Below are 125,912 nucleotides of genomic sequence, written 5' to 3' on the forward strand. Positions count from 1 at the left end.
GTTTTTAGAATGTTGTAAAACCTTTATTTTCAATTCATTCTGAGCATTCAGAAAAGATGCAAGAATAATAGAATTCCCATGTGTCCTTATAGAATTCCCACACACCACATACCACATGTGATTATGATCAGATCTGGTCATTCACATGTCTAGTGCCTCAGCTAAAGAACCCAAACAGCACTGGTTCCTCAGACATGTCTTCCCATCTCAGTGTGGCCTCATCAGCATGACCACTTCATAGTGACTTGACACTACATGGTGGCTGTAAGTATCCCAAGAAAAACCAGCAGAAAAGTACTCTGGGCTTTTCTAATCTAACCTTGGAAATTACAGTGTCATTTCTGCTTCAGTTAATGATGATCCTATCCAGGACCAAGGGGAGGGGACATGGGCTGTGCTCCTTGGTCAGAGAAGTGTCAAAGAATTTGCAAACATTTTAAAACTACCATTATATTTTCTAACTTGCAGTTTACTCAGATTCCACAGTTGTCTCCTACTATGTTCACAGCATTTTTTTTCTATTTCAGGATGCAATCACAAGACATGTCATACCCTGCATTTAGTTGTCATGTTTCTTTAGTCTTTAAATCTGTATCAGTTGCACTATTGTTCTTTTTCTTTCATGAAACTGGTGTCTTTGAAGAGTACAGGCTAGTTATTTTGTAGAATAACCCTAAATTAGGTTTGATTCCTCATGATTGGATCCAAATGAAATATCTGTGGCATGAGTATTACGTGACTGGTGCATACTTCTCATGCATTCCAACCAACAAATGTGTTGTTTTTGTTTCATCAGTGATGCTATATTTGATCATCTGAATAAACCAATGATTACTAGGTTTCTCTAAAATTGCTGGGGTTTTTGCCTTTGAAAATAAAAACTAATTTGTGGGGAGATCCTTGAGTTATATAATTTACCTCATTATAATCTTTCACCTACTACTTTGTGTTCATTGATATTATCTGAATCAGTTATTACTGTGATCACTGCAAAATGAGTTTCTGACATGATCATTCTTTCTACACTCAGCAATTGGCATTCTACTGTTAGAAGAGTTTTCTGTTCTCCCTTGTCTCTTCTCTCTCTTAACTATTATCAGTATGAATCCTTGTTTCCTGGTATAAGAAGATACTGGGTTTATCTTGTATAGTGCCTGCTCCAGCCACAAATTCTGTAGAGCCCCAAGTCCTTTGAGTGAAGAATAGTATTTAGAAATTGAGATCTGTGTGTTACATCTTCTCATCATTATTGGGACATCAGTCCTTCAGGTGTAGGTGTGTGCGTGTGCATGCCCACACAAAATACTGATATCTTAAAATTTCAAATAGGTATTTTTTTCTAGTCTCTTATCCCATATTTACTTTTTCTAGCAAGTAGTCTGAGTTGCTAAACACTATCACTGGAAAAAAAAAAAAAAAGAAACCTGGTTGTGTTCAGGATTTATTTACAGGTCCTTTTCTCTTTAGATGAAATATATAGGACAAAGTGCTCTGTTTAAAAGTTACTTTGACTATTTTTCTAATCTCCATTCAGTCCAATTATGTTATTTGAAATAAAGTTAAATTTCCAAAAAGTGTTTATACTCTCAGGTTCCCTTCCCCATCTTTTTGGGAAGTGTAGTTAGGGCACTTGTACAATTATAATATATTTTCATTTGATTTTCTTATATTTAGACATTTTTATTATCATTTTCTATTTATCGCCTTAGAAATGTACATGAAGTGCTTTTCACTGTTCCACATTCTTCATAAAATTAATGACTGCAGTGCATTCCTTTGAGTAGATAAGCTACAGGAATTACAGGAATGGAGAGACTGTAATGCATGGTGAAAATTGGGTGGATTCACAAAGGCAAGATAGCTTATGTTTATATATTATAAAAAGAGAAAGAGCTAGTGAGTGTAGACCTTTAGGGTCAGAGAAAGTTCACCACCAAGCTCTGCTGTGGTAGTTGCTTTGGGACTTGTATAATTCACTGGATAAAAGAATTTCTACCCAGGGGAGGGGCTTAGAGATGGCAGCGTAAGAAGTGAGACAGAAACCCTCCTCCCAAAACCACATATAATGTGAAAATATAGCAAATAACAACTAATCCTGAAAGAGCAACAGGAAAGAAGACTGCCTACATCTGGGGAAAAGAGAAGACCTCACAGAAAAGGGTAAAGCAGCAAAGCCATGATCCAGCAGGACAAAAGCCCTTCCCCCACCCCAGCTCACGGTGGAAGAAAGAGAAACAAGCAGAGAGTGGGTGGAGGCCTAGGACTGCTGAACACCCAGCCCTGGGGATCTGCTCTGGGAGCATGAACCTACATCACATGGTGCCCTGGAGATTAGTGGGGTTGGAAAGCTAAGACAGGAAAAATACTTGGAGACACTGAGATTTCAGCAGCTTGTGGAGAACAACTACCCACAACCAGCCGCTCTTGGACAAAAGAAAGGTAGGCACTCTGAGAGACTTCCCAACAGCAAGAGGGCTGCTAGAGGGGCAAGGATTGCACAGAGCTTGCTGGTCACAAGAAAGGACAGGTGGACAAAATCATCCCAGCACACTCAGCCCAGCAAGTTGGGAACTTTTGGGAGCTTCAGGTGCTCCATCCCCCCGGTTGGCATCACAGCCGCTAGGCCCCCCAACTGCGATATGCAGCCTGCCTCTCCTTCCAGCCAGCATAGGCTCACAAACCTGCTGCCCCTACCAATGTACAAGGCCAGCTTGTGCCTACAGCAGCTATAGAGGCTCCTCCCTGGGCACTTGGCCCACGGGCCCTGGCAGTGGAGGCAGGCACTGCAGATGGGAAGCAGGAAAGAGCTCTTTCCTCCTGGCAGGCACCAACGCCACTTGCCTCCAACCTCCACCATCACTCCAGGGGCTGAGAAGCTCCAGAGAGTAGAGCTTCTGGGCACTAGAGGGCACCAACTACACAAAGTTATTTCATATCATTCATTACAAATATGAAATGTCGAAAGAACCTAGTATAAACCAAAATCCTACAAACACCAGAAGGAGGGCCAAGTGAAAGTGCAATCACCGATCTTCCTGATAAAGATTTCAAAATAAAAATCATGAACATGCTCATGGAGCTACAGAAAAAATATTTAAGACTTCAGGGAGGATTTCAAGAAAGAGATAGAAACTTTGAAAAATACAGTATCTGAAATGAAACATACAAGGGAGGGATTTTAAAGCAGATTAGATGAAGAGCAGACAGTAAATGAAATAGAAATTAGAGAACAGGAATACAAAGAAGCTGAGACACAGAGAAAAAAGGATCTCTAGAAATGAAAGAATATTAAGAACTGTGTGACCAATCCAAATGGAAAAAGTTGCATTATAGGGGTACCAGAAGAAGGAGAGAGAGAAAAGGGGAGAGAAAGTGTCTTTGAGGAAATAATTGCTGAAAACTTCCCCAATCTAGGGAAGAAAATAGTCTCTCAGGCCATGAAAGTGCACAGATCTCCCAACACAAGGGGCCCAAGGAAGACAACACCAAGACCTATAATAATTCAAATGGAAAGATCAACAACAAGGACAGAGTATAAAAAGCATCCAGAGAGAGAAAAAAGGCAACACACAAAGGAAAACCCATCAGGCTGTCATCAGACTTCTCAGCAGAAACCTTACAGGCCAGAAAGGAGTGACCTGATATATTTAATGCAATGAAACAAAAGGATGTCAAACCAAGAATACTCTACCTGGAAAGATTATCATTTAAATTTGAAGCAAGGATTAAACAATTCCCAGATAAGTAAAAGTTGAGGGAATTTACCTCCCACAAACCATCTCTACAGTGTATTTTGGAGGGACTGCTGTAGGTGGAAGTGCTCCTAAGCTAAATAGCTGTCACCAGAGAAAACCACTGTAAAAGAAGTAGACCAGTTAATTCAGTCAGGGACACACAAAGAGCATGAAGAGTGGAGGAGGAAGATGCGCGGTTGCTGGGGATGAGGGAGGGTGTGGCTGTAAAGGGCAGCAGCAGGAGAAAGCCTGTGCCGATGGAGGGGTTCTGGATCTTGTTTGCAGCAGTGACTACAGAAAACTACATGTCATAATTTTGCATAGAACTATGAACACATACAAATGAGTGCTTGTAAAACTGGTGAAATCAGAATAAATTCTGGGATTACATAGTGTCAATTTCTTGGTTTTGATATTGCACTACAGAGCATAAGATGTTACCACTGGGACAGGCTGGGTGAAGGATGCAAGGGACCTTTCTAGTATGTTTTAAAATTGCCTATGAATTTGTAGTTGTTTCAAAATTGCTTTAAAAATCATAAAATGATTTAAAATGTGTTTATCTTTTCAATCTAACTGTCCCAATTATAGAATTTTACCTCAAGGATAATAAAAATTTCAAGGAGATATGATAAATGCAAGAGGATGCAGACATTAATGTTCACTGTGATATTATTTATAATGGTTTAAAATTGGAAACAAAGCATCCCCCAGCAAGGGACTGATTAAATAAAAGGGTATATCCACTTAATAAATACCTGTGTAGTCACTGAAATAATGTCAATCAATATTTACTTATAGGTAAATATACTTTTATATTATTGAAGGAAAAATAGCAGGTAACAAGTAATCTAATTTATGTGAAACTTTATACACAACTTTTAGTATATATGTATAGAGAACCTTCTAGAACAGTGCTGTGCAATAGATCTGAGATGAGTGAAGTGTTTTACATCTGTGCTGTCTCATAGCCACTAGCTGCACGTGACTGTTGAGCACTTGAGAACTGTGGCTAGTGTGACTGAGGAACTGAAGTTTCCATTCTAAATTTTAATGGTTATCACAGGTAGCCAGGGGCCACCATATTGGAAAGTGCAGCTCTAGGCTCTTGGTTTCAACTTTCACTTTTAGGTCTAGTAACCAAAGGAAACTGGTTTGTGTATATGGTGTGAGATAGAAGTCAACATTCATTTATTTTCTATGCGGGTATCCAGTTGATCAATACCATTTATTGACGTGATCGTCTTGCCTGCACTATGTCGCCATGGATCCTTTATTGGACAGCAGGGGCCTACCATACAGGAACCGGTTCCTTGATCTGTTGTCCATTATTGTGCACCACACTGTTTTAATAACTGTATTTTTATAATAGGTTTGACATTTGACAGCATAACTCCCCCAGTTATATTGTTCTAGATCATTTTCACTGTTCTTGGCCCTTTAATAAATGTCTGTTTATTTTAGAATGAGTTTGTCATTTTCTGCACATACACACAAAAATCTTATTCATTGGGATTGTATTGAATCTATAGATCAATTTGGAGAGATTTGGTATCTTTTTACTGTCATTCATTTTGGTCTGCAACTTCTCTCAGTATTTTTTTTTTCCTCTGTAGATTTCATATTTGTTTTATTAGGTTTAGTCCTGGGTTCTTGATACTTTTTATATCAAAAGTATACTTTTTATATTTCTTTATAAATTCTTCTAATATTCTAACTGTTGCTAGTATTTAGGAATACCACTGAATTTTTATGTTGGCATTGTATATTGCAGCCTAAGTTTACTAATTCAAATATTTTATTTGTAGATTCTTTTGGATTTTCTACATACATAATGATGTCATCTGCAAATAATGACAATTTTCTAATCCTTATGCCTTATTTCATTATACTAGTGAAAATCTGTATTATGGAGAGAATGATAGTAGACATTCTTGTGTTACTCTTGATCTCAGTGGACTGCTTTTGGTGTGTAACAAGAATTTAATTTACAGTATGTGTACCATGTGTTAGACCACAGAGACAAAGATCCATGAGTGGTTACTGCAAGCTGGGTACAGTTTCCTTTACTTGACATGTATTAAGTCATTTATTCTAACATCTCAACTATTAGCCTCATTTTACAATGAAGAAACAGAGGCAGAGAGAGTTTCATTCACCTGTTTAAGATCACACACCGTTAAGTGGTCACACCAGGATTTAAACCTGAGCAGTTTGATTCCACATCTGTGCCCTCGGGCACAACATCCAAGCCCAGATGGTTCCACGGAAGAACATCTACCCAACATGTAAGTAACCAGAGACAATTCTATACCGCCTCTTCCAGAAAGTAGAGGCCAATATTATCCTGATACCAAAATGAGACACAGACAGTACAAAAAGAAAAGAAAAAGAAGAAAAAAGAAAACTACAGACTAAATCAACTCCAAAATAAAAATCTAAAGCAGTCACAGAAATTGGATTATTAATTTTGTTAGGTGTGATAATGGATTTTTTAAAAGTCCATATTTAAAAGATGAGAATATTGAAGTAGGTAAGGTAGGTGTGAAATGATGTATCAGGGATCTGCTCTAAATTATTTCAACATTTAAGATAAAAAGGGAAAAGGGACAGATTAAGCAGATGTGTCAAAATCTTGGTGACTGTTGAATTTAGGGGTTGATATGTTCCATTACATTTTCTCTAGTATTCTTGAAATTCTTCATATTTAAGAATTAAAATCTTGAATTTTGAGAGCTTGTTCAAAACCTGTGTGAACAAGGGCAATCGTTTCAACTCCCTGAGCCTATTTCCTAATGTTACAGTGGGAATGTTATCACTTACCTGAGGCTTCAGTACTGTAAGAATGGTGACCCTGCAGTTTCCCTCAATGGATGCTAAGCTTCTTTCATCCTGGTGAGATGTCTTCCATTTCTGGAGAGACACGTCCATTCTCTGAGAATGGGCAAGGTGTTTAAGAGAGCAATCTTACCTCCGTGGAATTTGTTGAACTGTCCTCCTCTGGGAACAGAAGGCAAATATGACAGAAAAATCCACAATGCCAGGTCTGCCTGACCCTCCTGGACTAGTCGGGGCGTAACCTGTCAGGAAGTGTAACATTTAACCAGCTTGACTACTGGTTCCTCCTCACCGGGAACATTTACTCACACACCCTTTTCCTTAAGATATCGTTTCTTTTTTGTCACCCTCAACAGACTGCCCCCACCGCACAGACTTGTTATTCCCACCTCTCCCCAGCTTTTGAATCAAATCTTTTCTAAGTCCCCCCAGTGCAGTTGCACTACCCAGGTCCTGATTACCAGTAAGTTCCAGAATTACTGATTTGGAAGGAAATCTCAGGAAGGATTCTCACCGATGTGGCTTTTGGCTTGACTTTCAAAAGCAAGACTTGTGTCTGGGACCCACCCTCCGAGCCTCATCCTATCAGCATCGCCTCACAGACATCACAACAGAACCAGTGTCTGCCCTGCATGGGCTCGCAGGCTACTGAGCTCTCAGGCAAGAGAATAAATAACAGTAGCCACATTCAATTTGCTTCCCAACCCATCAATTAAATTTCTAATGAAAGTTACTGTTATTTATCAAATCTAGGACTATTTGATTCCTTTCAATAGACTGCAGTTCTCTGGTGAAATCCTCCATGTTTTCACTACCTTATTTTCAAATCCAGATTTGATTAACTCCAATGTCTGGATCACTCTGGGGTGATCTTCTATCACCTTTCTCTTTGTTTTAGATCACTTACTCTTTATTTATCTTGGAAAGACTAGTTGATTTTGGGTTTTATGCCAAGCACTGCTTATAAAGATATGTGGAGGCATCTTTATCCAGAGGGTTTCTTTTCTTGTTAGGCAGAAGAGTACCGGGAGGCCGGCTTTATCCAGTCCAGATTGTGTATCTGTTACTCGAGAGGGCTGGGCCACTAGGTAGCTGGGCCACTAGGTAGTCTTGGGTGCTTCTGGAAGAGAGCTGCACGGTATACACCAAATCGAAAAGTGGTTATTCTCTGACACAGCACTAATTCGGAAATTTCCTCCGAGGAAGTAACAATTCAAGAGCATGAAGATGAAAGTTACTGTCCTAAGTTTTTCATTGAACTGCTCTTTAGAAGACACAAACTGAACATTAATCAGTAGGAAACCGGTTAAAACATGATACATCTACGTCCCAGAATGCTGCACAATTGAAATGTTAGAGATCAATATTGACAGGAAATGTTTCCTACGTATTGATGAGTGAAGAAAATCAAGTCATAACATAGTATGCCTATTATCCTAGTTTTGTAAAATTAATCTGTATCCATATGAATAGATAGCCTAAAAATGTTAAATAAAATGTGTGTATGTCAGCAGTGTTACCCGTTTTAGTCTTTTTCTGCATTATTCTGCTTAAAAATTTCAGGTATTATTTTTATTTTTAGAAAATAAATCTAATTTTACTCTGGGGAAAAAAATTCTCCAGAACACCAATGCATGATTAAAATCGTAACTCACAGTTATGATTTAGATGTGGTATATTTAGGAAAATGCCAAGCCTCTATGTAACTGATAGAAGAGGTTTAGCAAGCAACTGCTTTACAAGTGGAGGTGCTATAAGAAAGTTAACAGAGCATAAATTCTTTCAATAAATTTCCTATCAGTGGTTGGAATGAACAAATGTGGGAATCAACTCAACCAGAAGGGAAGAGGAGAGGGAATCACAAAACAATCGATCCAGACTAATTTTCAACCAGGCCTATCCCCTGCCCTATTTGTATGGATTTTTAAATTATCACACCAATTAATCCTCCTTTTATCTCAGTTACTTTCATTTGGGTTTTCTGTTTCTTACAGCTGAAAACATCCTGATAAAAATAAGCGTAAGCTCTAGAATCTAGGGGTCCACCCTAGTATTTGGTGACACCACAGCAGAGCATTACCAGCCCTGGATTCCTGAGGTAACACGGAACTAGAGGTATCAGGGAAGTGAAGTGTCTAGTGTCCTTGAAGATAAGGTCAAGGAAAATAAACTGTGGGAAACTGCCCCTTACCTCTAGTAAATATGCACCGAGCAAACTCAATCCTGCAGCATCTGAGACACATGGGATGGTGTCCAAAACTCTCATCCTTAACAATTTAGTTCAACATCCAGAGTTCATGCTGTAATACGTTCCCTTTATTCCCACACCCCTTTCTCAGGAAGCTTTATGGAATTAAAAACAAACTTCTCTTTTTTCAGTCAGTCTGCTCCTATCACAAAAGACCCAGAAGACTAAGACAGTGAAGCTGACACTATACACAGCTGATGGCCCGCGCGCAGAGAAAGCCTTAAACGTAACAATACAGATTTTAGCCCATTATTTCTTGAAAAGTGAAGCTGAGCAGAGGACAGGAGCCAACTGCAAAAATCGTACAAACTGCAGATTGCAGGATTTTATGTATTTTTATTAAGTGATCATTTCCTTGAATGAATTTTTAAGGCTTCTTCCAAGAATCCATTTCCTTGTACAATTTACTTTGGGGTTGAGCTCATTACAATTTTAAAATATTTGTCCTGTTTATAACAGTGTTTTCTTCTCCATCGTTAGACCTTTTCAGGGCAACTACTATTTGTTAGGCACTGGTTAGAGGTCATGGTCATTTAGCAGTAACCAAACTTCCTGTCCTCATGCAGCTTACATTCGAGTGGATGTGGATTTTGTTATGTGTATCATTATACTTTAGCCAAAGTCCTGACCTTACCATTTTTTTTTTTGAGAGGGCATCTCTCATATTTATTGATCAAATGGTTAACAACAATAAAATTCTGTATAGGGGACTCAATGCACAATCATTAATCAACCCCAAGCCTAACTCTCAACAGTCTCCAATCTTCTGAAGCATAACGAACAAGTTCTTACATGGTGAACAAGGTCTTACATAGTGAGTAAGTTCTTACATGGTGAACAGTGCAAGGGCGGTCATCACAGGAACTTTGGTTTTGATCACGCATTATGAACTATAAACAATCAAGTCAGATATGATTATTCATTTAATTTTTATACTTGATTTATATGTGAATCCCACATTTCTCCCTTATTTTTATTTATTTATTTATTTATTTAAATAAAATGCTGCAGTGGTAGGTAGATGCAAGATAAAGGTAGAAAACATAATTTAGTGCTGTAAGAGGGCAAATGTAGATGATCAGGTGTGTGCCTGTAGACTAAGTATTAATCCGAGCTAGACAAGGGCAACAAAACATCCACAGATGCAGAAAATTTCTCTCAAAACACAGGGGGTGAGGTTCTAAGCCTCACCTCTGTTGGGCCCCAATTTCTCACCTGATGGCCCCCCTGCGACTGTACCTGTCTTAGGTTGTTCCCTTACTTACCATTTTTAAGACCTCTCTCCCATATAGATTCTATTGAACATGAAGGTTCTGATTGAAACATACTGTACCATTCTTATAGGGTTTCTGTTTTGCATTCTTTAGAGAAATGTGACACTTTGAGCTCTGTTGGAAACACTGGTCATATCTATACAATAGGTTTCCTCCAGTGGAATTCAGATGACTATAAAAAAAAAACTCAGCTTACTTCCAAATTCTTAAAACACATTTTATAAACATTCTCTGCTGTGTAGGTTTTCCGATGAAAATGAGAAGTCTAAATTCTGAAGAACACTTTTACCACACTCATCATGTGCAGTGGACTTACCACCTGTATGGACTCTCTGATGAACTTGAAGACATGAACTCTTACTGAAGCCCTTACCACAGTCAAAACATTTGTAGGGTTTCTCTCCTGTATGGACTCTCCAATGGGCTTGAAGATGTGAACTCTGACTAAAGCCCTTACCACATGTCTCACATTTGTAGGGCTTCTCACCTGTGTGGACTCTGTGATGGGCCTGAAGATGGGAATTCTGGTTGAAGTTCTTATCACACACATGACATTTATATGGTTTCTCTCCAGTGTGAATTCTTTGATGCGCTTGGAGATTTGAGGCCTTACTGAAGTCCTTCCCACATACCTCACATTTATACAGCTTCTCTCTAGCATGAGCTCTCTGATGGGGACCAGAAGTCTGATTAAATAGCCTGTCACATGCCTCCCATTTGTATGTTTTGTCTCTGGGGTGGGCTCTCTGGTGGGCTTGAAGTCGTGATGTCTGACTGAAGCCTTTATCACACACCTCAGAATTACAGGATTTCTTTCCAGTGTTATCTACACAGTGAGTATTAGGACCTAAGCTATGACTGGTACCCTTCCCACCCCTGTCACACCTACACATATGCCCTCCTGGGTGAGTGGGCTCATGAGTGACAGAAGGGTTCTGATTGAAGCTCTTAGCACACACCTGACCTTTATAGGGTTTCTCTCGTATGCTGACTCTAGGACGAGTTTGCAGATGTGAGCTCAGAATGAAGTCCTCACCACACTCCTCATTCCCACAGCACTTCTCTCCTGTGTGAGCACTCTGATGAATGCAAAGCTCTGAGCTGTAACTGATGCCTTTCCCACACTCACTACGTGTATGGGGCTTCTTCATTAGGTGCAATTGCTGATGAAGTTCAAGATCAAAGCCAAGGCCAAACCATTTTCCATTCTTAATGGAAGGTTGCTCTCCTGAGTGGAGTGGACCATGCTGTAATGGTTTCTTCATGAAGTCTTTCCCACAGTCATTGTGGCAGCAAGCCCTCACACGTTTGTGTACTTCCTGACCAGCATGGTGAAAAGGGGTCTTTCTCAGAATACAATGATCACACTGACACAGTTTATTTTTGACATCAATTTGCTGACAACTACTCTGATGAAGCTGTGACTCTCTCAGGTACATTTTCTTCCAGAAATCCCAGATGGTCTTCATTGGAAACTCTTGTACACTATTGGAACTCTCCCCTGGAAGCTTTATTATACAGTTCTCATCCTCAGAAACCTGAATAGATTCTCCAGAATAGCTTCCTGCCCACTCCTGACAGCAATCACCTTGTTCTGGCAATTTGGACCTCTTGTCTTGCAGATTTATTGTCAAGTCTTGATTTCTGGTTAATTTCTTTATAAACTGTTCCCACATTGGCCAGCACAGAAGGTCTTCTTGTAAAAGGCACTTTAAGCCTACTTCTTGAAGAGTTTCTATCTCATTTTTATTCCTGTTTCCTGGAAGGATAAAGAAAATTCAGAGGTGAAGGTGAGGACAAATGAATGTTTGTTGAGAGATAAAGATATTTCTTGACCACATTGGGAGACCTTATTTTCAATCAGTGGAGAGTTCAGCTTGACTTTATCATTGATTTTTTTCGTGCCTTTAAAAAAAAGGAGATGATGAGTGGGCTTCTACCTACTATGTGGTAAGGAGACTCATTTTGAACTATACCAAGACTTATGTGTGAGGTCAAAATTGAAAGAGGAGGCTACAGAGAAACAAAAAGCTTTCCTAGAAAGATTTTTACAAAGGAGAAATGTTACTTCCTTGTCCATAAGAATAATGTTAGAAATTCTCTCTTTTCTGCAGCAGGTATATATATAGTATAGGATCTACAAAATTCTGACTATTTGTCTCAGAATCAGGATTGCATATCTGTATATGGCCAGCAAGCCAAAAGTGGCTAGAAAAGCCTGGATCTGTCCTTCAGCATTTATAGATGGATTATCATGTGATGTCAAGAGTTCCCAAGAAGAGAAAGAGGGGATGTCCTCAGCAAAAGTGAAAAGAATGTATCTACAAGGACCTCCTCTGTCCTGATAATGAACCTATGAGATGGTAACTTTATTTCTTTATTGTTTAACAGTAAGCACACCTGTTAAACAAGCTGGACTTGAGAGAATTCCCCTTCATTTCAGTGAAGTCCTAGTATATAATATTCAACTGGTGAACATTATAACTGGAAAAAAAACTGGAAAACGTATTCCTATAATGCACTCATCCTAGGGGAATAAAAATCCTATAATAATTGTTAACACTTAATTTGGCTGAATTTTATGATATACCTGAATAGCTAACATTATCTTCCAGGTTTTATAGATATATACCTGCGCTTCCCGAAAGGTACTGTGGTAGCCAGCATACAAGATGATCCCCAATGATCCCTGCCTCCTGGTACCCATATCCCGTTGAAGTCCCCACCCAGCAGAATTTAACAGAATTATAACAGAAATATAACAGAATTTATCTATGAGGCCAACAAAATATGACAGAGGTGACAGTATGTCACTTTGAAGTTTAGGTCATAAAAAAATTGTGGTTTCAAATGCCTTCAACTCTCTTGGGTGTTAAGCAACTGGGGGGAAACCAGCTACCATGACTTGAGGACACGAGGGAAGCCCTAGGGAGAGGCCCACTTGGCGAGGCACTAGGTCTCCCACCAACAACTGTGAATAAGCCCATCCTGGAAGCACACCCTTCAGTCCCGCTAAGCCTTCAAAGGGCTAAAGCTCTGGAATCCTTAGCAGCTTTATGAGATCCTGGGCTAGAGCCACCCAGCCAAGCTGCCCCCAGATTCCTGATTCACAGAAACTGTAATGTTTATTCCTTTAAGTTGCTGAGGTTGAGTTATTTGTTATACAGCAATAGAGAACTAATACAAGGACCAGAGAAATTATACTTAGGTTAGATGTTCATCAGAAGATTAACAGCGTTCTGAAACAATCCTTTAAGCACCCTGGTTTATTTTCTGCTGGTGAGTGGTCTCAGGAGGAGTAAGGACAGGGAGATACTTGGCACCATTCTTTGTAAGCTTTTGTTTGTAAGAATCATTAAAGGAGATGAAACCCTTTAGTACAGTGAATACTGGCCTCAAGGATGTTCTTTATAGACAGAGCACAGCACCTAGATACAAAATGCTGGGATATTCTGATGTTTGCCAAAAAATCTTTAAATAAGAGCAATGAGAGCAGGCTTCTGTGATGAGCGGACATCTGAGCAGATCTGAAATGAGTCAGGGGGCCAGGAGGATGTAAGGGGTAAGAACCTCCCGGGCAGACGGAAGGGCAAGCGAAAGGCCTTGAAATAGAAGCACATTCTGCTCATCCACAAAATAGAAAGCTGTCCCACGCAGGGAAGGGGCTGAGCACAGGGCAGGAAGAAAGCAAATCAATCCAGAGGCGGGTGGCGGCTCGATCCTGTAGGACCCAGAAGGCCACCACGAGGGTTCTGGATTGTACTGAGTGAGACGGGAAGTCACAGAAGAGTGAAAAAAGTTGGGACATGGGCTGACCTACATGATCCGGCTGCTTTGTGGAGAACAGATGGGAGGAAGGCGGAAGCAGGGAGGCACGAGAAAGCCGCCGCAGCAGGGCAGGGCACTGGGGGACGGCGCTGCCTGCGCGTGGAGGGCGGGAGGGGGGCCCAGGGCCGCAGGCCTCTCACCTGAACTCCCGGCTCGGGTTTCTGACTCTGTCATCCAAAGCTTCTCCTCTCTCCCCAGCTGCAGTATCATGTCTAATTGGAAGGGTTCATAGCCTATGAAAAAGAAATGGCACATATATAAAGTGAGTATGTTAAAGGCGAAGCTTTTCATTCTAATACTATAATTTTCATGCTTTTTAAGTAGTATTTTTCCCAATTCTGATCGTGACCTGTTGTAATAAGCACCTTTTATGCTGTGACGCAGTGCACATATACACAGATGGGTATCCCTGCATCAAGGAATTGAGTGATGTGATCCTAGACATTGCCTACTTTTATCACATCTCCTTTCCTGGTTTTTAATCACAATTTTTTTGTTGCACTGTGTGCAGTTCCTCACAAGGAGCTATACTATTTCTGTCCTATTTCATGAAACACAATAATGATGTAACTCACCAAGTGATTTTAAACCCCACTAAGATGTCTCAACTGTAATTTAAAAAAAAAACAAAAACAGACAAGGTATAGGCAAGGTGTCCCACAGGAATCAGAAATTCAGACCCCCAGGTTTGAGGAAGTGTTTCAAGAGCCCCGAGGTCTTAAACATCTGAGGCCAAGACACGCCAAGGAGCTGACGTTGAGTTACAGAGGGCGCCCGTCCTCACCCACAGAGACCAGGTTCCGAAAGTTCTCCAGCGTCACGTCTCGGTACAGCTGCCTCTGGGGGGCGTCCAGCAGCCGGAGCTCCTCCTTGCTGAAGACCACAGCCACGTCCTCGAAGGTCACTGCCTCCTATAACATCAAGCACACACAACCTCAATCTTATGACCAATGGCCTCTGGAGAGGGGCAGCCCTGAGTGGAGAGGTGGAGAGGATGGGTGGGAAGGACCTCCTTTTCTCCACTCCCCATGCCACTTCCATACACTAAGTTTCTACAGTCATATCAAAAGTACATGCAATTAAAAAATAATCCCTGTGTATTTAACTTGGTGTCATGTGTGAATATTCCCACAGTAAGTGCCCTAGAACTGTATGTCTTGAGTCATGGGTTATACACATTTTATAATTTGACTGATACTACCAAACCGTCCCAGAAATGGTAGGTCAGTTTCGTCCCAAAGGAGTCTGAACATTTTTGTCTCTCTGTTCTTACTCGTACATTCACTAAGTCTGGGTAATGTCACTTTGTTACAATGTGACGACCCAACAGGCCTTCAATCACCCTCCCTGTGGAGTTATGCAATGGCTCCTCTGTGCTCTCAAGGCACATGCCAGCTATCTATGATTCAAAGAGCCCATGTGTACAGTCTCTCATGCCAGAATGTCTATTTATTAAGTGTATTTATTTTACTGATGTATCATTAATATATAATCTTACATTGGTTTCAAGTATACAACACAGTGGTTCAACAGTTATACACATTATTAAATACTCACCCCACCTAGTGCAGTTACTATCTGTCAACATAGGACGAGGTTACAGAACTTCTGGCTATATTCTCCTTGCTGCACTTCCATCCCCATGACCAACTTGTATTATGATAAAGATTTTTGTGCCTCTTTATTGCCCTCACGCCAACTCTCCCCCACGGTAACCACCAGTTGCTTCTCAGTGTCTATGAGTCTACTGCTGTTGGGCCTCAGTTTAAATCCCAAAGTTCTGTGCCTTACAAGCTGCATGACCTTATCCAGACAAAACCCTGAATCTATTTCCTCATCTGTATGATGGTACCCATATCAGAATGTTCTTAGGCATATAAATCAATATGTACAAAGTTCTTAGAACTGTACTAATTCAGTAGCCATTAGGTACATGTGACTACGTAATTTTAAAATAAAACAAAAAATTCACTCCCTCAGTTGCACTAGCCACATTTCAAGTGCTCAAGAGCCACAGGTAGCTAGGGTCTACCATCTTGGACAGCCCAATATACAACATTTCCATCATCAGAGAAGTTTTACTGGACAGTGCTTAGAACATACACACCTGGTACACAGTAGGTCCTCAATGAATATTAGCTATTATTAATAGAATTATGATTGGTAAGCATATGATTACCCTTTCTTTTGATTAATGCTTGCATGGTATATCTTTTTCGTTCTTTTAATTTCAACTTGCCTATATTTTTTGAATAAGTTTCTTATAGGCTGTACATAGTTGGGTTATATTTATTAACCCATAATACCAATCTCTGTATTTTAATTGACAAATTTGGACCATTTATACCTAGAGTTATTCTTATGTTAGGACTTAGTCGTGTCATTTTATTTTTCCCCCACTTTTTTTTTTTCTTTTGGTTTCTGGTTTCCCCCCTGCTTTCCTGTGTGTTACTTGGACATTTCTGGAACTACCCTTTGATGTTTCTATAGTGTCTTTGAGTATATTTCTTTGTACAGCTTTTATAGTCATTGCTGTAGGTATTACACTATAAGCATATCACTTGCCAGTCTACTGCTGTCAGTATGTTACCAGTTTGAATGAAATGTAAAAGATTACCTCCCCTTGTCTCTTTAACCTATTTATAACTGCCTTAAATATTTATTCTACATACATTTAGAACTACATCAATGTTATGTATGATTTTCTCAACTGTCAAACATAACAGAAAACCTGAGGAGAAAGACAGTCTACTATATTTATCCCTGTTTTTACCTACTCCATTGTTCTTTCTTCCTTCCTTCCTGAAATCCCAAGCCTTTTTCTATTTTCTTTCCTTTCTGATTGGTGAACTTCCTTTAGCTATTTTTTTAGAGCAGCTCTGCTGGTGACGAATACATTCAGTTTCCTTCAACTAAGAATGTCTTGATTTCCCTTCATCCCTGAAGGATATTCTTACAGGCTCCAGAATTCTGAGTTGGCAGGTTTTCCTTTCAGCACTTAAAAAATAATGTGCTACTTCTTTCTGGCCTCCAGGGTTTCTGATAAGAAATCTACCTGTCATTTGAATGGTTTTCCCCTTACAGTTATCATTTCTGATTACTTTCAAAATGTTTTTCTTTCTAACTAACTTTCAGAAGCTTAACTATAACATGTGTTGATTGACTTTTTTGGATTTGTTCTACTTGGGGTTCACTCAGTGCCTTGAATCTATACGTTTATGTTTTTTGCAACATTTGGGAAAATTTCAACCATATTTCTTCAAATAATTCTTCAGTCCTAACCTCCTGCTCTTTTCCCCCTGGGAACCCGAAGACATAAATGTTAGATATTTTGTTATAATCACATGGGTCTCTGAGGCTGTTTGGTATTTTTTTTAGTCTATTTTTCTCTTTTATTTGTACTAAATAATCTCTCTCTTTCTCTCTTTTTTTTTGTATTCAAGTTCTTTCCTCTGTCCCTTCATTCTACTGTTGAGCCCATCCACTTTTTTTATTTCATTTATTGTATTTTTCAGGTCTAAAATTTCTACTTGGTTCTTCTTTATGGCTTCTATTTCTTTGCTAAGATTTTCTATTTTTTCATTTATTTCCAGCATGTCTGTAATTGCTTACTGTAATATTTATGATAGCTGCTTTAAAATCCATAGCAAAATAGTTGAACAAAAGAAGATACACAAATGGCCAAAAAGCAGAAGAAAAGATGTTCCACATCCTTAGGCATCAGGAAAATGCAAACTAAAACCACAATGACATGTCATTACACTTCTGTCATTAGAGTGGCTAAAATTTAAGACTGAATATATCAAATGTTGGAAAGGATGTGGAGCTCACTGGAACTCTAACACATTGCTGGTGAGAATGTAAAATGTACAACTACAAGGAAAATTATTTGGCAACTTCTTAAAAAGTTAACCAGAGATTCTCCTCTGAGGTATTTATCAAAAAAGAAAAAAGAAAAAAAAATCTGTGCTCTTTCAAAATCTAGTATACAATGCTTCTAGAAGTTGATTTAAAACACCCAAAAACTAGGAACAACCCAGATGTCCATCAGCAGGTGAGTAGATAACCAAATTGTGGTACACCCATATAATGAAATACTATGCAGCAATAAAAAGGCACAAACTGTTGATATGTAACAAAAACGTTATGATGAACAAATGAAGCCAGACACAAAAAGGGTACATACTGTATAATTCCAATTACATGAAACTCAATAAAAGATTAATCTGTAGTGATACAGAGTAAACCAGTTGTTGCCTATAGCTAAGGGTGTGGGATTGGGTTAAAACTGGGAAGGGCAAAGGGAACACTCTGTGGTGATGGAAATGGTCAACGGCCAGATTGTGGCAGTGGTCACGAGGGCATCTCTATTTGTCAAAACCGATGAAATGCATTTATTATATGTAAATTACAACTAAAAAATGATTTTAAAAGACACAATTACAAACCACTGAATGGAAAACCACAGAATAGAAAAAATTCTTCACAATATGTATATCTGACAAAAGACTTGAACTCAGAATATACAAAGAACTCCTTCATTAACAATAAAAAGAAGCCAACTTTTAAAATGGGCAAATGACTTCCAGAAACTTTCAATGGAAGGTATACTAATAGTGCAAAAGCATACAAAAAAGCATTCAACGTCATTTACCATGAGGGAAATACAAATTACAATCACAATAAGATGTCCCATTTCATTAGAATGGCTAAAATAAAAAAGAGCTACATCACCAAATGAAAGCAAAGACGTACAGCAACTGGAACTCATACACTGCTGGGAGGACTGTAAAACGGTACAAGCACTTTGGAAAATAGTTTATATTTATATCTACCCTACATATCCAGCTTTTTCACTTCTAGATGTTTACCCAAGAGACTATGAAAACATATGTTCACAAGACCTGCACAAGGATGCTCACAGGAGCTGTATATATAACAATCAAAAGATGCAAAACAACCCGTGTCCTTGAAAAGGAAATTTTGTTTACTCTCCAGAAGGATAAACAAACTGTAATATATTCATAAAATAGAATGCAATTCAGCAATAAAAAGGAATGAATTACTGATATATGCAGTTACATAAATCAATCTCGAAAATATTATGCTGAGAGATAGAAGCCAGACATAAGAGTACATGCTGTATGCTTTCACTAATTATATTTAATTTGATGACAAGTAAACCTAATCACATGGTGACAGATGAGAACAGTAGATGCCTCCCATGGTGTCTCACCAGAGGTTTCCAACTGTGGGCAAGTGTGCTCTGGACTCAATGAGACAGAATAATGGCAACAGAACGTTGGGGGTAAAAGGTCTCATGCCAACCAAGCTTTATTCTCATGATGGCAGGTCAAGCTCTAGAATCACATCTGTATCGCAAGCCTGCAATCCGTCTCTGCCTTTGCCTCCACAACCCGCCAAGAGCACTGGGGGGAGGTCTTTATAGACAATAACGGCTCATTGCCAACACGTCTGTAAGCACGTGCCTGTGCAGTTGGCCAATCATTACACCATTGCACGTGTGCACTGGGCAAGTAGATTAGGGTCAGGAGAGGGTCCTGGCCACGGAAACTTCCATTGTCCCTACACATGGGTAGGAGACTGACTTGAATAAGACATGAGAGAACTCTGGGGGGTAATGTGAATTACTACACAACTTTCAAAATGGGGTATACAACTGTCACTGATCTGACCCAAGAGCTATGTAAATCCTGTAAGTAAATTGTATTTAATTTTTTAAGGTCCCATGCCAAAGTGTCAGAAATCAAAAATTCAGAAGCAGAGCAGCGTGTATACTTCTTTGTGGCTTCTGAAATATTAGGCAAAAAATAGAAAATATCTGAGACAAGTACATAAAAGACTGATGAATGATAAAAAACTCAAGTACATTAAGTAAAAAACATTGAAAATTGTACATAAAGTGTGTAATTATATAAAATACAGCATGGGGAAAACAGCTGGTTTATAAGCAGTGCAGTAATATGGCGTTTTAATTTTTTTGATATCTCTGAATTTCTGCACTGTTATCTGTGGAATGGAGATGATGATAAAATAAAAATAAACTAAAACAAAAGCTAAAAACAAAAATTGAACCAATAAAAAAGCAAGTGATTGGCACCTGATGAACACCTGCTTTCTTCCTCCCTCTTACCTAGGGAAGAGAGAACAGACACATCTAATTTTTGAGACCAGCTAAAATTTTCTCTCTCTAATTTTAAGAGAAAAATCGAAACTCAACTCACCTGAAACTCGGTCATTTTCTCCTGCTCTTTCTGGGGAAGGGCCGAGGCCTGGCAATGCAGAGCTGGCAAAGAGGAAAAGCCATGAGAGGTAGGCCCTGAACCACATGGCTGCTCTGCGTGAATCTTAAAAAGTGACCCCTCCTTCCGCACACAGCACTAGCCCCTCAGCCAGGGACCCTCGTGCAGTGAAGCACCTGCCCATCTCTCGGCAGCAAGGCTAACACAAGGGTCCCCTGAGGTCAGCACTCTCACGGTGGGTACAGTGGGAAATGAAAGACCGTGGAATTCATTGGATAGAAGAGTGAACTCTGAGGCCCAAAGGTCTGGGGCCAAATGCCGGTACTGCTACGAATTAGCCTTTTTGTGCCTCCAATCTGTCACCTGCAAAATGAGAATAACAGTGCTTCCCTGTGAGGGACAAGTGTGAATAGATGGAAACCCTTACAACTGATTTCCCCGCAGCTGCAGAAAAGCAGGTGGTATTATACATCATAAACGTGTCTTTGCAAGTCTTTTGCCATCTATGCCAATAAAGGAGTCTTCCATAACATCCAGATTTCAGACTGTACAATGTTCTGTCTTAAGAAATTCACCTATTTCTGGGAAGTCCATAATTCTGATTGGCTGTTTACTTATTTGTTGTCCTGTAATGATATTTGACATCAGTATCTGGTTTTGTAAAAGATATAGATGCTTGTGAATTTTCTTCATTTAGCCTGAAGTCTCAATGGTACATCTCCCTTTCCACGCTCACTGTAGTAAAGAAAAGCTAGTTAAAATTATGACTGCTAGTTTTTTTCATTTGAAACAAAATTTTGACAGACTGTCTCACTTAAATAATACTGTAGTAGTAACAACAGATCCTAACTTACAAATAGCTCTGGGATTAAATGAGCGAGTCCAGTAACCCTGGCTAGGCAAATCCATGGATACAGAGACTAGCGGTTGCCAGGGGCTGGAAGAGCGGGGAGCGAGGGGTGAAGGCTTTCTTTTTGGTGTGATAAAAATGTTCTGGAACTACACAATGGTGACAGTTCTACAACCTTGCGATTATATTAAAAACCAGGAAGTGAATACCCTAAAAGGGTGAATCAGATGATGTGTGAATTGCATCTCAGGTTTAAAAATAAGAGAAAAAGCAAGCCTTGGCTCAGTGCCTGGCACCCTGTATAAACTCTAAGTGATAACTTGATGATGGATGAGGAAGCTGAGGATTCATGAAATCAGGTTACTGAAGGTCACAGCGCTGCTGAGGTGAGACTGCCTGCCTCCAGAGCTGGTGCTCTTAATCTAGTCTCCATGTAAAAAATACGCCTACATAGAAACAACTAAAGAGAAATACACTAACATGTTTACAATTATCAATACTTCCTGGGATTATGAATAATTTTTGGTTTTCCTCATCTATTTCACAAATTTTCTGATGAGCACGAGTCACATGTATAATCAGAATATGAACATGTCATATAAAATAACAATTAATTAAATAAGTAGGTCCTTGAAGCTCCCCAATTATTACCAAATTACCCTCCCTCCTTCAGTCAGAGAGATTACCATTTTAAGGCTGAAGGAGCCTACGGCATAAAGGTCAAGAACCCAGGATGCCTGGGTTCAAATTCTCGGTTCTGTCTCTGTCCCACTGTTTGTCTTTGGGAAAAATAACAAATTCTTCACCTATCAATGTTCTCATCTGTACAATGCAGATAGTAAGAGTATCTTTGTGTGTTATGAGGGTTAAGCTAATTAATGCATATATAATCTATAGAAGAGTATTTGGTACTCAACATGTGAACAATTATTATTCATTCATCAACACATCTCTCATTCAACCTCCCGTTTATTCTATAACTATTTGAACATTTGCTAGGTAGAGAAAATCTGCTAAGGAGTGAAGGAAGTCTGTTCCCCAAATAAGTGCAAAAATTATCACAGCATATTCAGTTCCATCACGCTGGGATAATGTTACCAGGAGCCAGGGCGTCACTCCCTCCTCTCTGCACCCTCTAAGAGAAGTAAGGGAGGAGAAAGGAAAGGAGGCTGGGAGATTCAACCACAACTGTGCCTCTGGTCCAAGATAAATCACGGTGGACATCCCCAGGCACAAGCTGGTGGGGAGACCCACTCCTTCCTTTAAAAAAATGGGGGTGGGGGGCGTGGGGCTTCCCGCGCGGGTCAGAGAACGGCCAGCGGCGCTGCAGGGAGCTCAGAACCCACCGCTGGTTCAGAGGCTTTCAGGGTCTGGGCACTTCTGGAAAGACTGCTAACACCCGGCCACCTCTTAGCGGGCGCCAGGACCGGCGCTAAGCGTTCGTACACTTATTTCACGTAAACCTCACAACACGCCTACTAGGGAGGTACTACTACTAACGCCACTTTACAGGGGACAAGCGGAGAAATAAAACACCGCTACGAAGATTACTTCGCTAGGCGGCAGAGCGCGCAAAACGCGGGGCGGACGGGGAGGCGAGGGAAGCGTGGCGCGCGGAGGACGCTCAGACCTGGAGATCACGAGCCCGCCCGGAACGTAAAAGGTGGCGTAAACCGCCACCCTGCCCTCTGCGGCTTCTAGCTCCCCAGTGCGAGGGAGGAACGTGCGGGTCCCAATCCCGGGAGAACTCAACAGACACCCAGGTGCTCGCCACACTCACCTCCCATAGGGGTCCTGACGCGGCCTCGTCCGCCTCGAGCGGAAGTGTCCGGACTGCGCGCGGCTCCGGAACCACACTTCCCAGAATCCCCAGCAGAAAAGGGCTACACTCCTCCCTTGCAGAGCGGAAGTGGATCTGTTTACCCGGCGCTCCTAAACTGCACTTCCCAGAATCCTCGGCAAGACATCCCTTGTACCATTTGTCACTTTTTTTTTTTGGTATCTTTAATCTACAATTACATGAGGAACATTACGTTTACTAGGTTCCCCCCTTCAGCAAGTCCCCCCCACAACTCCCATTACAGTCACTGTCCATCAGCGCAGTAAGATGCTGTAGAATCACTACTTGTCTTCTCCATTTGTCACTTTTTGAATCTATTTTAATGAGTAGTGTAAGATGGTAAGGTTCAGTCAGTTCTCAGGCGCTGTAGGCGTTTGACATTTCTTTTTTCTTTTCCTTCGCCCCTTAAAAAAAGTTTTTAATTACAGTACTAATAAGGGTGACTGAAAAGTAAATGTGGCTATATAGGAGAGAAAGGCGAATAAAGGATCTCAAACTTGAGTTGATGCTATTGCGCCTTGGCGCATCTAGACCTCTGACAATATTTACCTGGCCATGAGCTTTTCTAAGACGCTAAGGACTCACAAGAAGGAAAAGTAACTTCTGACGAGGCCACAAAACAAGTTTCCCACTTCTGTTGGTTTTAATCGCTCATTTTGAAAATGTAGGGTTCTCTGGCAAATGAAAAGTAGCACTGGCAAGGAAGTGAAGGAAATAATTGTAATTTGAAAGAGAAAAGCCTGGAATATATCTTGAAAATGTTTCTTCCTTTAGTTCATCTTCAACATCTCATCTATACCCAAGTCTTCTCTTGACATCATAAGTACAATGGAATGTTTTATTTTTCTACAAGGTGATTGAAATAAACAAGCCATGATTATTCAAAAGCAGGTGTGGAAGTGGGGCATCCTGCTCATATAGCCATAGTAAATTCAACTGCTTTATTTTCACCTTTATTGAGGTATAATAAAGCTACAGGTATATTGGCAAAATTGTAATATAGTCAAAATGTATATGATGAACTGATACACATATACTTTGTGAAAGGATTCCCATAATCAAATTAACACATCCATCATCTTTGTTAACTTTCCCACTTCCCTTGGTGAGAACCTCTAAGACCTGTTCTCTCAGGAAATTTTGATTATAAAATAACAGGACTATCATCTATAGTCACTATGTTATGCTTTAGATCCTTAGCCCTTATTCATCTTATAACTGAAAGTTTGTACCCTTTAACCAACCTCTCCCCATATTCCCAGGTGACCACCACAGTCTACTGTTTGTGTGAGTTCTTTTTTCCCCCCCTTAAAGTCCACATACAAGTGATACCATGCAATATTTGTCTTTGTCTGGCTTATTTCACTTAGCATAATGGCCCTCCAGTTTCGTTCATCCTGTCGCAAATATTTCTCCATATTTTTATAGATCAGTGGTTAGAATTAGAGGTTGATACAGGTTTTTTTTTTTTTTAAGAAAGAATACCTCATGGGTGGTTCTGTTTGGATCTCCTATTACCCTTGCTGAAAGCCGCCAAGACACGCTAAAAGAGAACAAAATGAGAAGACATCCTCTACCAAACATCAAGACTCACTGCAAAGCTATGTTAACTCAAGAGGTGTGGTATTGGCAAAAGTATTGAAAAATAGACCAATCAAAGCGATTTGAGAGCTCATACATACATCTAGTCATATGTAGATTACTGATTTTCTTAAAATGTGGTGCTGTAAGGTAGTGGGGAATGAGGACAATTTTCAGCAACTGGTATAGGAACAAATGGATTTTCATATGCAGAGTAAATAGATTATGTGTGAGGTAATATATCCATTTCTTTGAAGAATCCACAGTTGATTTTAATTCTGTCGCCTACCAAACGATAAATAAAAAGGAAAGAGAGAGAAAGGTAGGGAGGGAGGGAATAAGGGAGGGTGAGAGGGAGTGTTCAGTCAGGAAAAGCAAATTATCTGTTTATTCAGATTTCAAGGAAAAGAAATGCTGTGGCAAGGGCTGTGGGTTTTCCCTGGACTTCTATCCATATGTGATGGTAATCACATTACAGTTACATCTGACTGAACACAGAACCCTGGGCTCCCGCGAGAGCTGGGGATGAGGTGAACAGGGCCAGCCCCAGAATGGCCAGGACCGAGCAGTGGCAGTGGTCTGGACGGGGAGGCAAAGGGGCACCCAGAGGACCCACAGCAGCAGCTGCCCCGCCTCCCAGGCTGAGTAAATTCTAGAAAAGGTGGATCAACCATCTTTTATTGAAAAATACAGCCCTGAGAACTTTCTTTACCACTGTGGACCTACGTTTTCATCTCAGTCTTTTACAATTTCCCTGTGATTTTTTTTTTTCCTCCGTTGGCTTTTAAGGGTGTGTTGTTTAATTTCCACATAGTTGTGATGTTTCCAGTTTTCCTCCAGTTGTTGATTCTAGTTTCATTCCATGTGGTCAGAGAATATACTTAGTATGATTCTTATCTTTTTAAAATTTACTGAGACCTCTTTTGTGGCCTAATATATGGTCTATCTTGTTCAGTATTCTACAACCTCTTAAGAAAAAATGTGCTGATTTTAGATGGGGTGCTACATATATATGTTATATATTTGGTTTATAGTGTTTTTAAGTCCTCTCTATTGATATGCTATTTGGTTGTTGTATGCATTACTGAAAGTGGAGTTATAAATATACAATATCTTTGTCTCATGAATTTTTTTTACATGAAGTCTATGTTGTCTGATGAGTGTAGCTACGCAGCTCTATTTTGGTTACAGTTTGCATGGTATATCTTTTTTCTTCCTTTCATTCAATCTGTTTGTATATTTAGCTCTGAAGCAAGTCACTTGTAGGAAGCATATTGTTGGATCATGTTATTTAATCATTTTGCCAAGCTCTGCCTTATAATTAAATGAATTGTGAAATCTCTTCACATTCATAATTCCTGATCAGGAAGATTGCTTCACTTTGCTGCTTGTTTTCCGTTTCTCTACATGTCCTTTTTGTTCTTCAATTCCTCCATTAATGCCATGTTTTGTGCCTAATTTTTTTTGTAGTGTAATGTTTTGATTTCCTTCTCATTTCCTTTTCTGTGCTTTTTAAGTTATTTTCTTAGTGGTTAATCTGAGGGTACTCAGAGTACATTCTTAAATGGGTTACAATTCCTTTTGAATTAATACCAAACTAGGTTCAATAGTACAGAAAAACTCGGCTCCCATACAGCCCTTTTTCCCTTACTGTTTTTGTTGTCACAAATTACATCGTTATGCTCACGTTGATTACCCATTAACATTGATTTATAATTATTATTTCAGGCATATTCTTTTAAGTTATATGGGAGTTACAAGCCAATAATGAATATTGGCTTTTATAGTATTTACCTATGTATTACTTCACTAATATTTACCTATGTAGTTATTTTACAAGTGTTACTAGTTCATTTGGGTTCAAGATACTGTCTAGTGTCCCTTCACTTCTACCATAAGGACTTCCTTTAGTATTTCTTGTATGGCACGTCTACTAGTGAAGTCCTTCAGCATTTGTTTATTTGGGCATGTTTTAATTTCTCCTTCACTTTTGAAGGATTGTTTTGAATATAGGATTCTTGGTTAACAGGTTTAAAAAAAAATTTCAGAACTGTAAATGTCATCCCATGGGCTTCTGGATTCCGTGGTTTCTGATGAGAAATGGGTATTGCAGGATATTGTGAGAAAATATGTATCTTGGTCTCTGATCCCTGGCACAGAGCTCCTGAAACACTTGTAATTTCCTAAGGATCATCTTTTGTCCTAAGATTTGATCTTTGACCGTGGGTCCTGACACAGGGATCCTGAAACCCTTGTAATTCCCTGGGTGATTGGAGAGGCTTTTGTTCTAATGAGGCAACTCTGGGTGGCTCCTGGATGAGGGCTGGTCACGGGAAAGAGCAAGCCATGAACAGGAGCTTGAAATTTTCCGTTTAATCCCCACGTTCTGTTGGACTGAAATGTGGAGTTAATGATTTATCATGCCTATATGATGAAGCCTCCCCCCAAATCCCCAAAGTATGGGGTTTGTAAGACCCAGGTTAGTGAACAGGTGGAGGTGTGGGAAGAGTGGTGTGCCAAGAGACGACATGGATGCTCTGCACCCCTTCCCATAAGCCTTGACCTATGTATCTCTTCATCTAGCCATTCATCTGCGTCCTTTAGTCATATCCTTTAATAAGCTGGTAAATTAAGTGTTTCCCTGAGGTATGTGAGCCATTCTAGCAAATTAATCAAGCCTGAGGAGTAGATTGTGGGAACCAACTTGTAGCAAAATCAGAACAGAAGTTGTAGGTAACCTGGTGACATACTACTTGTGATTGGCATCTGAAGTGGTGTGGTAACAGTCTTGTGGGACTGAGCCCTAAACCTGTGGGATCTGATACTACCTCCAGGTAGATTTGTGTCAGAATTGAGTTAAACTGTAGGATACCCAGCTGGTGTTGCAGAGAATTGCTTGTTGTGGGGGAAAACCTCCACACAACTGCGGACCAGAAGTGTCAAAATTGAAGTGTCCTGTGTGAGTAGTGAAGGACAGTCACAGGGAGGAAGCACACAGTAGGGAAGAACTGTTTTTTTCCACAAACAGAAGGAGAACTGTAGGTTTTCCTTTTTGTTAATCTTATTGTAGATCCCTAGTACATGATGAGTCAAAGCTCCTATGGCTGCTTCCAAGATTGTCTTTTGACAATTTGATTTACATGTTGTGCCTTGGTGTGAATCTCTGCATTTATCCTCCTGTTGTTTGTTGAGCTTATTGGATGTGTAGATTTATGTCGTACACGAGTTTGGGAAGTTTCTGATCATTATTTCTTCAAATATTCTTTCTGACCTGTTCTCTTTCCTCTCCAGTTGAAACTCCCATTATGCATATATGTTTGACCGTGTCCCACAGGCTTCTTATTTTTCTTCCTGCTTCTCCGACTGAATCACTTCAATTGACCTCTAAGTTCACTTTCTTCTGCTTCCTCAAATCTGATCTAGTGGGTTTTTTTCATGAAACAGTACTTTTCAATTCCAGAATTTTTGTATAATTACTATCTATTGATATTTCCTATTTGTTCAGACACCATTCTCCTGGTTTCCTTTAACTCTTTGTCCATAGTTTCCTTTAGCACTTTGAGAATATTTAAGACAGTTCACTTAAGTTATTTGTCTAGTAAGTCCAATACCAGTACTTCCTTGGGGACAGTTTATGTTCATTTCATCTACGAAAGGTTCATGTATTTTTCTTTGCACATTGTGTACATTTCTATTGTGTTATGTGATATCTCTTAAAATCAGATTCTTTCTCCTGCTGTTTGTTTTTATTGCTTGCTGTGAATTGTAATTGTTCATTTAGTGACTGTTAAGTGTTTATTACCATCAAAAGATATGTTGAAGTTCTAATCCCTGGTACTTGTGAATGTGGCCTTATTTGGAAATAGGGTCTTTGAAGATGTAATCAAGTTAAGAGGCCATTAGAATATAACTTAAATCTAATATGACTGATCATATAAGAGGAAAATACCAAGTGAAGATAAAAATACACACGAGAGAGGAGGAAGAGGAAGTGATGGTGATGGAGGAAGAGGGAAGAGGGGGAGGAGAGAAGAAAAAACAAAGAAAAATTGCTCTTTCAATCTTTGCATAATGGCTCAGTCTTGGAACCCTCCCTCAACGTAGCCAAGTTAACAACTGTACCTTAGCCTTCACTTCCTGCTTCACTGAGCCAAAGATGAGTCAGAGGTGAAAGCCTGGGGTCTTCTCAGGTCATTTATGAAGACATGTCCTACCTGGACATGGGCACAGCTTTCTAAATTCCCCAGTATGTGAAGGGAGTCTTTCAATGTCCTACTTCCTCCGCAGAAACTCTACCCAGCTTTTCCTCTCAGGATTTGAACCATCGTTTGCCTGAACTGTAACAGATGGCTGTGGGCTGCTCATTCGCTTTTAAATTTCAAGGAATAGCCTCCAGTTAGCTAGTTTCCACCATGAAAAAGTTCCAACTTAGGTTAAACAAAATCACACACACCTTGTATCAGTTCTTCAGGTAGCTCCCAGACAGCTCAAAGGACAAACACAATTCTTTGAGAATAAGATCAGCTCTGATCACTCTGAAGCTGAGGATAAGGGTCCTATGCTGGGAATGTAGTGACACCTTCAAGACCATCATGGAGCTGGGGAGGTAAAGGAAGGGCAAATAAAACACCACAAAGTTCCTCTGCCATTTTTGTTTTCTCAGTTCAAAATTTGCTGGATTGCTGTAAATCTTTGGATATTTTCCAGAGTTTGAATTAAGTTGATTCTGAGCTTTTTATATCTTGTTGCAGCACCAAGGTGTCTCCCTGCATGTGCCACTAGCTGACAGCCCACGTGCCCTGGCAGTGGTGTCAAACTTTGCTGCCAAGTTAAGCAGAGGGAGACCCTCCCAGTTTTCTCAGCCCCAGCCAGGGAACCACCTGCAAGAGCCAGTCCCAGGAGCTCCTTCTTCCCAGCAGGCACCCATGCTGACCACTTGTGGCCCCTGCTACTGCTTCAGGCCAGGAAGAGAGTGGCCACGCCCACAGCAGCTCCAGCAGAGACATCTGCACTGATCACAAAGGTGTGGCTGAAGCAAACAGCCCACCTGAAATCAGATCACTACAAGCCAGACAGAATGGCACCCCACCCACTGCATGCTAACAGCTGGGACTCCCACTTCGGAAAGTGAAGTGTGTTGAGTTTCTAGGCACTACAGGGCACCTCCTTCATAAAGCTATCACTCCATAGGAAACACTGAACAAGGAGAAGGCAGAGGATGTTTGTTCCAAACAAACCTACAAAACAAAACACCAGAAAGGTCTGAATGAAACTGAAACTACCAATCTTCTTGATAGATAAAGACTTCAAAGTAAAAGTCACAAACATGCTCATGGATCTACAGAAAAATATTCAACTCAGGGAGGATCTCAACAAAAAGAGCCACTCAGAGCTGAAGAATATGGTATCAGAAATGAAACATATACAATGGAGGGACTTAATAGCAGACTTTCACTGGTTGAAGTTGTAAATGACTTGAAAATTAGAGGGCAAGAAAACAATGAAGCTGAAAAAGAGAGAATAAAGGATCTCCAGGAATGAAAGAATAAGAGAGCTGTGTGACCAATCCAAATTAAACAATATTTGCATAATAGGGGTACCAGAAGAAGAGGGAGATGAAGGGAAAGTCTTTTTGAGGAAATAATTGTTGAAAACTTCCCCAATCTGGAGAAGGAAACAGACACTCAGGTTTGGAAATTCAGAGAACCCCTAACAAAAGGAACCCCAGGAAGAAAACACCAAGACATGTAACAATTAAAATGCCAAAGATCAAGGACAAGGAAAGAGTACTGAAAGCAGCCAGAGAGAGCGAGAGAGAGAGAGCAAAGACTGCTTACAAAGGAAACCCCATCAGGCTATTGGCAGACTTCTCAGCAGAAACTTTAAGGCCAGAAGGGAATGGCATGATATATTTAATGTAATACAACAGAAGGACCTCCAACCAAGAATACTCTACCCAGCAATATAATCATTTAAATTTGAGGCAGGGATTAAACAATTTTCAGATAAATAAAAGTTGAAGGAATTCACCACCACTAAGCCATCCCTACAGAATATGTTAAAGGAGCTGCTGTAGATGGAAGTGTTCCAAGGCTAACTAGTTTTCACCAGTGAAAATAAACCCACAGTAAAGGTAGACCAATTAATTACCAAGCAAGTACAAAATTAAATCAACTATTCAAAAACTCAGGCAAGAAATACACAAAAAGTGAAGAATATGACAATTAATACATAAAGTGTGGAGAAGGGAGGAGGAAAAAAAGTACTTCTTGATTGTGTTTTAAACAGAGTAATACAATGATTTAAGATAGACTGTTACATAGTAAAGAAACTATCCTTGAAGCTTTGGTAACTACAAATCTAAAGGCTAAGTCACACACACACACACACACACACACACACACACACACACACACACACACAAAAGCAAGAAAGGAATAATCACAACACCACAGAAATACAGATTATTATAGAATACTTTGAAAAATTATATGCCAATTAAATTGGACAACCTAGAAGAAACAGACAACTTTCTAGAAAAAAAACAACCTTCCAAGGCTGACCCAGGAAGAAACAAAATCTGAACAGATCAATTACCAGCAATGAAATCAAACTGGTAATAAAAAAACTACCTAAAAACAAAACTCCTGGTCCAGATGGCTTCAGAGCTAAATTTTATCAAATATTTAGAGACGAGCTAATACCCATCCTTCTTAAAGTTTTCCAATAAAGTAGAAGAGGAGGGAAAACTTCCAAACTCATTCTATGAGGCCAGCATCACTCTAATACCAAAACCAAAGACACCACAGAAAAAGAAAATTGTAGATCGATATCCTTGATGAACATAGTTGCAAAAATCCTCAACAAAATATTAGCAAACTGAATTCAAAAATACTTCAAAAAGATCATCCATCATGATCAAGTGGGATTCATTCCAGGGATGCAAGGATGGTACAATATTTGTAAATCAATCAATGTCATATATAATATCAACAAAGGACAGAAATCACATGATCATCTCAATAGAGGCTGAAAAATCATTTGAAAAAATTCAACATCCATTCATGATAAAAACTCTTTTAACAAAATGGATATAGAGGGCACGTACCTCAACATAATAAAGGCCACATATGACAAACCCACAGCCAACATCATATTAATAGTAAAAAGCTGAAAGCTTTTCCTCTAAGACCGGGAACAAGACAAGGATGTCCACTCTCCCCACTTCTATTCAACATAGTACTGGAGGTCCCAGCCATGGCAATCCAATAACACAAAGAAATAAAAGGCATCCAGATTGGGAAGGAAGAAGTTAAACTGTCACTGTTTGCAGATGACATGATATTGTACATAAAAAACTCTAAAGAATCCACCCCAAGACTACTAGAACCAATAACTTAATTCAGCTGCAGGATACAAAATTAATACACAGAAATCAGTTGCATTCTTGTATACTAATGATGAATTAGCAGAAAGAGAAATCAGGAAAATAACTCCATTCACAATTGCATCAAAAAAAGTAAAATATCTAGGAATAAATCTTACAAAGGTGGTGAAAAACCTTTACTCTGAAAACTTAAGACACTCATGAGAGAAATTAAAAATACCAATAAATGGAAATCTATCCCATGCTCATGGATGGGAAGATATTGATATTGTCAAAATGGCCATGTTGCCAAAGCAAATTACAGGTTCAATGCAATCCCTATCAAAATACCAACAGCATTCTTCAATGAACTAGAACAGTGAAATAAGCCAGGTGAAGACAAATACTAAGTGATTTAACTTATTTGTGGAGTTTGTGGAGTATAAAAACAAAGCAAAACAGAAGGAACAAAATAGTAGACTCATAGATACTGAGGAGGGACTAGTGGTTACCAAGGGGAGAGGTTTGGGATCACAGGGTGGGGAGTGGTAAGACAATCAAGGGACAATCATTCACAATCATAACACAGGTTGGTCACAGGTACAGTAGCACAGCATGGAGAATACAGTTAACACAAGGTGAGCAATGGCATCAGCTGCACCCACAAGCCAGGACAGGTCCCTAACCTACATTTCATAAGGAACCATCCCATCACATTAGCTGTACTAGTTTCTGCGAGGAATCACTAACTGCAGGGTTCTCACCTGGATATAGCCATCTCTGGATTTATTTTTGTCAGGTACTTTTCTTCAGGTCCTCCTAGGATATTTTACTTGGTTTAAAGGGCCAATGCATTGAGAATGGGGAAAGCTATAATGTCAGGGAGTCTATGCCATTCAAAAATCTCTGGCATGAATTGTCCAAACTCTTTTCTTCTTCCATGGACAACAGAGCTCCCATATTGTAGGTAGACGAATGTCCACATTCTCCAGCTTATGTGTGGATGATCCTGGGCGTCGAATTTCTGACTATTGGAGAATGCAGATGCAATTTGGAATGGGAAAAGGCTAGAAAGAACACTATGATGGTGAACTAAGAGTTGATATTAAACATGAATTCACAATTCATTCTTTATACATACATACCTATCTTTTTACTTACCTGTCATCTCTATCCTGGCAATAATAAATAAAGAGCATATTTATTATCCAGATCTTGATTTCTAAACTGTTCCCCACTGTGAGGAACCAGGGTTCCTTAAGAAACAGTGAATTCCATGGCTGGGGCAAGGAAGTATGAGTATGGAACACCACACTGTGCCAGAGAGCAAGGACGCGCTCAAATTTACGAAAAGTGAAGTGATGGGCAAGTAAGATAGATGTCTGTGAACAAATGTCAAGAGAATGATGAAGGGAGAAAACCACCTTTTCCAACAATCAGTACTACTAGATTTAGGCCAGATTTAGCAATGGATGCTAAAACTACTGGAGGAAACTTTGTTGGGAAACAAGCAGAATCAGAATTTATCTTCTCAAGAATTAATCACAAAGGTGAAAATGGTAACATCCCAGTGGAAAGATCCAGCTCACACCTACCTTAAGTTAGCCTTGCCTATAATGGGACAGACATCCCATGTTTCCTTATGTGATGCACCACTCATGGAATCATCATGCCAAAAAATGCGTAATTTAAAACAAATAGAGAGAACTTCAGATAAATCCAAATTAAGGGACAATGAAAATATATCAAGGTCATTAAAAACAAAGAATGAGGTAATGGTACAGATTAAAGGAGCCTAAATACAATGTATAAGCCTTGACAGGATTCTAGACAAAAAAAAAAAAAAGTGATAAACTTATTATCAGGACAATTGATAAAATTTGAATAGGGTCTGTGGGTTAGGTAGTGTTATGGACCAGTAGTCCATTTTTCTGAATGTCATACCTGTAGCTATGTCACTCTTGTTCTTAGGACATGTACACATATTTAGATGCAGGGAGAAAGAGGTCTGTAATGTCCTCTTGTTTTAAAAAAGCATGTGTGCACTTAGGTATATCCATGTGTGATTCACATACATGGGAAGAATAACGATTCTACCATGTTAAACTGCTGAATCTGAACAAAGGGTACACAAAAGACTTACATGATTTTATAATTTTTTGTGGTTTTAAAATATTTCAAAAGGTTTACAGAAATGTAAAAATATATATGAAGCAAAATCCCATATTTAGATAACTAGATGTAAATACCTAACTATTCATCACCCCCCAAACCCTTTTTTTTTTTGAGAGCACACAAAAACCCCATGCTTTTGTTTTTCCAGATTAGTATATTCTGGACATGTTCCAACATCCATAATTACAGATTTATCTTCTCCCATTTGATGTTTGCATAGTGTTCCACTGGACCAGTAAATCACAAAATACTATGGAAATCCAACTGATTTTTTCTATGTTTGCTATTATAAATGATGCAATAACCAAACATTTATATTCATAGCAGATACAAATTTACTCCTGAAGACCAAAGATGCATCTCTGGGGATATATTCCTAACTTTAATCCAATATACTATATGAAATAATGCAATCATATTATGACTTCTTGGCTGCAGGGACTTTTTGTCAGTTTTATTTATTTTTCATAGCTTTACAGCTTTAGTAAAAATAATGGTCTTTGTGAATAAGTATACAATGAAAGTTTAAAAAAAGAAAAAATTACCTCAAACCCTTCCTGACCCTAGAAAAAACTAATATATGGCAAATATCCTTTTCACACATTATCTTTAGGCATATATTCATTTTGAGAGATCATTTCTATCAGCTGGAACTTACCGGGTTACAACCTGTCTGCCCTGATTATTAGTTATCTTGTCACTATGTTCCATATCATGCTAATGGATTTTTTAGATTCCATCTGAAGAAATTCCTTACCAGTCTCAATACTTGGTCATCAGCATGGACTGTCCAGGAACTTAAAGATGTGCATCCTAACTGAAGCCACTGACATACTTCTCTTTTATAAATTCTTGCCAGTGTGGACTTTCTGATGGTATATAAGACGTGAACGGTGACTGAAGTCCTTACCACATAAGTCACATTTGTATGGTTTCTCTCCAGTGTGGACTCTCTGATGGGTTTGAAGACGTGAGCTCTGACTGAAGCCCTTACCACACTCCTCACATTTAAATAGTTTCTCCCTAATGTGAACACTCAGATGGACTCTAAGATTTGAGGGGAGACTGAAGGCCTTACCACACTCCTCACATTTATGGGGTTTCTCTCCTGTGTGAATCCTCTGATGATGGCGAAGATTCAAGCTCCTACCAAAGCCTTTCCCACACTCCTCACATTTGTATGGTTTTTCCCCAGTATGGCCTCTCTGATGGTATATGAACTGTGAACTGTATCTAAAGCCCTTTCCACAGACATCACACTTGTAGGGCTTCTCCCCAGTGTGGACTCTCTGATGGGATTGAAGACCAGAGGACTGACTGAAGCCCTTCCCACATATACCACATTTGTATGGTTTCTCCCCAGTGTGGACTCTCTGATGCACCCGAAAATCTATGGCCTGACTGAAGCTCTTATCACACTCTTCACATTTATAGGGTTTCTCTCCCGAGTGGACTCTCTGATGAGCGTGAAGATTTGATCTCCAACTGAAGCCCTTCCCGCATTCCTCACATTTATATGGTTTTTCTCCAGTGTGAATTACCTGGTGCAGTTTAAGATTTGAACTGTAACTGAAGTCCTTACCACATACACCACATTTGTATGGTTTCTCTCCAGTGTGGACTCTCTGATGGGTCTGAAGCTTTGATGACTGACTGAAGCCCTTCCCACACGTTTCACATTTGAATCGTTTCTCTCCAGTGTGTACATTCTGATGCACTTGGAGATTTGAAGCCTGACTGAAGCCCTTACCACACTCCTTACATTTGTAGGGTTTCTCTCCTGTGTGAACTCTGAAATGGATATGAAGATCTGTATTACGGGTAAAACCTTTCCCACACGCCTCACACCTGTATGGTTTCTCTCCAGTGTGGACTCTCCGATGGCATATTAATGGTGAATTGTGACTGAAGCCCTTTCCACAGACATCACATTTGTAAGGTTTTTCCCCAGTGTGGACCCTCTGATGTATGTGATAATGTGCAGCCTGAGTGAAGCCCTTCCCACATTCCTCACATTTATAGGGCTTCTCACCCCTGTGGACCCTCTGATGAACACGTAGATTAACACTCCAACCAAAGCCCTTGCCACACTCTTCACATTTGTACGGTTTTTCTTCCGTGTGGACTCTCTGATGGCACTGAAAATTTGAACTTTGACTGAAGCATTTACCACACTCCTCACATTTATAAGGCTTCTCACCAGTGTGAGTTCGATAATGAATGATAAGACCTGTGCTGCTACTGAATCTCTTGCCACAACTGTCACATCGATAGGCCTTCTCTCCTGTATGATTAGACTGATGAGAATGAAAAGAGCTCTCACTGCAGCAATCACCAGATTCATGACATTTCCCAGGTTTCTCTCGAGGGTGCGCTCTCTGATGAGTTTGCAGATGTGAGCTCTGACTGGAGCACTTCTCTCCTGTGGGAACATTCTGATGGACTGGAAGCACTGAACTACAACTGAAGCCCTTGCCACACTCACTATGTGGACAGAGTTTCTTTCCTAAGGGTAAATGCTGATAGAAGCCATCACCGATGCTTTTGTCACACTCATTACATGTGTAGAGTTTCCGTTCCATATCAGTTTTAATGCAGTCACTCAGTAGTGATTTCTTCAGGAAGGCTTCACATATATACAGGTTATTTTTCATGTTAATTTGCTTACCTCTACTCTGATTCTGTGATTCATGTAGATACACATTCCTGCAAGAATCCTGGATACTTGAAACTGAAAACTCTTCATTTTCAATATAACTGGAGTCATTTTCCTTATGATTCATTATATTGTTCTCATTTTCAGAAACCTGAATAGAATCACTTTGCAGTAACTGGGAACTCTTCCGCTGAAGAGACCTGGTGAAATCACTTGCAACCTGTCTCCAGATTCGCCAGCAGCATAACTCTTCATGTGAAAGGTATTTTAATGCAACTTTCTGAAGAGTCTCCATCCCATTTTGATTCTTGCTGCCTACAAGAAGCAGCAATATTAAGAGATGAGGATGAATAAATGCTTTGTTCAGAAATATCAGGATTAGGCCACAGGATAAGGCCTTAATAAACCAGGGGAAGGGTCATATCTGTACAAGATCATTTATCTTTTCTTATGTTTCCCATAAGTGGAAGCAAAAAATGGAGTAAACAGGCTCTTATCCACTAAGTGTAAGTTTAAGTGTGACCCATTTAGAACCACAAGTCCAAAAGTTTAATATGAGAATTATAAGTCTGAAATTAGGTGGCCGTAGGGTAACAAAGACAATCCACATTCCAACCTATAGTAATACCAATTAAAAGCCTACTCACCTTTTCCTCAGTAGGCGTATGACAAGTAGGATTCTACCCAACTAGGTTACAAAAGCTGAGACTGTAGGCATAAAATAGTACTTTAGGTCCTGGTAGAAATTATCTTCCAGAGTAAATTTGGGAAGCAGATGGAATAACAACATTCAGTGCTCTAAACCTGGTAGTTAATTCAGGTCTCTGTGGAGAAGGGAAAACTAATCTTTTATAACTTGAAAAGAACTGGGGTAAAGGAAAGAAACAGCACAGTTCAGACCCTCAAAGGCAACCCTGCAGAGGAAGGGAGGGAGAGTTCTATTTGGCTTGGGAAACTTTCCCCCAGAAAGCTGCGTGGCTTGTTTTTTCTCTCATTCCCTTTGGATGTCTGTCTGCCCAAATGTCAATTGGGTGAGGCCTTTCTTGTTACCCAATATACACTAATTTCTCCTCATCCCCATTACATCTTTTATTCTTCTCATTTGACTTACTCTGCCTTATTTCCCTCCACAGCACTTATTAGATTTATTATATATTTCCTGATCTCTTCTTCTTTTTAGACCCATTAGGCTGTAATAGTCATGAGGAAAACTTGTACTTTGTTTCCTTCACTGCTTTATCCCCATTGTAACAGAATTTTTCAAATTATCAGGATGTATTAGTGAACTGTGAAATCAATTCCATAAATTGTGACAAATATTAAAATATATATGTAAGTGTATCACAAGCAGTAAAGGACACCACCATATGAAGTGCTTGTTTCAACTGTAGACATACACATAAATATGCACATACATTATTTTTATGCTGAGTCAAGATGCAAAACATTTTCTATTGAGGATCATCGTTAAAAATGCATGGGAGCCATTAGCTTAAAATGTTTAAGGGGGAAAACCAAACCCTTAATTATTAATTTGCTTAAATGGAAAGTAATATTCTAACATTACAAGTCAAAAAAGTCTCAACAGGTATGTATACCTCTCTGTGTGGTAGGCTAATCAAATGGTCCCCTCAAGCCGTCCAAACACTAATCCCTGGAACCTGTGAATATATTAATGTAGACAGCATAGGGGACTTTAGATCTGATTAAATTAAGGATCTTGAGATGGGGAGGTCATCCTGGGTTACTTAGGTGAGCCCACAGTGATCACAAGGTCCTTATAAGAGAAACGCAAGAGGGAACTCACCCAGACCTCACCCTATGCACCTCTCCCTTTTGCAAGTTCCCATTATATTCTTTTAACCATAATAAAATTTTAAGTAGAGTGCTTTCCTAAGCTCTGTGAGTCATTCTAGCAAGTTATCACGGGAATCCCCAAACCTGTAGACAATTGGTCACAGTGAGTGTGGCCCTGGGGAACCTGGCTGGTGTCTGAGCCTTAGTAGGCAGTCTTGTGGAAGACTGTGGCCTTAACCTGTTAAGTTGGGGCTAACTTCAGGTGTTTGATATCAGAACTCACTTCAACATGTAAAAGGATTCTCACATTGCCTGGGATATCAGCTAGTTAATACCACTAGGAATGCCAATTACAGTGGAAACCTATTTAGAAATTCTGTAATTTTCTTTCTTAAATCAGGACTTTCCTAATCTCCCCAGGTATGTTAGTGCCTTCTGACTCTGGAAATGTCCAATTTGAAACTACTAAGCAACTACCATTTATAGGTTATGTGATTGTTTAGAGAGAAGGAAGGGTAGTTGAGTAGAAAGTTGGTGAGGGGGAACTCTCCCAGACCTCACCCTATGTAGACATGAGGCAGTTTGCAATTGTAAGCAGCCAACTTGAAACTGTTACATGAGAATTGATGAATTGTAACACTGACCTACTGAAAATTTTTGTTAGTTATATATTCTGATAATTGTGAATAGCTTTTATCTGCTAAGGTTACTAAGTATCAATCTTTTGTTCAAAGATGCCCAAGAAATTAAAATTACATTAGACATTCACTGGTGTCTCCATTACCTGTAAGCTTTTTGTTTTTAAGAAGCCTTAGAAAAGCAAGCCCTGTAATTTGTGCTCCTGTGCCCTATAAAGAACATTTCAGGATAGTGTTTGTACATTGGAGCATGGCTGCAAAATCCTAAAACGTGTTGACGTTGAAAAGGTCAAAGAAACCTTTGAGAAAGGGTGGCAGAAAATGCTGTAAGATTTGCTGAGAGACTTGACCTATTATGCAAAACTGAGAAGTGACAATATTCAGGATCCTGAGGTTAAGTTTGCATATAAAAATGAGATTCAGTAAAGTGAAGCAAATATCTAACGTCCCTGAATGTGTCAAATGTAAAGCAACATGAAGACATAAAAAGGGAGATGGATGAAAAAAGACAGGTTATATCCATCAATTACAGAATTCAGGCCTAATCTACCATACATGCAGACAAGCTTCTGTGTTTTGTTTTTCAGACAGAGGGAAAGTATATAAATTTACATGTTTTAGGAATCATTAATTTTTCATTTTTAAGTGGGTAGAATTGAGGAATATATACACTGAGGAGGTCAGAAAGTGGAAAGTGAGGGAGTCAGTGAGGGCCGGAGCAAGGCGGGGGTCAGTAAGGTGGCCGGTAAGGGGTACCAGGGAGGGGCTCCCCACAAACGGGAAAGGCTGGAGTCACAGGGTAGGAGAAGCTGTGAGGAGAGCTTCCTTACTTCTAGTCAAAAGAACAGTAATTATTTAAATAACTTACTCACTCAAAAAGTACGTGCTCAGCACCTACAATGCAGAATGCCCATCAGAGGCTTTGAGTAGATGCAGCAAATAAAACCACCCAAATTCCTACTTTCACTGGACGAGAGCTGAACAAGTAAATAAAAATATGTTACTAGGTCAGGAGGTGATCAGTGCTTAGACACAAGATAAGGCAGGGTAAAGGGATGGAGAACAGAGAGAGGATATTCAACAGGGCAGACACAGAAGGCCTGGCTACTGAGATGCAATCTGAACAAAGACCTGGGGAGTAAGGCGGTGGCTGGGGGAGTCTACCGAGGCAGGGGAGAGCTAGGCAAAGGCCATGAAGCGGAAAAGGACACTCCAAGGGGGGCCAGGATGGCAGCAATCCCCTGAGCAAGGGTAAAGGATGGGAGATCAAAGAGGAACATGACGTGGAGGCCACATCAGGTGGGGTCTTGTAGGTACTGTAAGGGCTCTGAGTGAAACAGGAAGCCTTTAGAGCGTCTGAGCAGAGGAATGGCGAGATCTTACTTGCTTTCCAAAGAGTATCTGGCTACCATGTGGAGAAGAGATTACAGGAGTGCAAGGTGGGAGGCGGGAAGCCACCGTGCTGGGGTGGCTGTCGTCACAGTCCAGGCAAGCGATGACAGCACCTGGGCAAGAGTGGCAATCAGAGGTGTGAGAGGCAGATGAGCCAGTACCTGAACGAACAGCCATGTGGTGCTCACTGCAATACGCATTCCTTTGGGTTCCTCTTTCCATCACCCAAAGCTTTTCTTCTGCCTCCAGCTGGGATACCATATCTGCTCTGAAGGGAAGATGTCCTATGAAAAGGCAAATAGATATATTTAAGATGTATTGAACACACAGGTATAATAAAATTTTACCCAAATTCCATATCCTTGGAACCTCTAAAGTAATATTTTAAGAGCCTTTTTGATCATTAACTGTAATAAGAGATAAATTTAGGTTGTGACTTAGTCCATGTCTACAGACAGACAGAATTAGATTTAGCCAACATCTGTTTTCATCGTATTTCCCACACTCTCACACTACTCACTGCAAATGGTCAGTTTTTGCTGACATGTGAGCAGGTCTTGATTAGGAACTCTGATAGCTTCTATTCTTGTTCTATTTTATTCTAATTCATTGAAAAAAAATGATGCCAGTACAATGTACTGACTTCATAACTCTATAAAGGATCACAAACATAATTTGAAAGATTAAGTATGTGAAAGACAAAGTACAGAAGCTAAGCTGCCCATTTCTAACTCATTTAAAATAGGATTTCTCAACAGAGGCACTCTTGATATCACGGACTGGCTATTTTTCCTGCAGGTGCTGTCCTGCGCAGGGGAGAATCAGCAGCAGAGCTAACCACTAGATGTCAGCACCACCCCTCCCCCAGTCACAATCAAAAACTGCTTCCAGACAATGCCAAATGCCCCAGGGGGCAAAACCACCCCTGGACAGAATTTTGCCTGAGCAGAAAGACTGGAAAAACCTATGCCTGCAGTCCCAGAGATTAGACAAACTTGTGCCTTCAAGGTCAGGGAACCATTTCAAACAGTCCAAAGCTTTGAAGAGCAGTGGATACACAGACTCTCAAGGGGGGTGAGGTTCGGTGTCAGACGGCGCCCGTCCTCACCCACTGAGACCAGATTCTTGAAATTCTCCAGCATCACATCTCGGTACAGCTGCCTCTGGGCAGGTTCCAGGAGCCCCAGCTCCTCTCTGGTGAAGACCACAGCCACGTCCTTGAACGTCACTGCCTCCTACAACATCAAACACACACAACCTCAATCCTAACACCCTCCACTGGAAGAGGGCAGCATTGCGAGGATAAAGAGGATTAACCAATCCGTTAGATTTGGAGGGACTCCAGGAAGTTTTTAGTCCCAACACTTGTCTCTTTCCTCTCCCTGCCTCCTCACGAAGCTTGGACTCTATCACTACTTTTAATGTGTGCAAGCTCACAAGTCTTCAGTAACCCTCCAGGATGGGTATATCACTCTTATGCTGTGTTTTCAAGACACACACCCTACCCACCTACTGACACATTCATAGCTGGTGAAGGCACAGGCTGGATTCAAATTTCTAAGTTTTATTTACAGACCTTGGGGGAATTCCTTGACCTCAATCTCAATTTCCTCTTCTCTGTAATAATGGTGTCTCAATCACAAGGTGTTTGAAAGAATTAGATGAGCAAGTATACATGAAGCACTTAGAATGGAGCCCACCATCACAAATGCTTGATAAAACTAAACCATCAGTATTGTTATGACCTCTTTCATTCCATTTGGCACCTACGTTCATCAATCCAAATAATGTACAATTAGTTCCAGATTTTTACTTATAATCAAGGCTGCAAAGATCCTCTTACAGAGATGCTGGCCAAGAAGTGGCAGCTGCAAAGTCATAGAATAAGCACTTTAAACATATTGAAAACATAATGGCAGATTTCCCTCAAGAGGTTTTCCCAGTTCACCTTCCGTGTGTGAGAACACAAGTGTTCCTGAATTAGATAGACTCTAGCCAAACAGGACATAATTCCTTTTTAAAAAAAAACTGTCAGCAAGCTAAGTGAAGTAAATAAACAGACAGCTTTTATTGTTTGCACACATTTAGTTATAATGATCATTATTTTCCCCATAAATTCATTTTCTTTTTTGTGACACTCCATTTATTTTTTCACATTCCAATTGGGTTTTCTTTATCTTACTAATCTTAATAAGAATTAGAGATATTAAGCCTTTATCTAATGTACATCTTATAAGTATATCCTATTCATTCTAATACTGCAAAGATATAACTGTGAATACAAGTAAAAAAGGAATACGGGAAAGTGCAAAGAGCTAGTTTGTAAGCAGGGTAGCAATGTAAATTTTTTTGTCCGTTTCAAACTTTTATTATTTTTTCCTGAGGACTGTGAAATAATAAAGATGATCAAATAAAAACAAAAATGCACACACAGTCTGGGTCATTCACAGACAACACACATTCAAGGTCATCCTTGACCCTTTTCTATTAACCTTTCTAAGAAAGAATAAAAGGATGTGCCTTATCTTTAAGAAATAAAATCACATCTTAAAAGACAGACAGGAATGCCTTACTTACCTGAAAGTTGATCATTTTCTCCTGCTCCTTTGGGGGAAGGTCAGAGTCTTGAGAAGGCATAACTGAGGAAGGACAAAGACGCCATGAGATGCAGGCCAGGCTTGCCGTGAGCCCATGAAGATCTGTGCAGATACTATACCAGAGCCCTCCTATTTCCAGACAGATGTAGCCACATAAAGCTTGGGAAGCAGAGTGTGGAGCAGATTCTAGCTACCAACAGATCTGTCACAGGGGCTATGGGGCAGTGGACGAGCTGCACAACCAAATGCAGCATCCCCACTAGAGGGGTTTCTGATCCAGGGTTGGCAGAAAATGAGAGGCATCACAGCAACATGTGAGTTAAAAAAAAATGAGCTCTGGAGTCAAAGGCCTAGGTGCAAATCCTGGAAATGATACTCACCATTTGTGTAACATGATGGGTATTAAAAAAAAAAAAAGCCTCTCTTTGGTTATCTGCTCAAGGAGGATAAGAATCATAAATCATACCCACCTCATAGGGCTGTTCCAAAGAGTAAATGAGTAGATGGAAAGTTCTAAGAACCTGGAGTCCTTTCTTCTTGTAGCTGCAAAAAAAAAGGGCAGATGAAATTTTGCATCATGAACTGCATTTACAAATGTATTTTCTAACAACAACAAAAAGATTGAAAGGTATCTAGTCTGCATATATTAATGCTGTCCTATGAAAGTCACCTTTATTCTCTGAAAGTCCAATTCTGACTTAAAGTTTCTTCTTAATAATTTGTTGCCCAGCTAGTAATATTTTATCACACTGGCATTAGTTTTATGCAAAGTATCATTCTGGGTCAATTTACTTCATGAAGGCAGAAAACGCTTTTTTTTCCCAATCACCTCACTGAACCAAAAATAAATTTAATAATATTGCAAAGTTTACTAAAGAAAAAACCAAACCACTTGCCCTAAGAAAGATCACAAAATGATAATCTTAACTTGAAAAGCAGTATTATAAGCACAACTTAAGATATACAATGGTTACTAGCCACTGAGGCAAAGGGAACAGAGGTGACAAATACTGGGACAGGGGCTGTGAGAAGCTAGAGGAAGAAAAGGAGCTGATTCTTCTACATACTGGTAATGTTCAAAGAAATCAGAATAATTGAGGGCTTCTAGCTCCTAATTTGATTCTTGCTTTACTACTTTACTTACATTTTTTTGTTACGTATCTCATACATCTAACTTACATTGGCCATGTTCAGTAGCAGAGACATCTTTTAGTGCCAAAGGATAAACTCATGTTTCTGAAGTTGGTTTTAGGCACTGAATTTAGAATCTTTTTGTTACAGTTTCCCTTTCCTTAGCAACCCTATTTGCAAGCTTTCTCAAGCTTTCATTCTCATCAGAAAAGGCTTATTGGTAAAAGCTTTTAATCCTATGTGCATGGAGGTGAAACACATAAGAGAAACACACAAAATAAAAATCAAGAAACATGGAAGACTGAGAGACCCCAACATTTACATAACAGGAATGTGAGACGAGAATGGAAGAAATGGCAAAGAGGTTTTATGACAAGAGATAAGTACTGAGTTCAAATACAGAAATTCAACAGTATTAATAAAAATAAACATACTCCTAAACAAATCATAGTGAAATTTGCAGGAATGCAAATAATAAAACAAAGAAGAAGAAGAACAGCAAAATCCTTAAAACTCCCAGAGAGAAAATATCGTTTACCTAATAGAAATGACAATTAAATGGACAGAAACAGGGGAACACAATGGAGATCTACAACAACTGCATAATGTCTCCAAAATGAAGAAAAGAAAATAATTGTCAATCTTGAATTCTATGCTCAACTAAATGATAATTTACATCAGGGGAAAACGTTTTAGTTGAAAATGAAGAACGTTTATGACTAAATGAACCCAGGGAGAAGACATGGTAAAAAGACATTTGTAAATATGTTGGTAATATCTTTGCTAAAAAAAAAAAAAAAAAAGCCCAAGAACAATATGACAAATTTAGAGGGAGGTTGTAATAAAAAGTAGACCCAGAACCTAGCCTACGCTAAAGAAAAAAAAAGGTTGGGGAGGGAAGAGCCATTATCAAATTTCAAATATATTTTTAGTCTGTATTTTTCAGAATAAGGACATGCTGATTAAATTTGGTATTTGTAGAGACAGATAATAATTTTTACAAGATAAAAGATTAACCCAAGCCTATATAATTTCCAAGCCAGTTGAGTGCAAATAAACGAAAATAAACTGGACACAGAAGAAAAGGAAGAAAGGTAAAACATGGGAGTTCAAATCTATATATGTAAAATAAATATTTAAATATAAGTGTGTTAGGAGTACACACTGATATATATTAACAAGAAGATTAACCATTCGCAGATTTAGTCAACAAATATTTGGACATTTTCCTAGTAGTAATGTACTGAGGGAAGGAAACCTGATTCAATGCCAACAGAACAAAGTACTTTCACTAGTTACCTGGGGCTGCGCTGCAGAAACCAAGTCGTCCTCCTCTTCCCCCCGCCCCTTTCTGAACTTAGGGGTTTTGGAGACAAGGATTTGGTGGGACTGCACGACTGCGTGCGTCTCCGAGATAAAACTGCGGCGGACATGCCCGGGCACGAGCGCGGGGTGACTTCGTGCTTCCTAAAAGAGGTCAGTCAAGTTCGGGAAGAGAAGGGTCTCCGGAGGATGACCGATGAGCCGTGGCACCCTCCCCAGGGCCCTGCCCTCTCCGCCCGGGGCTTCCCGTCCGCGGCGCGCTCGTGAGGGAGTTCACTGTATCAACGGCAAGGGTCGGCCCGTTATCGTGTGCCGCCGCCGTCCTACGCTTTGGACATGTACTGTCCCATTTAGTTCTGACCACAGCCCTACCCAGTAGTTTACTCCCTCTCTCTATATATACATTTTACAGAGGAAGAGAGTAGAGCGCAGAGATGATAAACTCGCCGTATACTGTACAGACAGAAGTAGCAGCGCTGCTCGGTACGAGGGGGAGGAGAGCTGAGGAAACCCAAACTTCCGCCCTCCGCCTGTCAGCCTCCGCCCGCGACTAGTCCCCAAGCTCAGGCCGAAAAGGCTCGGAGAGGGTGTGGGGCGCAGAGCTCACTCACCTCGGGGACCGAAAGATGGTGGCGGCGTTGCTTTTCCGGAGCGGAAGTGCCTGGACTACATGGTGCCCAGGAACTACATTTCCCAGAGGCCCACGGTTAAATGACAAAGTTGGGGAATACATTCCCAGAAGCCCCTAGAGGAGGAAGACCTGTGGTCGCCCTCTTAGAACCAAAAAGGGAAAAGGAAAAAGAAAAATCCCGAACTACAACTCCCAGAATCCTTTGCATGGCTTCCGGTCATGCCGGTCTGAAGCAGTTCTCTGAGGCCAGTATAGTTGAACTTGTCCCGTTGACGCACAGAAGATAATTACCAAATATTTGGGAAGTCACTCTTAACGATTTTTAAGAAACGGATCGAGTGATCCTTTACTAATGGAATTGTACCGCTACCCGAAAAAGGGTGGGGTCGGGATGATAGCCTTTATTTTGCAATTTTAAACACTTTTTAGGTATAAAATAATGAAAAACAAAAAATACGCAGCAGCGGCACGGTATATTGTAGATTTCCACTTTTGTTACTGGCACAAATTCAGAACTTGCCTGCTGAAGACAACTAGACATACTCAGAGTAAAAGCTTTAGAGTATGATCAACTTCTCGACATAGTAGGGCCTTTGTATTGCCCCTGAGGGTGTTTCTGAATTTGGAAGTTGAACATATTGTTAGTTAGATGTTTATGCAACGGTCACTGTAAAGCCTTATTATTTCCTCAAATCTCTGATAGAATGATGTTCAAATAAATGAAGGGTGGAAGAGAATACTTACAAGTATCCACTATAGTCACTATATGTTGGTATTTTTCACTTACTGAACACATACATTCCTCCTCCTGTTTGTAAAAATTGGTAAGAGGGAAACCTGACACGGAGTTGGGAGGCCTGCAGGGGGAGTTCTCATCCTACCACTTAATCAATGGCAGGCCCCATGGGAAGGAAAAGTACACCTTACAACTCAAAACTATTTTGGCTACTTTATACCACCCAGTAGGATGACGGAAGAGCTTCTGTCTCCCCCACGAACAGCCTGGCAACAGCCCAGCCAATGAGACTGTTGCAACTCAGCCAATGAGCAGCCACGACATGTGGGACTCCCTGTTTCCTCCTATGGACTTTCTGCTTGGAACAGTCCCAACTCTATAAAAGAGCTTCCTCTCCTCCGTTCTCTGGAATTTGTGTGTGATTTTGTCACCCCTGGGTCGCAATTTTCTGTTCACAGATAAACCCATTCTGCTGCTAAAATAACTTTGACAGTTTTGCTTTTAACAAAGTATACACAATTATGTTTTATGGGGCACTTAATGTGCGCCAGGGACTATTCCAAATACTAGGATTCTCTCTTCACTTTCACAACTTTGTTGGGGTAAAACTATTATTTCCTCTATTTTATAGTCTAAGAGTTAGAGGCAGAAAGAGGTTAAGTAATTTGCCATGTTAACTATATTAATAAATCCTAGAGCCAAGTCTCAAAACTTGGCATTTGACAAGGGCCTGAGTGCTAAGCCCTACCTCTTGTAGAAACAACATGAATATTTAGCTTTAATCACTTATTTTCATTCCTAATGCCAGAGAGATATAGCCTAACAAGGAAATTCAGTTATCTTCACCTATATTTCTATCCAGTGCCCTCAAGAGAAGGTCCAAACGCTTTAGCAAGTTACACAACAGGGATCTTCCCTCTTTAGACCTACTTTCCACTTTACATGTTCAGACATAGTGAATCACTTGTATTCCTACAAAAAACTTCTCGCATCTGCCGTTCCTTCTGTCATATCCTGTTGCTCAAGTCACTGCTGGGTCATAACCTTCAACCACAGCTTAAATATCTCTGCTCTAGTCAGATTTATGGGGTTTTGTCCTATAGACTACAAAAGCAGTGTGTAATAACCAAGATGACAGACGTTGAATTAGGCTGCCTAGGTTAAAATACTTACTCTGTGAACTCTATCCCTCTTTTCTTCATTCGAAGTGGAAATAAATAGGGTTGACTTGAGGCACTAATTAATAAACACATGTAAAAGCACTGGAAACTGCCTGCCTCATGACCACCCTATAAAAAGCTAACAAGGATTATACTCAGATGATAAACACAGGGCACATATAGTAAGAGTAGTTGTTTCTAAATAGATTTGCTTTACAATCATTAAAATATTATCTATAATCATACATCAACTTTTGAATGTTGTGAAAAAGTGGGAGATTCTGCATCTCACTGCAAGTGAGGTAAAGGATTACCCAAGTCTTTGTTATTCTCTTTTATTGTTAGCTAAATCCATTTCAAGAATCCTAAATAAAATCAGACAGACCCCTGGTTTTAGGACGTTGGGCAACTACACGAGCTATTAACACGGAAGAACATCTCTGCCAGTCCCCAGCTGGGAGCTAACACACTGTAAAGAATGGGACGTACTCTCTGCAACAAAGTAGCCTGCAACATAAGGGAGCAAACGATCAGAAACCAAGATCTGGAAGACAATGACAAGTCAAACTCCAAATAAATAAGCTAAATTCATAACTACTCCTCTCCAAATTTCAATGTTTTTCTGTCTCTTAGTTTGCTTATGTTTTCAAACCATATACATAACTATTTCCTGTGATTTTATTTTTACATTTACAGCATAGAGGTTAAAAACACAGATTTGATGCTCCAACTTCTTGGGCTCAAAGGGCAGTTTTGCCTCTTACTAGCTATGCTAAGCAAACAACACAAATTTTCCAAGCATAAATGAAAAAAGAAGGAAAAAAAAAGAATGTTCCTTCTCCCAAGGGTCTCTTTTGCCCATCTTTTTTCTCAAGAGCATTTCCGTAACTCAGGGCTTTGGGTTCCTTTCTCTAACCTTTTGAGATGTAAAACTTGTTAGAAACTAAGTAAATCTCTTACAAGATAACAGCCCAGAAGTGTTTTTCAAGGGTCTGGGGTTTGTCCCTTTTGAATGTAAATGCCTGAGAAAAATAGCCTAGTGTCTCTACCTCCGTGGGAGTTTAACCAGGGTGCCTTTTTCTGAGCTGTAAATCGCCAGCAGGGGAGATAATTTTACTACTACTTTGGATAAAGTCAACTAAGACTTGATTCCCCAGTAAATTTAGGATGAATTTATTAAAGAATTTGCAGCAAATGGTGCAGTCCTCTTATGGGAGGACAAGGTACCATTCATCTTCAGAATAAATGTACTTAGTGGTTAAAAATATAATGATATAAAAACTTGTAACTGCTTGACTGTAAAAATAGGGTGAAATTTCTTTGAAATCTCCATAAATTACCTACAATACTTTATTCTACATATGGTTATTTAGTAAGAAAATTGCGTTTTCTTTCCACACTGTGTACACCGGACTTTCTGTGTTGGTAAGATACTTCCCCGACGCTACCTCCGCTACCTTCTTTCTTAAGGCTAGCAGCACTACCTATTTCATAATGCTGTTGAGGTAATTTAATGAATTCATAATGAATTAACTCATATAAAATGATAAGGGATTGACTACTGCCAATAAGAGCACTTTAGAGATGAGCATTATGAAGCCAAGAGATATTTAAGTAAAATCCTATAACGTTGGACAGCTAGAAGTCGCAGAGCTGGTTGGTAGGTGAGGGAAGCTGTTTGGAAGAGCTTCCAATCAGTTGACACGCGACCCGGGCACACCAGCTGCTCCCAACTCCATCCTCCTCCGCCGGCTGCGGCTTCTCAGCCTGAGGGAGGGCGAGGGACGGAGCGCCGCTGGCTCCTCGCCCAGGCTGGGGCAGCCCCAGGCTTGGAGCGGATACCGCGATTTCGAAGAATCATCTACGAGAGCAAAAGGTGCGTAGCCGCCTTGCCCTCTCACCGCGAAGGCGCTTCCTTCCTCCCAGAAAGAGAGGCCCGGCCACTTCCCAGAATTCCCTGCAGTCCAGAAGCGGAAGTGCTCGGAACTACATGGACCCCAGACTACGCTTCCCAGAACGCCGGTGACAAACGACGGTCACAGCCCCGCCCCCTGAAGCGGAAATACTCCTGAGTTCCTGAGCTTCTGGGTAGTAAGTCCTAGCGTGGCTGAGCGAAGCTTGGCCAAGGTGTGCTCTTATAGGCAGCTAGTGTCGGCCTCGGTGGCTCCCACAGATTTTCTTACTGAAAGCTGAACAGCGCTTTAGCTATGTTCTAGGGGCTGGGGAGGAGGTCGGGGTAGGGAGGGGAGGAGTCCTTGGTAAAACCCCAAAAGCTCCGAGAGTAAATCATCATTCGTGGAGGCTGAAACCAAACTCCCTATCACTCAGCACTTGAAACTGAATTAGAGTAACATTTTGTTGTTGTTCTTAGTATTTTGAAGCATCTAGCAGAAACAAATGAAAATTCTCTCTAGAGAATGAGAACATCGTCTTTGGCTTCAAATTATTTCTATAATTTAAAAATATATTAATATTGCACAAAATAGCCCTGGGAGGGGGAGCATTATAAGAAACAAAAAAAAAACACGTTTTAAATTATTAGGAATAACAGCTCCACATAATATAATGCAAATTTTTAAAAGCAAAATTGACAGACCCACAAGGAGAAAAATTCACATACTTAGGAAGAAATGTAGTCTTAAAAGCATATACTAAAAGAGAAGCTTAAAAACACTCAGGAATTTAACAGTTAAAAACTACAGAAATGAGAGGAAGGAAATGAAGGTAAAAGAGATTCGTGAAATAGAAAACAAAATATAGTGACCATTTATGAATAAAACAATAAAATAAAGTAGTAAGAGTTGACCAAGACAAAAAAAAAGAAATGGCATATTACCAATTTCAGTAATAAAAAGGGGAACATCACTAAAGACATTAAGGACATTATAAGGAACATTATAATGACAAATTTGAAAAATGAATGTGAAATGGTTATAAATTACTAGAAAAATACTACTTACAACTAAACTGAACTTACAGAACAATTACACATAATTCATAGTGATAAAATATAGAAAATTTTACCTCTGAGAATGCGAATCAGCAGAGAATGCTGATTATGACCATTTCTAATCAAATTGTACTGGACCTTGTATCCAGCAACCTGTTCAAGATTACTCCATTCCAGTAACTTATCTGTAAATAAATTTCCTAAATATGTATTAATGTCATTGGTAAATACTGAGTTTTTCCCTTCTTTTCCAATACTTTATTTGTATTTCTTTTGTACACTAACAACGATCTCTTTATTTTTAGCCCATTCATACTTCTAAAAAATTTTTGCTAAAATATTTTAAAGCAAAGTGCAGAAATTTTTTTCAGTACAATCAAATTGAAATCCTGGGTAAAATGTGATAAAATATGATAAAACAATTTTAAATTGATTCCTTTCTTTCCCCGTGAGACATTCTCATTCACTTCTCTACCTGATAGGATATTGTTTGATGTATTTCTGTGTGCGTTCTTGTGAAAAATATGTGTGGTGTAGTTTTGTGCATGTATTTTTAATTTGCATAAACGGTATTGTTATAAAAATAAATTGTGCATCTTTCCCCAGTAGTATATCTTTAAGATTTATCCATGTTTTTAGCATCCTCTACTTCACAGAACTCACTGTCTACATGCATAACATCTTTATCTACTCTTCCATGACAGACACCCAGTTTTCTATTTCTCCACATCTCTATAATCCTATACAAATGTATGAGAACTCATTTGGGACACATAACTAAGAACATTTGTCTCACTGCATATTCATATACTTACATTTACAAATAATAGCTAAACATTTTGAGACACTGCCAGGATGTTTTCCAAAGCCTTTGAGCATTGTACATTCCACTCACAGTGTTTGAGGTGTCCAATTTCTCCTCTCCCAATTATCTTTTGTATTGTAGCCAATTCGGTGGATATGAAGTGCTATCTCATCGTGGTTTTGATATGCATCTTTCTAATGACTAATGACGTGGAAGCTCTTCTCGTGTGCTCATTGGCCATTTGTGTATCTTCTTTGGAGAAATATCTGTTCAGATACTTTGGCCCATTGTTTAATTACTTGTCTTTTTATCACTAGCTTTACGTAAAAAACCTTTCTATATTCTACTTACAAGTCCCTTATCAGATACATGATTTGCCAATATGTTCTCCCATTCTTTGGATGGCTTTTCACTCTCCTGATAATATCCTTTGATTAAAAAAAAATTTCTAATACTGATGAAATTCAGTGTAGCTGTTTTTTGTTGTTCCTTGCACTTTAGATGTCCTAAGAAACCATGCGTAATCCAAGGTCTTGCAGATTTATGTCTCTGCTTGCATCTAAGAATTTTATAATGTTTAGCTCTTACATTTAGGTCTTTGATCCATTTTGAATTAATTTACATATATTCTATGAAGTAGGGGGTCCAAATTCGTCCTTTGCAAGTGCATATTCTGTTGTCTCAGTACTGTTTGTTGAAGAGACAGTTCTTTTCCTGCTGAACTGTCTTGGCACTTGAACTGGATTTAAAATTCGTTCTGTCCTACATTGAATAAACATCCTTAATTATGAGGAAATTAACTTAACAAAAAATTGCCTTGATTTCTTAGCTTTTGAAACTCCTACATTTCAAGGATATTCTTTAATATTTAAAAAATAACTTTCTGATTTGTCTTTTGTATTTATATGCTTTTGGAGTCTACCTATGTACATATTATTAGCTTAATTAGACCCATTTTATTTTTCTGCATATATAAAAGAAATACTTAAAAATAAATAGTGGTATTTGTGGATAGAAAATTCAATATTTTAAATATCAACTATTATAGTGAGCTATAATATCAATGCGAACCAACTAAAAATACCAGCTTTTTTTTTCTGGAAATTGATGCAATGGTTACAAAAATTTTGTGGAGAAGCAAAGGGTTAAGAATAGTCAAGATAATGTGAAAGTAACAAAACTGAGGACTTACTTTATCAGATAGTCAATCATATTATAAAGCTACATTATCTAAGATCATGTGGCATCTGTGTAAAGATAGATAAGGGAAGAGAACAGAGTTCAAATCAAAGCAGACACTATCCTTTGATTTTTGAAAAGGAGACACTGCAGCAGAGAGTTCTTTTTAATATATACTTCTCCATCAACTGGATATCTATATGGGATATCCATAGACGCAAAAGATATATTTACTTTTACTTCACAAAATCCACAAAATGACTTCCAGGACTGCAGATCTAACTAAAGAGTAAAACAATGAAGATTTTAGGAATAAAATGTAAGAGAAGATGTTTGTTGTCTGGGGTAGGAAAGAAATTATCAAGACCAAAAAAGTATGCATTGCTAAAAACTGTCACAGCATCACTTTGCTTGTGAGATTGTAAACCGGTACAATTACGTTGGAAAATATTTGGCAGTATCAGCTAACTTAAATATATGCATATTCCATGATGTAGGAATTCCACTTCTAGCAAGCAGAAAAATAAACACATACACACACACCTAAACATATACACAAGATTTGGCCCATATGATGTAGTTTGCCCACCGCTGCTCTACAGTAACAAAATAAGTGAATGACTGCTATGCTATAAACAGCAATATAGTTTAATCTCACAAACACAATGTTGAGCAAAACAAGTGAGACACCAAAGAATACATATAATATGATGTCATTTATATGAACAAAAGGAAAAGTAGTCAATGGTGATAGAAGTTAGAAAGGTGCATTTGAGAGAGAAGGGTAGTGACTGAAATGAAGCAGAAAAGGTTTGCTGTTTGTCCCAGCCTACTGATGGTAATGTTCTTGGCTACAAATGCCTGAGGCACAGGCACAGGCTCTGAAATACTCATATGCGTCCCTACAGACATTCCCCCAGCGCCACTGGAGCCAGTGCTGTGGCTGGGCCAGCCCTGTGGGTCTCATTATGATAGAGGACACACTTCAGCAAAAAACCATCAGGGAACTTTGAGGAACAAGATTTGGTACTCACAGTTCTGGAGCATACACAGCATGCCCAGGGGTTACACGGTGAAGTCAAAGGTAGAGAGAGCCTTTATGAAAGTCCAAAGGGCTCTGGAGTGTCACAGGGGTTCACTCATTATTGGCTCCGTTGAAACGTCAAGAGTGGAAATTAGAGCATAGGGCATGGAGGCAGGGTTATTCAAGCAGTCAGTTATCTGGGTCACCCAGGGTTTCTGAAAAGGTGACTTTATGGGTGTGGGTGGCCGAGTTCCTTACCTGGTTGTTTTACTAGGAGCTGTGTCATACAGCTGGCATTATATTTACCCAAAGTGTATGTCTTTTTAAATGGATGCCTTGAAAATCAAAAGCTTACTGTTAAGCACTTACACAAGAGTTCAGTATGAGTCATGGTTTAATCTGAAAAACTGCATCACTATGATTTTAGATAAAGGAATGTTAAAACAGGAACTAGTCCTTACACAAATACGAAAGGAGAAATCAATCTGTAGGAATTCTGAGAACCCAGGCGCATCCAGCTACTGAGGTGGAACTGTTAACAAGGAACATGGTTAGGAACAGTGAATTCTGAGAATGTGAGCCCAACTGCTACACTTCAGTTTTTGTAAAACGACTTCCCTGGTCGCAAGCAATGATGGATCGAACACCAGGACAGAGAACAAAGCATCCTGTAAGGGCCACAGATGGGGCTTTCAGCATAAGCCCTGGAGCGGGAAAGGCAATTTGATGTCTAGAGCGACTGTTACTTTTCAAGTGAAAACAAAGTGCTGTCCCTTCTGGGAAGGAAAGGCTCTTGTGTCATCACGTGGGCTGGGTGGTTGTCTTTGGAGAATAGTACCAAATTTTCCCTCCTCATTTAACTGATCACAGAGAACTCCTCATGAGGCCACAGGGGTCACTTTTGTAGGAACTGGAGCTACAGGAATCTGAGTCACTTGCTCATGCAACTCTCCTGACTTCTGTTCAAACCATCTCGTATGTATCACTTCCACCTGATGAGGTGCTTCTGGTATGCCCAATTTATGACTTCATTGCATGGAAACTCTCCAGCTCATGGCCAAGTATTTAGTTTTGACTATGGGCCAATGAAACCAGAAACTCCTTTCTCAGAAGAAATAATGCCATCTGCAAAGAATGACCTAATTGTGCCTCTCAACTCTAAAATATATTGTGAGCTCCATGCAGCATCCCTGTTAGATACTTCATACATCATTGGATATGTATCAGGGGTTATATGAAAGAGGTCTGTAAAGGTCCCAGTAGGACATATTTTAGGCTTAGCAGACCACACAATCTGTCACAACTACAAAATCCTGCCATTTTAGCATGAAAGTACCCATAGTCAATATATAAAGAATTGTCATGGCCATGTTTCAATAAAATTTATTTCCAAAAACAAGTGGTTGCCAGATTTGACCCATAGAACAGAGTTTTCCAATCCCTGGACCTAACTGTGAAAGATTAGAAAACAGATGTAGCCCTGAGCTGGGGCCATAAAGTATACTGAAAGCCCAACAAGGGGAAACTAAACTTCTTTGGATATTTATTAATAGGTTCAGAGAAAAAAAGCACATCAGCTAAATGGTTGCACATCAGGTGCCAGCAGATGTGATTTGTTCCAGTAATAAAACCACATCTGGAGCTCCAATTGGCATCAACTTCTAATTAAGTTTACAGTGATCCCATGTCACATCCAAGATTCCTCTCTTCTGAACAGGTCAAATGAGTGAATTGAGGGTATCTGATAGAAATCATGACCCCTGAAACTTTCAAGATACTGGTAGAAGCACTAATCTCTGCAATCCCTTCAGGAATATGGTATTGCTTTTGGTTTTCTATTTTGGTACAGACAAGGCAGTTATAGTGTTTACTTATCCTTTCTTATCAATAACTCTTGTTCCATGGATCAGGAAACCAATGTAAGGATTCTGCCAATCACTGTATTATTTCTATTGCAACTCTGCATTCTGGACCTTGGGAAATAACCATAGGATGGGTTCAGGAATTCCTTCGGACTACCACATATGGACCTCGCAAAAACATCCATTAATTAATTTATCCTTTAGAAGCCCCTCTACTAACTGGTAGACCACACTGCCATTTGGGGGTACCAGGAATTCATGTCAGCTCTTGATTCCAGTAATCCCTCCATTATCTGGTTATTTCAACTTACCTAATGCAGAACCTCGAAAAAATATGGCTGCAAGTCACTTTGAGGAAGAACAGATTGATTTTTATGGCATAGTTTTTGCAATATATCAGGGTCCTTCCTCACGGAGATCCAGCCTGACCTTTATTCAAGATACTCTGGAAATGGGAAGTGACTCCTGTTGTGGAATTGGCCGAGGGACACAACTCTCATGTTGATCCAAGTCAGATTTATGTTCACCAGACCTAGTGCTTTTCCACTTATATCAAGTAGGATATTAGTAGGCTTCCTTTTCAGCTCCCGGGACACCATAATCAGCGTACAAATGCAAAAGTCTGTGTATCAAACCATTCTGATCCCTTTGGTTTTGCCATTCATTACAACAAACACACACTCTCTCTCTGCCAATGAAGTGTTTCCACTTGATCTCTGATGTCCCAGCACCCCCATGATCCTCACTGAATTCAGGGAGCCCATTTTGATGCCATAATTTCTGACTTGCAGAGAGGAGTCCTTACAAAGGTCTGCCAATACTCCCCTCACCAATGAATTTCCTAAATCTTTGGTGAAGGGAGGGTCCTCTGACCCCTCCCAGGGCACATAGGCAAGTTGAGTAAGCAGGTCTTACATGATAAATCCACTCCAGCAGTCTGGCATTCCTATCTTTATCTTCTTCTATAGCAGTGGTTCTCAAGTTGGGGACAATTTTGCCTTTACCCCACCCAAGGGACATTTGGTAGTGTCTTGAAACTTTTTATTGTTACAACTGGGTGTTGGGGAAGAGGATGTGCTACTGGCATCTGGTGTGTAGAAGCCAGAGATGCTGCTAAACACCCTACAATGCACAGGATAACCCCCAACAACGAAGAGCTATCCAGTCCAAAATATCAATGGTGCTAACGTTGGGAAACTGTTCTACAACATACTCAGAAAGTTCTGGCATTTTGATTTTAGCATAAGCATAAGCTAATATTAGGTCCAGGTTTCAGTCACTCAACTGGGCAAACTGCTCAAGGCCTTCCTAGGTGCTCAATACACCAAGTCTGGAATCAGTGCTCAGTGTCCCATATCAACTAATCCAGCCTAACCTATTATTTCCTCCCAAATCAATGCTCATTTGTCCACAACTATATACATTTATCAGGTTTCTGGTGATACGAATCATAAAAACCCTTATTTTGGCAGGTATATTATCCCCATGGTCATACTTCCTTCTTGATGGCTCTCTTCCCCAACTTACCCTTCTCCCCGTGGCCCACAAGGACTTCAGTCTGATTAATAGGTTTAGAAAATGAGGTGGTGGAGCCAAGTCTTTTGAGAATCTACAGTCCCAGGGAAGGAAACTATCTCAGGGAAAATCATTACAAGTTCTCAGGGGAGAGTAACTCAGGAGAGGAAGGCTTCCTTCCAATGGCAAAGGACGCTCAGTTAAATTTAGAGGTCAAAGTCACCGGCTTTGCTGGAGTCTGCCCATATACTCTCACCTCATTTCTTCATGTTTCTATTCCTTCCTCTGGGTGACTTTATATGATGATTTACAAGGTTGCAAATCATTGTATTCTGTCATTCAGCTGATGACTGAATTTGACTTTGTGTTCCCTTTTAAAAAAAAAGAATGCTGACATACACACACCCACACACACATACCCAAGTTCTCCAAAGTGTTAACATGTAGCCAAGCTCAATGCTAAGATAGGAAAACTCCCCAGAGGCCAAAAATTGGATACACAGCTAGAGGTTTAACCTTTAATGTGGCTCAGAGTCAGGGTCAGAGCAGCCACGCACACCGAGAGTAAGTAGTGAACTACCCAACATTACAATAAAAGAGCAGCTCTCTTTCACTGGCTGTGGAGAAAGAAACAGAGTCCCTAGCTGCGCCAATCTAATGAACAAGGTCAATCAGAAAAGCAGATGCGAATCAAAAGGGAACAATTCTGGAATCCTGATGAAACCAGATCTAAGTTCTGCTCTACTTGTGGTCTTTACAATTGTGGGAAAGAAATCTTTTTGGTTTAACACAGAGGTCAATAGACTTCCTGAAGGACCCGAAAGTATTTTAGGTTTTGTGGCCATAGTGTTTCTCAGAACTACTACACTTTGTCATTGCAATCAGAAAGCAGCCACAGATGATAACATAAATGAATGGGCATTTCTATGTTCCAATAAAACTTTAAAGGTAGTAGGCCAGATTTGGCCAAGAGGTAGTTTGCCAACACTTGACTTAACCCACTAAACTACATCACCTTGAGAGTGGAAGGGCTACACCAGTATCTACAAAACAAAACATGGGAAGCCCAGTATTTATCATATCTAATGCCATTTGAGGTAGCATGGACTTCATACACTCAGCATGTAGTGTGGTCCAAAAAATCAATTTTAGAACCTGCTTTTCACATCACATACATCCTTTGTTGTGCAATGCCCTTTAACCACGGTGTTAAACATCAGCTAAATGGCTAAGCAGGAAATAGTATACAAACCTGCTCCCTAAAAATCTTTATTTCCCATCATGCTAGGTTCTGTCCCTATGTACATCTTTTACATAGGGACTCTTTGTTAAATTTTACCTCCAAAACATATTTCCACTATCTTCAGGATTTGCTCACTCACTGCTGCTTTGAAACCATTTTTTCATAATTTCTTCTTTTCTCATTGCTTAAGGTTCTCTGTGCCATAGTGTCTGGAAAGACCCAGCCACTTCCCCAGTCAGACCAAACCTTGAAAGGACAAGCAAGTACCCTGGGCCATCCATTCCCCCAGTAGGGGAGTCCGACAAGAAGTAGGAAATATATATTTCTACTGGAATTACACTGGAGTTTTCTGTGCTGCACAGATTCATGCCTAAACTTAAAACGCATTACTTAGAAATTTATACACTCACTAACGTATCTCTATCTTTGAATAACCACAGAATTTTTTTAAATAACTGATTTTCAGTGTTCTATTCCTTAATTTGGCTGTATATACCACATGATAACAGGATTTCTTACTATAAAGGAATAATATATTAGTAATTTTTCAAATTATATAGTTTTATTACCTAAAATAACTATTTTACTGCAAAATGGATGCAATGAAAATAAAAAAATATCGAAGTTAAATGTGGAAAAAAATCCGAAAATCTGTCTTGCTACTGTTTACATTAAGGGTGAATATCCCTTAACACATCATCAAATGCATTAACACTCAGAGACACATATTTGATTAAGGTATGTGATGTACCTAAACTACATTAAACTGTTAAATTCTTCAGTTATAAATATTAGCCACCATTTTAATCCATTACTGCATAAGTATATAAAAACATACTTAAATCCCTACTGATATTTTTTTCCAAAATTTAGTAACATCATCGATGTACACGTTTTCTATGTGAACTTCCTAGTCATAAATTTGTATTCTGTGATTTCCAATTCAAAGGGATTCATATTCTATATTTTGATATATACTGACCACTCTGAAAACCAAATTTTCAACCACTGCTAGTAAAAAGTATGAAAATCAGGCCCCAAAATGAATGTATTTGATAAGATAATCAAAGCCCAACAAACACTTTTTTCCTTTTCATCAGGCTGGGCAGAGAGCAAGGAGAAATGGGGTAGAGAATTTGACAAAAGTAATATACTCCAAATAGCTCTCATAGCTAAGAAATTTTGATGAACGTATTCCTAAAAACATTAAAGGCAATCACATTGAAGCCTGGATGGAAACGTGGAGAATAAGAAACCAATAATCAATTCAATATTTACTAAGAAATGTTTGTCATTAGGAACTCTGACACAAACTCCTGCCTTGACATCCTTGGAAAAAAGTGTAGTATGTCTAATTACTGCAAGATTAATAATCCATTTAGATCTATACTGTATAGTATCAATAAAAAACATTAGACAAAGTCCAAGATGATAAGACCCAACTTGATGAGAAGCTGGATGTGGGGCAGGAGTTCATCACAATAGGACAATGCCAAACTGATTAAACACATTACAGTGATGAGTGGTCTTCTAACATTTCATCTCTTTCTGAATTAATTTTATTAAGGCCACATTTAGGTTTCCCGTTCTGAATACACTTTTCTGAAATTCTGGAGATCTCAACAATTCTCAAATATACATTTTCCTAACTTATTAACAAGTTATGAACATCTACAAAGTACCTGGCAATATTAAGACCATATAGATTCAGAACAAGTGTCTGCATTTATGGAACTTACATTTTAATGAGCACTGATTTTGGCATTTCTATCATACTTTTGTACAAGGCCTGATAAAATTCATACTTGCTAAAAGCCTCTTCCCTGAGTAATATTTAATAAAGGCCAAGAGACAAACTGAAGCCATTATTATACCACATAGAAGGGTTCTATGCTGTGTAGCCTCCTGACTACTGGGATATGCTGAGCTATGGCTGAAACACTGACTTCAATGATATATATATATATATATATATATACTTTTCCTTTTGAACTTACTGATTGGAAGAATTCACATGACACTTAAAAAAAATCATTTTATAGAGATTTTTTCCTGAGTGGACTCTCTAATGTTCTTACCACCTCTATCACTTTTATTGGATTTCTCACCAGCATGGATTCTGTGATGAATTGTAAGGTTTGACCGCCAACTGAAGCTCTTACCACATATCTCACACTTGTAAGGTTTCTCCCCTGTGTGAACTCTCTGATGAGACTGTAGTTGTGAAGACCGACTGAAGACCTTACCACACACATCACATTTGTATGGCTTCTCCCCAGTGTGGACACTCTGATGAAGTTGAAGACTTGAGGCCTGACTGAAGTGCTTCCCACACTCCCCACACTTGTATGGTTTCTCTCCTGTGTGGACCCTCTGATGCATGTCAAGATTCAAGCTCCACTTGAACCCCTTCCCACACTCCTCACATTTATATGGCTTTTCTCCAGTGTGGACTTTTTGATGGGCTTGAAGGTGTGAACTCCGACCGAAGCTCTTCCCACACTCTTCACATTTGAATGGTTTTTCTCCACTGTGGACTCTCTGATGGGCCAGAAGATTTGAGGCTTGTCTGAAGACTTTCCCACACTCCTCACAATTATATGGTTTCTCTCCTGTGTGGATTCTGCAATGAATTTTAAGATCTGCTCTACGACTGAATCCTTTCCCACATTCTTCACATTTGTATGGTTTCTCACCAGTATGGATCAGCTGGTGAACCTGAAGTCGTGAACTCTGGTTGAAACCCTGCCCACATTCCTCACACTTGTAAGGTTTCTCTATGCTGTGGGCCTTCTGATGGATTTGAAGATAGGAACTCTGACTGAAGCCTTTTCCACACACCTCACATTTATAGGGTTTCTCTCCTGTGTGGACTACCAGATGAACTTGATAATGAGAGTTCCTCCTGAAGCTTTTCCCACACTCATCACATCTGTATGGTTTTTCTCCTGTGTGGACTCTCTGGTGTGCTTGGAGATTTGAACTCAGAGTAAAGCCTTTACCACACACATTACATATGTATGATTTCTCTCCAGTGTGGACTCCCTGATGGGCCTGAAGACTTGAAGGCCGACTAAAGCCTTTACCACATTCCTCACATTTGTAGGGTTTTTCTCCTGTGTGAACCCTCTGATGAATGTACAGATTTGAGCTACAAATGAAGCCCTTCCCACACTCCTCACATTTGTATGGCTTCTCTCCTGTATGGACTCTCTGATGGGACTGAAGATGTGAATTCCGACTGAAGCTCTTACCACATGCACCACATTTGAATGGTTTCTCCCCAGTATGGACTCTCTGATGGTCCTGAAGATGAGAGGCCTGACTGAAGGCCCTCCCACATTCCTCACAGTTGTAAGGTTTTTCTCCCGTGTGGACTTTGCAATGAACAGTAAGTGCTGACCTACGACTGAAGCCTTTTCCACATTCCTCACATTTGAATGGTTTCTTTACAGTGTGGACTTTCTGATGAGTTTGCAGATGTGAGCTCTGACTGGATTCCTTACCACACTCATCACACTTACAGTGTTTTTCTCCCATGTGATCTCTCTGATGAGTATGAAGATCTGAGCTATAACTGAAGCCTTTTCCACACTCACTACATGTGTGAGACTTCTCTTTTGAGTGTCCTTGCTGGTGAAGATCAAAAGTGGAGAGATCACTTAAGTTTTTTTTACTTGCATTACACTGGTAAGGTTTTTGTCCTGTGTGAATCATGCTATTCTGATCCAGTGTTGGGATTTTATTGCTGTCTTTCTCATAATCATTGTGGCTATAAGATTTTTTACCTTTGTGTACTCCAGGATCATCGAGGTGATGTGAAATGCAACTGATGGTATCAACATCCTGTTTGCACCAACATAATTTATTTCTCATGGAAATTTGCTGATATCCATTCTGATAATTCTGTGACTCAATCAAGGAAGTTTTCCTGCAAGAATCTTGGGGTCTCAAAGTTGGAAACTCTGGGTTTCTAGTACCATTGGGACCACTGACTTTATGATCGAGTATAAAGTTCTCATTTTCAGAAATTTGAATAGACAGTCCTACCCCAACCTGGCAGGGGGAATCACCTTGTTTGTGGAACTGAGAACAATTTATTCCAGAATGTTGACATTTGGTTAAGTCATTTGAAATCTGTTGCCAGATTTGCCAGCAGGAAAGCTCTTCATGTGATCCTCTGTCTTGAACAGTACTCAATTCACTTTGATTGTTCTTTCCTACATGGACAGACAATTCAAAGATGAGGACAACGGGAAGCTTCAATTTTCAAAGATCCAAGGTTTAAAACGTAGGACACAGTATGAGACTTTAATTAACTTCAGGATGGTTCAGCTTACCTCTTTCACCACATAGGAAGTTTGCTGGTTTACACACTGACAGAAACTAAGGGGTGGCCCATTAAACAACCGAACACTTAGCATAAATGAGACCCATTTAAAACAAAATCACTACCATCTGATATACTATTTAAATCATTTTTTCAAAGTTACATGTCTTTCCTACCACAATACAGTATCAGTAAGGACAAGCATTTAGGCACATAAAGCATAAGGCACAGCTTTAACAAAGCCTGCAAGTTAGCAGGTGCCCAAGAAATGCATGCATAGATGAATCCCACCTTGAACTGTGGGATTGTCTATAATCCTAAATTCCAATTTAAGTCTGAACCAAGTCATAGAAGCAAAAGGTCCTTTACATGTAAGCTGTCTGAAATAGGAAAAGGAGTGGAAAGTACAGCTTTCTGAAAAGCTGAAAGGCTACACCAGATGCAGTAGTTACACCAAGGGGGTTAATGCTCAGGAGAAAATCAAAGGTGCTAAGAATCCCTTGGGGTGAAAGAAAAGCATGAAGACCTATGCACTGGAATCTTCTGATGCTTTTGTACTATCTCTCTGATATGTTTGTTTTTTTTCCTAAGTAGGAGTCAAAATTTAAAGACTAGGGAAGAACGCTACCTCTTTGGAAACAGCACAGAAAAGTTTTGGATATAGATACAGATTCACTGGCCTCTTAACAAGAATGATTTCCAAAGTGAAATTTATTAGTGAACTGGGAAATAAACTCCACAGCTATGATTAGTATTTAGAAGAAACAGACTATCAGAGAATTATCACTAGTAAAGGCGTTATTCATGAAATAAGAAAATAAAAATAAATGTGTGAGGCGATGATCACTGCTTAGAGGCAAAATAAGGCAGGGACAGCGTAGAGAGGACTATTTTCAGCAGAGTGGTCCGAGGATGGCCCTCTTGTGATATTAAGACTGAGTGATGTGAAAGTAGAGAAGGGACCTGAAAGATTATAGGTGAAAAAGTATTCCAGGTGGAGGGAACTAGTAAAGGGCGTGGAGCCAGAAGCATCCTTTCCAAGTCTGAGAAGCAGCAGGAAGGACAGTAAGTGGAAAAGATGGGAGCAAGAGGGAGGCTGAGGAGGTGTATTCAGAGGGGCAGTGGGGGATGCAGCACTAGGCCACAGAGTACTCTAGGAATCAGTTCAAGTAAAATAAGCCATAAGAGAATTTTAAATACAGTATTAACACGATCTGACTTAAAGTTACAAGAGATCACGTTGGTTGCAGACTGGAGGAGGTGGAGGGCAGGAGCAAGCACCCAGTGTAGAGACTGTTGTGATAATGCAGGGAAAAGATCTGGCCATTTGGACCAGTTAATAGCATAGTGGTGGCGATGGACAGTTAAGCCCAGAACTCACAACTGCTTGGTTCTTACCTAAATTTCTGTCATCTGGGTTGTCTTCATTACCCAAAGCCTCTCTTCTCTTTTTATGTGCGATATATCTTATTCAAGGGTTGATGTTCTCAGAACATATAAAGTCACAATGAACATACTAGACAAAAAATTTACTGGAAACATGAGTTTCAACTGCATATGCAAGATACTGAACATTGGACAGAGTGGTTTTCAAACCTTTTTATCATGACCCACTGAAGAAACAGCATTTGTTTCATGATTTAGACATATGCAAAAATACGTATTACTAAAACACAGGTTGAATGACTTATTTCTAACCAATGCCTATTCCCATTTAATCTGCTCCCACTGGCTCTTAAACCACTCATGGAATTGGCCAGAGTCTTTGCTGCAGTATATTCAATTCTTCCCAAGCAGCTCTGATATTTTCTATACAATTTTATTTCACTAAAAATTTCTCTAAAGACTCAATAAATTGGTTTTATAACTCACTAGTGGGGCAAGAGTGAAATTTGAAAATGAACAGACAAAGCATAGCAATATACTGTCCATTTACAGTTCTTTTAGGAAACACAAGTGACAAAGACCTGAAATATACAGTTTAGAAAAACAAGAAATGTCCTCCTGTGTGCCACAGAATTGGGAAAGTGTGGTCCCCAAACTCAGGGAACCATTTCAAGAGCCCCAAAGCCTTAAGACCCCAAGGTCAGAAAGACACTCAGAGGGAAGTTGTCCTCACCCACTGAGACCAGGTTCCTGAAGTTTTCTACCATCACTTCCTGGTACAACTTCCTCTGGGTGGAGTCCAGCAGTCCCAGTTCCTCCTCCGTGAAGGCCACAGCCACATCCTTGAATGTCACCACCTCCTACAAAGAACACACACAACCTCAACCTTACACCCAGTGGTCACTGGAAGAGAGGCAGTCCTAAGAAGGTAGGAAGGATAAGTAGGAAGTTGCTCTGGCTCTGAGCAATCTGTAGGTTTTCCAGCCCTTCTCCTTTTTCGCCTGCCAAGGCCACACACAGATTTTCCTCAGCATCACCAAAAGTGCTGCTATGAGAAAGAAAGTTCTGTATACTGACCTCGTGCTCTGAGTGCTGTTATAAGCCAGCTCCCTAGAATTTGAACTCCTGCTTTCTGAATTGAAAAGGTTTCACTTTTTAATATTGCCAATTGCCCCAGAAACATTCACCAATTTAGTTCCAGCCGTATTTGATCTCCTGTTTTTCAAAGCACTGAGGTGGGAAACAAGTGAGAAATAACGTTCTGTGTGGGAAGAAACCAAAGGGCATTCCAGGTGTCTGGAAAACTCTCTTTCCTCATGTCTCTTTCCCTCGAATACAATGCTGACTCCAGATCCTTGGTTTTCTGTGTGAAGTGAAGCAGTTTCCCCATTTTCACAATCTTTTTCTTTACATTTAAAATGAAAATGAAATCAAGCACCTCTTCATAAAATTGTCCCAAGATGCCAATGCAGTGACAAGTCCTTTAGTACCACTGGACTTTTAAAACTAAGGTCATGTATTACTTTAATTGAAAAAGATATAAATCAGTAAACAAAATACACACAGTCTGACTCAGGCATGGGGGAGACAGAATGCAGCTCTTAGAGAAAACTTCTGACAATATTTTCTCAGTGTGAAGCAGCAGTGTGATCCTGACGCACTCTGCCATATATGACTGTTCTACCAAAAAACCTACCCAAGGCACCACACATAAAACTAACTTCTTTAATTTTGAATACCAAGTAATTAAAGATTTTAAAAAGGCAGTAGTTGTCAGAATTTCTTTTTTGAGAAAAATGTTAAATCTGGAAAATTGTCACTGTGGTGTTCCTCAAGCAGTAAAAATCCTGAACTAAATGTCTATGAATAGAAAATAGTTTAAAAAATAGGTATACAGATTTGATGGGAACATGAGATGGTAACAAAAAGAGAATGCTGCATAGTATAGACCGATAAAAACAGTTTAAAGTTGTATCTATGAGATGAATATAAATACACAGCTATGAATACATATGATGAAAAGATGATGGAAATATAAAAGCAGCTAATTTAATTTGTAAGCAGGGAAGTAGCAAAGTGGAAGCTGTTTTCATTTCTATTTTCTACTTTTATTTGTGAAATAAAAAATTAGGAAATGAAACTAGAACCAAAACCAAAACCAATTTAACTTAAAAAGGAATTAAAAAATTCACCTGGCATGTTTAGTAGGTTCCCAAATGCCTTGACTCTCCTTGAAAAACTGGTGTCCAATCTCTGAGTACTAAAATGGTGTTTTAACAGCAAGAAAGGCAAGCCCTACTGACCTTAAACATGCTCATTTTCTTTTTCCTTCTGGGGAAATGCAGAGTCCTAGGAAGACAGACTGGGAAAGGAAAGAGAAATTAATGGCAACTGACACTAACCCATGTGGCTGCTCATTGTGAATTAGCTAAGGCGGCCATTCCTCAGGGCGCTTGATGAGTAGCTCAGCATGGATACCAGACACCCCCATAACCCTCTGGGTAGCGGGTCAAGGAATGACCTGCCAAACCACCAACAGTGGCCCAACACTGTGTGCCTGTAGCTTCCGCAGTAGTAATTCTTATTCTGGGTAGGCTGCATATTAAGACAATGTAAGAGCAGGCTTTGGCATCAATATGCACGGGTTGAAATCCTGGTTAGGCTATTCACTAGCAGTGTCATCTTGGGCAAATTAACATCTCTTTGGCTCAATTCTGTCATCTGCAAGTGGGGAAGCAAAACAGTTCCAACCTCATGGAATTACTGTAAGGTAGAAAGCTCTTAGAATACTGTCATGGTTTCTCATTTCTTTGCAACTGAAGTAAAGCAGACGACATTCTATAGTCTGAAATTATCCTTATAAATGTGATCGCTATCAACAGAGTATTGTATAAAACATGGGTTCACAGGTTGTTACTCTGTCATGTGAGAGTCTCATAACTTCTGAAAAATCTCCGGTTGTCTTCCTAATAATCTGTTACCTCAACAATATCTGACTCGACATGGACAATTTTAGAAGAAATATAAAAATACGCGAATTTCTCTTTAACCACGAAGCAGCACCCTTTTGACAAGTATGGTGGGAGGTAAAGAAAACTAATAAAACCCAAGATTCTGCAACAAGAACAAAATAGTTTTGATTGTCCACACCTCCTCTAAATTAAGAAGACAGGACTGAGTTACAAATATACTGTAATAAATAAGGAATGCCTAAGAAATAAATGAGTGAGAAGAGTAAGCTTCCCTCATGGTACAATGCAAACTAATAAATGTAGAATGAAAGATAATTAGAAAATCATCAATGAATTCTAAAAACTGGTGGAAGTTTGGTGAGGAATGAGATAGCTACAAAGTCTCAAAATATTAATTGCAAAAGGAAAAACAGTAACCTGGCAGACACCTTACCTAAGAAAACAAAGTTGAGACCGCAACTGGGACAAACCAACAAACGGACATTTGCTTTATATCCTGCACCGAGAAGGACGCCTCTCCACTCCTGAGGCGTCCCTCTTGATGATGCATACAGAGCCTGCACCTAATTATGAACAAACACCAGAGAAATCAAACGAGAGGGACATTTCACAAAATAATCAAAGACTCTTCAAAAATTTCAAGCACAAAAAGGAAAAATCGAGTGTGAGTAACCATTCTAGATTAAGGGAAAACTAATGAAACAAAACTAAGTGCAATGCATAGAACTAGAGTGGACTCTGAACTAGAAAAGAAAAATTGCTTGCAAAGACTTCACTGGGAAAATGGGAAAAAAATTTAAATATGGATCATGGATTAGATACCAATGTGTTATCAATGTCATTATTTTATTTTGATCAGTCTCTAGCTTGCTCTCACAAAACAAAAACAATATGTAAGTATGATAAAGCTGTGAAAGAGGGGGAAAAAATCTGATAGTTAATAGCAGCAATAGCTAGAATTTGGCGTTTTTAACTGATCAGCAAGAATCAGGGCCACTAAAGTGATCATGCTGAACAAGAAAGAAACAAGACACTCCCTAATACAGAAAGACACTTGACTATGATAATAACCAAAGAACTGCCCTTCCAGCTGAAATGAGTTGACTACCTTATTAATAACTCCAGTCTCATTTTGTCTCTCTTATCTACTAGATAAAAATCAATACAATATTCAGTCAACAAACTGCTGCTGCTTCTTGACAGTATCCAATCCAGAACAGACTCTCACGGCCTAAAACTAAAAGCTCAGTCAACACAAGCCAAAACGCTGTAAGCAGCCCCTGCTAATTCCTCTTACTGAGACACCCTGTGGTGTGTGGGCTTCCTTGCTGCAGCAAGCTAAACAGACTTAACTCTTTGATCACACGTATATTCCCGGGGGTTTCTGATTGCCAGTGTGTTCCTGGTAGTCACTGACAGAGCAAATAGGCAAAACAAACAACTGATCAATCTGGGTAAAGAATATATGAGAATTCCTTATACTATTTTTGCAACTTTTCTTTAAGTTTGCAACGATATAAAGAGTTAAAGAAATCAGGAAATAGTCATAGCAATAACAGCAGTCATAATAGTTCTGGTGATGGTGAATATAGCAAAAATATAAAAAACACGGCAAAAAAATGACTACAGTGAAGAATACAGTGAATATACTAACAGTTACTAGTTGATCTTCCCACTCCAAGCAGAAGTCCTCTAGTACAAAAGATGGCAATGAATCCACTCTCCAAATCTGGGAGAAATATATCTTCACAAATTCAAATTCCCTCCATTTTGACTCTAAATTTGCCAGCTGCCTTCTGCTCCAGTCAGAATTTTGTAAGGAGACCTGACCATTGAAAATAATTAGCGGGAGAAAAAAAAATCATTGGACTGAATAGGGATCTGGTGTATCCAACTCAGGTCATTTTTCTAGGCCAGTTCCCAGACAAGACCCTTTCCTGAGCTTCTTGAATTTTCACATGCACAGGAGTCACTGTAGATCTTGTGGAATGCAGATTCCTGGGACCAATATGCAGAAATTCTAAATCAGACGGTTTCAAAGTTCATCCCAAAGCTTTTAGGATGGAATTTAGCAACTAAAGCGTAATTATAATTATTACTCATGCCCAAGTACATGTCCTACACATTCTCCAATTCATGTGACTACCTGGGTAGAAGAACGCTCAAGAGGGTCAAGGATGGGCCTTTCTACCCAAGTGGTGTCGATGCTGCTGGTCTGCGGACCACTACTTGAGCAGCACGGCAGTGTATCTTGAGTCCCAAAGAAAACACACTAAATGACAAAAAGGCACTAAAATGGTAACAATTATTGTCTTCACATTCTAAGGTTATAGGTAATTAAATTTTTCTTTATATATTTCTGTATTTTCCATAATGATTGTTACTTCTACAATGTAAGTATCATTTGAAATAAATGACACAGCTCAGGAAACTATTTTAAAAACACATAGAACAGTGTAAACCTTGCCTTCAAAGTCCCCACAGTCAAGTCCCAACCTACTTTAGATGATTCAAATCCTAGGCTCAAGGACACCAAAGAGATTAATGAACTCGGGTGCTGGACTCAGACTGCCTAGATTCCAACCTCTCTCTACCTTCTAGCTGGGTGACCATGGGCAAACAGGTTGTGTTCCCGGCCTCAGTTTCATCTTTAAAGAAGAGAAAATAGCACTACCACTTGACGGAGCTACTGTGTGATGGAAATGTGCTCATTTGGGTAAAGCTTTTAGGATGGAATTTAGCAACTAAGGAATAGTTATAATTATTACTCATGCCCAAGTACATGTCCTACACATTCTCCAGCTCATGCGACTACCTGGGTAGAAGAACGCCAAGTCCTACTCACTGAGACTGTCACCGCCTCCTCCTCCTCCTCCACGCAGTGCTTTGTTGGGAAGTCAGGGCTGGGGAAGGAAAGGAGGGTGGGTGTGAAGTATGTTTTAATCCCTGACAAATCACATCCCCTGGTACCAGCTAGAAGCCACTCTCGCCGTCCAAAAATGTTCAGGAGTCCAGGGCAATTCAACTTCCTGGGCTCACAGAATCTCACGGCGAAATTGGCGCTTCTCTGAGCATTACAATAGTATTAATAACAACAATCCACATGCCAGGCAGTTTTAAACCTTTCACTTATGCTACCTCGTTTTTTCTCAAAACATTATCGTATTAAGTACTGCTTTTATTTTCCTTTTACAGAACAGCAAAGGAAGGCAAGACGAGTTATGGAACTCACCTACTGTGATACCGTATGAAGCGGTAGGGCTAGTTCATGGGTGGCGGAGCAGGGTTATGGGTGCAGAGAGCCCGGGGGACCCTCCAAACCCACGAAGTTCCGCCCGAGCCCGCCCCATCCCGGGGACGTCCCAAACGCAAAGAAGCTCCGCCCAGGGAACGCAGATCACCACCCTAGGCCCTCAAACCTTCGCTTTTAGCCTCCTCCTTTCTCCCCAAACGAAAGGCCGGCTGTTGTTGGGCCCAGGTGCGTTTCGGGGAAGTCTGAATGGGTCGAGAATAGCGGACCTGAATCACTGTAAACAGAGAACAAATGGTGGCTACGACGTCCTCCTGGGGCAGAAGCGCTAGCGAGTAACCCGGAGCTCCTGGACTACATCTCCCAGAATTCCTCAGCGCCGCCCGCCGAGAAGGGAAGGGCCGGAGAGTTCTTGGCCCTACACTTCCCAGAATTCCGTGGGGGAAGCTGTCCACAGGCTTGCCTTATTGGTCAGAGGGATGTGAGGCTGCACGGAGCTCTGGACTCTGTGAGAAAGCCAGAGCGGGGAACCGGCCACAGTACCTGCCTGTCCTACACTGTTCCAAATGTCCGAGTGAACAGCGGGCAAAGCCGCGCCCCCTGATGCGGAAGCGCCCAATTGCTCTGAGCTCCTGGTGTTCAGAACTTCCTGGAATCGCTGACCTCTCGGGCAAAATGTCTTGCTATTTTACTATGCCGGCCTTGGAAGCAAGAGTGTAGACTCTATTCAATGAAAGGCCGAGAAGCTGAGTAGCACTTTAGACACGTTCTATGGGCTAAGAGGCATAAATCCATTGCCTGCTATGGAGCTTTTCTGGTAATCCCCGAAGACTTCACCATTGGAACAAGAGCCAAAGGGACCAGGGCCTCTTCTGGCAGGGACTGATGCCAAACGTCAGATCACCTCATACTGAAATTGCATGAAGATGAACAAATTGTTAGTATCTTCCCCTTGCAGAAGCAAATGAAAATCCTTTCTACACAACGGTTTCATCATCCTAAGCCTCAAATTATTTCTATAATATAATAATTATTAATTTGACATTAATATTTGACCAAGTGAACTTAAGAAAACCATTGCTTGACATACAGAAGGACACCATAATGACAAAAGTTTCAAAACCAGGAACTGATCATTTCAGTTCATATTTTGTAAAGCAAAAATTGACAGAACCACAAAAAGATTCAAATTGGTAAAGGGGGTCAAGGTTAAAAAAAAAAGCCAGCACTGTGGGTCATAGCGGTATCTCACAATACACCTGGAGAACGACACTGAGATACCTAGGTGGTATCTGCAAGGGTGTTGAAGTGGATGAGGTGGGGAAGTGCATGGGTAACTACCTAATTGCTACCCCCCTGACTGCTCAGCTCTTCTCACTATGCTACCACACCTGAGGCAACACCAGACGCCGTCAGCTTATGAAAGGTGGAGGGGAGGCAGTGACATGGGACAAAGTGAGTGAGAGTGTGTCCCTCTGGTGCTTTAAGGAGAAACAGGCTTATCAAGTGTGCTGGGGATGGTGTCCTTGAGTGTGGCTGTAGAGGGGAGACCAAGGAGAGGCCATTGCATCTGCAGATACTGTGCAGGAGAAAGAAGACACAAAGCACTGGTGTGAGGAGGCTCTGAAGCACACGAAGTGAAAAGAGGAGGAAGTCTGCAGCTGCGCTACTACTGGGATTCAAGCAGGTGATTCATTTTAACTGCATGTGCTCATTACTAGGTCAGTGTCCAAATGTTCATCACAGGGTACAGCATATATTTATAATCACCACCTACACCACCAGCCTCTTCTGTCATTTTGGGGGGACACAAACAACAGCACAACTGAATAAAGTATTCGAAGAACCTATTGGTGAGGGTCAAATCTTCCATGTTCTACTCATAGCAGGGCTCATCGAGGTAACAAAGGCCCCCAGATGGTGATCCTGCCATTCATTTCCACCTTACAGCATCACACACTATGCTTCCTAATGAGGAGTGTCTCCAGAAGTATCTGTGAACAAATGAGTAGGAACCATCTGCCTGATACTCAAAGGGTCATGGCCAATATTTGTTCATACTTAAGGATGCCAAAGTTTACTTCACTATAGTGTTTCTCAACCTCGAAAAGATAATCCAGTATCTTACCTTACCTTCTCCCATGTATTATAAAGTATTATAAACCAAACAGTAAATCAATCTCTCTCCCTCTCTCTCTCTCTCTCTCTCTCTCTCTCTCTCTCTCTCTCTCACACACACACACACACACACCACTTTCTTGAAATGAAAAGCCTTTTATCAGCTCTGGCATAACAGCCTTTGGCAACAGCCTAGAAGGAAGTTCGTGGAGAGGCAGTGAGAGGCACTGGCTGGGCTCTGGAGTCAGGCATTCATGGGTTCATGTTCTTGCTCTGCCAGTGTAAGCTGCGTGACCCTGTACAAGTGTCTGAACAACTCTGAGCCTCAGTTTCTTCACCTGTAAAGCAAGAGTATTATCACTTACTTTATAGGTTGTTAGGTTAAGGACAATGTCAAGTGTTAGACATAGTGCTTTGCATGTGGTACACATTTGGTAAATGACAGCTATTACTTTCAAAAGCAAACAATTGATCTTTGCCAGGGGCAAAAAGCACTTGGTAAAAAAAAAAAAAATCAGACTCATAATTGGAACTGGAGATTTTAACACACACACAGAAAGAAATGTTGGGTCTTAAATGCACATATTAAAATAGAAGGGAAGCTGAAAATAGATTCAGAAAACATCCATATCAAAGAGAAAATAAATAGAAAAACCAAAGAAAGTAGATGGAAGAAAATTAGAGCAGATTAATGAAAAACAAACAAAGTGGAACCCCCCAAAATATGCTCAAAGATCACCCAATGGAAAAAATAGTAAAGTTGACAAAAGCCTACTGAGAATGACCAAGAAAAAGGATATGAAAAACTGCCAAGGTCAGAAATAAAAAAAGAATATCACTAAATCTTATAAGAGGACATTGTTAATAACTTTACAAAAATATATTTGTAAACTTAGATAAAATTTACATATCTTTAGAAAAACAAAACTATAATAAACTAAATAAACTTCATACTTGATGAAATGGTGGAAACTTCACTTCTGACACTACGAATTAGAAGACAATGCTGGTATAACCACTTCTAATCAAATCACACTAGATACTGTATCCAGCAAACTTCTCCAATTCACCTAAAAATTTCAATGTTATCTCCACATTCTTTTGGATTTTCTATATATACACTGTGAAATTTGATATAGGAAAACCTCATTTAAAATGGAGTCAGGAGAGGGGATTAAAGATGGTGGCATGAGAGGTGAGCCACAGAACTCCTCCCAAAACCACATATAATACAAAAATATATTAATACAACTAATACTAAAAGAGCAACAGCAAAGAAGGCTGTGCCAGACTGCATACCTGGAGAACAGAGCAGACCTCATGAAACAGTGTAATGTACCAAAGCCTTGATCTGGTGGGACCCAAGCCCTTCCCCCATACCAACCCGCTGGTGGGAGGAAGAGAAATGGAGCCAGGAGGGGGTGGAATCCTAGGACTGTTGAACACCCAGCCCTGGAGATCTGCTTTGGGAGCACAAACATACATTGCATGGTGCTCTGGAGATTAGTGGGATTGGAAAACTAAGACCAGAGGAATACTTGGAGATACTGAGATTCCAGCCATTTGTGGAGGACAGGGATCCACATCTGGCTGCTTTGGGACAAAGGAAAAGCAGGCAGTCTAAGAGGCTTCCTAGCAGTGAGAGGACTGCTGAAGGGGCGTGAATTGCACAGAGCTTGGTGCCGGGAGAAGGGATAGGTGGACAAGATTGTCTGGGCACGCTCTGCCCAGCAGGTTGGGAACTTTCAAGAGCTTCAGGCACTCCATATCCCTGGCTGGCTACTTAGCTCCAAGGCCCCCCACTGTGATTTGCAGCCTGCTGGCACCAACTCGCAAACCAACAATCCCTGCCTGGTGTCAGGCCAGCCAGAGGGAGGTCCTGCATATGGCAGCTACAAATGCAAAGCACAGAGACTTACACTTGTGTGCTTGGCCCACTGGTTCTGACAGTGGAGACAGGCACTGCAGCCAGGAAGCAGGAAACAGCTCTTTCCTAACCCCCAGGCACCAGCACCACTGAACTGTGACCCCCGACATCAGTCCAGGGGATGAGTAGCTCCAGAGACTAGAGCTTCTGGGCACTATAGGGCACCACATACAAATACGAAATGTCAAAGGAACCTAGTACAAACAAAAATCTCACAAACACCAGTAAAAGGCCCAAGTGAAACTGAACTCACCAATCTTCCAGAAAGAGAGTTCAAAATAAATATCCTAAACATTCTCATGGAGGTAAAGAAATATATTCAAGAACTCAGGGATGAATTTAGGACAGAGATTCAATCATAAAGAAATTACATATCTGAAATGAAACACACAATGGAGGGAATTAAAAGCAGACTAGATGTAGTAGAAGAGAAAGTAAATGGAATAGAAATTAGAGTAGAGGAATACAAAGAAGCTGAGGCACAGAGAGAGAAAAGGAACTCTAGGAATGAAAGAATATTGAGAGAACTGTGTGACTAATCCAAATGGAACAATATTTGCCTTATAAGGGTGCCAGAAGAAGAAGAAGAGAGAAAAAGAGATAGAAAGTGTCTCTGAGGAAGTAATTGCTGAAAACTTCCCCAATCTGGGAAGGAGATAGTCTCTCAGGCCATAGAGGTGCACAGATCTCCCAACACAAGGGACACAGGACAACACCAAGACATATAATAATTAAAATGGCAAACATCAAGGATAAAGATAGACTTTTAAAAGAAGCTAGAGAGAGAAAAAAGATCACATACAATGGAAACCCCATCAGGCTGTCATCAGACTTCTCAACAGAAACCTTACAGGCAAGAAGGGAGTAGCATGATATATATAATGCAGTGAAACAGAAGGGCCTCGAACCAAGAATACTCTACCCAGCAAGATTATCATTTAAATTTGAAGGAGAAAGATTTTCAGATAGGCAAAAGCTGAGAGAATTTACCTCCCACAAACCACCTCTACAGTGTATTTTGGAGGGACTGCTATAGATGTAAGTGTTCCTAAGGCTAAATAGTTGTCACCGGGGGAAATAAAACCACAGTAAAGAAAGTAGAGTTTATCACAGCACTATTTACAATAGACAAGTAATGGAAGCAACCTAAGTGTCCATCAGTAGATGAATGGATAAAGAAAATGTGGTACATATACACAATGGAATATTATTCAGCCATAAGAAGAAAACAGATCCTACCATTGCAACAACATGGATGGAGCTAGAGGGTATTATGCTCAGTGAAATAAGCCAGGTAGAAAAAGACAAGTATCAAATGATTTCACTCATCTGTGGAGTATAACAACAAAGAAAAAACTGAAGGAACAAAACAGCAGCAACCCATGAATAGACTAACAATTACCAAAGGGAAAGGGACTAAGGAGGATGGGTGGGAAGGGAGGGGTAAGGGGAAAAAAGGGGCATTATGATTAGCAGACATAATGTAGGGGGATGTATGGAGAGGGCTGTACAACACAGAGAAGACAAGTAGTGATTTCTATAGCATCTTACTATGCTGATGGACAGTGACTGTAATGAGGTATGTGGGGGGGACTTGGTAATGGGGGGAGTCTAATAAACATAATATTGCTCATGTAATTGTAGATTAATGATATTAAAATATAATAAAAAAGAGACAAAAAAAAAGAAAGTAGAACAATTAATTACTAAGCAGATGCAAAATCAAATCAACTGCCCCCAAAGTCAATCAAGGGATAGACAAAGAGTACAGAATATGATTTTGCATCTAATATATAAAGAATGGAGCAGGAAGAAAAAGGAGGAAAGAAAAACCCTTTAGGTTGTGTTTGTAATAGAATACTAAGTGAGTTAAATTAGACTGTTAGATAGTAAGGGAATTACCCTTGAACCTTTGGTAACCACAAATCTAAAGACTGCAATGGCAATAAGTACATACCTATTGATAATCACCCTAAATGTAAGTGGTCTGAGTGCACCAATCAAAAGAGATAGAGTCACTGAATGGATAAAAAAACAAGACCTGTCTATATGCTACCTACAAGAGACTCACTTCAAACCCAAAGACACACACAGACTGAAAGTAAAGGGTTGGAAAAAGATATTTCATGCAAACAATAGGGATAAAAAAGCAGGAGTTGCAGTACTTGTATGAGACAAAATAGACTTTAAAACAAAGAAAGTAATAAGAAACAAAGAAGGACATTACATAATGATAAAGGGGTCAGTCCAACAAGAGATATAACCATTATAAATATCTATGAACCCAAAACAGGGGGAAATAGAATGCAATGCATTCATTTTAGGAGAATTCAACACAACACACTCCAAAGTACAGATCAACCAGACAGAAAATAGTAAGGAGACAGAGGCATGAAACAACATATTAGAACAGATGGACCTAATGGACATCTACAGAACATTCCATCCAAAAGCAACAGAATACACATTCTTCTCAAGTGTTCATGGAACATTTTCAAGAATAGACCACATACTAGGCCACAGAAAGAACTTCAGTAAGTTCAAAAAGACTGAAATTGTACTGATCAGCTTCTCAGACTACAAAGGTATGAAACTAGAAATAAATTACACACAAAAAAAGAAAAAGCCCAGAAACACATGGAGTCTTAATAACATGCTCCTAAATAATCAGGGACCAATGACTGAATAAAAACAGAGATGAAGTAATATATGGAGACAAATGACAATAATTCAACCCTGCAAAATCACTGGGATGCAGCGAAGGCCGTGATAAGAGGGAAGTATATTGCAATACAGGCCTACCTCAGGAAAGAAGAACAATCCCATGTGAACAGTCTACTCTCACAATTTCGGAAACTAGAAAAAGAAGAACAAGTGAGGCCCAAAGTCAGTAGAAGGAGGGACATAATAAAGATTAGAGCAGAAATAAATAAAATTGAGAAGAATAAAACAATAGAAAGAATCAATGAAAGCTGGTTCTTTGAGAAAATAAACAAAACAGATAAACCCCTAGCCAGATTTATCAAGAAAAAAAGAGAGTCTACACACATAAATGGAATCAGAAATGAGAAAGGAAAAATCACTATGGACACCACAAAAATACAGAGAATTATGAGAGATTATCATGAAAAATTATATGTTAACTGGATAATCTAGAAGAAATGGACAATTTTCTAGAAAAATACAACCTTCCAAGGCATGAACATAAAATCTGAATAGACCAATTACCAGCAAGGAAATTGAATTGGTAATCAAAAAACTACTTAGGAACAAAATTCCTGCACCAGATGGTTTCACTGCTGAATTTTATCAAACGAAGACCTAATACCCATCTTCTTTAAAGTTTTCCAAAAAATAGAAGAGATGGGAATACTCCCAAACTCATTCTATGAGGTGAGCATCACTCTAATACCAAAACCAGGCAAAGACACCACCACAAAAAAACAAAATTACAGACCAATATCCCTGATGAATATAGATGCAAAAATACTCAACAAAACATTAGCAAGCCGAATTAAAAAGTACATCAGAAAGATCATCCGTCATCATCAAGTAGGATTTATTCCAGGGATGCAAGGATGGTACAACATTTGAAAATTCATCAACATAATCCACCACATCAATAAAAAGAAGGACAAAAACCATATGATGATCTCCATAGATGCTGAAGAAGCAACCGGCAAAATTCAACATCTATTCATGATAAAAACTCTCAAGAAAATGGGTATAGAAGGCAAGTACCTCAATATAATAAAGGCCATATATGACAAACCCACAGCCAACATCATACTGAACAGCGAGAAGCTGAAAGCTTTTCCTTTAAGATCAGGAACAAGACAAGGATGCCCACTCTCCCCACTTTTATTCAACATAGGTCAGCAGGTCCTAGTCATGGCACTCAGACAACACAAAGAAATAAAAGGCATTCAGATTGTCAAGGAAGTTAAACTGTCCCTGTGTGCAGATAACATTATATAATACATAAAAAACACTAAAGAGTCCACTCCAAAACTACTAGATCTAATATCTAAATTCAGCAAAGTCACAAGATACAATATTAATATACAGAAATCTGTTGCATTCCTATACGCTAATGATGAACTAGCAGAAAGAGAAATAAGGAAAACAATTCCATTCACAATTGCATCAAAAAGAATACCAAGGAACTGACAGACCTACACTCTGAAAACTGCAAGACACTCATGAGCAAAATTGAAGAAGATACCAATAAATGGAAACACTTCCCGTGCTCATGGATAGGAACCATTAATATTGTCAGAATGGCCATCCTGCCTACAGCAATCTAGAGATTTAATACAATCCCTATCAAAATACCAACAGCATTCTTCAGTGAACTAGAGCAAACAGTTCTAAAATTCATATGGAACAACAAAAGATCCCGAATAGCCAAAGCAATCCTGAGAAGGAAGAATAAAGTGGGAGGATTATGCTCCCCCACTTAAGCTCTACTACAAAGCCACAGTAATCAAGATAGTTCGGTACTGGCACAAGAACAGACCCATAGACCAATGGAACAGACTATAGAAAGCCCAGATATAAACCCAAGCATATATGGTCAATTAATATACTATAAGGGAGCCATGGGTATACAATGGGGAAATAACAGCCTCTTCAACAACTGGTGTTTTGACAAAATTGGACAGCTACATGCAAGATAATGAAACTGGATTATTGTCTAACCCCACTCACGAAAGTAAACTCAAAATGGATCAAAGACCTGAATGTAAGTCATGAAACCATAAAACTCTTAGAAGAAAACATAGGCAAAAATCTCTTGAATATAAACATTAGTAACTTTTTCCTGAACTCATCTCCTTGGGAGAGGGAAACAAAAGCAAAAATGAACAAATGGGACTACATAAAGCTCAAAAGCTTCTGTACTGCAAACAACACCATCAAAAGAACAAAAAGGCTTCCTACAGTATGGGAGAATATATTTGTAAATGACATATCTGACAAGGGGTTAACATCCAAAATATATAAAGAACTCACATGCCTCAACACCCAAAATGCAAATGACCCGATTAAAAAATGGATGGAGGATATGAACAGACACCAACAAAGAAATTCAGATGGCCAACAGGCACATGAAAAGATGCTCCACACTGCTAATTATCAGGGAAATGCAAATTAAAACCACAATGAGATATCACCTCACACCAGTTAGGATGGCCAACATAGAAAAGATTAGGAATAACAAATGCTGGCAAGGATGTGGAGAAAGGGGAACCCTCCTACACTGCTGATGGGAATGTAAACTAGTTCAACCACTGTGTAAAGCAACATGGAGGTTCCTCAAAAAACTAAAAATAGAAATACTATTTGACCTGGGAATTCCACTCCTAGGAATTTATCCAAAGAAAACAACTTATCAGATTCAAAAAGACATATGCACCTCTATGTTTATTGAAGTACTATTTACAATAGCCAAGATATGGAAGGAACCTAAGTGTCCATCAGTAGATGAATGGATAAAGAAGATGTGGTACATATACACAGTGGAATACTATTCAGCCATAAGAAAGAAACAAATCCTACCATTTGCAACAACATGGATGGGGCTAGAGGGTACTATGCTCAGTGTAATAGTCAGGCAGAGAAAGACAAATACCAAATCATTTCCCTCATTTGTGGAGGATAACAGTGAAGCAAAACTGAAGGAACAAAATAGCATCAGACTCACAGTCTCCAAGAAGGGACTAGCAGTTATCAAAGGGGAGGGGTGGGGCAGGGCAGGTGGGGAGGGAGGGAGAAAGGGATTGTGGGGTATCATGATTGGTGCACATGGTGTGTGTAGGGTCACGGGGAAGACAGTGTAGCTCAGAGAAGACAAGTAGCGACTCTATGACATCTGACTACACTGATGGACACTGACTACAATGGGGTATGGAGGGGGGACCTGATAATAAGGGTGAATGTAATAACCACATTGTTTTTCTTGTGAAACCTTCATAAGAGTGTATATCAGTGATATCTTAATAAAAAAAAATGGAGTCAGGAGGCCAGCACGGAGAGCTTTCACAGCATACCACTTGAGGCCAATCACAGGAAGAACTGTCAATTACAGACCCTAACAGAAGAATCTGTCAATAGGAAAGAATCATTAATTACAAGTCCCCACAGGAAAGAATGTACTTTGCACCCCCTACAGGAAATCAACTACCCCAGCAACTCAATGAGAAACAACCTTTCACCCTGAACATTTCTCCTTTGGACTGTCACTACAACAACCCCTCCCAACTTTCTCCTTCTCTGTAATGTTCCTCTCCCTTTTATATTGGATTTGCCCATGGTTTTGTCATTGCTTGCATGCTCCAAATTGCAATTCTCTGCTATTCCTGAATAAACTTATTTTTGCTGGTAAAGTATCTTTTATTTTTAAGGTGCTAATTATAAATAATGTCAATTTTATTTCATTTCCAATACATATATCTTCTATTTTTCTTCATTTTTGCATTGACTAGGACAACTTATTTCCTCTGATACATTCTCAATTTTTATTTTTGCCTTGAATATTTTAAAGCAAATTCTAGATATGTACTTTCACATGTAAATGCCTTAGTATCTCTTACCGATAAGAAAAATTTTAAAGCCTAAACATAACATGAACATGCAATTACCCATTTTAGAAAAGTAAAAATGTTTAATAATACCTAAGCTCTGATAAAAATGCCTCATTTGTATATTTAGAACATTTTTTTTCAAATTCACATACCAAAAAGAGCCATCGTTTTTACTGGTTATCATTATTAAATTTGGTTCTATTAATAGTGCATGCTCTGTCACTTTTTTATTTTTTGTACGTGAAAGAGGAAACCTTGTTTTTCTTACACTTGTGATGGTTCAGATTTGGCTGATTGCTCCTGCAACATCAAAAACTATATCCAATGGAACAGTAATTGCAGGATTTTATTGTCCTTTTTTATATTTTTATGTTCTGCTTTCAGGAAGAAATCCTCCAAGAACTATCTTAAGGCAACATGTCACACACAGCAGACATAGAATTCTTCCCACAATAAATAAAACATAATTTAACATTTTATTTACTCACTTTTTCTCCATGACATCCTCTACTCCCTTCTCTGCCCCATCTGCAATCATTCTAATTTGTTTGATGTGTTTCCTTTTAGGTGTGTTTTTGTGCAAAATATGTTCAGTTTGTGTACATATAATTTATATTGATATAAATGATCTTGTGTCATAAAATTAACTCTGGTGTTTATTTTCTCCATCTGGGCGTATGTTTTTAAGATTTATCCACCCATCTATAGAACTCCATTTCTGCACCCACAGCATTTTACCCATCTACTCTTCCTATATCCATTGCCAATAACAATGAAATGAACAATTTCATACATGATGGCTTATAGACCTATGTGCAAATCTTTTGAATACATACTCAAGAATGAAATTATTTCATAGCATGTGTATACTGAAATTTATATTAGCCAAATTGATCTCCAGAATTACACCAGTCCATATTACCAAGAATTGTATGAGATTTTTTACATAACTACTTCACTTTCATTTGGATGACTGACTCATCACCCTCAATTTGCTAGTATATTAAATGTATAGCAGTATCTCATTGTTATTAAAATTTTCTGATGCCTAATAAGCTTGACTGCTTTTTTCAAATGCTTCATTGCCTTATTTATAAATGTCAGCTTATCCCCTTTGCTACATTTTCTTTGTGGATACTATCCTTTTCTTTCTTGTTTGCATTATAATATTCTGATTATTATCATTGTTGGCTTTAGAGATTAACCATGTTTTAAAATTTTGTCTATTGTGCCCTTTGTTGAATAGAAATCTTTAGCTATAATATACAAAACTATGAATTTTTAAATTCCTGTGGCTTTGAAACCAAGGTAAAAATATTAGTTTTCTAGACTTGTCTTTTATGGGTCCTTTCATAGGACATTGTCTTTCATTTAGGCCCTTTAAATATTCTGGAGTCTATTTATGTACACCTTACTACATGGGACTCGACTTTTATTTTTCTTCAAAAGAAATTAAAAAGAGTGATATTCATGGCTTGAAGGTTCAATATTACCAAGATGTCAATGTTCCCCAAAATGATCTATGGTACCAATCTAACCCCAATAAAAATATCATATTTTTTCCTGGAAATCAATGAGTTGATGATAAATATTATGTGGGAAAGCAAAGAGCTAAAAAAAGTTGGGATAATCTGAAGTAAGAAAGAAAAGGAAGACACAATAGTAGATATTAAATCTTATTATAAATCTACAATATAAGATAGCCTGGTATATGCTGTAGACAAATAAGTGGAGACATCAAGATCCATATTGAAATATATATAATTTGTACAAAAGAAAACACTGTAGCAGAGAGGGTAAAGAGGTCTTCTAAATGTGGTTCTGTTAGTTGGCTGTCTATATGGGGGGGGATTTATCACTATCTCATAGGATACAAAGATACAAATTCCGAAGTTCTGCAGACCTATTTGAAAAGTAAACAATGATGCTTTAGGACGAAACAAAAGAGAACAGCTTTTTACTTGGTGTAGGAAGAATATCTTAAGACCAAGAGAAAAAAAGAAGAATCTCAAATTTTCTAAGAAAAAAATGAAAAAAAACCCCGGACTATTTTAAAGTTAAGAAACACTGTTAATCAAAACACACCACTAATAGAATGAAAAGGAAAAAAAGAAATATTTTAAAAACACTTATGGGACAAAAGACTCCTATGCAAAATACAAACCTCCCAATCAGTAAGGAAAAGACCGGTACCCCAAAACAAACATGGACAAAAAACTTAACAATCCAGAAAAGAGGATGTCAGAGTAGCCAATAATCATGAAACTCCATTAATCAGAAAGGAAATTCAAATTAAGTTGTTATGAGATACCAATACACTCTGATCAAAAAGGCTAAAATTTAAGATTGAAAAAAAAATGTTGGCACAGATGCCAATACATGCATGTCACTAGAGGGAGTGTAAATTGGCATAACTACTTTGGAATCCCCTTTGGAAGTATCTACTAAAGTAGAATATACAACCTATAGCCGGTTCATTCCACCCATAGAAATGTTCCTCAAATAAATGTGTCATACATTAAGCATAAGACCTACTCTAGAGTGCTTATATTGGCACTATTTATGATTGCCAAGAACTGGAGATCACCTAATACTCAACAATAGGATGAATAGATTATTAATGCTTACACATTGTAATAATTTCCACCAATAAAAGTGAATCAAAGTCATCCATTCCAAACAATATGGATGAATGTCCACATAATGTTGACTGAATGAAACTAGACAACTTGTACATATTGTATGACTCCATTAATACAAAGTACAAAGCAGGCTAATTGAATCTGTGCTGTTGTAACTTAGTGGCTACTATAGGGAAAGGAAGGTTATTAGAATGAGCCAACAGGGATGTTTGTCCGGTGTTGAATCTGTCCTGGTCCTCCAAGAAGTTGACACCCCATGCACTTTGAGGCACAGTCTTCACAACACTACAGACAAGACAGCTCCTTTTCTCTTGACTGAACAAAGAACAAACAAAAGCCACTGCATAGCTCACGTACTGTTGCTATCTTGTGACCAGCATGGACCTCATGATCACCCAGGAGGGTAGATGCAAGTCAGTTATGCAGTTATGAGGACAATAAACCATTTTGGTTTCATCTCATCTTATACAAGTTTACCTCAAGGAAAGATGACCCATTACATCTTATGACAGCAAAACAAAACAAAATGAAGGCACTGGATTTCTAGTGTCACATGTGCAGAGAAGAATTTAACATAGACTTGAGACTGCTATCTTTAGGAAGGCCTGCTTGCAAGGCTGACTCGTGACTGGTGTCTGGATATTCGGGTTGCAGGAGGACTTCTACCATTCCCTGATGAGTAGCTCACAGTGCCAAAGCTATTTGTACAATGTGGTTTATGCTGAGTACCTATTTTCCTTCTGAGAGTGTCTAATTTTGGTACATGCTATGCAGAGTGCCTAGGTGACCAGTCCCAAATAAATACCTAGGGTGTCAAGCCTCTAATGAACCTCTCTGGTATACATTTTGCATGTGTCGTTACAATTCAATGCTGAAGGAACTTAGACATCATGTGTGATCCACAGGGAGAGGCTTCTGGGAAGCTGACACATGATTTCCTCCAGAAGCCATCCCATGTACCTTTTCCCTTTGCTCATTTTACTTTGTATCCCTTCTATCAAATCATCATCTCGAATATGACTAGCGTCTTTTGAGTACTCCTACTGAGTGACAGAACATGGAAGTAGTCTTAGGGACGTGCAATACACCACGCAGAGTGAGACAGCATGGACCTTAGTGAGTACCTCACATCCTGTGAAGGCACGATACAGAAAACCAACTGTGGAAACCTGTCCCCTCAATTACATGTGATTTGGTCAGTGGATCCCTTTAACCAACTACACTGAAAATATCATCATATCTGAGTATGGAATGGCAACAAAACTTGTTATCTTTACTGGTTCCACTTCTAGAGGATCCTCCACTATTCTGCTGTGTTCCTCCCTCATGCATACCTTTTCAACACGGAATCTTTTTTTTTAATACCTGCACAAGATATGTACACGATTTTTTAGCTCTAGGATTTGCCCTCTTTGTTATGGGTTTATATTTAAAGCATACATGCACAAATTACAAAGATAAAATTGTTGAAAACTCAGTTTATCTCTGAATGCAGCATAACCAGAGAATTTTTTATTTTTGAAAATGGCTTCTGGAGTCCATTCCTTAATCATGATATGTCTTATGACAATATAGAACACTCATATCATGGGGTCTTAACTGAAAGGGATGATTATTTAGTACTTTTTCAATTTCTATTGTAATAGTTTATTGCTTTAGTAATATTCAATGTTCAATGAAAAAATAAAACAGTAAATTATAAAAGGAGAAATACCACAGGAGAGTATTCCTTTATACATCTCATGCATGTACACATACATGCACATTCATGCGCACATATATGCATACACAGATTTGATTATACTATAAAAGCCACAAACTATTATCTCAAAGCCCATATTACATATTTCTCCTGTTATTAAAGATACCTGCCATAATTTTAATTGTCTTCATAGGAATATACCAAAACTCAAATTTCTACATATATACACTTACGTCCATTTAAAAAATTCAGTGATATCATCAATGTGGTTCTCATCTTTTTGGTATTTTAATCTCATCATCATAACATCCAATTATATAATTTCCTGATGAAAGACATACATAATCTATATTCTGATATATAGTCCTTTCCCAAAACTATGCTTTATTGCTACCAACAGGGAAGAGCATATAAATGCCATTCTTACTTCAGTAATATATTGGATAAGATTATCAAATTCCCTTAAGATTTTCTGGTACTCATTTCATGGGTGCAGGGAAAGAATATGGTATAACCCCTACCTGAGAAGTTTTAATGAAAGAAATGCTCAGAAATTAGAAAGCAAACATTTCAAAGTCTAGATGTAAATGCAGAGAATTAGAAAATGAATTCAAGGTCAATTAAGAACCAATTATCATTGGTAACCGCCTACAACACTTTCAAAGTGTTATGGCAAACCCATCTCAACACTGAAAAAGAAAAGTGCAATATGCAGTAACTTCTTATAAAGTTTTAAAAACTTGAGCAGCCTGTGCTTTCAGGAAAATCACAGAACAGTCCAATTTATACTGTACCCAATACTTGGAAAACTAGACAGGGCCCCAAATAAGAACCCAACTTGAGAACAGAGGTTGTGGGGGGGCCAGGAGCCAAGTGCAGAAGGGAAATACCACATTCATGTTGCAGACCATACTGTCTAGCGGTTTTCTGCATTTCCACAGGTTCACTTCCCTGAATTAATTTCACTTCGCAGGTTTTCCCCTCAGGATATGACTTTCACATACGGTACATTTTCTCCTTTGGTTTCTTTGACATACAAGCACTGAGCACACCTACAAGTGCTAGTCAGTGTTAAGGCTGTGTAGGCTCAGCAGCAAAGTCCCTGCCCTCGTGGATCTTACCTTCTGGTAGGTATCAGTTCTGCATGCCCATCATTTCATCTTCGTTAAAGGCTGGACCAATCTCTTTTCTTTCTAAATACTATCCTCTAACTGACATCAGATAAATATCAAAGTTCTGAATGAATCCTTTACTGCACCACTTACAAACGTTTTCTGCTGCATCGTCTGGCAAAAACAGATATATTCAGCAACTACGTAAAACACCAAATAAATTAAAACAATTATTTTCTCTCCTCTGAGAGCTGGTAAGAATTCAGGTCACATGTGAGCTTTTTTTTTTTAAAACATCATTTTGTAGAACTTCTTTCCCATGTGGAGTCTCTGATGTTTTTACCACTCTTTCTGCCTTTATAAACTGTATCATCAGCATGGACTCTGTGATGACTTACAAGATTTGATCGCCAACTGAAGCTCTTACCACATATCTCACACTTGTAAGGTTTCTCCCCTGTGTGAACTCGCCTATGATACTGAAGCTGTGAAGACCGACTGAAGACCTTACCACACACATCACATTTGTACGGCTTCTCCCCAGTGTGGACACTCTGATGAAGTTGAAGACTTGAGGCCTGACTGAAGTGCTTCCCACACTCCCCACACTTGTATGGTTTCTCTCCTGTGTGGACCCTCTGATGCATGTCAAGATTCAAGCTCCACTTGAACCCCTTCCCACACTCCTCACATTTATATGGCTTTTCTCCAGTGTGGACTTTTTGATGGGCTTGAAGGTGTGAACTCCGACTGAAACTCTTCCCACACTCTTCACATTTGAATGGTTTTTCTCCACTGTGGACTCGCTGATGGGTCAAAAGATGTGAGGCCTGACTGAACACTTTCCCACACTCCTCACAATTATATGGTTTCTCTCCTGTGTGGATTCTGCAATGAATTTTAAGATCTGCTCTACGACTGAATCCTTTCCCACATTCTTCACATTTGTATGGTTTCTCACCAGTATGGATCAGCTGGTGAACCTGAAGTCGTGAACTCTGGTTGAAGCCCTGCCCACATTCCTCACACTTGTAAGGTTTCTCTATGCTGTGGGCCTTCTGATGGATTTTAAGATAGGAACTCTGACGGAAGCCCTTTCCACACACCTCACATTTATAGGGTTTCTCTCCTGTGTGGACTACCAGATGAACTTGATAATGGATTTTCATCCGGAAGCTCTTCCCACACTCACTACATTTGTATGGTTTTTCTCCTGTGTGGACTCCCTGATGGGCTTGAAAACTTGAACTGTAGATGAACCCCTTACCACACACTTTACATACATATGGTTTCTCACCAGTGTGGATTCTCCGATGGGCCTGAAATTGTGAAGGCTGAATGAAGCACTTACCACACTCCTCACATTTATAAGGTTTCTCTCCTGTGTGGACCCTCTGATGGATATGAAGATTTGAGCTGCAAGTGAAGCACTTCCCACATTCCTCACATTTGTACGGTTTCTCTCCCGTGTGGACCATACAGTGACTATTAAGTGCTGATCTGCGACGGAAGTTCTTACCACATATATCACATTTGAAAGGTTTCTCCCCAGTGTGGATTCGCCGATGTTCCTGAAGATGTGAAGCATGAATGAAGCCTCTTCCACATTCATTACAATTATAAGGTTTCTCTCCCGTGTGTAATTTACCGTGAACAATTAGTGTTGACCTACGACTGAAGCCTTTCCCACACTGCTCACATCTGAATGGTTTCTCTACAGTGTGGACTTTCTGATGAGTCTGCAGATGTGAGCTCTGACTGAATTCCTTACCACACTCCTCACACTTGTAGCGTTTTTCTCCCAAGTGAACTCTCTGATGAATACGAAGTGCTGAGCTGTAACAGAAGCTTTTTCCACAATCACCACACGTATGAGACTTTTCTCCTGAGTGTTTTTGTTGATGAAGATCAAAGTGGGAGACATCATTGAAAGATTTTTTACATTCATTACACTGATAAGGTTTCTGGTCTATGTGAATTATAGACAATCCTGCCCCCATCTGTCTGGGTAAATCAGTTTGCTTAGGGAACTGACAATAACTTTTAATGGCATCTTGACATTTGGTTAAGTCACTTGTAACCTGTTGCCAGATCTGCCAGCAGGAAAGCTCTTCATGTGGTCCTGATGCTGAAGCAATCTCCATCTCATTTTGGCTCTTTCTTCCTGTAAGGACAGAAAATCCGGAGATTTGGACACATGAAGGCTTTGTTCAGTGTTTTCAGGATTTTACATTTAGGAGAGAACATGAGACTTCAGTGAATCTAGAGAATATTCAGTTTGTCTTTCCCATTGTGTATCATGTTCTCTGATTCGCAGGCCTATGGGAACCAGTAGGTGGTCCAGCTGGCTCCTATCCGCTAAGCACAGAAATCCATTAGTATACACCAAGTCTCCTTGGTGAGGTACAAGGGAGATGTCAGAGACTTAATTTAGAAAATTGGTAATATTTAAACTGTTAACCTATGACCATTTCTATTTAATTTCAAAGTCAGGGTAGAATCATTGATGGCAAATTATGTAGTTAATTAACTCTGTTGATAGGAAAGGTATATAGATAATAAAATATGAATCAACTAGAACTAGAAAAGCAATAATAACCAAACATTTTGTATTTTGGGCTCATGTTATGTATCCTAATATCAAATACCTTTAAGTATTTGAATTTATATATTCAAAGTACTTCTTGAAATTCTGCACATGTACACCTGATCTTATTTTTCTGTGTTGACAGACAGTAAATGAGTTAGCAACTATTACAGACTTTTGACCACTTCTAATAACTGAATTTTTGAAATGTGTTTTCTAAGAGATTTACCCTATTGATATTTCAAATTTTCTGTATTTATACAGATATCTAAACATCTGGAGAGTCTTTTTTCAATTAACTTCTCAATTAGTTTAAAAAGTACCTCTCTTAAAACTCAACAACAAAGAATCTGGTTTAAAAATGGGCAAAAGACCTTAACATACACCTCACCAAAGACAATGTACAGATGGCAAATAAGCAAGTGAAAAGATGCTCCACATCTTATGTCATCAGGGAAATGCAAATTTGAACAATGAGATACCACTACACACCTATCAGAATGGCAAAAATCCAGAACACTGACAACACCAAGTGCTGGCCAGGACGTGGAACAACAGGAACTCTCATTCATTGCTGATGGGAACGCAAAATGGTACAGCCACCTTGGAAGACGATTTGGTGGTTTCTTACAAAACTATACATACTTTTATCATCCTATCCACCTATGATGTTCTTTGGTAGTTATCAGAAGGGGTTGAAAACTTAAGTCCACACAAAAGCCTGTATATGGATGAGTAGAGCAGCTTTATTCATAATGACAAAACTTGGAAGACACCAAGGTGCCCTTCAGTAGATAAACAGATAAATCAACTGCAGTACATCCACACAAAAGAATATTATTCAGTTCTAAAATGGTATGTGCTGTCAAGCCGTGAAAAGATGCGAAGGAAATTTAAAGGCATATTACTGGGTGAAAGAAGCCAATTTGAAAAGTCAAAATACCATGTGATTTCAACTATGTAATATTCCAGAAAAGGCAAAAGTATGGAGACAATAAAAAAATCAGTGGTTGCCAGGGGTTTGTCGGGAGGAATGAAGAGTCAGAGCACAGAGGATTTTTAGGGCAGTGAAAATACTTTGATACTGTAACAGTGCCTAGAAAGCATTATACATTTGTCCAAGTCCATAAAATGTACAACATCAAGAGTGAGGCCTAATGTAAAGTATAGACTCTGGGTGGTAGTGATGTGTCTATTTAAGTTCATCAGTTTCATCTGGTGGAGGATGTCAATGTTATAAGGGGCTGTGTGGGGGCAGGGAAATATGGGAGATCTCTGTACATTCCTCTCAGTTCTGCTATGAACCTAAAACTGCTCTAAAAAATAAAATTGGTTTTTAAGAAAAAGAAAGTTCTTCTGAAGAAATTTTTACAAAGGAGAAATCCACTCTCCTCCCTGTAGGAGTCAATTACAAGGTGCCTCCTCTTTTTATCCAGTAAACATGGCATGATAAACATCTCTATATTTCTGCCTTGGGTCATTTTATTAGAAAGTTATTTCAACGTCAAAGTGCCTGGAATGACTAGAATGATTTGCAGCTTGGGAGCAAATACTTGATCACATGTTGACTAAAACACAGCATAAAGCAGAGAATGGAACTTAAGCTCCTACTAGCAAGTTTCCTGCATGAAGACAAAAATGAAACTGAGTAGATAATACATATTATTCTCAAACCCGACAGTGACTCAGATCTCTAGAGAAAAAGTGACAAAGAGGAAGGTAATCTTTTACAACGAAGGCAGAGCCTGGGAGAAGGAAAAGATGAGGTCACAGTGTAAACTTTGAAAGCCAACCCCAGAACGGGAGTCCAGTTCTGCCAGGAACTATCCCCGAACACATGGATGGCTCCTGTCTTCTAGGTCCCTGCTCAGTGTCAGCCCACAGAGGCCTCGTAGCCCCCAGTGCAAAATAATAAGTCTTGCCCCCACTCAGTTCACCTCTGGCCACTTCCATCTTCCTTGTTTGTGTTCTACCCAGCACATTTTACCACGCACATACCAAGTCACTTGTTGTTTAGTACCTGTCTTTCCCACCACGATGCAGCTTCAAGGAGGGCGGCACTTTACACCTTGTATGCTGAACACTTTGTACACTTTCCTACTTTATAACCTCCATTCAGAACCATGCCTGGACCAAAGAGAGCACTCAAAAAATGCATGTTGAATGAATAAATGAATCCTGCTTTGACTTTTTTGGTGAGAGCCTAAGCCAAGTCCTAGAAGGAAGCCTATTTTTCAGGTAAGTTATTTGAAATAGGAAAGGGACAGAAAACCACATTTCTGCTGGAAAGCTGAAAAGCTGTACCAGGCTTGGAGGTACACCAAGAATGATGTTAATGAGAAAACCAAAGGTGGCAAGAATGCCTTGGGGTGAAAAGAGAGAGGGCCTATCCGTGGTCCTTTCGGAAGCCTCTGTGCTGTCTCTTTAAAAACAGTGTGGATGGAGAAGACAAGTAATGACTCCATAGCATCTTACTGTGCTGACGGACAGTGACTGTAATGGGGCGGTGGGGGGGGAACTTAATAATACTGGTGAATGTTGAAACCTCAGTGTCACTTATGTGAAACCTTCATAAGAATGTATATCGATGATACCTTAATTTAAAAAAATAGAGTGTGAAAAACTTAGGATGTAGATAAAATAGTCCAGTACAACAGTTTTTCAAATGGAAATTTCTAGCCCTCCAATGAGCTTGAAATAAATTTAGAAGCTTGTAATAAGCAATCAGAAAAACGAACCAGGATAGAAATGATCAGAATATCACCACCAACAGGAAAGGGATCATTAGATGAAATGCCTATGGAAGTCATACATATAAATCTCCAACACATGAAGGTTTGTTCTGGTTACAATGAAAGACACATCTCTTATTATGGCTCATGCTCAAAAAAAATCTTGAAAAGTTTGGTTCTATTCTTAATTAAACAAATTGTTCAAATGGGAAACATGAGTTCCAGAGTAGAAGCTTGCAAAACTATTACTAGGTACCGATGTACTTCTTGGTAGGTAGTGTGGTTTATGGTTGTCGTTAACAAACTGAACCTTAAAAATGGATGTGTGAGAGGGTCAGGGAGTCTGAGGATGTGACAATTTCGAGCATGAACTTTTTAGATTCTTTCCAGGTTATAATGTTCACTAAGTGAAAAAACACCGAGTCTTTATAAAAATCAAGGGAATTTTTGTGTTTGTTTAATGGCTAAATTTGTAGAAAACAAAGGCACAGAAGATTTTTGAACCAGACATATAGGCAATAATTAGGTATGCATCTCATGTCATTCTTACCTTAAATCTTCCCCGTCAAGAACAGGGAAGGGGAACCCAGGGGGCACTGACACAGACAGGAGTTTTGAAAGAGAAGACTGGCTGTAGATGGCAAATCAGTGGACAGGCAGTTTGCAGCCTGGTAACTGTCTGACACTGTAGGAAATAGATGTTGTTTCCTCATGTGTGGAAGCTGTCTGAGAATTAGACATGAGAATCCTCATTCCTAAAGTATTCTTCCCATAAGTGAACATGCTCCCCTCTGGAAGGCTCCAGGAAAGCCACAGGGAAAGCACGTGACTCAGTATGGTCACAACCACAATGCTCACGAATTTCTCTGGGAAATGGGCCAAGTGCACACACACCAACACACATTCACGCCCAGGGCACCTACAAAAGTAACTGGATAGGCATTTGCCATAAGAAAAAATATTCTGCAATGGCTTTCATTCCCTCTGATTTGCAGGCGACCTAGAGTCATCTCCCGCCCCATGGAGACACTGAGCTCCACACCCATTAACACCTCCACTAGGCCAGCAGGTATTTACAGATGCCTGGCACAAAGCGGGCTATTCTAGGCACCGAGAACAGTCATAAACAGGAGGGAGGCACAAAAATCCTCACTCCTGGGGACTATGCTCTAGTGTGGAGAGAGGAGATACGCAAGCAAACAAAAACCTAAGAGACACAGTAGAAGGCAGAACAAGGAGAGGGAGGGACTGGCACTGTGCACAGGGCGGTCAGAGATGGCCTTTCTCGTGGCGTTAAAAACGGAGCAGAGACTGAATGAGTCAGAGGGCAAATTGGGCGGCTTTTAGGTGAGAAGTTATGTCTGGCAGAGGAAGCAACTAAGGGCTCTGAGGCAGAGGTATCTGTAGTAGGCAGAATAACTGTCCCCCCAAGAATCCCTGTCCTAATATTTGGAGAATATTATGTTGGGCTACATGGCAAATTAACCTACATGGGGAATTAAGGTTGCAGATGGACTTAAGGCTGTCAGTCAGTGGACCTTAATATGGAAGACTATCCCCTATCACCTGGTGGGCTCAGTGCAACAAAAGGGTCTTTCAGAGTGGAAGAGGGAGATGTGGCCACGGAGGAGGGGCAGAGAGAAGCAACACCGAGAAGGCGGAGGGAGGTGGCCAGTGGCTAAGAAATTTGGGTGACTTCTAGGAGGTGAAAAGGCAAAGACACGACTCTCCCCAGAGCCTCCAGAAGGAAATCCAACACGGGGACACCTTGATTCTAGCCTAGTAAGAACCAAGAGACCCTTCGGACCTGTGGGGCTCTAAGGTCATCGGTGTGTGCTGTTGGAAGCCATGAAATCGTGGTGATCTGTTAGAGCAGCGAGAGTCCCTGGCAGGTCTGAGGAAGGGGAGGGAGGACGAGGGGGGTGGAGGGAGGAGAGGAGATGTTCTCGCAGAGGCGGCGCATGTGGAGCAGACCAGGGGGACTCTAGGTGCCACCCGGAGAGGTTTTAACGTTAAGAGAAAGAAAGCCCTAAAGCGCTTTGAGCAGAGCAGTGGCCATCTGACCTACCTTTCCTAGGGGTCACTTTGGCTGCTGCGTGGAGAACAGCCTACAGCAGGGAAGGCGGAAGCAGGGCAACCGGTACGAAGGCGGCTGAAATGATTCGAGAAAAGGGTTTGGCAATTTGGAGTAGATGATGGCAACCGGTGTGCAGAGAAGTAGGACGCATGGGAGAACACCTACTTGGCCTCCCGTCTGCTTGGTGTTTGCCTGACTTCCCTTCTCTTTGGGTTGCTGTCTTCCTCGTCCACAGCCTTTCTTCCTTTTCTAAGTGGCGTCTATCACTTTTGATGGGGTGACGTGAACACTCAAAGTCACATATTTAAAATGAACACACCAAAGGTACAATTTACAGGAAATTCAGATTCCTATTGCTAACTAATCAATTAATCAAAACTAGTGGTCTGTAAACATTTTAAGAAACATGACCTATTTGAAGAAATACCAGTATTTCAAGACCTACACACAAATGCATAAATATGAATCATAAAAACCTATTTCTATTTTCATTAAATCTCTCCCACTGGGTCTTATATCACTCATGCAACTGGCCAGAGGTTTTGCTGCAGTGTAGTCAGTTCTTCCTAACAAGTTGATATTTTCTACCTTATTTTATTTCATGAGAATTCATTGCTCCAAAAGTCATGTCCACAAATGCAGGTGGCCATTTCAGGACTCCCAAAGCCTTGAACACCCATGGACACAAACCCAGTCCAGGGAGCTGACATTCAGTTAGAGACGGCGCCCGTCCTCACCCACAGAGACCAGGTTCCGGAAGTTCTCCAGCATCACGTCTCGGTACAGCTGCCTCTGGGCGGGTTCCAGGAGCCCCAGCTCCTCCTCGCTGAAGACCACAGCCACGTCCTCGAAGGTCAAGTCCTCCTAGAACAGTAAACACCTGTAACCTCAATTTTATAATCAATGGCCACTTGGAAAGGGACAGCTCTGAAAGGTGGAAAGGACAGTGTGGGAAGTGATTCCAGATTTTGAGGGACTTAAGTGAATTTGTAGACTTCTCAGCCCTTCCCTTCCGTGTCGCCAATGCCATACCCTGATTTTCCTTAGCTTCACTGGAAGTGTGACAATGACAATGTCCTTGGCTCTTTATTTTGTGCCTTCACTGAGGCTCCTTATAACTAACCCCAAAAACTATAAGCATGCGTCCTGGGTTACAGGTGTTTTATGTTTTAGTGAAATTGCCAGCTGCTTCCAGAAACATTTAGCAATTTAGTCTGGACATATTTGACAGCACCCAACTTCCTCTCACACACATGAATCCCAGATGCTATCACTTTTCTTTAACATCTGCCAAACTAACAAGCTTTTGGTAGCCTGTGCAGGACAGCTATCTGGTTCACCCCAGGGATAATTCAGCATCATGCTCTGTAGCCAGCGTGCCTCAGAACGATTCCCAAAGGTCTGCCCCTTACTAGCTGTGTGACCTTGGCCAAGTTCACAGACCTGTGTGTTTCCTCTCTGTATAATGGTCCTGACATGACAAGAGATCTTCAAGAACCAAACAAGGGACTATCCAGTATTTGGAACAGTGTGTGGCACAGAAAAAAGTGCCTTGTAAACATCGGCTATTATTACTTCCTCATAGTATCTTTATCAATATCTATGTCATTTCACTTTGTGGCTGTATATTATTCCACAGAACTGATTATCTACATTTACTGTTCTTAATGAAGAATACTTAATTTTACATATTTTTCTCATTATAACCCATCCTGCAAAAAGCACAATTTTATGTACTTCCTTGTCTCACTTTTAAAAAATAACTGCAAATGAAAATTTAAATGTTAAAAATAAGCACGCTTAGAATTATTATATAATGGAAGATTTTCTTCTCAAACTATTTCCTACTTGCATAATCTTTTCAGAGAACACAAGTGCCCCCATTTGCCATATGATGGCAGGTTATGAATTTTCCCATGTGGGAGGAACAATTAATTTTTGTATTCTGACTTATTTGATTATAAATTAATAGAATTACCTTTTCCAATATTAATATATATTAATAACTGGCATTTATTGAACATGTCTGTTCATGTCCTTATTCATACTCTCTGGATATTTTTCTTTATCATATACATAAGATTCCCATTATGGATTTTGTCTCTTTTTGCATCTGAGCGGTAAATGTTTTGCCTCAGGCTGTTATTTTTTTCTGGCAATATATGTAAAGTAGCTTTTGCCAGAGGAATTTAAAGATTTTTAAACGACTGTGCTCACTGCGGTCTTTGTGCACCAGGGGCACTGAGCACCTTGGAGCGCCTGAGGCGGTGGTCCTACAAGAGGAGCAGAAATGCACCCCAAAATGGGGGCCAGGGGAGGAGCAGTGCCCCCTGTGGAAACCAGCCCTTAAAAGGGCACCCCAGACACCCACACTACAGGGCACAGGTCCTGAGGTGAACTCTTTCTTCTTGACCATCTCTGTCACTCGAGCAGAGGGCCTAACACTGCCACCCTCGGTCTCCTAGTGAGCCTGAGCAGGTAGTCATACTTCATGTGCTTAAGTTGAAGATGGCACCAAAATCTCCGCATTCCGCTGCTCCATGGAGTGAACGCAGAGAACAAAGTGCAAGTTAGCGGCAAATCTGTTATCACTGGACATCTGATACTAAGGTTACCTATTAGTTTGGTCCAGCTAGTTAACACATGAAAGAATGAAAAAGGTCAATAAAGAAAATACACACAAATCATGACAGGCAAGTGGAAGGCAGAATCTAGCTTTTCCTGTGTGAAGACCTTCAATAATATTTATGTGAAGCAGCAGTTAGAGCCTGCTGGGCTGTGTCTGTGTGCAGATATTCTACCTACAAAGCCGCCAATTTGACACATATCAAAAGCACTCTTTCAATACTGAACTCATGGTACATCGCACACCAAAAATATGCAGACTGTTCTCAGAACTGGTTTTGGGGGGAAAGGTTTTCTGCGGGCGAGCCAGCTGCCCTGGCAGTGTTGCTTAAAACAATAAGAGTCCTAAACCACCTAAATGTCTATGAAGGGGAGGCGGTTAAAAAGATGCCTCAATTCAACGCAAATGTGGTGTGATTTACATTCCACACACAAAAAATGAATGTTATATAAGATTAAAGGAAAAGAGTCACAATTTAAAATTAGATGTGTATTGTGACTATAAATAAGGAGAGTATGAGAAAATAAAGACAGCTCATTTGTCAGCAGGGAAGTAGTAACGTGGGAAAATTGTTCATTTCAATTCTTCCACTCCATAAAATAAGTAAGTAAGATAAAAACTAAAAACAAATGCAAAGTAAACTTGAAAGGGACAAAGAAAAACTCTGGAGCAAAATAGGTCCTACAAAGCCTGTTGACAATATGAGTAATGAGGTGGAATTCTGAAGTGAGAAAGGCAAGCTCTACTCACCGTGAATGTGGTCATTTTTCCTTCTACTTCCAGGGATGTGCAGAGTCCTGAGCTACAGAGATCCCAGGCAGGCAGACTGTGCCTGGCAGCACCTAGGAAGCAGGAAGAAGAGATGGAAGGGGGGCCTGGAATGCTGCTCACTTACACGGACAATTATTGTGAATGAGCGCATGAATGCTCATAGCAGCATTATTTATAACCTAAAACAACTGAAATGACCTTTGCATGAACAAATAGCAAATTGTGGTGTATCCATACAGTGAACATTATTCACCAATGAAAAGGAACGACACAAAAAGAGACAAGTACTGATTATGCTATAACGTGGATGAATGTTGTAAACATTATGGAAAGCAGAAGCAGCCAGTTGCAAAAAATCACATATTGTTTGATTCCATTTCATGAAATGGCCAGCACAGGAAAATGTATGGGGACAAGAAGTGGACTGGTGATTGTCTGGGTGTCTGAGGAGTGCTGTCGCGGGCTAGCTGAAAGTGGATATGAGGAATCCAATTGAGGAATGAAACTGTTCTAAGCTGAATGATGGCAGTGGTTGCACCACTTAGTAAAGTCACTAAGAATCACTGAATTGCACACCCAAAATGGGTGAATTCTATATGTACAATATATCTCAAGTTGGTAAAATAAATGTGTGCTAATTTACACGTCATTTGAAATTAACAAAACTAACTTATGGGTTTTGAGTCATACTAATATTTTTATTTGAATGAATGAATAAATAAGTGAGGGAAAAGAGAAAACTTGTCTTCATAGTAGAATGTATACTAGGTAAATGTATCTCCCCACAAAAAATACTTCACTAATTAAAAAAAAAAAAGATAGTGACTTTACAGTGGAGAAATCTGACAGGTATCATCTCAGCCTAGAGAACAAAGTTGAATTCCCCAACCTAGGCACAAACTAACTTCCTTCTTCCTTCTGTTGCTGTTATGCTGCAGTGAGAGGGACACCTCACCATTTCAGTAGAATCCCCACCAACAGTGCATAATCTGAACTGAAACATCGCCTCTAGCAGATAAACCCCAAACAGAGGACTTTCTCCAAAAGAACCTGCCTCCATACTCTTCAAAAACATCAATAATAAAAAAAGACAAAGGCTATGGAACTGTTCCATGTTAAAGAACATTGTAAGTGTGATACAAATTTTGTAAAATGTTTATGAACAAATATACCATTCAAGGCAATGCATATAATTGAACTTTGAACTGGTGGGCAAGCAGTTACAAGGACTTTAAATTAAAAACAGAACAAATAAATACAGAATTACATAACAGTGCATTATGTAGCTTAATCTAATAGACAACACTATTAACTACTATTAACAATCACTTAATATAATCTAATATCTAATAGATAATACTGATACTATTACCTAGTATGTCTAATTATTACCAAGCACGTGATGCTAAAATCCTATAATCAGCCTCTCCTAAATCTCTCTTACCAAGACATCTCCTGTTTCCATGGTATGTGGGCTTCCTTCCTGCAAAAACCTAAAATAAGCTGCCACCAAATCCATGTATATTCTTGGTGTTATGTGCTCATGGAACCACAAAGAAGATAAGCCAAATGTAAACAATTGGTGAATTTGGGTAAAGAGTATATAAGAATTCCTTATGCAATTCTTGTCATTTTTCTATAGATTTGAAGTTATATAAAAATAGGGAGTTAAAAAAATTAGTAAACAGTCACAGGAATAGCAATAATAATGATAATAAGGGTGATCATGAAATTGTATGTAAGTTCATTAGCTTATTCTTTATTGGCAAGGTTTGGAAATTTCCATAGTTTAAACACACAAGGGGGAAAAAACTTTAAGACAAATATGGTAGGAATTTTATAAAATGTTTATAGACAAATACACAAAACCCACTAAACCGAAATGCATTAGAATTCCAATAGCTGCTGTCTTTACACCTTGGATTACTGGGTAATTTTTAAAAAATTGTTTTCTCCATATTTTTAGAATTTCTGAATCTTGCACAATGATAGTGGTTCAGTAAGAGTAAGAAATATTATAAGTGAAACGAACAGTTGACAATAAAAAACTCATAAAATAAGTCCAAGCCCACTAGCCTTGCTTTTAAGGTCACCCAGAATGAAGTCCTAACTCCCTGGCCTGATTCCAGCTAAGAGAATATATCCAAGAGATTACAACTCAAGCTCTGGACTCAGAGCGCCTACATTCCAACCTCAGCTCAGGCTCTTATCAGGTGGGCGAGGATGAGCAAATAATTTATGCTTCCTGGGTCTCAATCTCATTTTATAGATTAAGGGCAAAAAAATGTATTCACAAAGCCGTGGTGTGGCATAGTGCATTTAATCTGCATAAAGACCTCATCACTTAAATGAGCATTTAAAGATTAATTATCAATATCCATGCCCATTACACGTCCTACACATTCTCCTATTGATTTGAACATGCTGTAACAGAAACAATGGGAAGTCCCACTTATGTGGAGCTGATGTCAGTAGTAGAGGTAGCTTAGGAGTCACCCCTTCCACCTCTATTCAGTCCTTTTGGAGAAGTCAGGCTGAAGAAAGAAAGAATGCTGTGAAAACGTCATCATCGTGTCGCCATCCTCAATAAAACTTAAGCCTTCACTCCCCCTCTGCAGTCTGGAGGCAACCCTCACCTTCCTAAAAATGAAATCAGAAGCGGTCCACGATTAAGCAGTCAGGCAGGGACCAGGAAGAAGAGCAAGGGTCACTGCAGCTGGATCTCTGACCCTAAGCGGGACCTGACCGCTGCAAAGGAAGAGATACAAAATACTAAGGAGACATCACCATTCACCACGTGCCAGGAGCTGTTTTAAGATTTATACTTCTACCACTTCTTTTTAACTCCCAAAAGAATTCCTTTAGGAAGGTCCTAATATCTTCCTTTCAAAGAACGGCAACGGGAAGCACAAGGGAGATTAACTCCTCAAGGCTAGGAAGCAGAAGCGAGAGCGGAAGGTGTAGGGAGGCGGACTGTCCCAGCTGAGACCCACGGGAACTCTTAAACCGCGCGACACGCGACCCGAGCTCGTCCCCACACAGGGACGCAAGAATCGCCGCAAAGGCTGAAGCTCGGCGGAGGGGACGCACACTGCCGCTCTCACCTTTTCATACCTGCGCTCTCCGCTGAGGCTTATTTTCCCCTAAATTCACCGCCTGGTTGGTGCAGGTCCAGGAAGTTCGGAAGGGCCAGCGAGAAGCGGAACTGACGCACACTCCCGCGGAAAATACCTTAGCAACCGCACACTACCCGGACGGAAGTGCCTGCCCGCCCACGGAGCTCCTGGACTACACTTCCCAGAATGCACCAAACCCACTTTTCTCAGTGCAACAGTCGCGGCCGCAGGGCGTCTGGACTACACTTCCCAGAATGCCGCAGGAAGAGCGTCCATAGTTTCACCCTCCCGAAACAAATGTTGCGGAGACCGGAAGCTCCTTGACTATATTTGGCAAAAGGCCAGAGCGGAAAAAAAGTCCCACAGCCCCGACTTTCTGGGCGGTAATAACGGTTCCTATACTAAGCCTGTGAGTAGCCTTTCCTTGAGTCCTTCAAAGAAAATATTCCATGGACATGACTTTCTGAAGTCGAAGTAATACCAGGGTTCTTGTTCACGGAGCGGAAGAATGAACTTCGGAAACACTCAAGGCTTTTATTTAGAGATAAAATGCCCATTTTTGATGAGTAGCAGAAGACATCTGCTGCTCTGATTCTTTCTCAGGATAGCAGTTTCCCTCTGGGAGCATATCAATGAAGACCACCTGCCCTGCCCCCAGGTGGGCTGGGTTGTTGTCTGTTTGCTAAAGAGTGTGGTAAGAGTCTTTTTAACTTTTTGGGTTGTTTATAGTTTGGCTTGCTTACTAAATTAATCTTTTGCCCAAAATTGCAGATTACTTGATTAGGATTAAAGAAGGAAAAACAGCATATAGGTACAGTTAAAAATAAACCGGGCGTTTTAGCAGGCTAAGGTAAATTTTACAGTGTCATGATCTAATTGACAAAATGAAGTCACGGGTTATGCTAAGATACTTTTCTTTATCTGGAGAACATTTAAACATTTCAGACCAAGTTGCTCTTGGCTTTTGCAGCTTTAACTGGTTTCACTGAAGAATGTCTGTATTCCTAGTCTGGTTTCTTTACCCTAGAGAATTAGTGTAACTCTGACTTTGGGTAATGCTTAACACAGAGTTTTGATAGGGACTTCTTTGCACATTGTTACCTCCTTCTGACTGTAATTATCTTGCTTTGCTTTTTTCTGGAGGCCCTCACCCTACTGTGCCTAAACCCATGGTCCCTGTCTCAGTAGTGCTTCATATTATGGCAGGAGTAGTATTGTTGGAACAAGTAAGGAGATACAATCCTCAAGAAATTAATGATTGTTTAGGGGACACTAGATGATTGAGAGGATAATGTTCTGTATAATCTCACGATGAGACTAAAACTCAGTTTAAAGAATGGACAAGGTAGAATAGTGTGGGTGGAAGCGAGGAAGACACTAATTGCTTACTCTGGCCCCTGTGGTAACATTGGTTTGGCAGAAAAAAAACAACTGGAAAGGGCCAAAGTGAAAGCTTGTCTTCATGAGACAACATACATATTTTATTTTTAAAGTGAAGCCTCATATTCTGTATCCATTATTCTAAACTCAGAATAAGCTATACATTTTCTAATATCAGTCACTGAAAATCGAACTCCTTCCTAGTGAAGGCTGTATAATGCTGTATTGAATGGATTGAGAATGAAAAGCAAAGCAGCCCCTGACATCTGGGAGCTGGTGTGGCTCTCACAGGTAGGCCCTGTTATTCTCCTTTGGGACATAAATAAACTGCAGAATACTCTCCTCAATTGATGTTTCTCTGAGACAGTGGTAAAGTGAGACAAAACAATGCCCTGTCATAGTTTTGTTTAGACACAGATGAAAACAAGGTCACTGTACAAACCACACAATGTCAAATAGTCCTCTCTTGGCTAAAGGACTGCTACTTCTTTCCCACTTACAGCTTTATCCTCACTCTAGTCTGCCCTCCCAAAGGATAAAATTTGTTGAGATAATCTTAAAGTTGCCCTGGCTTTCTGACAGCATCCAATCCTGAGTGAACCCTGCTTCCTTAGACCCTCCCCCAAACCACCCAAACAAAGCCCAAATCCTATAATAGATCCTTTCTAACACCATCTTATCCATGTGACACATTCCTGTGATGGGTTTACTCTCTCACTGCAACAAATAATAAGCCCAGCTTGTCCTACTGGTGTGTGCCTGGATGAATTAAGCATTTTGGCATACCCTCTGATGAGTAATAGGTTGGCTATTACATATGAAGCTGCAATTAACATAATTTTATGTTCTTCTGGGATAGACACTGTTGGCTAGTGAACCAACCATCCATCACAAATCCTTCATTTCTTATACCTTCTCTATAGAGAATAGCAAAGCTAAATGCTCACTTTCCCACCTTCCTTGTAGCAACACATTTCCATGGGTAGACCTGGCCAATGAGATACTTGGAGCAGATTGCTTGCTATGCACTGGTTGTCAATCCTAAGGGTATAGGGTACTGTGCATCAGTTATCTCCTTGACAGTTTGGTACAGTAAGCAGGGTCACCAAAGAAATGCAGTCAAACAAGGGTCCACTGTCTGAAACACACTTTAAGCCAAATGGGGCACCAGGTTTTGCAAAAGAAAGAGTGTTATTAATGGCAATGGAACAAGGAGACACTCCTGAGCTCAAATCTGTCACTGCTCATCAGGAGAAGAGGCTTTTTAAAGTGCTTTGGACGGGATTAAGATGAAGGCTGTTCAGAGCATGAAGTGGGATTGGTTGAGGGTTGGGAAATGCCTACTCAGGTTTCTCCTATTCCACAATGAGGGTGATCAGTTGCATGCTAATTTGGGTCATGTTTTCTGTTGTTGATTGTCACTTCCCTTTCATTTTATGTCACCTGTCACCTCAAATCATTAGACTGAAGTCCTTGAGGCACTTTCATTGCCTGGAGAATTTTTGTTCCAGGCATCAAAAAGGTCAACAACCAGGCAAATGAACCTAACCTGGGCATGCTCTAGAGGGCTCCACAAATTTCACCTGGAACTAGCAGGTTGCTGCAGGCCTGACAAGAGCTGGGACATTTCTGGTCACTATTTGAAAAGTAAGCTCAAGAGTATTGATTAATCATTTGCAATTGCAATCCTGCAAGGCATACTTTCAGAAACATACCATGGTATGGTGGAACTGCAAGGGTTTGTCAGCCCCATGGCCTCAAGGTAGTGCCAGGTTCCCAGGGAGGAACTGTCTTAAGGTGCTGACCACCCTTTGCCCACATAGGGACAAATGGATTGTAGACAATCTCCCTGTTAACAGGAGTGAGTTGGTGTAATGGCTGGGGACTGAAGTATGAGAGGTGGCCCCTAAGAAGAGCAGGGAAGCTACGCTTAGGGTATTGACCACTCCTATGCTATCTGCCAAGTCCCATAGTATCCCAAGGATTGCAGACAATCACTGGGGGAAGCAGAAGGACCTGTGCAGGAAGCTCCATCTGCTCCAAGTCACTTGACAGCCTCAAGTAAGACCCATTCACTCAGCATTAAACAACTGATGGCATTGCTGAAAATAAGACTGTTGAAATAAGATCTCTGAGGGAGAAATTTAAAAGTTCAAGTACATGGATAACCTAGAAATGGAAAACTTTCTAGAAAAATACAACCTTCCAAGGGTGACACAGGAAGAAACAGAAAATCTAAACAGACCAATTACCAGAAATGAAATTGAATTGTTAATCAAAAAACTACCCAAGAACAAAACTCCTGGACCAGATGGATTCACCGGTGAATTTTATCAGACATTTAGAGAAGACATAATACCCATTCTCCTTAAAGTTTTCCAAAAACTAGAAGCAGAGGGAGTACTTCCAAATTCATTCTATGAGGCCAGCATCACTGTAATACCAAAACCAGACAAAGACACTACAAAAAAAGAAAATTACAGACCGATATCCCTGAGGAACATAGTTGCAAAAATACTTAACAAAATATTAGCAAACTGAATTCAAAAATACATCAGAAAGATCATCCATCATGATCAAGTAAGATTTATTCCAGGGATGCAAGGATGACACAATATTAGAAAATTATTAAACATCATCCACCACATCAACAAAAAGGGCAAAAACTACATGATCTCCACAGATGCTGAAAAACCATTTGACAAAATTCAACATCCATTCATGATAAAAACTCTCAACAAAGTGAGTATAGGGGGTAAGTACCTCAACATAATAAAGGCCAATACAACAAACCCACACCAACATTATACTTAACAGCAAGAAGCAGAAAGCTTTTCCTCTAAGTTTGGGAACAAGACAAGGATGCCCACTCTCCACACTTTTATTCAACATAGTTCTGGAGGTCCTAGCTATGGCAATCAGACAACACAAAGAAATAAAAGGCATCCAGATTGACAAGGAAGAAGTTAAACTACACTGTTTGCAGATGACATGATATTGTACATAAAAAACCCTAAAGCATCCACTTCAAAACTACTAGAACTAATAACTGAATTCAGCAAAGTTTCAGGATACAAAATTAATACTCAGAAATCTGTTGCATCCCTATATACTAATGATGAATGAGCAGAAAATCAAGAAAACAATTCCATTCACAATTGCATAAAAAATAATAAAATACCTAGGAATAAACCTAACCAAGGAAATGAAAGACCTGTACCCTGAAAACTACAAGACACTCATGAGAGAAATTAAAGAAGATACCAATAAATGGAAATACACCCCATGCTCATGGACAGGAAGAATTATTGTTGTCAAATGGCCATCCTGCCTAAAGCAATCTACAGATTCAATGCAACCCCTATCAAAATACCAATGGCATTCTTCAACAAACTAAAGCAAATAGTTCTAAAATTAATATGGAACTACCAAAGACCCCGAATGGTCAAAGCAATCCTGAGAAGGAAGAATAAAGCAAGGGGGATTATGCTCTGTAACTTCAAGCTCTACTACAAAGCCACAGTAATCAAGACAATATGATACTGGCACAAGAACAGACCCATAGATCAATGGAACAGAATAGAGAGCCCAGATATAAACCCAAGAATATATGGTCAATTAATATATGATAAAGGAGCCATGGTTATTCCATGGGGAAATGACAGCCTCTTCAACAACTGGTGTTTGGGCAAACCTAGACAGCTACATATAAGAGAATGAAACTGGATTATTATCTAACTCCATACACAAGAGTAAACTCGAAATGGGTCAAAGACCTGAACGTAAGTCATGAAACCATAAAACTCTTAGAAGAAAACATAGGCAAAAATATCTTGAATATAAACATGACCAACTTGTTCCTGAACGCGTCTCCTCGGGCAAGGGAAACAAAAGCAAAAATGAACAAATGGGACTACATCAAGCTAAAAGTTTCTGTACAGCAAAGGACATCACTGGTAGAACAAAAAGGCATCCTACAGTATAGGAGAATATATTTGTAAATGACATATCTGACAAGGGGTTAACATCCAGAATATACAAAGAGAACCCAAAAAGCAAATAACCCTATTAAAAAATGGGTGAAGGATATGAATAGACAGTTCTATAAAGAAAAAATTTAGATGGCCAACAGGCACATGAAAAGATACTCCATTGCTAATTCTCAGGGAAATGCAAATTAAAACTACAATGATATATCACCTCACACCAGTTAGGATGGCCAACATAAAAAAGACTAGGAACAACAAATGCTGGTGAGGATGTGGAAAAAGGAGAACCCTCCTACACTGCTGGTGGGAATGTAAATTAGTTAACCATTGTAGAAAGCAATATGGAGGACCCTTTAAAAACTAAAAACAGAAATACCATTTGACTCACGAATTCCACTCCTAGGAATTTACCCAAAGAAAACAAGTTTTCAGATTTGAAAGGACATATGCACCCATATGTTTAGTGCGGCAGTATTTACAATAGCCAAGATTTGGAAGCAACCTAGGTGTCCATCAGTAAATGAATGGATAAAGAAGATGTAGTACATATACACAATGGAATACTATTCAGCCATAAGAAGAAAAATCCTACAATTTGCAACAAATAGATAGAGCTAGAGGGTGTTATACTCAGTGAAATAAGCCCAGCACAGAAAGACAAGTACCAAATGATTTCCCTTATTTGTGGAGTCAAACAACGAAGCAAAACTGAAGGAACAAAACAGCAACAGGCTCACAGACTCCAAGAAAGGACTAGTGGTTACCAAAGGGGAGGGGTGTGGGAGGGCAGGTGGGGAGGGAGGGTGAAGGGGCATTATGATTGACACACATGGTGGGGGGTAATAATGGGGAAGACAATGTAGCACAAAGAAGGCAAATAGTGACTGTGGCATTTTACTATAGTGTTGGGCAGTGGCTGCAATGGGGTATGGGGTGGACATGAGAACATGGGTGACTGTAGTAATCACATTTTTTTCATGTGAAACCTTCATAAAAGTGTATATCAATAATACCTTAATAAAAAACTTTACATAATAAATAGTCAAAAGAAAGCTATGGAACTCAATGTTTCTCAGTAGTCTGTCAGATATACAAAATGTATCTAGGATATGTACTTATACTCTGTATAACTGAAAATGGATGATATGGGGTAAAAAAATAGCAAAGGTTGTTTTTGTCATCTTCTTTAGGAAAAACAGTGAATGTCCATTTTGTTTGCAATTTGAATCATTTGAAATTGTGATAAAGAAGAAAAACCATTAAAAAAATAGAAATGCCATTTAACCTGGGAATTCCACTCCTAGAAATTTACCCAAAGAAAACAAGTTCTCAGATTCAAAAAGACATATGCACCCCTATGTTTATCACAGCACTATTTACAATAGCCAAGATATGAAAGTAGCCTAAGTGTCCATCAGTAAATGAATGGATAAAGATGTAGTACATATACACAATGGAATACTCTTCAGCCATAAGTAGAAAACAAATCCTACCATTTGCAACAACATGGATAGAGCTAGAGGGTATTATGCTCAGTAAAATATGCCAGGCAGAGAAAGACAAGTACCAAATGATTCCCCTCCTTTGCGGAGTCTTAACAACGAAGCAAAACTGAAGGAACAAAATAGCATCAGACTCACAGACTCCAAGCAGGGACTAGCAGTTACCAAAGGGGAGGGATGGGGGAGGGTGGGCATGGAGGGAGGGAGAAGGGGATGGAGGGGTATTATGATTAGTATACACGGTGTAGGGGGGATCACAGGGAAGACAGTGTAGCACAGAAAAGTAGTGACTGTGGCATCTTACTACACTGATGGACAGTGACTCAATGGGGTTATGGGGGCCCTGATTATATGGGTGAATGTAGTAACCACAGTGTCATGTGAAACCTTCATAAGAGTATATATCAATGATACCTTAATAAAAAAAAGTTCAAGTACAGACATGGCTGGAAGTCAGGAAAATTGCATGCTGCCTGGATGATGTTTGATGAGGGGACGTTGCAAATCCAAATGTCTCAGGCCAAATGATGCAGTTAGGGATGGGACCAAGGTTTCCATGTCCCAGACCAGTGGCCCTATTCTCCTGTCAGGATAAAAGGAGAAATCAGGGGAATTCAGACTTTTCTGGAGCTTTTCAGTACTGGGGCCCACATGATAATTGTTCTATGTCCCTGAAGGGTTAAAGATTAAACTGGTGATGTTGTGGGCATGGGGTGGGGTTGAGTGAGAACCAACCCATAGTGCTTATCTGATTGTGTGATTTAAGTAGCTTATGTACTTGTGGGTAGAGTTCTTTGGGACACTTCACGTGCCAGTCACCGTGGTTCCCATAGCTGAGTGCAATATGGGCATGGATATTTTGACTGCTTGTGACACAGAATGCCACCAACTCCTGAGAGGATATGCCTCCTCACAGCAAAGAATTCAAGCCATAACAGTGGGGGTGTGACTCCTGCCTGCCACCTAGGGTACTCAAGTCCCAACAGGTTTTCAACAAAAGCAGTGCAGTATACCAGGTGGGGAAAGGAGACATTAATTCAGGACTTGGTGCAAGCTACACTGCTTCACATCACTTTGTCACAACCTAATGAGGTCTTATTGCAGACATTTCATACGTGGCCCCAATTCAGTGCTGGAGGAGGTGAGTTCCGTGTAATGTCTTGGGAAGAGGACTCTTGGAAGGTTTCCTCCAGACATCTTTTATGCACCTGTTCCTTTTATACTTTGTATGCTTTCACTGCAGTATCATCATAAATCCAATTGAGTCCTCCAAGCAAACCACAGAACCTGAAGGTGGTTTTATTCCCAAAACACTATACAAACTGAGACAGCTTGAATCTTAATTAAGTACTACTATCCTGTGATAATATAGCTCAGAAACCTAATAAAATGAATCTATTAGATATACATTGTAAGTAAAGCCTCTTAACCTAGTACACTTAAAATAATCACTGGAGTCCAGTAAGCATGAAACAGCACTGAAAGCTGCTCTTTCCTCTTAGAGGGTCTGCTGCCATCATTCTATGTTCCCTAATCATGTATACCTTTTTTTAAAAGATATTTTTATCTTTAAATGCCCACAATATATATATACTTTACTGCCATCTCCAATATTGCTTGTTCCCTGGCTTATACCTCAAGATGTGTCACTTATTAGCTACAAAGTTAGTTGATCACACTCATTAATTTGTGTATTCAAAGCAAAAAAATTTTTTTAATACTGACTGAGTCCTAGTCCTTAATTTTGATCTTATCCATCATACAATGTAGAGCAATCTTATTAGGAGTCCTTAACTGTAAGGATTCATATTAATAATTTTCAAATTCTATTGTACATAATTTACCAGTTTACTCAAATCAATAATGTTTATGAGAAATAAAAACATATATTGGAATTACAGTGGAAAATGCCACCAAATATTCCTTGCCAGAGAAAATCATTATCTACTTTCACATTCTTATTTATGAATATGTGCAGAACACACAGACATATACACAAAGACTTACGAATTTGATTATACTATGAAGGGTATGGTATGATTTCACAAAGCCCATATCGTGTTCTCCTGTTATTACACCTCCTTGCCATCACTTTAATGGCCCCACATTATTAAGGAAGTACATATAATTTAAACAAATTCCTACTGGTGAACACCTGTTATTTCCACTTTAAAAAGTACGTGACATTACTGGTGTGGTATTTATCTTTTGATTATTTGAATCTCATACTCCGAAATTCCGATGATTTCCAGATTAAAGAGTTGTACTTGATACATTTCTTTTATGGAATGATTTTTACTGCATGAATATAAAAATATATAACACAAGACAAGATAAAAAAAAATACATACTATAATATGGTAGGAATGGAAGATAGAAGAGAGATTTTGTGGGAAGATTTGCTCTAATATGCATATATGGGATCAATTATCACAACCAGATGGGATAAACTGGGACTTTGGAAGTTACTCATTCTTAAATTCAGTGTTAAAAAAAAGATCTAAGAGGGCAGAGACAAGATGGAGGCATGAGTAGAGCAGCAGAAATCTCCGAAAACCACATATATTTTTGAAAATATAAATACAACTTTCCTAAAAGAGAGACCAGAAGACACAGTACAACAGCCATACTACATCCACACCTGTGAGAAACCAGCGCCTTGTGAAGGGGGTAAGATGCAAGCCCAAGCCTGGCAGGACCCAAGCGCCCCTCACCCCAGCTCCCAGTGGGAGGAGAGGAGTTGGAGCAGGGAGGGAGAGGGAGCCCAGGACTGCTAAATAGCCAGCCCTAGCCATCCACACCAGAGCACAGACACAGTGTGTGTGTGGGGTGCTGGAAACTAGGGAAAAGAACACTAAGACCTGTCAGTGGATCGCCACAGCTGGTGCCCCTGGGATAAAGAAAAGTGAATGATTTTTGAAAGTCTAAAAGGGACAGTGACCCCACAGCTGGGCAGAAGCATCCTGGGACACCCAGCAGCTGGGAATCCTGGGGAACTCTGGACACCCTAAACCCCTGGGCAGCAGTGCAGCTTGGAGGTCCCTCATGGAGATAAACAGCCTCCCGGCCGTTTCCCCTCTGACGCGGCTCTACCATATCGGAGCAGCAGCCCGAGGCAGGCCACGCCCACAGCAACTGTGGAGCTAAACTCCATAGCGGCCGGGCAAGAATCAGAAGCCCCATCTGCACACAGCTGCCCAGCACAAGCTGCTAGAGGTCACTGTTCTTCCAGGAGAGGAAAGGCACAAACCAAGAAGGGACATTCCCCCAGCCATTTGCACCAGCTCCACAAACTATCTCTATCACCATGAAAAGGCAGAAGAGTTTGATACAGACCAAAAATCACAACCCCTGAGAAGTAGACCTAACCAGTCTTCCTGAAAAAGAATTCAAAACAAAAATCATACTCATGCTGACGGAGCTGCAGAGGAATATACAAGAGCTAAGGGATGATGTCCAGAGGGAGATTACAGAAATGAAACAATCTCTGGAAGGATTTATAAGCAGAATAGATAAGATGCAAGAGGCCATTGATGGAATAGAAACCAGAGAACAGGAATGCATAGAAGCTGATGCAGAGAGAGATAAAAGGATCTCCAGGAATGAAACAATATTAAGAGAACTGTGTGACCAATGCAAAAGGAACAATATCCACATTATAGGGGTACCAGAGGAATAAGAGAGAGAAAAAGGGATAAAAAGTGTCTTTGAAGAAATAATTGCTGAGAACTTCCCCAAACTGGGGGAGGAAATAGTTGCTCAGACTACGGAGGCACACAGAACTCCCAACAGAAGGGACCCAAAGAGGACAACACCAAGACACATAATAATTAAAATGGCAACGATCAAGGACAAGGACAGAGTATTAAAGGCAGCCAGAGAGAGAGAAAAAAGATCTCCTATGAAGGAAAACCAATCAGGCTACCATCAGACTTCTCAACAGAAACCTTACAGGCCAGAAGAGAATGGTATGATATATTTAATGCAATGAAACAGAAGGACCTTGAACCAAGGATACTGTATCCATCATGATTGTCATTTAAATATGAAGGAGGGATTAAACAATTCCCAAACAAACAAAAGTTGAGGGAATTTGCCTACTGCAAACCACCTCTACAGGGTATATTAGAGGGACTGCTCTAGATATATGTGAAACTCCTAAAAAGAGCACAGAACAAAACACCCAACATATGAAGAATGGAGGAGGAGGAATAAGATGGGAGAGAAATAATCATCACACTGTGTTTATAATAGATCAATAAACAAGTTAAGTTAGACAGTGAAGTGGTAAAGAAGCTAACCTTGAACCTTTGGTAACCACGAATCTAAACCCTGCAATAGCAATGAATACATATTGTTCAAAAATCACCCTAAATGTAAATGGACTGAATGCACCAATCAAAAGACACAGAGTAATAGAATGGATAAAAAAGCAAGACCCATCTATATGCTGCTTACAAGAGACTCACCTCAAACCCAAAGATATGCACAGATTAAAAGTCAAGGGATGGAAAAAGATATTTCATGCAAACAAAAGGGAGGAAAAAGCAGGTGTTTCAATACTAGTATCAGACAAAATAGACTTCAAAACAAAGAAAGTAAAAAGAGATAAAGTAGGACACTACATAATGATAAAGGGCTCAGTCCAACAAGAGGATATAACCATTATAAACATATATGCACCCAATACAGGAGCACCAATATATGTGAAACAAATACTAACAGAATTAAAGGATGAAATAGAATGCAATGCATTCATTTTGGGAGACTTCAACACACCACTCACTCCAAAGGACAGATCCACCAGACAGAAAATAAGTAAGGACACAAAGGCACAGAACAACACACTAAAACAGACGGACCCAGAAGACATCTATAGAACTCTACATCCAAAAGCAACAGCATATACATTCTTCCCAAGTGCACATGGAACATTCTCCAGAATAGACTACATACTAGGCCACAAAAAGAGCCTCAGTAAATTAAAAAAGATGGAAATCCTACCAACAAACTTTTCAGACCACAAAGGTATAAAACTAGAAATAAATTGTACAAAGAAAGCAAAAAGGCTCACAAACACATGGAGGCTTAACAACATGCTCCTAAATAATGGATCAACAACCAAATTAAAATGGAGATCCAGCAATATATGGAAACAAATGACAACAACAACACAAAGCCCCAACTTCTGTGGGACGCAGCAAAAGCAGTCTTAAGAGGAAAGTATATAGCAATCCAGGCATATTTAAAGAAGGAAGAACAATCCCAAATGAATAGTCTAATGTCACAATTATCGAAATTGGGAAAAGAACAAATGAGGCCTAAGGTCAGCAAAAGGGGGGGACATAATAAAGATCAAAGAAGAAATAAATAAAATTGAGAAGAATAAAACAATAGAAAAAATCAATGAAACCAAGAGCTGGTTCTTCGAGAGAATAAACAAAATAGATAAGCCTGTAGCCAGACTTATTAAGACAAAAAGAGAGTCAACACACATCAACAGAATCAGAAACAGGAAAGGAAAAATCATGACAGACCCCACAGAAATACAAAAAATTATTAGAGAATACTATGAAAACCTATATGCTAACAAGCAGGAAAACCTAGGAGAAATGGACAACTTCCTAGAAAAATACAACCTTCCAAAACTGACCCAGAAAGAAATAGAAAATCTAAACAGACCAATTACCAGCAATGAAATTGAAGCAGTAATAAAAAAACTACCCAAGAATAAAACCCCCGGGCCAGATGGATTTACCTGAGAATTTTATCAGACATACAGAGAAGACATAATACCCATTCTCCTTAAAGTTTTCCAAAAAATAGAAGAGGAGGGAATACTCCCAAACTCATTCTATGAAGCCAACATCACCATAATACTAAAACCAGGCAAAGACCCCACAAAAAAGAAAACTACAGACCAATATCCCTGTTGAACATACATGCAAAAAAACTCAACAAAATATTAGCAAACCGAATTCAAAAATACATCAAAAGGATCATTCACCATGACCAAGTGGGATTCATCCCAGGGATGCAAGGATGGTACAACATTCAAAAATCCATCAACATCATCCACCACATCAACAAAAAGGACAAAAACCACATGATCATCTCCATAGATGCTGAAAAAGGACTCGACAAAATTCAACATTCATTCATGATAAAAACTCTCAACAAAATGGGCATAGAGGGAAAGTACCTTAACATAATAAAGGGCATATATGATAAGCCCACAGCTAACATCATACTGAACAGCGAGAGGCTGAAAGCTTTACCTCTGAGATCGGGAACAAGACAGGGATGCCCACTCTCCCCACTGTTATTCAACATAGTTCTGGAGGTCCTAGCCACGGCAATCAGACAAAACAAAGAAATACAAGGAATCCAGATTGGTAAAGAAGAAGTCAAACTGTCACTATTTGCAGATGACATGATATTGTACATAAAAAACCCTAAGACTCCACTCCAAAACTACTAAAAGTAATATCAGAATTCAGCAAAGTTGCGGGATACTAAATTAACACACAGAAATCTGTGGCTTTCCTATACACTAACAATGAATTAATAGAAAGACAAATCAGGAAAACAATTCCATTCACAATTGCATCAAAAAGAATGAAATACCTAGGGATAAACCCAACCAAGGAAGTGAAAAACCTATACCCTGAAAACTACAAGGCACTCTTAAGAAAAATTAAAGAGGACACTAACAAATGAAAACTCTTTCCATGCTCTTGGCTAGGAATAATTAATATTATCAAAGTGGCCATCCTGTCCAAAGCCATATACAGATTCGATGTAATCCCTATCAAATTACTGACAGCATTCTTCAATGAACTGGAACAAATAGTTCAAAAATTCATATGGAACCACCAAAAAACCCTGAATAGCCAAAGCAATCCTTAGAAGGAAGAATAAAGTTGGGGGGATCTCACTCCCCAACTTCAAGCTCTACTACAAAGCCACAGTAATCAAGACAATTTGGTACTGGCACAAGAACAGAGTCACAGACCAGTGGAACAGGATAGAGACTCCAAACATTAACCCAAACATATATGGCCAATTAATATATGATTAAGGAACCATGGACATTCAATGGGGAAATGACAGTCTCTTCAACAGATGGTGCTGGCAAAACTGGGCAGCTACATGTAAGAGAATGAAACTGGATCACTGTCTAACCCCATACACAAAAGTAAACTCCAAATGGATCAAAGGCCTGAATGTAAGTCGTGAAACCATAAAACTCTTTGAAAAAATCTCATGGACATAAACATGAGGGACTTCTTCATGAACATATCTCCCCAGGCAAAGGAAACAAAAGCAAAAATGAACGAGTGGGACTATTTCAAGATGAAAAGCTTCTGCACAGCAAAGGACACCACTAATAGAACTAAAAGGCATCCTACAGTATGTGAGAATATATTCATAAATGACAGATCCGATAAAGGGTTGACATCCAAAATATATAAAGAGCTCACACACCTCAACAAACAAAAAGCAAATAATCCAATTAAAAAATGGGCAGAGGAGCTGAATAGACAGTTCTCTAAAGAAGAAATTCAGATGGCCAACAGACACATGAAAAGATGCTCCACATTGCTTGGCATCAGAGAAATGCAAATTAAAACCACAATGCGATATCACCTCACACCAGTAAGGACTGCCATCATCAAAAAGACAAACAACAACAAATGCTGGCGAGGTTGTGGAGAAAGGGGAACCCTCCTACATTGCTGGTGGGAATGTAAATTAGTTCAACCATTGTGGAAAGCAGTATGGAGGTTCCTCAGAATGCTCAAAATAGAAATACCATTTGACCCAGGAATTCCACTACTAGGAATTTACCCTAAGAATGCAGCACTCCAGTTTGAAAAAGACAGATGCACCCCTATGTTTATCGCTGCACTATTTACAATAGCCAAGATATGGAAGCAACCTAAATGTCCATCAGTAGATGAATGGATAAAGAAGATGTGGTACATACACACAATGGAATATTACTCAGCCATAAGAAAAAAACGGATCCTACCATTTGCAACAACATGGATGGAGCTAGAGGCTATTATGCTCAGTGAAATAAGCCAGGTGGAGAAAGACAAGTACCAAATGATTTCACTCATATGTGTAGTGTAAGAACAAAGGAAAACTGAAGGAACAAAACAGCAGCAGAATCACAGAACCCAAGAACGGACTAATAGTTACCAAAGGGAAAGGGACTGGGGAGGATGGATGGGAAGGGAGGGATAAGGGCGGGGATAAAGAAAGGGGGCATTATGATTAGCATGTATAATGTGGGGGTGTCACGGGGAGGGCTGTGCAACACAGAGAAGACAAATAGTGATTCTACAGCATCTTACTGCACTGATGGACAGTGACTGTGAAGAGGTATGTGGGGGGGACTTGGTGAAGGGGCGAGCCTAGGAAACATAATGTTCTTCATGTAATTGTAGATTAATGATACCAAAAGAAAAAAATAAAAAATGAAGTAAAAAAAACTTAAATTGTATATACAGTTACAATTAAAATCTCATTAAAAATAAATATAATAAGTACTCAAAAAATGATCTACAATGGTTGACATAGTTTAAGGTAACCTGTCCTCATACATCTGCCAGGAAATTCACTTAATTCTGGACAGGACCTGAGGACTTAACCCAGATCTTTAACAAACAGTACAAATATTTGGAAATTGTTCTAGTGGACTATTACAGGAAAAAAAAGAAACATGTACTATGAGGTATTCTAACAGATTCCCGATTCTTCACTAACTTGGAAAAGCATAGGAAAGAAGCAGTGTAAAACCATGTTTCTCGGGGCCTTGGCATCATGTTCCAGTTGTGCCATTTATGAATCACTGTCACTGCTTGAGATGCAAGAATATTCTGTAAACTCACTGGTACCACCATTCACAGAGCTCTCCTCCAGGAGGGAAGGGACATCTTCTCCAAATATCTTGAGGCAGTTTTCAGTGAGAAATTGCACAAGACTAAGCTTTTTTTCCAAGTCCCTTCCCAAATCTGCATTGCAAGGACTGGGGAGAAAAATAAGGCTCTGGGCTATACAGTGATGAACCATAAGCTGTCATCTTGTGTGTTGTCTGCAGCTCGATGTTTAATACCCGAAAAAGATCACAAGAGGACAGGATGGGCTCTTGGCACCTGGTCTAAAATCCTCCAGGTGGCAGTTATTTTCTCATCCTCACTCTCCCCTTGCTCAGGATCAGCAAGGCATTTATCATAGAGACTGGATGAAAATACACTTCCTTGGATATTTTCAAAAAAGTCCTTTAAGACCACCTCTGACACAAAGTCAGATTCACCATCCCAGTTTGCTTTGTCCCCGGACTTGAGCTGCTCCTTTATGGATCTGCAGGATTTTCTTTTCTGGTCACTGTCCTGAAGATGTCTTTGGTGAGCGGCCATTTTTGATTGATAAAATCAAGCAGATCCAGGATGGGCTTGAGCAGTTTGTCATTGTCACACACGTCCATGAGAGAAATGCCAGAGAGCTGTCCTGGCTTTGCAGCTGGTGGGGCTGGGCAGGGGTAGTCCAGACAAGTACCTGAGCTCTGCTAACAGTCAGATGTGGGCAAGCAATCCTTCTCTCTTCCAGCGAAATATCTCCCTTGTTGGTTCCTGGCCAGGTGCCTCGGCCTCAGAATGAAAGAAGAGGCAGAATCCTCCAGTCCCTGGGGCTGGAAAGTAGTAGCTGGAAGATGGCTCATTTTAGTTCCACAGGGACATTCATGCCCAATGATTAGATATGGGGTCTTTTCCTTGTCAGAACTGACCCACAGCTGGTAATCTTTCTCGGAGCCAGTTATTCCCAGCACTGGTAGTGTCATGTTGATGACATCATTCACTGTGTCTGAATTTGTTACTGTTATCGGTATAGAACAAGCACAGTTCTTGATGTCCCCAGTGCAGATTTTGAGGGGAATGTTTTTGGGCTGGTCCTTCTCTTTGGATAGATTGATGTATCTTTGAAGGAAAGAGTACCATTTTCCTTTAGTTCTGGAGATCTACAGGAGGCCACAAAGTTCACCGTGGGCCAGCCCAAGACAAAGGACCTATGGGCACTGATGTTGGCTCTCCGCATAAAGTCAGCAGTCCACACCGTGTTCATCGATACTGAATTTTTTTCTCACAGGTTTTTTCATACGCTCATCAAATACTTAGGTAGCAGTGAGTCAACTACTTCTTCCATTTCAGTTGATTTCAACGTTCAAAGAATTTCCAGCAGAAGCCTGCGAGTGAGTTGGTGTCAGACACAAGCAGCAAATCGCTGTAGAAGAAGAGGTGCCGCTGCTGTCCCCTGCCGCCTCTTCTGAGTTCTACGTGGCCGTGAAGCAGCAGAGTATGATGGGTGCCCTCAGATGATGTAGTACCTTCGCTGTGGGTGTAGTCTGTGTTGCAAGGACTGGGCAGACAAAGAAGGCTCTGGGCTATGCAGTGATAAAACATAAGCTGTCATCTTGTGTGTCATCTGCTGCTCGATGTGTAATACTCCAAAGAGATACCGCAAGAGGACAGCGTCGGCTCTCGGCAGCTGGTCTAAAAGCCTCCAGGTGGCAGATACTTTCTCATCCTCGCTTTCTCCTTGCTCAGGATCAGCAAACCATTTATCAGAGAGACTGGATGAAAATACACTTCCTTGGATATTCTCAAGAAAATCCTTTAAGACCGCCACTGCCACACCGCAGATTCACCATCCCAGTTCCCTTCATCCCCAGAATTGAGCTGCTCCTTTAGGAATGTGCAGGATTCTTTACTGCTCGCTGTCCTGAAGATGTCTTTTGTGAGCGGCCGTTTTTGATTGATGAAATCAAGCAGATCCAGGATGCGGTTGAGGAGTTCGTCATTGTCACACACGTCCATGAGAGAAATGCCAGAGAGCTGTCCGGGCTTTGCAGTTGGTGGGGCCAGGCAGGTTTAGTCTGGACAAGTACCCGAGCCCTGCCAACAGGCCATGTGTGTGCCTGCACTTTTGTGACTCTCTTCTGGCAGGAATCTGCAGCCTCACTGATACCACCATTCACAGAGCTCTCATCTTGTGTGTTGCCTGCTGCTCGATGTTGTTTAATACTCCAAAAAGATACTGCAAGGGAACAACATTGGCTCTCGGCACCTCGTCTAAAAGCCTCCAGGTGACAGTTATTTTCTCATCCTCGCTCTCCCCTTGCTCAGGATCAGCAAGGCATTTACCATAGAGACTGGATGAAAATACACTTCCTTGGATATTTTCAAAAAAGTCCTTTAAGACCACCACTGCCACAGAGACGGATTCACCATCCCAGTTCCCTTTGTCCCCGGAATTGAGCTGCTTCTTTATGGATCTGCAGGATTTTCTTTTCTGGTCACTGTCCTGAAGATGTCTTTGGTGAGTGACCGTTTTTGATTGATAAAATCAAGCAGATCCAGGATGGGCTTGAGCAGCTCGTCATTGTCACATACGTCCATGAGAGAAATGCCAGAGAGCTGTCCTGGCTTTGCAGCCGGTGGAGCTGGGCAGGGATAGTCCACACAAGTACCCGAGCCCTGCCAACATGCCAGGTGTGTGTCGGCAATCTTTCTCTCTTCCAGCGGAGTGTCTCCCTTGTTGGTTCCTGGCCACGTGCCTCGGCCTCAGAATGAAAGAAGAGGCAGAATCCTCCAGTCCCTGGGGCTGGAAAGTAGTAGCTGGAAGATGGCTCATTTTAGTTCCACAGGGACATTCATTCCCAATGATTAGATATGGGGTCTTTTCCTTGTCAGAACTGACCCACAGCTGGTAATCTTTCTCGGAGCCAGTTATTCCTAGCACTGGTAGTGACATGTTGATGATGTCATTCACTGTGTGTGAATTTGTTACTGTTATCGGTATAGAACAAGCACAGTTCTTGATGTCCCCAGTGCAGATTTTGAGGGGAATGTTTTTGGGCTGTTCCTTCTCTTTGGCTAGATTGATGTATCTTTGAAGGAAAGAGTACCATTTTCCTTTAGTTCTGGAGATCTACAGGAGGCCACAAAGTTCACCGTGGGCCAGCCCAAGACAAAGGACCTCTGGCACTGATGTTGGCTCTCCGCATAAAGTCAGCAGTCCACACCGTGTTCATCGATACTGAATTTTTTTCTCACAAATTTTTTCATACGCTAATCAAATACTTATGTAGCAGTGAGTCAACTACTTCTTCCATTTCAGTTGATTTCAACATTCAAAGAATTTCCAGCAGAAGCCTGCGAGTGAGTTGGTGTCAGACACAAGCAGCAAATCGCTGTAGAAGAAGAGGTGCCGCTGCTGTCCCCTGCCGCCTCTTCTGAGTTCTACGTGGCCGTGAAGCAGCAGAGTATGATGGGTGCCCTCAGATGATGTAGTACCTTCGCTGTGGGTGTAGTCTGTGTTGCAAGGACTGGGCAGACAAAGAAGTCTCTGGGCTATGCAGTGTATAACATAAGCTGTCATCTTGTGTGTCATCTGCTGCTCGATGTGTAATACTCCAAAGAGATACCGCAAGAGGGCAGCGTGGGCTCTCGGCAGCTGGTCTAAAAGCCTCCAGGTGACAGATACTTTCTCATCCTCGCTCTCACCTTGCTCAGGATCAGCAAGCCATTTATGAGAGAGACTGGATGAAAATACACTTCCTTGGTTTTCTTGGTTTCACTGGATATGTTATGCTTTTGTTATGTAGCTGCATTTGTATTATGGTAATGTGTGTACACGAATCAATTAGTAGTTTGTTAAAACCTATACATGCTTATGTTACTCTGAAAGAAGGTATGTCAAAGAAATAATCAATCTTCCCATGTTTTCTTCCGTCTGCTACTTCTATAGCTTTTTTTCTTCCTTCCTAATTACAGACTTTAGTAGAATTCGTGCCTCATATCGAAAATTACTGAGTATCATAATTCTTCCAAGTGGTAAAGATACCTCAAGACAAATGCTGGCATAGAAGCCACAGGGCATAAATTTGCAAAGAAGTAAAAAGCTAACCTTTTCAAAGAATATTACTTCTCTCTCACTTACCAACTTTTCATTTCCCTGTATGGCCCCGGAAGATGACTGGTTAGCCAGAGACGGGTAAGATTCCTCAAGGGAGGAACAACCTAAGACAGGCACAGTCACAGGGGGGCCATCAGGTGAGAAATTGGGGATCAACAGAGGTGAGGCTCAGAACCTCACCCCCCCCTTTTTGAGAGAAATCTTATGCATCCGTGGATGTTTTGTTGCCCTTGTCTAGCTCGGATTAATACTTAGTCTACAGGCACACACCTGATCATCTACATTTGCCCTCTTACAGCACTAAATTATGTTTTCTACCTTTATCTTGCATCTACCTACCACTTCAGCATTTTATTTAAAAATAATAGTAATAATAATAAGGGAGAAATGTGGGATTCACGTATAAATAAAGTATAAAAAATCAAATGAATAATCATATCTGATGATTGTTTATAGTTCATGATGCATGATGAAAACTGAAAGTTTCTGTGATATGACTGCCCTTGCACCTTTCACCATGTAAGAACTTGTCCGTTATGCTTCAGAAGATTGGAGACTGTTGAGAATTAGGCTTGGGGTTGATTAATTATTGTGCATTGAGTCCCCTATACGGAATTTTATTGTTGTTAACAACCATTTGATCAATAAATATGAGATGCCCTCTCAAAAAAAAAAAAAAGAATATCCTTTAAGACTGCCACTGCCATGGAGATGGATTCACCATCACAGTTGCCTTTGTCCCTGGAATTGAGCTCCTCCTTTATGGATCTGCAGGATTCTTTACTGGTTACTGTCCTGAAGATGTCTTTTGTGAGCGGCCATTTTTGATTAATAAAATCAAGCAGATCCAGGATGGGCTTGAGCAGCCTGTCATTGTCACACACGTCCGTGAGAGAAATGCCAGAGGGCTGTCCTGGCTTTGCAGCTGGTGGGGCTGGGCACAGGTAGTCCAGACAAGTACCCGAGCCCTGCCAGCAGGCCAGGTGTGTGTCGGCAATCTTTCTCTCTTCCAGCGGAGTGTCTCCCTTGTTGGTTCCTGGCCAGGTGCCTCGGCCTCAGGATGAAAGAAGAGGCAGAATCCTCCAGTCCCTGGGGCAGGAAAGTAGTATCTGGAAGATGGCTCATTTTAATTCCATAGGGATGTTCATGCCCAATGAGTAGATATGGGGTCTTTTCCTTGTCAGAACTGACCCACAGCTGGTAATCTTTCTTAGAGCCAGTTATTCCTAGCACTGGTAGTGTCATGTTGATTATGTCATTCACTATGTCTGAATTTGTTACTGTTATACGTATAGAACAAGCACAGTTCTTGATGTCCCCAGTGCAGATGTTGAGGGGAATGTTTTTGGGCTGGTCCTTCTCTTTGGATAGTTTGATGCATCTTTGAAGGAAAGAGCACCATTTTTTCCTTTAGTTCTGGAGATCTACAGGAGGCCAAAAAGTTCACCGTGGGCCAGCCCAAGACAAAGGACCTCTGGGCACCGATGTTGTCTCTCTCCATAGAGTCAGCAGTCCACACTGTGTTCAGTGGTACTTATTTTTTTTTCTTGTAGATTTTTTCATACTCTGATCAAATATTTAGGTAGGAGTGAGTCAACTACTTCTTCCATTTCAGTTGATTTCAAAGTTCAAAGAGTTTCCAGCAGAAGCCTGCAGGTGAGTTGGTGTCAGACACCAGCAACAAATCGCTGTAGAATAAGAGGTGCCGCTGCTGTCCCCTGCCGCCTCTTCTGAGTTCTACGTGGCCGTGAAGCAGCAGAGTTCGATGGGTGCCCTCAGATGATGTAGTAGCTTCGCTGTGGGTGTCCACCTCAACAGAAGGGCTTTCCCTTTTGCAACAACACGGATGGAGCTACAGGGTTATTATGCTCCGTGAAATAAGCCAGGCGGAGAAAGACAAGCATCAAATGGTTTCACTCATCTTTTAGTTGTTCCACCACATTAAGTATTTTATGAGCTCAGGATCAGTAGTTACAAGCATAAGGCCATATTTCTACAGTCTAGTGAAGTTTTCAGATGGATATGCTGGGCTGATGCCAAATGCTGTGGATTCCAAATGCAGGGGGTAAGGTAGTGATACTGGGGTTCTTGTTCACAAAGGTAAAGAATGAACTTTGCAAATGGTCAAGGTAGGCATGCAAGGTAGAGGTTTTTATTTAGAGAGAAAGCAAGAGGACAGCACTCCTGGCTCAGGCCAGGAGGGGACAATAGAGCCCCGGGGTGAGGCGTGTCTAGGGGATCTATTTAACCAGAATGACAATAGATTTTAAAGACAAATACAGAAGGCTACACAGTTAGCAAAATTTAACTTTTAGTCCTTTTAATACCAAGATCATATTTTCTTAAATACTCTGACAACTCACTGAGACTTTAAGCATGAGAAACTGCTTTGATAAAAACAATTAGAAAGCTCTTTGCAATCTTTCAACATTAAGAGCAGGCTAACAGTTTAAGAAAACTTTGTCCTTTTAACTGAGAACAAAATTATAATTTTGCTGTGTATTTGATATCGAGACTCATTTACTTTAATTTCACATTGGCATGACTGTATCAATTCTTCCACAAACTTTCTACAACTTTCTTTTTTTTTTTTTTACGCCACTGGTTTTATTTCATGTCTAGATCCTCACACATTCTACCAACACTCTCTGCTTTCAGTTCATTGATGAGTTAAGGAAGGGTTGAAAGGAAAAGAAACTGTGGTTTGCTTGTCTTGTCTTCCCCTCTCTTGTTGTTTTCAGCACATTGGCTATGGCAGGGAGGCGGCATGAGCAGGAAAGGATATGAGGGAGTTCTTAAGTCATTCTTGCTGTTTAGGGGGCGTTGTCTTCTTTCTGCATCTGAGATGATTTCTGATTTGAATGGAAAGCATGGCTTCTTGGGGCTGCTAGTGCCCCTACAAACTCAGATGTAGACATAGCACAGTTCCTTATACTCACATTGAGGCTTGCTGAACACCCAGCCCTCATGGGGCCTTGGAACTCTGCTTGTGGGTTTCACGAATGCTACCTGCACACCACGCAGCGATAAACATGTGTACTGCATGTATCTCCTCTGCTCACATCCATGCCTGCTTGTCTATCAGAATATTTTTAAGACTTAACCTTTTAGGTTCGCAGCAAAGTTGGTACAGAGAAGATGGTACAGAGATTCCCCGTATCCCTCCTGCCCCCACACATGCATGACCTCCCCCTCAACATTACCCATCAGAGTGGGACATTAGTTACAGTCGAGGAGCTTACACTGACATCACCATCACCCAAAGTCCAGAGCTTACAGCTGATGTCATTATACATTCTATGGGTTTGAGCAAGTGTATAAAGACATGTATCTGCCATCCTACAAACTAATGTTACTGTCCTAAAGATCCTCTGGTCCACCTTTTCATTGCTCCTTCCTCTCTAACCCCTGAAAACCAGTCATCTTTTTTACTGGATCCATAGTTTACCTTTTCTAGAATGTCATGTGGTTGGAATCATACTGTAGGTAGCCTTTTCAGATGGGCTTCTTTCACTCAGGCATTCACATTCAGGCGTCTTCCATGTCTTTGCATTGCTTGAGAGCTTGTTTCTTTTTAGCACTGAGTAATACTCTATTGTCTGGATTTATGAGCTTATTTATCCATCATTTACTGAAGGGCGTCTTAGTTGCTTCCAAGTCTTGGCAGTTATGAATAAAGCTGCTATAAACATTTGTGTCCAGGTGTTTGCGTGGACATAGGTTTTCAAGTCTACCACTTTCTTTTACATTCAGAGTTCTCCCTGTTTAAATAAACAGCTGTACTTTAGAAGTTACCATCTTTTACCCTCAACAAATTCAATTTCCATTCCTTATACCTTCTGGTATTAAACACACATCTTTTCTAGCAAGCGCAGATGTTTTCTTTATTACTTAAGTAGTTTTATTTAGAATTTAAAACCATTAGGAACCTTAATTTTCAGTGAACACTGAGAAGTGGGCTATTGTAAACTATTACACTAGCATTCTTTAGATTAACAAATTTGTGAACACATTTCATAATTTCTAAAACTGTGTGCTTTACAGCACAACCTCTAAGCATAAAATATGTCTACTTAATTTAACAAAACTTTTAGGTTTTAGGTTACCACAAAGATTCTCAGGCAGTTTGTATGTACACACACTAACACACAATTATGTTTACTCTTAACTATGCTAGATTACTCACAAAACTTTTACTAAACATTACACAGAGTCAAGCCTAAGTATTTTTTCTTTAAAGATTTAACAGATAACATCAACTTAAATGACTTTAGGTAAACAGGCAGCTGATAACCCTAAGGACATGTCCATTTCAGTTCAACTTAAATTAGCAGTAATGCTCAATATTTTTTATAAAAATTTTCTGTAAGTTTTAGAATGCTCAATTTTCACAAGCACTTGTCTTTAAATCAATTTTTATTAATACCTTCCAGAGGTATAAAAATTTTTCATTTACACACTTAGACACACATACAGATTGAGACGTAATGACTACAGTTAGCAACACTTTTCATAAAAACATATACAAAGACAAACTGATACAAAGATTCGAGTTACTAATATCTAATTGCCTTCTTTCTTTTTAGCTTATTTGATTAAAAGTATCTCAGTTTTCAAGAATACACTCTAAGGGTGAGCAGTTTATATAACTGGGTTAACGTTTAGATGGCCCCAGCCTAACAGGGCTAATGAAGGTTCTGAACTGATAGGGACTGTGTGTAGCCAGGGGGCTGGAAATGAAATGCAAGTGCAACTCTAGCACCAGTTATTTAAAGCCAGGCTGTATTGCAGAAGGTATATTTTGTCTCAGGGAGTCTGGTTTAAAAAACCTCCCAAATTTTGAGGATAATGATGAACCCAATATAGAATAGATTTTTACTTAAAAAATTCAGAAAATTGGCCAGAGAACCAAGATGGTGGCATGAGTAGAGCAGTGGAAATCTCCTCCCAAAACCATATATATTCTTGAAAATATAACAAATACAACTAATCCTGAAAGAGAGACAAGAAGACACAGGACAACAGCTAGACTACATCCACACCCACAAGAACCCTGTGCCTCATGAAGGGGGTAAGATAAAAGCCATGGCCCAGCAGAACCTGAGCGCCCCTCACACCAGCTCCCAGTGGGAGGAGAGGAGTCAGAGTGGGGAGGGAGAGGGAGCCCAGGATTGCTGAACACCCAGCCCTAGCCATCTGCACCAGAGCGCAGACACACAGTGCGTGCATGGGGTGCTGGAAACTAGGGAAACAGGACAGTAAGACCTGTGAGTGGGTCCCTGCAGCCAGCACCCCTGGGACAAAGAAAAGCGAGTGCTTTTTGAAAGTCTTAAAGGGACAGGGACCCCACAGCTGGACGGAAGTGCCCCAGGACACTTAGCCTAGCAGCTGGGAATCCCGGGGAATTCTGGGCACCCGAACCCCTGCAGCACAGCTCGGAGGCCCCTCACCATGATAAACAGCCTCCTGCCTGTTCCCCCTCAATGCAG

The 125,912-nt window shown here is 40.0% G+C and overlaps 2 protein-coding genes across 24 annotated transcripts; both read right to left on the minus strand.

The window, feature by feature from the left end:
* Nucleotides 1-9,136: 9,136 nt before the first annotated feature.
* Nucleotides 9,137-22,873, minus strand: ZNF233 (zinc finger protein 233). Of its 2 annotated transcripts, XM_037012365.2 has the most exons (6): nt 22,816-22,866; nt 20,761-20,920; nt 20,168-20,229; nt 14,707-14,833; nt 14,063-14,155; nt 9,137-11,853 (listed from the first exon to the last, which is right to left on the minus strand). In XM_037012365.2, exons 2-6 carry the CDS (start codon nt 20,876-20,878, stop codon nt 10,313-10,315), a joined length of 1,941 nt encoding a protein of 646 aa, XP_036868260.2. In that variant the 5' UTR covers nt 20,879-20,920; nt 22,816-22,866; the 3' UTR covers nt 9,137-10,312. The 2 variants fall into 2 exon arrangements, with proteins under 2 accessions (XP_036868260.2, XP_036868261.2); XM_037012366.2 differs by lacking the exon at nt 20,761-20,920 and having other exon boundaries at nt 22,816-22,873.
* Nucleotides 22,874-34,436: 11,563 nt separating this feature from the next.
* LOC108388671 (uncharacterized) lies at nt 34,437-100,716 on the minus strand. 22 transcript variants are annotated; one of them, XM_037012357.2, is made up of 6 exons: nt 46,143-46,728; nt 43,548-43,620; nt 43,058-43,119; nt 41,589-41,715; nt 40,642-40,764; nt 34,437-36,968 (listed from the first exon to the last, which is right to left on the minus strand). In XM_037012357.2, exons 3-6 carry the CDS (start codon nt 43,115-43,117, stop codon nt 34,840-34,842), a joined length of 2,439 nt encoding a protein of 812 aa, XP_036868252.2. In that variant the 5' UTR covers nt 43,118-43,119; nt 43,548-43,620; nt 46,143-46,728; the 3' UTR covers nt 34,437-34,839. The 22 variants fall into 22 exon arrangements, with proteins under 22 accessions (XP_036868252.2, XP_036868253.2, XP_036868259.2 ...); XM_037012358.2 differs by lacking the exon at nt 46,143-46,728 and adding an exon at nt 45,508-45,633; XM_073226043.1 differs by lacking the exons at nt 34,437-36,968; nt 40,642-40,764; nt 41,589-41,715; ... (1 more) ...; nt 43,548-43,620; nt 46,143-46,728 and adding exons at nt 55,384-62,856; nt 65,086-65,212; nt 66,656-66,714; ... (1 more) ...; nt 97,432-97,523; nt 100,567-100,716.
* Nucleotides 100,717-125,912: the final 25,196 nt, after the last annotated feature.

The sequence above is a fragment of the Manis javanica genome, chromosome 17 (genome assembly GCF_040802235.1).
Source record: "Manis javanica isolate MJ-LG chromosome 17, MJ_LKY, whole genome shotgun sequence".
Lineage (NCBI taxonomy): Eukaryota > Metazoa > Chordata > Mammalia > Pholidota > Manidae > Manis > Manis javanica.

Coding starts and splice junctions, on each gene's coding strand:
- ZNF233 (XM_037012365.2), bottom strand. CDS start 20,878: ATGAAGAAAATTCACAAGCATCTATATCTTTTACAAAACCAGATACTG. Junction 14,834..20,167: donor AGAAAATGACCGAGTTTCAG/GTGAGTTGAGTT, acceptor TTGATGTTATAG/GAGGCAGTGACCTTCGAGGA. Junction 11,854..14,062: donor AACCCGAGCCGGGAGTTCAG/GTGAGAGGCCTG, acceptor TTATCCTTCCAG/GAAACAGGAATAAAAATGAG.
- LOC108388671 (XM_073226055.1), bottom strand. Junction 88,824..94,792: donor CCGGAACCTGGTCTCTGTGG/GTGAGGACGGGC, acceptor CTGTCCTTACAG/GAAGAAAGAGCCAAAATGAG.